The 112,500-nt window shown below is 39.6% G+C and overlaps 7 protein-coding genes, 2 long non-coding RNA genes and 1 pseudogene across 12 annotated transcripts in view; 4 read left to right on the forward strand and 6 right to left on the reverse strand.

Annotated features, from left to right (window-relative positions):
- Positions 1-807: 807 nt before the first annotated feature.
- Positions 808-2,093, reverse strand: LOC149116800 (uncharacterized; annotated as a pseudogene). Its single transcript, XR_016204331.1, has 2 exons — positions 2,065-2,093; positions 808-1,496 (listed from the first exon to the last, which is right to left on the reverse strand). The product of XR_016204331.1 is annotated as an uncharacterized LOC149116800 (transcript).
- A 5,780-nt stretch (positions 2,094-7,873) lies between these two features.
- LOC149116801 (uncharacterized) lies at positions 7,874-16,444 on the reverse strand. The gene is made up of 7 exons (XM_089282502.1): positions 16,384-16,444; positions 16,005-16,161; positions 13,969-14,085; positions 12,978-13,084; positions 10,457-10,515; positions 10,154-10,290; positions 7,874-8,358 (listed from the first exon to the last, which is right to left on the reverse strand). Exons 1-7 carry the CDS (start codon positions 16,405-16,407, stop codon positions 8,084-8,086), a joined length of 876 nt encoding a protein of 291 aa, XP_089138628.1. The 5' UTR covers positions 16,408-16,444; the 3' UTR covers positions 7,874-8,083.
- Positions 16,445-16,856: 412 nt separating this feature from the next.
- LOC110040462 (endothelin-converting enzyme homolog) lies at positions 16,857-82,964 on the reverse strand. The gene is made up of 20 exons (XM_020745697.2): positions 82,689-82,964; positions 77,911-78,184; positions 70,623-70,819; positions 67,188-67,445; positions 61,727-61,795; positions 52,270-52,383; positions 52,072-52,164; positions 49,190-49,326; positions 46,578-46,803; positions 46,092-46,190; positions 42,288-42,365; positions 41,608-41,711; positions 26,904-26,962; positions 26,453-26,504; positions 26,263-26,330; positions 25,935-26,059; positions 25,791-25,856; positions 19,572-19,667; positions 17,682-17,755; positions 16,857-17,273 (listed from the first exon to the last, which is right to left on the reverse strand). The coding sequence occupies exons 1-20, from the start codon at positions 82,734-82,736 to the stop codon at positions 17,174-17,176; spliced, it is 2,337 nt and encodes a 778-aa protein (XP_020601356.1). The 5' UTR covers positions 82,737-82,964; the 3' UTR covers positions 16,857-17,173.
- Positions 31,759-33,856, forward strand: LOC149116802 (uncharacterized). The gene is made up of 3 exons (XM_089282501.1): positions 31,759-31,879; positions 31,999-32,797; positions 32,897-33,856. The coding sequence occupies exons 2-3, from the start codon at positions 32,005-32,007 to the stop codon at positions 33,163-33,165; spliced, it is 1,062 nt and encodes a 353-aa protein (XP_089138627.1). The 5' UTR covers positions 31,759-31,879; positions 31,999-32,004; the 3' UTR covers positions 33,166-33,856.
- LOC149116803 (uncharacterized) lies at positions 33,842-37,807 on the reverse strand. The gene has a single exon (XM_089282505.1). It carries the CDS (start codon positions 37,550-37,552, stop codon positions 36,737-36,739), a length of 816 nt encoding a protein of 271 aa, XP_089138631.1. The 5' UTR covers positions 37,553-37,807; the 3' UTR covers positions 33,842-36,736.
- On the reverse strand, positions 43,385-46,051 carry LOC149116804 (uncharacterized). The gene is made up of 2 exons (XR_016205473.1): positions 45,543-46,051; positions 43,385-45,119 (listed from the first exon to the last, which is right to left on the reverse strand). It is a non-coding gene; the product is annotated as an uncharacterized LOC149116804 (long non-coding RNA).
- LOC149116805 (uncharacterized) lies at positions 53,483-54,486 on the reverse strand. The gene is made up of 2 exons (XR_016204029.1): positions 53,934-54,486; positions 53,483-53,857 (listed from the first exon to the last, which is right to left on the reverse strand). It is a non-coding gene; the product is annotated as an uncharacterized LOC149116805 (long non-coding RNA).
- LOC149116806 (uncharacterized) lies at positions 74,748-76,095 on the forward strand. The gene has a single exon (XM_089282500.1). It carries the CDS (start codon positions 74,845-74,847, stop codon positions 75,907-75,909), a length of 1,065 nt encoding a protein of 354 aa, XP_089138626.1. The 5' UTR covers positions 74,748-74,844; the 3' UTR covers positions 75,910-76,095.
- A 4,212-nt stretch (positions 82,965-87,176) lies between the features above and the next one.
- The window catches only part of LOC110040455 (polyamine-transporting ATPase 13A3-like), a 188,958-nt gene continuing 163,634 nt past the window's right edge, over positions 87,177-112,500 (forward strand). The window contains exons 1-7 of one of the 3 annotated variants that reach the window (XM_020745692.2): positions 87,433-87,499; positions 91,061-91,227; positions 93,408-93,440; positions 98,558-98,692; positions 99,627-99,679; positions 106,647-106,713; positions 109,754-109,780. In XM_020745692.2, coding sequence (XP_020601351.2) covers positions 91,204-91,227; positions 93,408-93,440; positions 98,558-98,692; positions 99,627-99,679; positions 106,647-106,713; positions 109,754-109,780 — 339 coding nt within the window. In that variant the 5' untranslated portion in view covers positions 87,433-87,499; positions 91,061-91,203. The other 2 variants (XM_020745691.2, XM_089282495.1) reach the window with 2 other exon arrangements.
- The window catches only part of LOC149116807 (52 kDa repressor of the inhibitor of the protein kinase-like), a 2,180-nt gene continuing 1,435 nt past the window's right edge, over positions 111,756-112,500 (forward strand). The window contains exon 1 of the mRNA XM_089282506.1: positions 111,756-112,500. This exon is cut by the window's right edge and continues 139 nt beyond it. Within this exon, the coding sequence (XP_089138632.1) occupies positions 112,164-112,500 (337 nt within the window). The 5' untranslated portion in view covers positions 111,756-112,163.

A 112,500-nucleotide genomic window follows, 5' to 3' on the forward strand; every position in this document is an offset into this window, starting at 1 on the left:
AGCCACACATTGGGAGCGAGGTCAATTAATTGAGTTCATATCTTCCCGTGAGTGAAATGATGTGAAGTATATATGAAATAATTCATATTTGAACTGCGGTAGTAGATGAAAGTGAAGTATGATCATCGCAGTAAATTTTCCAATTTAAGCAACTGGAAAGAAGAAGCCTGAAAAAATTGGAAAATTTACTGCGATGATCATACTTCACTTTCATCTACTACCGCAGTTCAAATATGAATTATTTCATATATACTTCACATCATTTCACTCACGGGAAGATCTGAACTCAATTAATTGACCTCGCTCCCAATGTGTGGCTTCATAGCTCAGTTGGTGGAGCATCGCACCGGTATCGCGGAGGTCACGGGTTTGAATCCCGTTGAAGCCCTGATTTTTTTCAGGCTTCTTTCCAGTTGCTTAAATTGGAAAATTTACTGCGATGATCATACTTCACTTTCATCTACTACCGCAGTTCAAATATGAATTATTTCATATATACTTCACAACAGCATGGACATAAGGCAAAAAACCGATCTTCTCTTCAAGTCATTATCTCACTAAGCAAGTGAAGTATGATTTTTGTATTGAAATAAAGAAACAAGTTTCCTGCATCACAAAATCATGTTGAAAAACAGCGGAAAATATTTGTTAACTAAAATTTCAACATAGTTCAACAAAGTTTAAGTAAATTAATGCTCAACATAGTTTAGGTTTCCAAAAGAAGAGGTGCTAAGATTAATACTCCCCTTTTAAAAATGTAACATGTTTTAGAATAAATTTCCAAAATCTTGAGGAGATTTGTGATAGTCACTTTGTGAATGTAGCTTTTTCCAATAAAGCCATTGATGACTGATTCTGTTGTTGTACCATCTTCATCATTTCTAATTGCTGCTTGTGCATTTGACTCTGCTGATCCATCAACATCTGCTGTTCATTTTTTTTAAAACTCCATTTCATCCTTCCTCAGTTTACTTTCTAACTCAAACTTCTCCTTGAGGTATTCAACAGCATCCGAACTTCTTCTCTTCCCTCTTTTACTGGGTTTTCCTTCTTCTGAATCTGCATTTCTTTTTTGGGTATTGCCTAGACGTTCCATAGCTTGGCGCCTAACCTCTTCGGCACTTGCCTTCTCACTCTGGTGTTTTTCGGTGAGAGTGCCAGCTTGCTCATTCCTTTCCATATCAGCTGCCTTTTCTTTGTCAAGAATCTCTTCAAGTGCTGCATCTAGCTGGGTCTCCTCACAGTCTATGCCTGATGCTCTTTCTTCTTCTCTTATTTTCTCCTTGTACTTCGTCTGCAAAAGGGTTAGTCGGTCTCTCACTGATCTCTTAGACACTTTGAATATGGGACTTGCAAGACTGTTAAGATTAAGGGCAATCTGCCCCCATACTTCACCCCTTTCTTTGCTGTTATTGGGATGCTTGAAAGGCTCCTGGAGAAGAACTTCCCCACAGAGGGTTAAGTCATGGTCTTTTGTCCATTTCATAGAGTTGTTTCTGGAGAAGGAAAATGTGAATGTCTTAAAATTCCTTTTACACTTCTGAGCAGGGATTAAGACTAATCCTGCTTTAATTGCATATCATATGTTAATTGCATACACCATGACAGTTAAATCTAAATTAGTGCTAATCAGGCTTACTCTGCCCTGCAATGCATGCAGTTTAGCTTATATTCGTTGATACAAGCAATCCCCAAATTTAAAATTAGGAACGTTTCAAGTCTGCGATCTACAGGACTGTCATTTCAATCTCTTGGAATTCGAGCTTGCTATAACGACGTGGCTTTTTGTTTCTGGGATTTATCCCTATATATTAGAAACAACTTTATCTGTATCATTACTAGACAAAGCTTATATATTCAGACAGATCGAGCAATGAATAAAGTTAAACTTGATAACTCAGTCAATATTTATAAAGCTGCAAATGCTCTGCTTTTATTCTCGAGGAACGCTGCAGAAAGGATAGACTGAACCACAAACTTAACCGTCCCTAAGCGACTGTTATTTTTCACAAGGAAATTAAGCCCATCATGAACGATCCAATTTACTAAGACTTTAGATCTTACCCTGACGCGGGAGTTTGACACGCCATGTGCAGTTCCTGCAAAAGAAGTTTACAGAGGCTAATTACTTGAAGTTTGAGCTAAAAAACAAAAGAAACTTTCGCATACTAAATTCAAACCCTTGATTGCTAAGCTTTTGCTCAATTAAACCTCTAAAAGGCTAAGAAATAGACTGACAAATACTTACGTACAGCAGAGGACGGCAACACAGCTTTTCTCACGTTCTCGACGTTCGGTGGACGACGAATGACGTCAGCGAAGACAAGACATGACATGCGCAGTATCATCTTATGGTTCAAAGTTACTTCCGGTTCGTACTCGTCCGCCGTTCTCGTCGTCTATGCTTAAGGTCTCTAATTATTGAAGATACCGACCGTCGAATGTGTCAAGGGAATCCCGTCTACCCTGCAAAATTATTTCTGTTTGGATATCAACTTCCACAACTTGATTATCATTGACGATGAAATGATTGAAGCCGAAAGTAACAATCAGATCGAGAACCTATTTACTAGAGGATCCCTAAACGTCATTTACACTGTGCAAAATTTATCCCATTAGGCAAAGGCAGCCGAGACATCAGCTTAAACAGTCACTACTTGGTCCTTTTCAAGAATCGTCGTGACAAACTGCAGATTTCGACGCTCGCCAAACAAATTAAATGTACCCAAGAGAAACTGCTTCGTTTTTAAAGGAGCACAACGAGGCGGTGCAAAAGCCGTTTAGTTATCTCTTTGTTGACCTAAAGTTAACTACTTAAGACAATTCAGTGTAGATTGAGCACAAATCAAGAGAATATCAAGGTAACTTACCTTCATGTTCTCTTGGCACAAATATATCGCCTGGTGAAGATTGATCCAACAAAGGCAACGAGTGGACCAATCCTAGCATAGTTTTCTTTTCCTGATGCAAAAATGCTAACTCAACCCCTAACCTGCAGTCATATCCTTTCTCCCTACACCACATCCCGGAAGAAAAAAAACGCGTGATACCAGGTTACCCAACCCCAAGAGCAGAAACAGATTTCTAGCAACACACTTGCATGAAAAATTTACCAACAGTACCAGTCCCCGTTCAAGAGCCACTGGTAATACTCAATTTCAAGCGCCAATTGTTCAACCAACCGCCAAGCCTTATCTGCCATGGCAACTTCCACTCCCTCACCTCTCTTCCTGCCTTCATCGACCATGACACCCTATGCCACAGTGGAGCCCCTTTCGCCAGTTAAAAAGCGTAAACGCCCACAACTAAATTGGAAAAATTATCCGAAGCCGAAGGCTGAGGCTGATAACCCCTACCTCGACCTTGATTATTCTGGATATCACAAAAACGAATCTAATAATTGTTTTATTATACATTGAACGAAAAAAAAAAAATGGAAGTCATGTTTTTGCTTCTTCACTAACGGCAAGCAACACAAAGCGCGCGAACTTGACATTACCGTTAGAAATCATGCACCGCGGTCATACATGACATGATTACCCATGACCTTGAGTGTCCTTGACATGATTATTGTATAATCTGCAGCTAGATGACGTCACGGGCGCTGATTTCGAAAATTCACTGTACGTTTTCGGCCAATCAGAAAAGAGATAGTGAGTGTAGTGTTTGTAAGGTACACTTCGGTGTATCATACATAATATATTTAAGCGCGCAATGTAAGTTGGGAAGTCGATTATAAAAGCAGCATCGCGGACTTCTAGATTTGATTCGGTGTTGTGTCCGTTTATTGCAATAATCCAGTTCCGTCGGTTGTGGAACGTGACAGTGAGTTCAATGTATAATGATTGATGTAATCTGTCAAGTGGACCGATCAACAGGCATACTTATCAGAGTAAATGGTTTGAACCCAGGAGTATCAGTAGTTCGTGTAGTTCGTAAAGAGCACGATAAAGCGTGATAAGTATGCCTAGTTCGTAAAGTGTGATCGTCCGGGTGAGGGTAGTTCTGAAAAGAACTTTTGTTGGTGACTGACGTTTCGACAACCTGAGCGGAAGTCATATTCACAGTCAAGTGAATAATGTTTGTCAGTCGAAGTTGTTGTAAGTCTGGTCCGTTGAACGTGATTGGTCAGTTTAGCCATGATGGTATTGGCTGAAACACTCATGTTAAGTTTGTCATCAGTCATTGGTCGGTTTCGATCCGTCTATTGTTAGTCAAATTGGTCGGTTTGTGGTCGGTCTATTGTTGGTCAAGTTAAGTCGGTCTGTTAGAAGTCCGTTTGTCGGTTTCGTTTCCGTCATGGATAAGTCGTTTGTAAGGCGCTGGTAGTTGTTGACATCTGTTAAGAGGCGTTTGTTCTAGGTTAGTGTACCAGCTTTCCAGAGTCAGTCGCTTAAATAGTTTGTACCGTAGGTTAAGCACTGAGCAGAGTCCCAGTCAATGTTGTGGTTTGTCAGTTGATGATGTACAGCAATGTAATTGTTGGCATCACCATTTCTCGTGGCTCGTTTGTGTTGAGTCAGTCTCGTGTTAAGGTTTCTGCCAGTCTCACCAATGTAGGAAGCCTAGCAGTCGGAGCATTTGATCTTGTAAACTGCTCCCTGTCTGTTGTTAGGTTCGTCCCTGTCTTTAACGTTGGTCAGTAAGTGTCGTAACGTAGTTGTAGATTTGTGGGCTACACGGATGTAGTAGGGCTGTAGGATCTGTGAGATGGTCTCAGAGGTGCTCTTAATGTAAGGTATAGTCACTTTAGTAACGGGTGTTGGGTTCCTGTTCGTTGCGTCAGCTTCAGGTAGGTCAGTAAATGCTTCGTCTAATAAAGTCAGCGTTGTAGTCGTGTTTGTGAAAAACACGTTTAAGGTATCTGTTTTCGTCACGTAAGCTGTGCGGTGAGTCACAAACTAGTTGCGCTCGTCTAGTCATAGTCTTTATAGTCGTGGCTTTGTGTGACGTCGGGTTACAGGATGATTCGTCAAGTAATCTGTCGGTATGCGTCGGTTTTCTGTACACTGTCGTTCGCAGTTCGTTGATGTCGTGGCTTACCAAATACTCTAGAAAAGGAAGTTTTCCATTTTCTTCGATCTCTTTAGTAAACTGGATGTCGGCGTTCTGTTCGTTTAGGTGGTCGTGAAATCGTCAATTTCGTCTTTGTGAACGGCGGTAAAGGTGTCGTCAACGTAGCGTAACCAAAGCAGTATCGTTTGTCGGCAAGTTGCAAGGACGCGTTCCTCCACGTGTTGCATCACAATTTCTGCGACAACAACAGAAACACGCGACCCCATGGCTGTTCCATGCAACTGTTTGTAGTGTTTACCGTTGTACTGAAAGTACGTCGATGTAAGGCAAAGGTTCAGTAAGTCCATGATGTCTTCTGTCGGTAACGGTAGTTTAACAGTAGATTGTTGTATAGCGGTCTCGGTACGCTGTAATACCAGTTGAGGTGGAATACTGGTGAACAGTGATTTCACATCAAAAGACACAAGTTTGTAGTCGTCAGGTATCTGTACTGTCTCAATAGCGTCAATAAATTTCTCCGTAGATTGTGGTTTGCGTCTTGATTTGTCAGTAAGGGGTTACAGTATGGTCGTCAAGTACTTAGACAGTTGATACGTAGGGGACCCACAGAATGACACTATAGGTCGCATCGGTATACCAGGTTTGTGCAGGTTCGGTAGTCCGTAAAGTTTCGGTGGTTGTGTAACTGAGCACCTCAGTCGATAGTAGCGTTGAGTGTCAATAGCGTCAGTCTTTTTAAGCGTAAGTATTTTGCTGTTAAGTTTACATTGAAGTGCTGGGGTCGGGTCGCGTTTAAGTTCTTTGTAAGTTTGTTTGTCGTTAACAAGTGCGTCAATTTTGTCAAAGTAGTCAGTCTTGTCCACGACAACGGTGACACGTCCTTTGTCGGCTGGTAGTATAACAATGTTGTTGACGTTTTTCAGTCGTTTCAGTGCTTGCTGTTCGTCTTTTGTCAAATTATTGTCAGGTATAGAGGCTGATTGTACCGTGGAAGCAATTCTGCTTCTGATGTTATCCTTGGCAGATTCTGATAGGTCTCGCTGACGAGACAGAACCGCCTCAACACTAGATACAAGAGACTCGGTCGGTATCCGTTTAGACGTCACTGAGTGTTTTAGTCCGTGGGACAGTACGTGAGTCTCGGTTTCGTCTAAGGGACGGGAAGAAATATTCCTAACCCAGTTATCGTCAGTTTTCGGTCGTTTTGTGTCTTTATTGCGTTGAGGTCTAGTCATTTTTCGTTTTTGTTTAGTACGAACGCGGTCTGTGGTTTTGTCGGCTCGCCTGTCGGCGATTGTCGTAACAGTGTCACTAACTTACTTGAAGTAAGTTAGTCGCTAACAGTTGTTTACGTTTGTCAAGTTGTTGTTGTAGTTTATTGTTGCAGTAGTTGAGTCTTTTGTGGCAGTCGTTTGTCCACGCTTTGACCAGACGTCTGCAGGTGGATTTGACGATCTGGATGGCCTCTTGTGTGTTCAACGGAGACTTAAGTTTAAGTCCGGCCGGAACGCCGTGGTCTTTGCTGCGGTGGTTGAACCAAAGTTGTTGGCGTATTCGTCTGACAGTACTTACCGAACTGAGACAGGGACGAACCTAACAACAGACAGGGAGCAGTTTACGAGATCAAATGCTCCGACTGCCAGGCTTCCTACATTGGTGAGACTGGCAGAAACCTTAACACGAGACTGACTCAACACAAACGAGCCACGAGAAATGGTGATGCCAACAATAACATTTCTGTACATCATCAACCTGCAAACCAACGCCTTACAAACGACTTATCCATGACGGAAACGAAACCGACAAACGGACTTCTAACAGACCGACTTAATTTGACCAACAATAGACCGACCACAAACCGACCAATTTGACTAACAATAGACGGATCGAAACCGACCAATGACTGATGACAAACTTAACATGAGTGTTTCAGCCAATACCATCATGGCTAAACTGACCAATCACGTTCAACGGACCAGACTTACAACAACTTCGACTGACAAACATTATTCACTTGACTGTGAATATGACTTCCGCTCAGGTTGTCGAAACGTCAGTCACCAACAAAAGTTCTTTTCAGAACTACCCTCACCCGGACGATCACACTTTACGAACTAGGCATACTTATCACGCTTTATCGTGCTCTTTTGTGACGTCATGATTATTGCCTGCTCAGACATGCCAGACATGTTTCGCATAAATTAAGAAGTTTCACTAGTCGTATTAGACGTATTACCGGTAATGATAAACTTATGTAACGCGCCTTCAATCATATTTGAGTGAAACGAAATTCATCAGCCACTTCTTTCTCAGCCATCTATTTGATTTGCTCACTCCCAAAAAAAAACCCGTCTCTTCGGGAATGTGCGAATCGAATAAACGACTGAAATTCAGACTGCTACGTTTTAGCAAGCTGTCGATAATTAGTCGACCGTTTTCTCCCTGTTTGTGAAAACAGCTACTTGTAACGAAAACGGAAACTTCATAAACTAAAGCAGGAGAGCGTCAAGAAAGCGTTACATGTACAGAGCTGACAAGAGGAAGGAAACATGTTGACGTAAAGCTCGAGCAATCAATCAGACAAAAATGGGAGGTATAAAAGCCAAGAAATGTGGAACTGCTATTCAGTGGAATAGATGCCGGTGTCATTTAGGTGAGAATTTTAATAGCTTTACGCAAGAGAAGATCAAGGTACTGTTATAACCTGATCTTCTCTCGCTTGACGCCAGTTTTGAGTTTGAAGGTGAGGGGGTGGCTGTCAATTGTTTGCCTTGTTCTTACTCTCACCGTCGATCATGCTCGTCATTTTGCAGAAAATGACACCTTACACAGCTCGAGAAAACTGACGCTTTACACATACCGTATACGCTATCAGTTTTATCTTTATTATCAGAACATTCAGATTTTATTAAAAACCCTACGTTGAAACAGGGCACGGTCAAGGTCTGTTGATTTGTAGATACTGAGTGACAAATTTGACTTAGTGTCGTGTGCTCAACTTGTGAAATTCTGATTTCATCTATGCTCCTTACACTAAACAGGCAACGGTAAAATGAAATATTTTAAATCATGGATCCCTTGAGCAGATATACGTGAAAGCAGTTGTAAACATTAACGAGAACACGATGTTAAATGGCTTCCATCTACTTGCCGCACACTTAAACGTATCTAAATCGTCCCAAGAGCAAGACTTGGAGCCAGTGATTAGTTGACCAGTGTAACACTGTTTAGGGCAGTCTTCGCCACCATGAATCTCTGGTTGACGACATGTTATTTGACGTCTGTAACTCATGGAGATGCAGTCACATAGTGTGGTGTCAATATAAGCTATAATACAATCAGCTGTTGATAGAAAAAAGCAATTATGATCAGAAAATAGTAAGAGAGACAATGTACGAGTTTGTAAAGCGGTTTTGTCACGGCTGAAATTCATAATTTTCTTTATGGTGGTCTTCGATCCACCTCTTCACCATTTCCCCCCCTCCTCTCCGCCAAAAAAAAAGGGGGGGGGCAATTTTGGTACCATGTTAAAGGACTTCACTGTCTGAAGCCAAAACTGAGCTTTTGAGGGACATCCCATAATAATTCAGTACTACTCTCTTAGTTTAATCAAAGGGCTCTTAGAGCCAGCTCATTCATGCAATGACTAATTTGCATTACTCTCATTGGTTATGAAATATTGGTATAGTTGAACCCAGTGAATTGGAACCCTCAAGGGAAAAACAGTTTGAAATAGCAGGGATTAAGTTGGAAAATATATCATTATTCTTGAGAAAATATCCATATTCCTTATGGGGATTGGAAATCAGACAGTTCGCTGTGAGGGGGTAATAGACATTTTCTTGGATCACACATTGTTGGTTCATTCCCATGAACACCAAAATCTCACAAATAATTTTGAACTAATTGGTGTTGACAGAAACTTTGGGTAGATTTAAGGGCAGCTTTTGGTACTAGGAGCTCTGGGATGGATTGGGTAAACAATGTGAGCTATGATTGGTCGATGATTGCCTTTGGAAACCATTGTTCAATCATAGCTCACATTTTGTATCTGAAACATCCCAGTAATGGTAATGGCAAAGATTGTTCTAACGGCGGGGCTATAATACAGGTTACAGGTCACAGGTCACGGGTCTCAGAAAAAGCAATATTAGTGAATTTGCGGTGAGTTCCGAGAATATTACTCGCGCGATGGGTGGACAGCCCAAGCGACTTTCCCTCAATTACCTTAGACGAAATGGCGGGAAATGTGGTGAAAAGTCATTTTATATGTTTTGGTTTTCAAAAAACGTTTCATAGCACAGATGTTTTCTGCACTCACAGCCGTCTTTCTGTTCGGCTGGGTTTTCGTTTGCTTGGTGCTAATTTGATTGTTCGTTACTTTATCGTTCATTTGGTTTTACGGAGTTTAAAATTAGGCGGCTTAAGAAAACCACGACGGCGAAGGCAACGGCAACGGCAACGGCAACGGGAACGTCACTGAACAAAAGATTTAATGAGCAGAACAATGGTTGTGTACGTGCGTTATAATTCTTTGTGCATTTATTGTCGTCCTATGCAAAACAGCAACGTGAAATGACCAAATTCTGCGTTGTCTGGAGAACGTGAACCACTAAGGCTAATTTTTCAAATTTTTATTTCAAATATATCGCTGTGTTCTGGATTTAGTTGTGCGATGGTTTTGACAGTGATTAACAAAGTAAAACATCATGGAATGACCACATTCTGCGTATTCTAGAGATTCGTATGTTCAATATAACGTCGTTTTTTTAATTGACGATGTTCTTGGCGTTGTCGTCGTCGTTGCTTAAACTCCCTTCTTCTTTAAACTCATCTGTGTACTACTTATGTTTCGGAGATGTTTAGGGGCTTTTTCAAAGCGATTTCAGCGAGTTTTAGTTTCACTGTTTTCCTGTCTATATATCATGATTTCGAATTGTTATAAACGATCGTTACATTCCCATACAAACTCTTATCTCTTCGCTGTGTTACGCAACTGAGTGTAATATATGAAAATGTTCACAGCTTTCGAGGAGCTTGGGAGGCCTGTGCTTTCTAGTAGGTCTTCGTTCAAAGCCATTGTGTTGTTTTTTGATGAGACTGGGGAAAGTCAACAACAGAAGTTTAAACTGCTCACCTATTTTCCCGACCTTTATATAAACTTTGTCCGTTAACAGTTCCCCTCCTCCATCTCGTAAATAATGGATTAGGATGTCCAGATTATTGATGTCACCTCCATTGAACTGAAGCTTTACAGAAACGTAACCTTCCTCCCTGTATTTAAACGACAGAAATTGATATTAATTAAGTAAATCGCACCTTGTGAACAGTACACCAGGCCAATGAAATAAACATCAATAGAAATATACAAGACTACTCATCTAAACCTGATAAAGCTTAACAGGAATTACCTGATTTAAACAAATAACGAATGACATACCTAAAGCCAATAACGAAGCTGCCTTTGAAAAATGACATGTTTGTATAAAGATTATCAATCTGGACAAGAGAAAATTATCAGTTTGTTATTATGTTTTCATAACAAACGTCTGTTAGCGACAACATAGTATGCACCTAATTGAAGAAACGGTGTCATGAAAAAGGTATAAACCATAAACGATGCAAAAGAAACAAGATACTCCTGAATTCATATCCAAATTTCCTATCCAGCTTGAAATAGAGAAATGACTTGACTTGACTCTGTTGCCCTTCCCCCCAGCTATATACACTTGTACAAAGCTAGAGAGACATATTGTTTGTAATATTTATCATCGTAAACATTATCTATTATCAATCATTAAGAATATTATCAGTTGCAACCCCTCTCTTTTTTTTTGCACTACTTTTGAAATTTGTTACAATATTGTATTATATTTGTATCAATAAATAAATGATATGACACAGTGTTTTTCTGGGAAACTTGCGGACTAATATCAATTCGCATTCTTACGGACTGTGTACATGTGTTAAAACGAAAAGATCGTCTCTTGATTAAAACTGATCTCGCTAACAGTACTGTTGCAAATTTTGGGCATATCTCGAAGTTCTTAGCGTTTAAATTTTCTTTTGTTTTCTAGCTGCCGTTAGGTAGGCAGGGATAGTTTCTATGTTTTCCTCAATCATCACTTAAGGCAACTGATCATTAAATGCCACGAAGAAGCAATCTTGATTATTCATGATCGTGCGCATGCTATTTCATTGTTCTCATAATTCTATGAAGTCGCATCTTTTATGGTTTATACTTTTGCACGGACAACACTTTTTCAATCAGGTGTATAGTAGTACACCGTCGTACATAATGTCCCATTTGCAAATTACAACGCTTTTCAGAAAATTTTGTCAGTGAATTACTTGTAAGTGTCAGTGCGCCCACGATGTTTAATTCCCGATGATTTGTACCCTTGTTCAAACTTAATGAATAAACTGACACTTCTTGTAGTAAGGCTAGAATCTTCAGGGTTTTAATATTCATCGAAAATACTGGTTAATAAGTAACATATTAATAAAAAGAACAGAAAAGAGAGTCAATAAAATTTGCTTGGAGACATAAATGATGTAAGGTTAACCAGTCCAGAGCATGGTAGTCTTTCCCCCTCTCTTACGCCCGCCACACAGGTTACGGCCTGGAAATGTTTATCTATTTTTATTATGTTTGGATTGTCTAATATAAATATAGCTGTGGCCCGCCTAGATTAGCCCAGGCTACCTGCGGGTTCGCTCTATTGCTAATGTCAAGCTTTTTTAACTTAATGTGTATATATTTCTGTAAAATTGTAAATATGCGAGTCATAATAAAAAGTTGTTGTTGTTGTTGTTGTTGTTTTGATCTGTAGTGCAGAACAAAACAGTCAATTATCCAATCAGCGTGCAAATTTCCAGAATTTGGAGTAACATTATACGGTGTTCTACTTTTGTCGATCAAAATCACAATCAGTGGTGCTGTGATACAGCAGGCGACCTCTCGAGCAGCTTGTTTTGCAAAGGTGCAACATTTTTGCGGCACGAGTCAGTTGCGAGTAAAGCCAGCCCCTGCCTCCTCGGTTATTTGAAAGTTTTCCCGCCCTGGGGTAAGGTATTTTCACTAACAAGTCAGTCCGGGGAAGGGGCATTGTCAAAGGAAGTTTTATCTTTCAGTTTTTCTAATTCTGTACACATTTTGATAAATATTAAGGCGGCATCTTTTCTTGTTTGTATATTTAAATTTTTATAGCTCAAAATGGACATCGTTCACTGAATATTTTAGGCCCTCTACCTCCAGAGAGAACATTTAGAGAGCTGTAGATATATCTGGCGAGAAAAATGACATGTTTTTGTCATGGGAGTATCAGCCACTTCGGGAAAGCCGGATAAGAGATAGAAAAAGCCATGACCTCTATCCTAGGACCTGTAATTAAAAGACTTTCTTCAATTGAAAGTGTTCTCATTCCTTCCACGTTCTTTTCCTAAGTCAATCCGTGAAATTGAAAAAGCGTTGTTTTACACTTATGGTAGATCTGGAGTGAGTAGATTTCGGCTGACACACTCTGTAGTATACCATGGGCAATTTTATCGCTTATTTAAAGAAATCTTTTAAATAAATGACATCAACAAGATTCTACATGTGAGGTTTGTTTGTATAATTTCGCCAGTGGAGTAAAATTTTGCGGAACTAGATTTATTTTTGCTGATCGAGGATAAAACCGCAAATATCGCAAAATTAGAACCTGAAAAAATTTCGTGCCACACGGTAGGTAAGGCTAAAAGTCGAGGAAGAGCGCAACTCGTTGTCTTCATTCAAAACAATTGTCAACGAGTTTCCTGGGCTTAACGTTCAGGTTCTGTCTGGGCTCATTTGACCTGCCATACCATAAAAACTTATCCATAAGGATCACTTAGCTGAAGAAGTTAAAATGACCATTATGCAAATTTGACAGCAGCGCATGATCAAACTGCAACTTTGTTATTCTAGAAAAATGACTTACGATTTCAACGATTTTATTAGCAGTGTTGATGAAGGTGTTATGATATTCCTTAGTTAAATCAGGGCTCCACGTTAACGCTTCCGCTTTGAACTCCACAAAGAATGTATCTGTAGATAGAGAAAACGAGCAGTGCTGTTCATTCGGGGAAAAAAATGTTAGCATCACAGATGGCGCATTCCCTCATTCTTAGGCCGTCATGTAATATATCAAACACGAAAGGTCATGTTTAACCACATTTCCAAACACCAAAACGAGGGTTGAAATTACGTGCATTTTTGACAAACTTCGAGGTGTTGGAAAATGTGGTCAAAGACTGTTTTGAGTATTTGATATATCCTCTCAATCAAATCTAAAACTAAAAAGAAAACGGAGATATAAAATCGTAGAAATCTATGCTAATTAAGATCAGATATCCAAACACCATCAAGGTCATGTTTTTCTTCGTTTAAACTTGAGTTTGAAAACGAAAATCTTAATAAGACCGAAAGAAAGTGCTAAAAAGGCATGGATGGGGTAAATTGGATATTAACACGGATTGCATTTGGGTAAACCTGAAAAAAGTCGGCTCTATTTTTTCAAATTCTCGATATCTGTGAAAGGGACACTCGCAGTCTTTGGGAATCATCTCTGTTTGCTATATGGCTGTGATTCCCCTGCTAACTTGAGAACATTTTTACGAACAAGGTGTCAAAGGTAGGGGTGATGGTGTTTGAATGAGTGAATGAGTAATCGTATGAAAGCTGCAATAAAGGATTTACACTACCCGTGATATTTGAAAAATATCACATGTAAATAATAATTCTTTCAAATTGCACTCGCCAAAGGCTTGTGCAATTTTGGGAGATACTTCAAATATCACTCGCAGAGTGAATCCTTAATTTCATTCTCATTCATACAATTACCTATACAAATTCACTCCTTCATTTTGCCGCGTAAGTTTAATTTAACTACCAAAAGCTCGGAGAGAGTTATTGTCGCTATTGGTACTTACTGTTTTCTGTCCTTGTGCTTCCCGATATCTGGCTAATGATGGAGGCGCTCATATTCATTATTGCTGAGCTGGATCGATTTGGGTTCAGAACAGAGCTCATGTTCACAGTGAAATTAACTGCAGGAAAAATGAAGACTTGGAAGAATGTTAAAATCTAATAAGTTCCTGAATGGTACATGAGTTGAATGTTCAGTACCAGTACCATACCGCCAAAGGATTATCATCGAGGAGAAGGCTCCGATGGCATTTAAGCACTGAAGAGATGATGATAAGTGCTAAGACTTGTGACCTATAATCTAACTAAGCTTTTTCTCGCATGGGAGGAAGAGAGACCCTGGGAACAAAGTTGTGTTATCATTCTCTCACGTGGTCGCACGAAACAAAAAGAGGTCCTAACACAATTCTTCAACAAATCCCTACAGGTACCAGTTTTGGCAGACCTAGAATGCATTTCATCGGATGACTAAAAAGTACCCCCTTTCCCTTTTGCCGGTATAGGGGAATCCTTGTTTACAATATTTGCCTCATTAACATAAGCAATTCAGTTTCTGATGGAGCTACAAATAAATCAGTTCTGAATATAGGAAGGTCACAGTACGATTAACTCCGCCAATGAATATGAGCCCGATGTATGAGCTAATTAGCGCTTTTGCCAACCAGAAATTTTGCAGTTTTTGAAAGACAATATCTCCTTGAATATTCACCCAAAGAGCTAAAAATTTCACCACGTATTAAGTTTTACCAGCTCTTTAGCTGCTTGGAGTCAATTCATATCTAGCATGTTTCCTTCTGTAGGCAAAGCCGTATGCAAATGAGCAAAAACGTGAACAATGACGTCAGCATGAATCCCCCTATTAAAAGCATATTTATGTCTCGTGGAGAGTCCTAACCCAGTCCCTCATTTCTTCCTTCCCTTCGCTATGTTGTGATTGAACCCGCGCACGGGAAAGGAAGTCCAGGATAACTTGCATGTGAATGCCCAGAACAACGCATTTTTTCCAATCAAAAAAAAAAAAAAAAACGAAAAACGTATATTGCAAAAACTTTTGGAAGCGCGCACCTACTGGCCATCCCTAATTACAAGCAGCAACAACAGTGCAACCTTCAGAAAGCTAAAGCTAGCCTTGGTCTGCTAAACGTTAACAAGAAAAACATTAATTGCTGCTATCTACAGATCTCGTAGTTCATGATGAAAAACTTGTTAGTTGTACTTGGCTACTTACTCGCTAAAGATAAAATCACTCGCTCAAATGACGAATATTTCACCAGCAAACTACTCCATCTATAGTGAGCAACTGTAAAGGTAAAGTCTGCATACGAGCCAAGTGGCCAATCAGGCCGGAGCTTATCCCAGTTTCTGTAGCATGAAGCGACTAGAAGTATTTCTACTCACCCCCTCGTTTTGGCGTGTGTTTGGAAACCGTCATTTTGGAATGTTGTAGTTTCATGAAATTGATGATATGCTACATAGTAGTTTTATTAAATTGAAGAAATACTTTCCATTCCCTTGATTCCTCTTTCTAATGAAAACAACGTAGTCGGGAAACTTAGCTGCAAGGAGCTGTATCAATCTTGGCACCGCTAACATATATTCTACATCTGTTCAGTACACCTATCGGTCTAAAAACCTCAACAAGCGGTGTTGAGACACTCCCCTGTAAAATCTACTTTCGCAGGTCTTGAAAAAATCCCTCCCAAACAATGTTTTAAGACTGTGCAGACCACAGAATGGAGCATGGAATCACAACACTTATACTTTTATACAGAGGTACAGGAATTCGTTCAAGATAAAGATAAAAAGATAAGAACTTTATTAATGTGTCGAGGTCGCTAGCATACAATGTACACTAATTGGGACACCTAAGTACAATTAGGCAACACTCCTATGGATATATCTGGAGAAATGCCACAGTCTCTTTAAAACTGTCTCAACGATCTCAATAAGTGCACTTTTTAAGGGTGCTTACTGACCTTTCTTGTATTTGGAGGTTCTAATAACACGCGATATTACTACCGCCGTCGAGTTAGCCACATACCTGTTTGAATTGTCGCGTTTACAAGGAGGACCGATACATTGTGTGAGGAAAGGTCGAGCGGGTAAAGTGAAGGAGATGGAGATAACAAAGTATTACTTTGCTGCCCCTCCGACTGACAAGGAAGGTAAAGAACAGCGAGCAGAACAAACAGAACTGTCTGGAATAAAATGTGTAGCGAAATGCCGGTAAGAGGTGACTAAATAAATCATTCTAGATACTTTAAATAAAACTAAATCCACATCCAAATTTGGACAACAGATTATTTCACATATTTTTTAAGCTTATGTTTTAAAGCAATATTCCCATTTCCATTAGACCATCGGCTGCAACTTAACGACGTTGAAAAACGATCATTAAGAAACATAACGTATGTTCTTACCTGACAAGATACTCGAGTTCTCATATTTACTTTAGTTCGGCCGCGTATGAAATTTACTATGTTAGAGGTCTTCGATGGAAGAATTAATCTTTAATTAAGAAAAACGAGGAATCCGGTAAACACTGTTTCCGTGTTGCTAGGTAAAATAAGTGAGAGGTTTAAATAATTTACTAACTTGTTCAAAGTACAAGTTGCAATTATGTTTTTTAAAGTGTTCTAAACGCAGCCTTTATCATTGCCGGGAAAACACGGCATAATTATCGAACACGATTAATAATTGGATCTTACAAAGAAGGGCACGGTCAGTGAATTTATTATTGTCAAAAACATCATAACAGTTTAGCCACTGTTGTGACGCACATCGCCAATAGAATCGGCCTCATTATTCCGGCTGACTTGATCAATTAATAAATTTATGATGGTAATTAAATAGAAAAAAAAGGATGCGATGACAGAAGATTAGAGACATGAACTATACAATAAACTGACTTTATTAATATTCACTTCAAAAATACTTTGTTGTGACAGTTGTTACATTAAAATAATAACCTCACGTTTTTCCAGTGGCGTTTTTTACGTTTTGTAGCTTGTGTGGTAAATCAAATAAACTACGATACGCTGTTGTTGTATTGAGGATTCACCCTTCTCCGATTTTCATTGTACTAGGTGGTGTTTATCGCAGCGAGTTACATCGAATTTAGGTGGCTAAAAGTAGGTCAGAAAACTCGCAACGTGACAACAAACACAAAACAGTAGCTACATAGCGATGTTGGACTAGACCAGCAGCTCGTTACCAGACGGCGCATTTGTTGATTGGGTTCATTGGACTTCCATTGCCACAGTTAAATGCTTTGGCAAACTCGGGAAAGTTCATCACGGATGCTTTAGCTCTAACAAAAGAAAGAAGAAAGTTTTGGGTAGTCAGTACATTGGGAATGGCCCTTAAATGAGAGAAAAGAAGAATTAGTAAACAAACAGAGTGTTCTTAATTCCCATTTATGAAAGACAAGTGTCATAATATAAAATAAGTCCTTAAAATTGAGGGTCTGAAGTGAGTTGCTGACCCATATTGCCAGGAAAATACTATGAACGTATACCATTTTCCTATCCACGCAAAACGGTTTTATTTTCCAAGGAGACCCTAGAGACGATGTTAAAATGCAACGTCACTGCCGCCACGATAAAAACTGCCACTGATAAAACATTTAGTGTCACAGCTGAAAGGTGGTCTTTTAAGATCCCACTTAAAATGTTGAGAATTTAACACCGACGCTGCCTTATAATGGTAAGAATATTACCTCCATGGCGCTGGACTGTGTTCACTCATTAGTGCGAATTCCTCTCCTTGACTTGAAAATACGGAACACCAACTCTAGAAAACAATCTTACAGCATCAGTAATAAGTTTATTAGTTTGAGCTAACTGTACTTATTATTGCTTATTTTCGCGAGACTTAATTTTCGCGATTTTCAGAAAATCGCGAAATAAAGACCCCCGAAAAAAGGCTTTCGCGAAAATAAACTACGCGAAATTTAATACTCTGCTATATATGATTTTTTAATCAACGCGCTACGCTGCCAAGAGGGGAGAGCGCAAGAGGAGTTTCTGGGGTAGATATGGGTGAGTCAAGTCTTCCTCCCGAGGATCCATTTGAAGAAATTGACAATGTCCTTTAGCTGTAAGCGCAAAGAGACGGTACCATGTACTCTGTATGGCTCTGCTTTGTTGCAGTGTCATTGGAAACTATTGCTTTGGAAGATAAAAATCAGTTGCCCCAATTATGCGAGAAACTGTTTGTTAATGAAGAGCAGTATTTTGACAATTTACTGTTTTTAACAGTTCCTGTTTGGCAACTCGCGAAATTTAAAATATGCCCGTTCCATTTTCGCGAAATTCAGTTCCCGCGAAAATAAGTGGTAAGGTAGTAGAGTATTAGGGTTCATTACCACCAAATTAAGTTTGGGATTTAGTTATGCTGTTTGCCAATGCGGTTTGTAATGTTTTCACTGGTGTTTTTGATGTTACGAATTGTGTTTAACGTGTTCTTAATTATGTTCCCCAAAACCATATGCCAAAACGTCGCTGTTGTTTTTGTTGCCCCTGTATTCGATTATTCGTTGCGAATTATGTTTTCTGCGTTCACAATTCTCTTCTGTATTTACACATTGAGTTGTTCCATATGGTGTTATGCAAACCGCTTCGAATTATATTCTTCTAGATCCGGGTCTTCAGAGAGCTCGACTGCTATTGTCTGGCGCAAGTGATAAATTATGCATATTTTTGCCGCGGAAAGAAAATTAATGCTAGTCTCGCAAAGCTGCAAGATGGCGGAAGTTGTGAGGATTCGTCTTCGAGCATGGATAAATGAGATTTCACAACAACTTGCCTCACCAAACATGAATTCTGATAGCCAGGAATCAGTTTTTTTTTATCGCATTGAAACTCTACATAACACAGTTGTGAGGTTTGATGTAGTTCATGGAATTGACGGCAATATTACTAACCATCTGAGTGAAATATGCATAATTTATCACTCGCGCCAGACCATAGCGGTCGAGCTCTCTGAAGACCCGGATTTTATCATCAAGTCTTTACGCGCCAGTAGGCGCGTAAGGCCGAGAAGACCAGGATTTAGAAGAACACAATTCGAATTTTGAGTTATATTCTGACTTACAAAATTGAAAATTGTTCTCCGATGCATTTCCAAGTCGTGTTCTTCTTCCCAAGTAAACCAATAAACAATTTATACGTTGAGGTCTGAGTGTTGGGTTCTCTTGTTGTAAGGGTGTTTTTTTTACAATAGACCCCCTCTTAAGTCGCCACTACCAGTTTTCCCAAAACTTAGATATTAGAGAGCAGAGGATACCGTTGTGAATAGGATACAGTTAGGAGTTCTGGAGGTCGTGAAATTTGATGTGTGCCACTGATTTAAGCAGCGGATTTAATAGCTTTTTCCTATCTGGCTACATAATTACTCTGATAATCAGTGATTAGGAAGAAGGCAGACAAACAGGCAAAAATAGCACAACTAACTAGTACTACTAGTCTAATAACTACACTTACTCTCTTTATCTATTACTGGGTCGCAGTTTGCCGGCTGTCTGAAAACAGGACAGCTGTATCATTACATGAACCGCTGTGTCAATTAATAGTGCAAATACCAAAGAAATTATGCGTAGATTACTTACTCTTGCAAAGCTTATGAAGAATATCTGTTCATTAGTAAGATTCATTCCAGGCAGTCGAGGTTCCTCACCATGCCTTGCGATCCAATTCTGATAAGCCTTAAATGATTGAGAGTACAAAAAAGCATCTATAATAAATCGAACGACGGTTCGAAGACTCATGCCATTTCTATCACGTTTAAAGTACCTGTAGATTATTGATTATAGATATATATACACTGTAGGTATTTTGAAAATATGCACACACAAAAAGAACCCCTTCATCCAGTACATGTAACCTGGTGGCAGCAGCTTGTAAAGTTTACCTAGCATGAGTTTTTTTCCATTTGTCGCTACCTCCCTTTTCAATTGGTGCTAAGTTTCGCCCAGTCTACAGTACTATTTCAAAAACGAGTGCGAGGGTTTTATCAGGTTTCCAAACGCGAGAAACATTTGAAACCACGAGGCCGCATAAGTTTTCTCAATTCAAATATTATATTTGAGACGTGAAAATGTGATTCTATCACCTAATTGCTGCTCTGTGACAATTTTTGAATATTCATCAATGTCACGTTGTTACCTAGCTGTTTGTCCGTTCTGAGCGACTTCGCAAGGCCCACTGGTTAAGTGACTCCTTTAAGATGGCTGTGTTTGCTATTCCTGGAACTGTGTCGACGTTGGAAAGTGGTTCGTAAAGTTTGAGCCCACGAATGGCTTGCCGAACGTTTCTGGACTGGAGTCGTTCATTGTTGTGAGAAAAAGCCTTCGTGCCATTGCCAGGTAAGCACTTACAGTTTGTAGCTTAAACAATAAAAGGTTTTTTATGGTTATCCTCAGTCATGGTTCATTTTTTTTTTTTTCAAAGAAAATGGAATTGATAGATCGACCGTACTTCGGCTGTCCCCGGGAAGTGCTCGTAAAGTCAAGTGCTTTACTGCAGAGCCTTGAACAGTTCATAGAGAGTAACACTGATCATTCTTGGCAAGACTATTTGAACAATATGCCATGTCAGGGAACAAGGGCTGATGCAATTATAATTCAAGCACTGGCCAATTGCCTAAATCTGTCAATTCATATCGCTGAATCATTTCAAACGTTTGCTCCTGTTACTGTTTTTCAAGCAATGAATGTCACAGGAGAATACACAAACATTTACATTGGACACATAAGTAAAACTCATTATGTTTCTACGGTAGAAACGAGGAATTGTCAGGTACCAAACAACAAAACATGTGATCAAACTGTAGTTCAAAGAAAAAAAAAAAGATAAACAGGAAAAATACAGAGCTGATCAAGGTTGCATGAAAGAATACATGAAAAAAAGAAGAGCTAGTGCAGATTTTAGAAAAAGAGAGAGTCAAAATTTCATGCAAAGGTACGAAATATTGAAACAATTAGGGAGAAAAAGAAGCAAACTGATACAAGAAGGAAAATGACCAACCCAGAACACGAAAGAGAAATTGACAAAAAGTCTAAAAGGAAATGGAAAGCAGAGAACCTAAATCACATACAGGAAATTGCAAAAAAGTCATCTAGAAGACAAAAAGTGAAGAATCCAGAACAGGTGTGGTGTCAGGGTGGACCAACAGCTTTACTAAAACAATTGTTGCTAACACTTGTTATATCCTGTTATAAAATAGCAGATCATTCAGAGCTTATATCACATACATAGGCAACTAGACTATGGAGACTACTAAAATACACTATAAGAACTGGAATGATATACAGTCATGTAGTTACTTGCACATGGTAATTGACAGAGACATACAGCACTGCAGCCGACTATATTCATTCTGGATTTAGTACCAGTTACAGTATCTGAAGCTACAAAAAAAATGAACAGCGTGAAAAATGCAGGGACAGCATCACTGGAGTTCATGCAGTTAATAACACAAATTACAAAGAAAGAAGTACATGTATTATATTTGTTGGAACTATTGCTGTCAACTTTACTGAAAACAACAATGTGGTCTTGAGAACGTAACATCAAATAATGAATTCAGCACCTTCCATCTATTCTTTTGTTATATTCATATAAGCACCATGAACTTCTATCATGACTATTTCAACTAGTAACAACAGCATTTTGTACAATAGCTGAATTGTAAACTGCTCGCTTTCAACTATTTAGACTCTGTGATTGCCTTCCTCAGAATCATTTATTAAATGAACTGGCCCTTTAAGGCTTTGTATAAAGCACATAGACTGGTAAGTGCCAGTTTGATTTTACCATAGTCATAATTACCAAAACAAACCAGTTGATGTTAAACCACCATAAATGCAATCAATTCACTGCAAAACTGCTAGATAATCAAAGATTAGAGGGGAACATTTGATACCTTCAGTTAGCTTGAGTTTGGCTGATTTCATAGTTTGACAGTCCTTCATAGTAAGTCTACTAGTTATTCCTTGCGAACTAATGTAATAAATAATGTCTTGCGTTTCCATTTGTGAAGAACCAGTTTTACTGGCAGACATATTTTCATAGAACCAAGTAAAAATATACATCTCATATTTTTCTGTGCAATTTCCTTAATTACACTCAAATCTGGGTGAGTCACTTGCAGCTGATTATAATCTATACTGTGTAATTTTACAATGGCTTTTACAGTGTCTTACACCAACTCCCACTCAGCCCATATTTTCTGTCTTTGAGGCCTAATTGAATTTCATATCATATTCCTCAAAATGTCCATTTACCAGTCCAACACTTCTTAGAACGGTTCTTACCCTAGTATGGAAATCAAACATCATTTTCTATTGACGATATTTAAATTTCATTGGCTTATCAAATTCACGAGTTGGCTCACGGAGCCTTTGATTGTAATATAGCACAACAGTCGATGCCATCTATTATCGCCATTACCATTACCGCTCTTTATTATATGGCTAGCTCCGTGAGCGGGCAAGATGAATCAAATCCTGCGCTGTGATTGGCTACCCGAGCGGGCAAGATGGAGCTATCTTGCCCGTTCGGGACTACCCGCCGTATCCCGCAAGAAAAACTTCCCAGACAGCCATATGATAAATCCTTTACTGACCAAGCTTGTTCGGTCAAGATGGCTGGATATTGGCCTAGTTCTTTTTTTGCGAGTTTATGGAACTCGACTCCGTCTCGGTCCATAAACATGCAAAAAAAAAGAACTTGGCCAATATCCAGCCATCTTGACCTCACACTTGGTCAATAACCCATACATACGAATGGTGGAAATCGCGTGATTTTCTGTTTAATCAGTTCTTCAATTTTTCTGTAGTGCCATATGGCATCGACTGTTATAAATAGCATTGACTGTTATGCTATATGGCATCGACCGTTATAAAAGGCATCGATCGTTTGATAAAGAGTGCTTGACGTCAAATTAAGAGGAGGAGCTGACGTGGTCAGTGATCACCACCTTGTGGCCGCACGCATGCGACTGAAACTCAGGAGAGTAGGGTCCAAGAAGCACAACAACCCCGATACAACATTAGTAGACTGCAAGATACCAGGACCAACAGGGGCTTTGTACAGTGAAGGATTAGGTTCCAAGGTTGGAGCACATGAATTAGCCAGATGATGAGATTGTGAAAACTGTTAAACGACTTTGGAAGCAAGTGAAAGCATCGTCGAATAAACAAGCAATAGCAGCCCGGGGATGCAGCAGACGAGGAAGAGGAAACAGAGGATAACGTATCGCCAGACAGGTAGCAAGACATCCAGGAGTAGCGCCGGCTAAAGAAAAAGATAAATGACAGCAGATCAGCCAGACTACAAAAGAAATACAAAGTGGGGTATTCCAGAGTCAACTGGCGAGTCAAAAGAAAGATCCGAACCGACACAAAAGCTTATGTTGAAGAGCTGACAAAGCTAGCTAGGAAGCAGCGCGGAACGGAGAGCACAAGAACGTCTAAAAAGTCATTCGACTGGTCTGTGTGAAACATAGTGGAAGCAGGAATAACTCCTTACTAGATAAGCAGGAGAAACTCATCAGGACCTAACAATTGAAACCGGACCACCGAAGCAAGAAGAGATCATCACTGCCATCATTTCCCTGAAGAATCATAAGGCTCCCGGCAAAGCCTCAATGCCAGGCTGTTCAAGGAACCACCCTAAGCATCTTGCAGCTACTTGTCGACAAAACGGAACAAAACGAAAATCCCTAATAACTGGAATCAAGGCATTATCACCAGGATACGGAAGGAAGGAGCTCTGTCAGAATGTAGCAACTAGCACAACACTGCACTATCATCCATTCCTAGCAAGATCCTAGCAAATGTCATCATGAGGGGCCTATCATTTGCTGCGAACCTTACGTTTCGAGGGGAACAGGCAGAATTTACAAAAAGAAACAGGCTGTATCGATTACATTTTCACGCTGAGAAATATTACCAATATACCAGATGGCAGCGATCTTTCTGAGTGATTTTGCCGAGGCCTTCGACACCGTGCATCGGTACGGTCTCTAACGAATACTGCGAGGATATGGAATCCCCGCTCGCAACTTTGTTCCGTTGGGGATAGTACCAGGTAGGGGTGTATTATGTCCACATTACTTTTCAATCTTGTGGTGGACTGAATTATACGGCTCACCACGGATCATGGGCATCCCATGGACCCGTTCTCTTACCTATGAGACCTGGATTATGCTGACAATTTAAAGCTATTATCGCACACACCCGAGAGAAGACCCGGCCACTCAACATCTTTACAAACAAGTCGGCCTTAACATCAACAGTAAAAGGGCTGAACTTATGGCACTGAAAACCACCAACAGAAACCTAGTCCAGGATGAGAATGAAGACCTTCCGTAACCAGACAAATTTACCTATCTTGGCGGCATTGTCAGCAGTGATGGTGAATGGGGGATGAGGAACAGATCTGGTCATCCAGAGCCGTCTCCGCAAGGACAGAAACTGCCTCAACATGATGAAAATGGCGTGGCGCTTCTCCATATTTAGCACTCGCACAAAGCTGAAACCTCAGCGGTGTCCTCGCAACTCTCCTGCACGGTTCGAAATGCTGGCGATTGACCGCGATGGATTTAACGAACCAATCCATATTACACCCTAAGAACCTCCGCCGGATTCTGTACATCTTTTGGCCCAAATCATCTAAACAGAGACGTGCTCGAACGGTGTAGAAGCGAATCAATGGCTCTCATGCTAAAGAGGAGGTGTTGGAGGTGAAGTGGCTACGTCACTCGTTAAGTTCCCTATACATCAATATACACGTTAAGAACTGAGAGAAAATTACTTATCATACCACATTCTTCAAACAAATCAGAGGTTGTATGAGGTGGAAAGCGCAATTGTAAAGAATACTTTACAGTAAGGATAATCGAACCATGAACACCTGACATTTTTTGTACATTTTTGATGACTATAGAGTGACGGCTCTTCATATAATATAAGAAGACTAGCATTTTTACGTTGTAAAAACACTAAATACTTTTGTTTATATGAAGATCCTTCATTCACTAGTCACAAAAAATGTAACATAAATATCAAGTGCTCTCACTGTAATCAACTCTTACGCTTCTTTCGTGCTCTCCAAACTTCCCGCGTGCGTCCATAACTCGATATACGTACGCTAAGCATGAACCAATTCTTTAATTTGTGATGAGCCGTTTCCACGATTTGGCTTCGGATTAAGTTGCGCTTGAACTCATTTATCGTCAACTGCGAATCATGTAATAAGGAAAAGTAACATTGTTCCGTTGGTTGATATGACGATGCTGTTGGAAAAGCATAAGGGTAACAGAACGCCACACAAAAGCAGACAAAGTTTCCTTTCACCTGAGTACTGTATTTATCAACCTGAAGTTGACCTCCTGGCCTAATGAATTTGTTACGCTAACGTTTTGAGCGTTAGCACTTTGCTCTTTCGCGAGGCTGAGACTTTACAAATATGCTACGGCGTTTACTTTATCTTTGTGAGCTTCAAGTTGACTGCAATGTGCTTCACTTTCTCGCCAAGGCAACACACCAGTTCCTCTCAAAACTGATAACCTTTTACATAAAATTCCTTTCATTACGAAAAACATTACAGAATCAACACTAGTTAATACAGTGTTAATACTAGCCAAAGGTTTTAAAATTTGATGGATTGCTCTGGCGTTCTTTACCGTTTATGCTGCTGCCATTTTAAGAAGCATACCGTTTGTATTGCTATCTTAAGTGAATATCAACAACATTTTTTTAAAGCAAATTCACGTCATTTAGTTTAATCATGTTTATTGTTCACAGAAAAAAAAGAAAGCTTACTCTGAAAGCTTGTTTGATTCCTCCGTTATCTGCTATGTTTTCTGATAAGGTTTGCTCGCCGTCAACCTAGAGTGTAAAATCATCAGTGATTATTCACCTTCAAAAATAAGGTGGAAAAGAAGAAAGAAAAATATGTTGCCATACCGTGCCCCCATCAAACGTAAAATTGGAGTATTGTTTTTTCAAACATTTGGTTTTCCTTTCAAAAGCTTCAAGAGTTTCCTCGCTCCACCAGTTTCGTTCATCTCCTTTCATGTCAAATCGCCTCCCTGCGTAGAATAGAAAGCACAACTGTTCCCACATAAGCTTGTCGGCTTTGAAAGACAAATTGCTCTTGGATGTCATTACAAAAATTTCACAAAACAACGATTAAACACAGCTGTGACCGTTTTCTGTGGGATGGGAAACTTGTTTAAGTTCAGTTGCTGGATCGGTAGTACAGCGATCCACTTACATGATCAGGTCAACTTACCATCCACATCAAATCCATGAGTTAGCTCGTGTCCCATAATAGCGCCAACTCCTCCGTACAACATGGCCCTGCAAGGAAATCAATGTAAAAATCGTGCTCGTGACAAACACTACAGTATTCATTATATTACGTATCCACATGCATTCACATTTTTTCATCACAGGCACTTTCCAACACACTGAATTCTTACCTTGGGTAACGTTTGTTGTAAAATGGCGATTGGAGAATAGCCGCTGGGAAAACTGAAAGCAAACAAAAATAATCAAACAGAACAGATAGAAGCCCTGTAGCAGGAATCTGAAAGCGCACTGAGGAAGATGAGAGTTGACTTGTACTGTACACTTGCGTTAATGAGCACCTTACGACGAAAACGACTTTTATCCGAAAAACTGTAGCAAGAGCTCGGAGAGCAGAAATTGTGTTTTGATCAAGTAACGAACGAGATTCAAAGTTACTCTTCCAAAGTAATTAACAGCAAAATGTATGAAACAGAATCCAGAATGACGAACTTTCGTTATAATGAACATATTTTACCAATCCCTTGACACCTCGTTTTTTCGGGGTTTCACTGTAGCACAGATGCTTGTTGAAAAAGTTTTATTTATCGGACAGACAATCAGATTAAACCTTTATACACTTACCCATTTTGTTGGCCAACATATCGTAATAAGCATTAACAGAAATAGGTGATAGTGCCCACCTAGAAAAGAATTAACACCAAAAGGGTTTCAGGATCATTACGTATAATAAACGACTATCTGGGCGAATATTTCTGGGCTAGACAAAACTCACTGGCGACCGAGATACAAGCTTAAGATAAAATTCCTTGAATTTATTATAGAAGCCTTTATATTTAACTTGCTAACGTTTCACAGGCAGGTTATATTACAACAAACGTAAGGTGTTTTAGTAAAATGGTAAAAAGGCAAGTCGTCATTAGCCTAGTGGCCACAAGTGCAGGCGCGTAACTCCGGTTTCCGTGAGCACGAGGCCTCTGGGTATATTGCGATTCCCCCTTGATGGAATGCTGTAATGTTCGTATTATGTATCGGATGTAAAGAGTATGTGTCGATCGCTAGGACTGTGGGAATCCTTGGTTTATCTTATGTGTCTGACATGTTTGTTAGGAGCGGACATGTTTGTTCTGGATCTCAAGGAAACATTACAAATGTCGACGAGGATGAAATGACTGTATAGTCAGGGAGCATATGTCTTAAAATAAATTTCCGTGGGATTTTTATGGTGAAAGCAAACCACCTACCTAAATGTGTTAAGGGAAACCTGAGGAACACAAAAAATGTTGTCGGCAATTTTGTAACCTGCACCGGCGGCTGCTATGGGGGGTCCATTTTTAGACCTATATGGCTCAACATGGAATCGAGGCTCGAATATAAAATGGCGTGGAAATACAATTAACTACAATAAATTTCCACAAAATTACCAGAAATATTTAATTTAGTTTATCTAATACATATCCATAGACTTAAGTAGTAAATACTGATCACATGATCAACACTGCACGAAAGCGAGGCTGGTCGTTTGTTGTTTTCAAATAAGCATCAAAGGCATGAAGGCATATATTTTGCTACTGAAAATTGATCAGAGAGTTAAATTTATTAAAGGGATTGTATTCAAATCAATAGCTCACTGAAATCAGGAAAAAACAATGATTTTGGTCAGCGGTCATTTTCATCATTTTAGAGGTCCGCCATGTTGGATTTACAGTCCATCTAGAGCGGCATGTTTTTTTGGTGTTTAATAAGATATGGAAACGGATTCTGGTTCAAAAACAAACGAAACTGAGGCCAAAGGGTTGGATTTACACTTATGTATAATTTGTCAAAGAAAAAAAAACGAAAATCTAGTTGAAAAGCCCGAAACTCACGAAAAAGTTCTGGTATCGATCGAGGAATGGAGTAAGTACGGTAATCTTGAGTACACAGAAGCGTGGAGTAAGTTGAGGTTTGCTTCTGTCCAAGAGCTCGAGGATGGGCGGGCATCATGGCATAGATCATGTTATAAAGATGCAGTACATGCTGGGATGCTTAGACGAGCAAGAGAAAGGTATGAGAGGCAGCTCGAAGGCCCCAATGAGTCCAGGCGAAAATCACGACCAGATTCATCAGTAGAAATTCCTCAACTAACCCGTTCGAAAACGTCTCCCTACAATAAGAATGTCTGTTTTTTCTGCGATGGCCCACCCGGTTACCGTAAGAGCCTGCATAATATCAGTACCTTTTCTGCTGGTGAGTCCCTTCGCACTGCCATTGGGATGTCGGGTAATGATAAGCTCTCGGTTAAACTCAACACATCCATTGCTCCAGATGATGCTCATTCCATAGATATAAAGTACCACAAAAACTGCTGGGCAAACCATGTATCGCATGTTTTACGAAGAGAAACATCCGAATCATCATCTGAGAAGTTGGCTGGTGAGATTGCAGCACAAATAGAATTCCTGACAATGACGGAGATGACTTTGAGTAGCGGAAAAGTGGCGACTATGTCTGAATTACAAGATGCGTTTGAAAGCATACTAGACTCTAACAATGTGGAAAATTCGAGGGGCGGACGAAAGGCCTTGAAGCAGTTACTACTCCGAGAGATACCAGAGATAGAGTTTCATGCACCTAAACGTGTCAATGAGTCCGAGCGAGTCAGTATCAAGAAGACAAGAGATCAAGCAATTCAGATGGCTGAGGATCAGACCGCAGACATAGACTCCGATATGAAAACTCTGTTTGATGCTGCTGCAATAATTAGGAAATCTATCACCAAATGTAGGAAGTGGAAGTTTACAGGTTCACTGAAAAACCTGCCTGACGAGAACGTACCAGCAGAGCTTTTTAGTTTTTATAGATGGATTATACAAGGCCCAAAACATGAGCTTTCTGCTGGAAAGAAATGTGACGAAGTGTACAATCGTGCAATGGCTCTATCCCAGACCACTGTATCAATGTGTTTGACTGAGAGGCAGGTCAAAAACAAGAAGTCCGATGTTGTAAGATCCTCGTCGGAGATGCCGCTGCAGTTAGCCGTTGGGATAGCTGTACACCTGGCCGTGAGAAGCAAGCAGCTCATAACCATGCTTCATGGATTCGGAATGTCAGTGGACTACAACAGGATCCTGAGAGTAGAGGCCCAAATCGAAGCTAGCGTTCTAAAGCGCATGGAGCTGAATGATGGTCTATATATACCCCCTAATGTAGTTTTGGGTAGGCACGTCTTTTTTGCAGTCGATAATGTGGATTTCGCTGAGGACACTCCTGATGGCAAGAATACCTTCCACGGCACAGCGATGGCAATCTACCAAAGGCAGGAAGCAGGCGATGTAGCACCAGAGCTGACCGTGGACCCCGGAGATCAGTATCGTCGCTCAATCAGAGAGCTTCCTGAATCTGTGACAACCTTGCTAGAATGCCCTGCACCACCCGGAAGGCCTGTTGGTCCCACCTTCCCCCAGTTTGGATTGTGTACCGAAGACCAACTTCCATTGTACATCAAAAAGCAAGATTTCACATGGCTTCTCGGACGTAGTATGACCAGAACAATCACCAATGGAGAAGTTGAGGACAATCAGCCCCCTAGTACCAACATCCCAGTATGGTCTGGCTATAACTCCACTATGAGTAGTTCCATGCCGTTGACGCGAGTTGGCACCCCTCCCCTGATCGCTGCACCAGCACACGAGTGGCAGACTCTGCTTACCATTCTGATGCAAGCACAGAATATTAACACGGCGGTTGTAGGGCAGAACAGGAGGACTGTGATATCGCTTGATATGGGACTGTATCAACCGGCAAAGAAGTTACAGATGACCCGTCAAGATCTTGGGCATATAATACTTCGTCCTGGTGAGCTACACATCGTGATGGCCCAACTTCGCACAATCGGTGCATTCATCGAGAACAGCGGGCTGGACATGTGCTGGGTAGAGTCGGATCTCTATGGGCCTTCCACTGTGAAGCAGATTCTCGGTGGGAACCACGTAAAGAGAGGAGAGGCAGCGCACATGGTTACATTACAAGCTCTATTCAGCCTCTACCAGGAAGCCTTCTTCGTGAGACACCCAGCTGTACGCACGATTGTGGGGAAGTCGGCTAACCAGTTAAGCGATGCGTGCAAAAAAGGCGAAAACCAAGATATTACAGCAAAGCACGAAGAACTGGCACAGACCATCAATTCAACAGAGCTTGCTGCAAAGATGGAGCAGTTTGATGCAGACCATGAGGATAGTCCACTGTTCAAGTTCACCCGAGGGTACATGGCAATGGTTTTGGAGATGATGACGTTCATCAGAGCCGTGCGGACTGGAGACTGGGATCTTCATCTACAAGCCCTAAAGTTGTTTGTGAAGTACTTCTTTGCGCATGACATGTTAAACTACGCTCGTATGATTCCTGTTTACTTGGCAGAGATGGAGATAATAAAGGAGGCCGATCCTGAAATCTACCATGAGTTCCAGAATGGCAACTGGGTGGTGAACAAGAACGCGAACGTAGCATTCTGTGCCGTTGGCGCTGACAACGCGCTTGAACACGTCAACAGATCAATGAAAGTCTCAGGTGGATTGATTGGCATCACGCTGAATCCTACTGCACGCACAAAGTATTTTTTGATTGCACCTGAGTTAGCAAGACTGGCAGAACAAGCCAAGCTGATGGCAGGTACTTCTTCTAAGACACAGACTAGCCATCACAACCTCACCACTGCTGTCAGGTTACGTGAAGAAAGGAACGTCCAGCAGCTGACCACTAGTATTCGACGGTTCACCAACCCCTTCACAGTAGAAGGCCCTGATCTGTTCAACCTAGTGACGAAAGTGCGCATGCCCGAGAAAGTGAAGAAAGATCTCTGCGATCAAAGCGTCATTGGTAACAAGCTGTTCGGAACATTCGTTAAGGAACGGATACAGACAGCCGAGAAGAGCATCTGGGACGTGATGAAGAAGCGCAAGCTCCTAACGTGGAAGACTACTGGGAAAACAGTTAGGGTGGCTACAAAGGATAAGATCATCGAGCTAAAGGAAGATCGATGTCTCTTCGCGCGGATGATGGTAATCTGCAAGTCCCGTCCAGAGATAGACATCAAAGAGGCAGTGGGAGCGTACGAGTTCTCGGTAGTTCCACGATCAATGTTTGCCGCCGATGGCAATATGCTGCACTGTTCCGCAAAGAGCGCCTTGATGAGTATTCTAGAGAAGCTGCCAAGTGACAGATCAGTTGCGCAGGCTGAACCCACTGACCAGTTCGCTAATGCAGATGTGCAGATCAAGGTTTCCATTGTAGATGGTATGGCCGAAGTACAAGCACTGGAAAAACCGGATTGGATCAAGACCTGCTCGGATCTGGCCAATCATTTCACTGTGACGATCTTCGACAAGTACAAGGAGGCAGATGAAATTCGTCTTATTTTCGACAGGTTTGTCACTCGCGCTGATATTTACCTTGTAACCTTTGTGTTTATATTAGATATAATTACTTACATTAGTGGGCACGTTATTCTGCTTTTAGGTGTGATGTACCATTGTCTTTAAAGACCGCAACTCGCGAAATTTCGTCAGGGATGCTTGGAACCTATCAGCTACAAGATTACTGACACCACTCAGATTTCCAAGGTATACTATTAACGGTTTTTCATACAAAAGCAATGATCCTATATATAATGTACTACAAGAAGAATAGGGCCAGATATAGAGGTAAAGACACTAAAACTAGTACACCCTTTCTTATGCAGGTACCGATGAAGAGACTTTTGGCACATGTCAGCACCAAGGATGAACTGACGCAATATCTTGCCAGCAAGACTCTAGAGAAGGGGCGTCAGAATGGTTTGCACGTGGTGGTTGCATGGAGCAGTAAGTGTAGGGCAACACACAAGGATATGGCGTACCTCGATAGCGACCAAGAGGAGGCAGATACCAAAATACTGCTACATGCAGTAGATGCCACCACATCAGGAGCTACGAGTATCAAGATCTTTTCACCGGACACTGACGTGTTTGTACTGGCCCTTAGACGTTACCCGGAGCTATGTGCGGACACTTCATTCGTCACTGGAAGAGGACAGCGCCACCGAACTATCCAGCTTTGTCCAATTGTCCGCGCTTTAGGAGCAGCTAGAACGGCAGCACTACCTGGCTTTCATGCCTGGAGCGGAGCTGATGTCACTGGAAACTTTGCATTTAAAGGAAAGCTGGAATGCTGGAAAGCGTTTCTTGAAGCTGATGAAGAATGTGTCACTGCACTTGCAGATCTCGGCTCTACCGTCGTTCCCACAGTGGGCATGTTCTATGCAATAGAGAAGCTAGTGTGCCAACTTTACCTGCCCAAGACTAAGATATCCAGCCTGAAAGATCTAAGGTGGCTCCTCTTTCGAAGAAAACAGGCCGAGTCAGAACGACTACCGCCTACACAAGCTGCTCTCCGAGAGGCCATTAAGCGAGCGCATTACCAAGCCATGATCTGGGCCAATGACAAAGTCCCTAATCCAGACCTTCCATCACCAGAGAACTATGGATGGAAAAAGGACAAAGGTTATTATAAATTAACAGTTGATATAGTAATAGACTCTCAAGTTCGACACTGCAGATCGAGATGAATTTAATGCATTGCCTTATTCTTTTATATTTCAGACAAATGGATGCCGGTGATGACGAAACTGCAGCCGGCACCCGACGCTGTTCTTTATCTTGTCAAGTGTGGCTGTGGGAAGGACAAATGCAGAAACAACAGGTGCAGCTGTCGAAGGGCGGGTCTCACTTGCACAGATCTATGCAGCTGCAGCAATGACGAGACAGGGGAAGCGTGTGACAATGTCGATATGATTGAGAATGATAGCTGTGATGATGAAACATCGGATGAGCAGGACGATGACAACAAGGAAGACGAGGATGATGAATGATTCTTACCTGACATCTATGTTCTGTAGACTGCAATGCATTATGGGCTCAGTTGTGTTATTTTTAAAGCAGTTATTATCGCCAAAAGCCTGACTAGGTTCTGGGTAGTAATAATTATATATACCTGTAAACCTGTTATGGTTAACATTACGCCCTCGGAGGAACCTTAATTATCGCTAACATATCGAATAGCTGATATAAGGCCTGGTCTAAACGTCGAGCCAACGTCGTGCCGAACCTAATTCCATTTGGTTTTATGATAGCGCGACGCTAGCACGGCAGTGGTTCTAAACGCCAATTTGGTTAGTTCTGTTTTCATCTAGTTGTATTTCTTCTTCGCACCGAAAGCCCTAATTTTCGGAAAGGAATTTGGTTCAGCACGACGTTGGCTCGACGCTTAGAACAGGCCTAACAAGTGCCGAGGAGCTCAGCCTCACTTTCATGTCGTCTTACGTGAACAAAACCTATTCAAATGTAGTTTAATTCACGTGAACAAAAAATATCATGTAGTTCACTTGTTGTAGTCATTTTTCTCAACAACTCGAGAAAAAGAAATATGCTTTTAATGCTTATTTGAAGACAACAAACGACCAGCCTCGCTTTCGTGCAGTGTTGATCACGTGATCAGTATTTACTACTTAAGTCTATGAATGTGTATTAGATAGACTATATTAAAGATTCCTGGTAATTTTGTGGAAATTTATTGTAGTTAATTGTATTTACACGCCATTTTATGTTCGAGCCTCGATTCCATGTTGAGCCATATGGGTCTAAAAATAGACCCCCCATAGCAGCCGCCGGTGCAGGTTACAAAATTGCCGACAACAGTTTTTGTGTTCCTTAGGGTCCCCTTAAAACATCTGGGTAGGTGGTTTGCTTTCACCATAAAAATCCCACGGGATTACATATGCTCCCTGACTAGTAGTCGGAGACGAAAATCTTCGAGTTTGAAAAGCTGAACCGACCAAAAAATCTACCAATCAATAGTATTTTCAATGCCTTCAGATTCTTCATTGACCTCAACACCTTCGTAGCTTTCAGCGAATTCTACCTACAACGCAAACTGATCTGCAAATAGATCGTGAAGCTTTGTCGATTTACTGGACAATCAAGCGCTTTCGCCTGTTTATATATGGCAAGGGGTTCAACGTCATCACCGAATACAAGCCCCTTGTGGCTATGTTCAACAACCCGTCTTCCGAACCGTCCGCCAGGATAGAACGCTGGCTCATGGAGCGACAGCAATATTGCAACAAGTTCTTCAAATCCAGTCGACTATGCTTCAAGACACCCAGCTGGAGAACCAGAATCCCACAAGTATGAAGTGGGGTCCGAGAAACACATTTCCTTTGTTGCAAGAAATGGTATACCAAAAGCAGTTACACTGTCTGAGATAGAGTCTGCTACCTCAAAGGATCCAACGCTTTAAGATGTTATGTCTGCGGTTAAATCTGGCTGCTGTCAGAAAGGTCTTCCTGAGTATTGCTATCTAAACTGTCACGTTTACCGTTATGAGCAAGTGAAAGAGCAGTCAACTTGCATCATCTTGTTGAAATCAGATCGCCTCCTCGTACTTGACATTGCCCATAAAGGCCATCTGGGTATAATAAAGATAAAAGCTCTCCTGCGAAAGAAGGTGTGGTTTCCATGCATGGACAAGATAGTGGAAACGAAGATAAAGGACTGCATGTTTACCGTATCAAGTTGTTACCCCAATGTACACCAGAGAACCACTTCAAATGGCTACCAACAACCCTTTCGATGAAGGGAGGTTGACTCTGCACACGTAGATGGTGAGACCTTGCTCCTAGTCATTGACGACTACTCATTATTCCCGTTTGTGGAACCAGTGTCATCTCCGTCGGCCAGAGCTGTCATACCAAAGGAAGATCAGCATTTGTTACGTTGGGAACTCCCATTTAGTAAAGTCAGATAACGGTCCACCATTCAACGGAGAAGAATTTACTAAGTTCGCTCGTGTGCTTGGGTTTTGACATTCCAAGGTTACTCCGCTTTGGCCGAAGTCCAGTGGAGAGGTAGAGAGATGTGTGAAAACGCTAAAGAAATGCATCAAGACAGCTTAAGCAGAAAGAAAAAATTGGAGAAAAGAGCTGCAAGGCATTTTCCATTATTAACGCACCACGCTCACGGAAGTACTGGTGTTGATCCAGCTGTGTTGTTGATAAAATGCCCGGTTTGCAGTAAGCTTACACAAGCTAGCCACAAAGACCCTGCGATCAAGATTGCCCACAAACGTGACTCCTCACAGAAACTCATGCTGACAGCAAGACCTATGTCACCTAAGATGAACCACGATGGTATAACAATCTGAACAAAAGCCTTTGTTTCCGTACTGTAAGTTTGTTTCCCTTTGACTTTGATTTGTGTCGAAAATTTAGGTCTGGTGGCCACTCCCGAATTCATTCTATTTATTCTATAGCTGTAACCGTTTTTCGTTGTTTTCTTCTATATTTAGGGAATTTTTCACTAGGAATGTAATGACGTAATGTGGGAAATCGTTCTTTTATCGTATGGAGCAGACATGTTCGTTAGGATCTGAAGGAAACCATACCAGAATGCAAGTTACCCACCAATACCAGTACCTAACTATTCGTCGAAAACTTATCGATGACCTTATCGTAATCCCTCATACGGGCGATATAGATATGTGCGGCCCAAAAGGGTACGGTTTTTCAGCCACTCTGGTCATAAATAGGGTATGGTTTTTGCACTCTAGTCTTGAATTGAATATGTTTTTGCGAAGACGCTACTTTTTCATTATTATCGATAAAACCGTCAACAAAAGCCCTTCACAATGCCTTTAACATCGGTCTGAACTAGGTAACTAATTATAAGGCAGGTCTGAAACAGGGTATTGATTAAAGGATCAGGTCATAACGAGGGCATTGAATTTCTGGTCAGGTCATTCATAGGGTAGGGAAAATTGCAGATTTTGGTCATAAATAGGGTAAGGGTTTTGAGAAGTGGGCCGCACATCCCCACCCAATTTTTCTGGGAGTACGCACCCCGGTTTGTACTCTTGGGTAGAGAGAGAAGTGATCATGCTGAGACAAAACGGTGTCTTCCCATGCCAAGAACCGAAAACAAAAACCTCAACCAGGCTCAACTCAAACTGGACTCCTGGAAAATTGCGCCCTCCATTAAGGCACCAACGTCTCCTAACAAAACTCAACTTCAGTAGATTTGGTAGGTTTTGCGCCGCGAAAATATCGGAGATAATATAATAGGCGATGCCATCCTGGCAACTTCAAAAAGCCATAAAAAGGGTGGCAATACTGTCCAACGAAAAACGTCACGGGAAGATCTAAGTAAAAAGCAACACTACAACCTTCAGATACTGCATGTTTGTGAAAGCGTTTTTTCTTCCTCCAGCAAAGTTTGTTATTCGAATGAGATTAAATTTCGATAAACATTTCAAAATAAAAATGAGCGATAGAAATTTTACACAACGTTTCGATGTCGTCATGGCATCATTATCAAGTGACAAGAAAATAACGGTTCAACAGTGTTATAGATGCGGTGAGAGGTGTGATTGTTCATTAACATATTTGTTTAAACAAATAGTTTCGCGCGGATGGAATCCGATTGCGTGTTCAGGCTAGGTTTCTTCTTTCTAATAAACAGCATTTCGTAAATCAAACAATCCAGTTTTCCGTTGCATTTCTTTAGGACGGAAAAATTATTGGCAAGGTCGTCGATGTTATAAAGGCCGTGATCGTTCTTTAAATGCTTTCCGATTGCGGAGAACCTGTGTTCATCGATACGTTGGTGCAAATGCCGGCTGGTATACCCGACATACTCTGCATCGCACAGATCACATTGGTAATTGTACACTACGCATTGTTGATTAATTAGAGGTGGTTTTGGTTCACGCATCTTGAGATCTTCACAGATTTTGCGACTCTTGAATACTGGTTGAAAAGTGTGATCGATTTTCTTGCTCAGGTCAGATAGTTGTTTTTTCACTGCATCGGCCGACGTTTGATCTTTAAATGGGAATACCACTCGGTGAACAGTATCTTCGTTGACGGGTAGTTGAGGTGGCACGAGAGGATCTTTGGTCATCATTGAGGTGACAAAGTGAGAAATGATGGAGTTAATTAGGCTTTCAGGGTACTTGAGGTTCGTAAACATCAGCTTCAGGCGATCACATTCAGTCACGAAAGACTCCCATGTGGATGACAGGCGAAAAGCACGGTTTAACATGGTTTTAATGAGCGATTTCTTGTACCTTTTGTCCCCATGGCTTTGGTGATGGAGTAGTAGGCCGGTGCGATGCATCTGTGCGATGCAGAGTATGTCGGGTATACCAGCCGGCATTTGCACCAACGTATTGATGAACACAGGTTCTTCGCAATCGGAAAGCATTTAAAGAACGATCACGGCCTTTATAACATCGACGACCTTGCCAATAATTTTTCCGTCCTAAAGAAATGCAACGGAAAACTGGATTGTTTGATTTACGAAATGCTGTTTATTAGAAAGAAGAAACCTAGCCTGAACACGCAATCGGATTCCATCCGCGCGAAACTATTTGTTTAAACAAATATGTTAATGAACAATCACACCTCTCACCGCATATATAACACTGTTGAACCGTTATTTTTTTGTCACTTGATAATGATGTCATGACGACATCGAAACGTTGTGTAAAATTTCTATCGCTCATTTTTATTTTCAAAGTTTGTTACCTTACATTTGGGTCTTGTTCAATTATACTTCAGTGACTCTATCGGTTCTTACAAACGTAGTTGCAGTCTTGATGATGATAGCCACGTAAACAAGTAAACTCCTGCTATATTTGAATTTCACAAGGCGTATAACTTTTATCAACGCCACTACTTCGAATACTTCGGATCTTCCAGTTAACTTTAATTTTGTCATTTGTCCCAATTTTTCAGAATGTTGGCAACTTCGGAGTTGATCACGCGAAGAACATTGTCTCGCACGCCTTCCCAACATTCTTCGTTTAACTAATAAAGAAAACAAAGCGCGTTTCACAGAACAGTTATTCCAATCGGCCCGGATACGAGATGACTGTAACAAACCTCGCGCTACGCGCCTCGTTTGTTATTGATCACCTCCTATCAAACGCGGGCTCATCGAAGTATTGGTAATTATTAACCGCGCGGCCATGGGCCGAGCGCGGTTCATGTTTTACCCGTGGTTTTTTTAACCGCGCGGCCATGGGCCGAGCGCGGTTCATGGTTTACCCGTGGTTTTTTTTTTTAACCGCGCGGCCATGGGCCGAGCGCGGTTCATGGTTTACCCGCGGTTTTTTTTTTAACCGCGCGGCCATGGGTCGAGCGCGGTTCATGGTTTACCCGTGGTTTTTTAACCGCGCGGCCATGGGCCGAGCGCGGTTCATGGTTTACCCGTGGTTTTTTTTTTCGCAGTTTTGTCTGCGACCAGACCCAAGCTTCCACTCGGCCAAATTTTGAGTCACGCAACCTGTGATGTTTACTCGCCAAAAGCTGTTGAAGCATTAATAAATCTCATCTCCGATACTGACTTTCGCGGGAAAAAATTAAAAACCCAGCGTTCGTCAAAAATTATATTTTTTCACCAGAAATTTAGCTCGGAACATATACATATTTATATTCCTTTGAATCGTCGATGAAATGACCTTTTCCGGATATTTTTTCCTTCGGGGTCAACAAAAACCTCCGATTACAAAATCACGCCGAACCCACACGTCGCAAAAAAATCTCTTCAAAACCCTGACTTCGAAGCGATATAACACTTCAGCGTTAATAGCTACCACACATCGGCAGGCGGTAAATCTATTCGTTAACAATCCAGCTTTATCGTGTTAAAGTTTCAGCGAAATCGAACAAAACCAGAATTAATTCGAATTTTTTTGTGACCTCACTCCCCAGACTTGACCTAACAAAGGAAGCAACGGTCGCCCATAGCAACCGAAAAACACGAACATAACAAAGCCGAACGTTTCGGCCAAAAATCTCCAGAATTATCGCCTGAGAGCTTAAACTTGAATGGGAACATCTTTTTCCAACTTTTTTCAACTGATTTAGACGAAAGACTGGCCTCGGCGGGCTACAAAAAAGACCAAGAGAAAAACAGAACAAGCCGATAATATTTCATCGCATGGCTTTCGGCACGAAAACGAAAATACAGCTTACTTCTGGATAAATTCAGCCTTAGAAGCCAGAAACCGGCCCCAAATTACTTTCTGTATCCTTACAAATGTCTTGATTTCCATCTCTGAAAGATTTTGCCCCAATTTTGAGCAAATAAACATTTCGTCGACGGTGACCGCCATTACGGTGGCTTGCATACTAAATTAGCTAACTTGACAAAATTCTCCCGTGGGGGGGATATGACGAAAAGAGCTGAAAGATGGCCTATAATTGGCTAATGATGAGATCATCCCACTGTCCAAATTTGGTGAGAATCGAAAGTAACGCCAATTTTCTGTCACGTTTTCAATCTGTGGTCACTGAAGTGACCAAAATCAATACATCGGTCGGGATAGAGTTTTATTATTAAATTATATGACTTGTGTGACTACTTTGCTAGCCCTTTACTCGTGGAAAACACCAATTAAATTTAATCATGACTTTTAAGAAAGAAAGCTGTTGTTAATAGTGTTATTATCGTGTCATTTATATCGTTCATGCTCATACATATCCCGAAGAAAGTTCTACAAAGATTAAGACCATTAGGTCATCGGAGATTTGTCGATGGCTACCACTGATGGTGCAATAATACAGTTTGTGTTGATCAAGTGATGTGATGTCTACAGTACGAAAAGAATCATCAATGACTACTTTGGAATGTGCACTCCGTTCCGACGGTAGTGCTAAGCAAACAGTTAAATTTTAAAAGCGCGGTTATAAGATCTAACAGATCTTCTTGTTTTCGATTTGTGTGCGAGCAGACCCAAGCTTCCACTCGGCCAAATTTTGAGTCACGCGACCTGTGATGTTTACTCGCCAAAAGCTGTTGAAACATTAATAAATCTCATCTTTCGCGGGAAAAAATTACAAACCCAGCGCTCGTCAAAAATCATATTTTTTCACCAGAAATTTAGCTCGGAACATATACATATTTATATTCCTTTGAATCGTCGATGAAATGACCTTTTCCGGATATTTTTCCTTCGGGGTCAACCGAAACCTCCGATTACAAAATCACGCCGAACCCACACGTTGCAAAAAAAAACTCTTCAAAACCCTGACTTCGAAGCGATATAACACTTCAGCGTTAATAGCTACCACACATCGGCAGACGGTAAATCTATTCCTTAACAATCCAGCCTTATCGTGTTAAAATTTCAGCGAAATCGAACAAAACCAGAATTAATTCGAATTTTTTTGTGACCTCACTCCCCAGACTTGACCTAACAAGGGAAGCCACGGTCGCCCATAGCAACCGAAAAACACCGACATAACAAAGCCGACGTTTCGGCCAAAAAACTCCAGAATTATCGCCTGAGAGCTTAAACTTGAATGGGAACATCTTTTTCGAACTTTTTTCAACTGATTTAGACGAAAGACTGGCCTCGGCGGGCTACAAAAAAGACCAAGAGAAAAACAGAACAAGACAGCAGAACAAGCCGATAATATTTCATCGCATGGCTTTCGGCACGAAAACGAAAATACAGCTTACTTCTGGATAAATTCAGCCTTAGAAGCCAGAAACCGGTCCCAAATTACATCCTGTATCCTTACAAATGTCCTGACTTCCATCTCCGAAAGATTTTGCCCCAATTTTGAGCAAATAAACATTTCGTCGACAGCGACCGCCATTACGGTGGCTTGCATACTAAATTAGCTAACTTGACAAAATTCTCCCGTGGGGGGGATATGACGAAAAGAGCTGAAAAATGGCCTGTAATTGGCTAATGATGAGATCATCCCACTGTCCAAATTTGGTGAGAATCGAAAGTAACGCCAATTTTCTGTCACGTTTTCAATCTGTGGTCACTGGAGTGACCAAAATCGATACATCGGTCGGGATAGAGTTTTATTATTAAATTATATGACTTGTGTGACTACTTTACTAGCCCTTTACTCGTGGAAAACACCAATTAAATTTAATCATGACTTTTAAGAAAGAAAGCTGTTGTTAATAGTGTTATTATCGTGTCATTTATATCGTTCATGCTCATACATATCCCGAAGAAAGTTCTACAAAGATTAAGACCATTAGGTCATCGGAGATTTGTCAATGGCTACCACTGATGGTGCAATAATACAGTTTGTGTTGATCAAGTGATGTGATGTCTACAGTAAGAAAAGAATCATCAATAACTGCTTTGGAATGTGCACTGCGTTCCGACGGTAGTGCTAAGCAAACAGTTAAATTTTAAAAGCGCGGTTATAAGATCTAACAGATCTTCTTGTCTTAATCTAAGCGCGGTGGCTACGAGCCATTTGAAAATAGGTCCTCATTCTTACTTTGTTTCATCGACGAGGTTGTTTAAGACTGCAAGCTCTCTTTCAGTTATGGCTTCATCCAATGACAACTCATTCTCAAAGTACGTTGATTGGTGGCAAACAACCTATGTAATGACATATGTACATGAAGAAAGCTTCTCAGAAGGCATAATTAGGTTACGTCTTATCGGTATCAGCCCCTCTAAATCACTTGCCTGTATTCTGATAAGTTCAAAGGTCTCCTCAGTTATCTTGGCCACATATATTCTTATGAGTCACAATTTCACACAATTTCTGAATTTTATATCAGAGAAACACTGTTAATTCGTCATGTTTACCTATCGAAAAAAAATACTCCACCCTGCATGAGCCCTTATAGAAACCGAAGGTCTTATTATAGAAATTTTACAAAAACGCAATTTCAAAGAAAGAATGCGACCTCCAAGCACGCAATTTTAAGAGCAGTGGCAAAGAAAGCCTACAAACAAACCTGATGTTTCAACAGGAGCCTAAATCATTACACATAACCATATCAATAAGTCAGTGTCAGACCACAGTCAATGGCGACTTCCATGTCCAGGTATCATGAAGCCTAAACTAAATCGACGAATAGACTGAACTGCCACTTACGGTTTAGGTGCTTTGGAGCACATTTTTGCACTTCTTTCTTGGGTTTGGGAAAACAGGGCATTTTAACTTACATTCTTGTATTCTTCGTCTATCAGTTTGTCATCTACAATGTAATTTGGGAAACCAATGTTCTCAACCATCAGTTCGACCTGCAAAATCACGGAAGACATAAGAAAAAACAAATCACTTGAGCTATTGAAACTAACTTTTTAATTTTTCTTTTCAACCCTTGCAACTATGAACTGCACACCGTGACGTGCGTTTTGGTCATGTATACTCACAACCAGGAGGGAGGGGGTGACTCTATTGTGTTTCGGTATTGATTCGTGACCGACTCATTGCTACCAGTGTGACGTCACATAGCAACGAGTGAGCGCTTCGAGTAGCTTGTTCAGATTACGCCATTGAAGAAAGACAACAGAGGTTAAGAAAGACCAAAAAACAGGCCTAATATCGCTTTTGTTCGCTAAGTATAGGTGTGTACAGTTTATTGTTGCTTTTTGTCTGTGTGCATTATTTGTTTTAGTTTTGTACGCGCGTTATCGTGTATCCTTGTTGAATTTTGTTACGGGTAAGTGGCGGGACCGCCGTCTTGAAAACGGGATGAGAGAGGTCAACGTAAAACGTTCGCGTTTTCTCTCTTAAATGTCTTACCAATAGTCTTGTTAATAGGAGCTTTTATGCGTTGATAGTATACGTTTAATCTGCGTATATCTCTGTGTCGATTGAATCAGCCGTTCCTCTCATCAATCCGTTTGAGTGTTGAGATGTTGTTTATTTCTTGATTTCCACCAAAATTTCCCTGCGATGTGATCGGTTTTTGCATGCTTTGAGAACTTTTGGTGGTAGTTATCAGGCCTTTGAATTCAATTCTTTGGGTTTTAACTCCGTTTGCCTTCTGTGTTTTAATTTTGTCCGCTGTTTGGTAATATTTGTTGGCTTTAATCGTACAGAAGCTTTATTTGTTGGCTTTTTTTTCCTGTCTCGTTGCAACTGTTGACTTATTGCTGTCCACTGCAGTTGTGGTGTTCAGTGTTTTTTCATACTTACAACAAAGTTCAAATTAGAGTTAGCCTGAGTAAGCTGTTTTTGGTTTTCTTCTTGCCACTTACAATTTTGGTGTAAAAATATATCGAATTTAAATATAATAATTACAGTTATGGTGAAATCAGTTTTGCTGTATGATTTATTTATCTTTTGTCATAACCTGATAACTTGGCTTATTCCTGAACAATGCCACATCTTGGATGATGCTGTAGCCTGTTCCAGGTTCTTGGTCAGTGGGCACAATCGAAAAAATTGGCCGAGCAACAAGCGGGTTTTTGTAGAGAAAGAGACTGAGAGCATGGAACAGGTTAATGATGCTGCAACTGTCTTGAATTGCCATGTTGTAATGGCTCCTATTTCTTAAGCCTCCAAGAATTTCAAGGCTGCATTGTAGTCTTTTCATCCCTATAAGTTCTCATTATATTCCAACTAAAAAAAACAACCTTCCACTAAATGTCACTAAATAGATATTGCAGCATAGCACTCAAAATAAATGACAGCAAATGCTAAGTGTTAGAGTGCAGAAATGCTGTAAAGACAATCAGACATCTATTCTTATTAATTTTTTATACTTAAAAAAGTTTTATGCCTATTAGCTTTTTTTATTTATTCTGCTCTTATAATCATCTCCTGCTCTTCACAGGTCCACACCAGCCTATAGTTTCAATTATGACTATATGTACCATTTAATCCATCAAATATTGTCGCTTGCATGTCTTTGTCTAACTGCATCACTAAATGCTCAAGCTACAACTGTAAAATATTCTCCAGTGGAGTGGTAGTCCCCTATTGTCAAATCTTCAAGCAGATTCTGCACATTGCCAAAAACATTTGAAGTATAATAAACACAATAGCTTCCATTTGACTTTAAAAATATGCTCGATATTTATCCTTGGACATTATCTGTTCCTATCTTCTTGGAATGGATAATATCCACAGAGCGGACACCGAATGAAGGCTACTTTTCATAAAACCTGCATTACCAAATAAAGGAATGAATGATTGACTGAATCAACATGTCTTCCTCAGACTCCGGAGGTCCATAAGCTTCATTCTCGTCCAGTGTGCTTAGTAGCTATGCTCTCATTCTGACCATATATGGCCATACATGCCCTGCCTGATCCATTGTTAGTGGTTTTATTTGTGGTTTGTGTGATAGCAGTCAGCTCTGAAAACCTTGATGTTAGCTCCAGAGAATTTTCCCTCTTTTGCACTGTTTTGTGTCTTCATAGCTAAATGTTTAGTTGTCCTTGTGTAAAAATGGTTGAATTTCACCACCCTAGCTTTTTCTTCAGTATGGTATTAAAGTCAATAAGGTTGGTGGCATCTATTTTAGTTGCTGATGTAACAGAAAAGTCACATTTTTTAACTTCACACCAATTTATTAAGTGAAACTATCGTAAATTTGGGATCTCAAATTAATTCCAAATTAAACTTGTCAATTGATTTATACTGGCAATCAAGCTATGGTAAGCCTTTGTATGACTCTGTTCCTTTAAAGGAAATGTCTTCGGCTGTCATAATCAATGGGAGTTTAATAACGAGGTGTGGAAAAGTGCTTAAGGGGGTGCAAAAATGAAGAAAGAGCTTGTAAATTTGACAGCATGATTGAACATGAAAAAAATATGTAGCTCTCATATGTATGTCTTGACAGGTGATAAAGAAATTTTAAAAAAATCTAAACTAAGCTGAGTTATAAACTCCATGCCAGTTGATCATCCAGGGGCAGGGGGGGGGGGGCGGTGGGGCATTAGCCATCAAGGGGAAAATGTTCATCAGAATCCCTAAGTGCTGCCCACTGTGGCATTCTGGAAGGGAATTTGTGCATGATGATATGTTCCTTCCAGTGACATTCGCTGCAAAAAAAAAACCGAAGTGTCTTTAATAACCTGTTTTCAGTGGGACACAATTTTTTAGATGAACAAAAGGGGACTATTGGCTGATCATGACCTTGCAAATCGATAGATTCTGATGGATCTATTGGATTAACAGCATTCACCAATTCTTCAAATATCTAATTCCAAACTAAAATCTGGGAAAAGCTAGTCACAATTAGGCCGCCGGCCAGGAACTAGGCTGAGTTTTTCATGTAACACAACTATGTATAATATTTGTGGCAGACCTAGCATAAAAGAAAATCAAAACTTCTCTTTTCTCAAATAAAACAAAATAAAATAGAACCGAATTACTAATCAAACCATAAATATTAACCAAATTACGGATATTGCCCTAAATGTAAACTGTAGTACGACAAAGGTGAAATAAGGCAGAAAACTTACCTAATCTGGCTAACTGAAACATGGCTGTTCTTCCCACACAGCCAGTCTTTGCACTTTGAAGGGATTGATGAGACGAACCACGAGCACTGAAGAACTGAAATTCCACATACAAGAAGCCAAGCATACCCTCTGTCGAACCTCCTATTCTTGTGTCAAAAGGGCTCTGCTTCGTTATGCAGTGGTCCTCGAAAGGTCAATCAGCTCACATTTTTGCTCGACAAATTGGCTTCAAAACAGAAAGTTCTCGATCAAATTATCTACCTGTTGAATATTTTAGCAAACGAAAAGTACCAAATAAAGATTCCGTAATGTCATATAAACCACATATTAACGAACCTAAGCAAATGGGGTAGAATATCGGAGCGAAATTCTGCATTTTTATCAACCTCTTGTACTTTACCCATTGGGCGCCATTTTGAATTTCATCCAAGCGAAACGTGACGTCACACTGGCAGTGATGACTCAACCAATGTTTTGCTTAGAGACGCCCCCTCCCTCCTGCTCACAACCGGAACTAATGGCAATCAGAGCGTTTTCATTTCCAATTACCTTCCGTATGGCGTGGGATTTGGTCTTGTCATCCATCCAGTCAAGTTCAAGTATGTTCTGTTGAAACGCCTCCCTGATATCATCTGTGAGTTCTTTTGCCTAGGATAGTTTCAGTTTGAGATAAAACAAATTTTCTTTCCTCAAGGCGAGTATGAAAATATGAAGCAAATGGACACAGAGAGAATATTTCTATAGCAAAGAAAACAGTATAAAGTTCAAAACAAATACTATTAAAACATCCTAAACAGGTTACTTCACGAGGTAGTGGATTACTGTTCTACTCGCAGGCAAGAGTTCATAATCTCCTTCACAGGCCTTTTTCTATTTTGCGCAGCGAGGTGAGTTTGCGTTTGAATACATCAACAATACTGCTTTGTCTTTCATTTGTTCCCCTTCCTCGCCAATCGACTTACGACTGCATATAAGGTAAGTCAGGGCTGCGGTGGATAGCATAGCAAACATCAATGAAACAAAAGCGCTTCGTACAATTTTCTTACTGTCTCCATTGAAAAGTTTATCCACATATATTCTGGAAAGCGGTGTGTCGAAGTATTTTTCTTTCATCAGCTGCAGACATAGCTCTTCTCGCGGGATTGATACCCAGTAGTCATCTAACTGGATGTAAAAGTTCTTAAAAATCTCCTCAAATTCTTTTCCCAGTCGTAGATATGTCGAGTGTACCAATCTCCACATTATGTAGTTGGCAATGGTTCTAAATAAAACGCAGTCCAAGCTTAAGCTCCTGGCTAAATTCCAGTTTAAATATTTATTTTTTGAATGAAATAATATATACAAAGATACAAACGAGATGAATGCAATTAGAAATGTATGGTTTGACTCAGGTATAACTTCATGCAGTCAAATCCCCCACTGGAAGTGGCCGCTTAATAGTGGTTAGTATGAGGCTTAAAAACGCCAATTTCATTCAATTACAAACATGCTAAGGCAGGTTTAAACATGAAATAGACACTTTTTTCAAACAAGCGTGACTTCATAGATATAGTTCAGAACCACATAAACCTATATATCAAGAAGAAAGCACCGGAATCGCAGATACTAAACTTAACATTTATTTTGCCCTAAAGTTATTTGGCATTTCACAATAGCAAAGAATATTTAACAATCGGTATTTAAATCTGGTGGCGGAAGAGGTACAATTAGGTCAATTATATTTCGTTTAACCGCTTTTTCGCACAAAAAGGTTGAATGATCTACAACGTGGTATATGCATTCAGGAATCTAAACAAACCAAAGATCGCAGTTAGTTACGTAACTTAGGCAGATAAAGCCGAGCAAAAATCAGTTCCAAACCATGACATCTGCTATACCGAGCAGTGCTCTACCAACTGAACTATGGAGCCAACTGGGAGCTCATGAGGTCGAGGTGTTTTAGACATTCTCACTAAAAATGCGGAGTCGGAATGTTTTTTCAAACGAATTCAATAACATACCTACATTTCATTTCAAGCTTCCTTACATTGGCAGTTTTTCCAGTGTCACGCAGAAACGCGTACGTGGTGGTATAATCAGGCGGTATTGTAAAAACATAGATTTCAAATTAGTCTTCTATTCATTCGAAACAGGCTCCTTGTTAAGTTTGAAAGATCCTATCCCAAGTGGGCTTCAGGCGTCATGAATAAATTTCTTGTGGAGACTGTTGTCCCTGCTATGTCCGGTAAAACTACTCATTAGCACGTACTAGTTATTCATGATAACTAACCGCTGCCCGGTTAGCTCAGTTGGTAGAGCGTCAGACTGCGATACGGGAGGTCGAGGATTCGACAGCCAGACCGGACCAACACTCAGGGTCTTAAATACCTGAGGAGAATGTGCTGCCTTTGTATAATTACATCTGCAAATGGTTAGACGTTCAAGTCTTCTCGGATGAGGACTATGAGACCGTAGACCCCGTCTCCTGCATCTTTAGGGTTACATGGTTAACAAGGGACGTTAAAGAACCCACGCACTTATCGCAAAAAGTTGGGCACGGACTTCCCGCAGCAGTATTTTGCAGAACGTCGAATGCCGAATGCATTCAGTGCATTCGACATTGCATTCGACATTCGGTATTCGGTGTTCTGCAATATACCCCTGCCCATTAATTAGGGTGTTGAGAAATTTGGAGAAACATGGGTTTTAAAAGATGCTGCACGAGAAGAGACGGGGCGATTATTCATTATCACATTAATACAGGCAAGTCCTTTTATATTTCAAGAGTTAAATCATGTTCTCGAACGAGACAACAGTTAAAGTGCCTATGAAGTAAAAAATAATTGCTGCTTATTTGAAAGATTTTTCAAAGTGAAGAAGAATGGCGTTTCCCTTTTTGGAATATCTTTTTTCATTCTAGAGATATTTCCGTTTTTGGATTATGCAAATGAGGAAAGTGATGACGTCATAAGTGGTTCCACTTGAACAGCAAAACACTGAATCAAGAATATCTCTAGAAATATTGGAGCAGTGTTCTTCAAACTTGGCACCACAAATGTGCATCACAAAAAAACAAACAGAATGACACCTTCTGTGTTGTTGCCATGGCAACACTTTTGGCTCCAGTCTCTTTCTGTGAAAAACCAAATATGCCAATTTGCAACCCTTCGAAAAGGGACAGAGGGTCTTGCTCGGAACACACATGATTCCCATATTGTCTAAACTCTCCCCATTAGATTGTTGGGAGTGGATGATCTTGTTTAAGATAAAATCTGGTAATGTTAGTTTTAATTAAAACAGGACCAGTGGCATAACTGTTGTCATGGCGACGGCGCAACGGGTGTCAATTTGTTTCTTTTGTGATGTACATTTCTGGTGCCAAGTTTAAAGAACACTGCTTTAATATTTCTAGAGATATTCTTGATTGAGTGTTGAACTGTTTTAGTGGAACTACCTATGACGTCATCACTTTAATACAAAAACGTAAATATCTCTAGAACGAAAAAAGATATTCCAAAAAGTAAAACGCCATTCTTCTTTACTTTGAAAAGTCTTTCAAATCAGCAGCAATTATTTTTTACTTCATAGGCACTTTAAATGATATCCGCGAATATTCACGTCCTGTAAGAGGTAATTCTTGAAAGAGGCGGGAAAAAATGATGGTTTACTTGTTTGGAGTTTTTTTGAGAAGTCTGGTGATGTTTTTCAGGTAATCCACTCCATAAACCACGACCTGTTCTTCATCTGCGACATGTACACCGGTCACAGGAAACAGCAACTGTTCTAGGAATTGCCTCCAGTTCATCTGTTTAAGGATTAAGTCAGTACAAAATCGAATCTAAGGCTTACTGGTTATTAGATAAGATAAGATCAGGAGCCATAATCGGGGACGGAGACCGTAAGTCTTGGGATTCGCGCGCACCTATGATATGGGACAATTTTTCTATTTTTAGAACAAATTGCGCCATCTTGACGTCATATATCCGCGCGGATCCACTCACATGTCGGGGGCTCTCGCGTGGATGTTGTCACGTTGCGTGATCAAATGGTGAGAGTTGAGAGACCTGGCGAGATTATCTGGCGTATTTTTCACAGCGATGGCAGAGAATAAGGCAGGAAATACGAACCAGGGCGCTTATATGTAGTTTTATGCTCTGAGCTAACGGAGAAGGTGGGTTTTTCAGGGTCGAAAACAAGACTTCAATCTCGCGCTGGGAATGAATAACAAGGTCTGCTCGCGCTGGTTGTAGGCTTACGCGTATGTTTTTGCATTTGTTCTGACTTAAGAATATAGCAAGAAAACTCTCTACTCTGGTATCGAGTTAATTTGTGAGTTTCTCAGACAATGGTTAATCATAACCGAAACCTGTTTTGATGGTTTCTTATTGTTTCTGCTTGTTTAGTTAGTTTGCAAAAGTTTTTGAAAGGAAAGTCTGACGCGTACAAGTGCAGCTGGTGCACTTTCAAGTCCGAGTCGGTGTTTTCAATTGTCAACAAATCTTGACAAAGATTTCTTTCGTTATCTTTTGTGCTGAGATGCTGCAACAAATTTCACGAACGCAAAAACGCTTACTAACATCATGTGTGTTTCTTTAACATAAGTATAGTGAGGTTTTACACTGAGAAACTGAAAATAGACAAGGAGTTTTGATAACTCGATCAACAAAATCGAAATCGTTATTCGAAGTTGATTAAAGAAAGCGTCATCGTAACTTTGCTGATTATTTCTGCTTTATTCACATATTTTCAGCTTAGCTTTTAATATGTTCTCAAACATTTATCAATCTTAAACATATTTAAAAATTATAGAGTTCTTGTTTGAGTTCGATGTACGCTTTCACATGGAAGTGCGGCGGAAGTACAATTTGTCATGTTTACTGAGTGTACAAGACACGCATCGACAACAGAGAATTTACTGGATTTTTATACGAATAAAACTGAGCAGTATCTACGAATGTAAAGTTATTGGGCCTTGATGAAACATCAAGCGTTGATTACAATTCAGGCGAAACTCAAACTAGCAATTATTTTGTTTTACTTTTCGGTCGCGATAGACTGGCAAATTCCTCCCAAGCGTGTGGCAAGAGGAGCTAGGAAACTATGAAGTCCTGAAGCTCTGCTCTATCCAAATATATCCAGCTAGCTTTTTGCTGTGTAATGGAAAAGCTGTTAATCTTCAACATATGTGAAATTTAAGGTGGAGTAATGTACAGCTCATGTAAAAGAAGCATCCGTCGGAACACAACTTGGTCAGCGATATGTATAAGTTTAAAGCGGAACATACCTAAATTCGACACTGTCTTACTTCACTCAAACTGGAGCAGCTTACGACGAAAATACTTAAGCAAAATTCCAACAGACGTAAACGCATTGAGTTGTGGGCCAAAAACATGAAAAATTTCGGGAATTTCGGACGCCATTTCCCCCGCGCGACATCCGCAAAAATCCTGGCAGCATGTACGCGCGTGTGCCGCACGGGATGGCGCAATTTGTTCTAAAAATAGAATTATTGTCCCATATCATGGGGACAACCCCAATACTAGAAATGGCGCACGCTTACGGTCTCCGTCCCCGATTATGGCTCCTGATAAGATAACATAAGATAAGAGCCTTTATTTAAATATCAAATGTATTTAGCCCTAACGGACTAATTGCGGACACTAAACAAGAGCCTTAAGGTGATTCCTGAGAATTGCATTGCACATCCCTACTGCGCACGATTTTCGCGTCATTAGCGCGCGCTCGCGAGTGCGTGCATATACACGACATATACAAAATGGTGGCTTTTGCTAAACGGCCTGGCTTGCGAGAGACAAATCATCGTTTTTTCTCGGAAACGAGTACCGGGACCCAACGATTTTTTTATTTCGAATGCAGCGATCAACTTCATCACTGAAAATGAGAGCATACCTAGTGTTCGGAAAAGATTATATGTGCCCCCAAGAACGCTGCATGCCTGGAACATAAGGAATTCCTGTAGGCTAAATATGAGCGTAAAGTGAATAGTTCAAATATAAACGACTCTGAAAGCGGATAATTTAAGGAATTATGGGGTTTATTGAAGGTCCTCCTGCTCCTAAACGAATACCGGGACCCCCATTTTTTATTCAAAATTTAAGGTCTCTTTAAATAAGCAGCCAACAGGTAAAGTTTGAAAGAAAATCTATTGTCAGTTCTATTTCGATGGAATTACCTTAAGTACTAAAAAGTAAATGCTAAACTAATGAAAAATTATTAAAATTATTTACACAAGGGCCTTAAGTACTAATAATGCTAAAATGATAAAAAAGTGTTTAAATTATTTACAATGTTATCTATTCACTGGAAAGTTTACAGCAATTACTGTTATTAGTAACAAAGTCTGATGAGTTAAATTTTCTGATTCTGTTTCGGAAAGTAGTGCTACAACAAATACCTTGAAACGGATTTCGAGACTTTGTAAGAAAAGCACGGGTTTGCATGGTGTACGTGTACTGGTGCTGATGGGCTAAAATGTAACAAGACGTTAATTTTATGGTGCAATTACAGTATTTAAGGTGATGGAGCATACCTGATCACTTCCTGCATATTCGTTTAGTTCTTTAACTGTCAACTTCCTGTACAAATTTTTGTCATCATAGGCTTTTCTACCACTTGGCATGGCCTGAACATAGTGAAAAATATGGCCGAAATACATTACTGGAGATTCTCTGTGTCAAGACAACGGAACCAATGGAAAAACAACATGATACATACAAACGGAACAAACCTGAGCGAGTTTGATCTCAAAGTCGATGATATTCATGATTTCACTGTGTGAATCGTTTTTTGCTCCTAATGCTCTTGTCAGATTAAAAAGAAAGTCTTTATAGACTTCTCGTCCCTAGGAAAGAAAACAGAAACCAGCTAACAGCATGTTACACTGTTCTCAAAATGAGAAAGATATCTTATCTTTAAAAACCTCGATGTTAGGCCTGGTTCACACTAGCGACATAACGACATAATGACATATAATGTAAACATCCACTTAAAGACATAAGGAAAAGATCAGTTTTTTTTCCTTATGTTATTGTTCATGCTGTTATGTTGCTATTATGCCATTATGTCAGGATGATCACATTGCAGACATAATGACATAACGTCCTTCTTAAGTCGTTAGGTTTATAAACCTATGTCGTTATGTCACCAGTGTGAACATTTCTCTAATTCTGATAATAAATAGATTTAGCCGAGCGTAAAAGCGGAGCCCTGGGCCAGGTTGTTCAAAGCCCGATTAAGGTGGCTCCCTATGGTTTTGAGGTCGCACGCGCGCTGAGGACGAAAGGTTAAGTAATCTGCGCGCGCGCGAAGGAAAGCGCCGGTGTTTTTCGATATTTTATGACGTCAACATGAGCACACAAAGTAAAACTGACAGTGAATTTTTTCGTGTTTCCTTCGGTGAAATTCCATAAAATTTGGCAGACTGGTAGTAAATATTTTACCTTAGTCGGAGCTCGTTTTTCTGGGAATTCTATAAGACCAGTTTTTTCGCAGCGGTAAAAGACATAAATTTGCAAAAATCGAAAAAACTGCCTCTATAAACCATGCTTTTTTCATGTTTAAAATTCGTACCCCGCAGGATGCGACGTGCTGTGAAAATTTTGGAAGATTTCACCGAAGGAATTTCAAGAAAATCATAAGCAAAGCCAAAAAAAGTAAAAAAACACGTCGGTTTCGGCATTTAAGAGGCCCTGCGCCTAAGAAACGACCGATGATTTCCGGCTAAAAAATAAAATCGGCCGATTTTTATCTCCCAGGTAGAGGTTACCGAATGCTATTTAAAAATGAATTTCTTTTGTTTCAGTTTCGCTTTAAACCAAAAATATCGAGCTGCAAACTTTTTCCGTCTGAATATCAGCAAAATCAGGCCGAAAATAAGGCCCCGCTAAAAACTGTTCAGAAATTACTATTGCAACGCAAAATAATGAGGAAACTACACAGTGTTGAAGAAAAAGGCCTTTTAATGCAATATCATTCGATAAACATCAAAAAACTGCCGAAGCGATTAAAAAATAAAGTTTCAAATATTGCATACTAAATTAGATGGAACGTTGGAGCTGGTTTTAAAATAATTATTTCTCAAAAGTTCAACGCTTTTGAAAGTAGTCACAGTGATGAATCAGACATTGGAGGGATATACATCACGTTTCTGAAAAAACATTTTTCGGCCAAAGTATATTGACCTTGTACAAAGCGTTCAAAGTTACCGCGTTTACCGTTATCCTGCTACTTCGGCGAAACACTTCTCTTTTGCCAATACGGCCGTGAATGGCGTGTTAAACGCCACTTTAAACCTTGCTAGGCATTCCAAGACCATCCTAAGTAGAAGGACTTAGAATTAAAAGCGAAAGGAAGATGAAAAATACGCAGAAAAAGAAAATAACTCGAAATTACCATCTGCTAACGAAAGTTGAATCTGGAAAATGTCGTCGCGTGACATCGGCCATTGACGTCATTTGTCTACACAGCGGCGGAATCCAAACGAATGCACAAAGAGGAAAACAATTTTTCCCGGCCAGAAAACGTTTAGTGGAGCAATGTTATGTTATTTTTCACAAATGATGGTCACTCGAAAAGAAAAACTTCCCCAAACGCCACACCGTTTTGGCCGCAGCGTGATCTGAGTTATGGGGTCACGACTAGATCCCTAGCCGCTGACCGCCCGAAGGACATTGCAGACTCGTTTTCCCACGCTCTTACGACTTGACGTGACAAATGACGTCAATGGCCGCTGTCAGGCGACAACATTTTTCCATCCAATTTAGTATGCAATATTTGAAACTTTGTTTTTTAATCGCTTCGGCAGTTTTTTGATGTTTATCAAATGATATTGCATTAAAAGGCCTTTTTCTTCAACACTGTGTAGTTTTCTCATTATTTTGCGTTGCGATAGTAATTTCCGAACAGTTTTTAGCGGGGCCTTATTTTCGGCCTGATTTTGCTGCTATCAGACGGAAAAAGTTTGCGGCTCGATATATTTGGTTTAAAACGAAATTGAAACAAAAGAAATTCATTGTTAAATAGTATTCGGTAACCTCTACTTAGGAGATAAAAATCGGCCGATTTTATTTTTTAGCCGGAAATCATCGGTCGTTTCTTAGGCGCAGGGCCTCTTAAATTCGAGACTAAAACTCAAAATTTTAAGAGAGATGATAGTAAAACACTATTTAATCATTGCTTATTACATGTAATAAGTTTGAGAGGACTGGGTTGTAAAAACGAATGCAAAAACAGCATTCAAAACATAACGCCATAAATGATTTCCCTATGGAGCCACTTAAGATAACCTAAGTTAAGCGAGAACTTTGATTTTGAATTTTGTAACTTAGCAGTGAGGCTTACTGTATATTGTTTGGCCTTCTGTTTTGAGTTTGAATAATCTCAAAATATACAAAACAAAAGCAGTGAAAAACTTTTGTATACAAGAACTATTTATACTTCTGTCTAACTTTAATCCTGGGTTAGCGTTAACCGGCTTCCGAACAACCCGGCCCCCTTTACAACAACAATCATGGACAAAAGTCTTGGGACAAATTTTCACTTTCGGCGCTTTTTTGGGCACGCCAGACGCAAATACAACTTCACCTGCCTAACCTCGCCCCCACCCCCCATACAATGTTGAAAACTACTACCTGCAATTTCTTCTGGTTTTCAACATTGTATTTGGTGGGGACGGGGAATAGTAATGCGTTTTTAAAAGGAAAGCAGCGCTTTTTTACAAACTTCAGTAGCAAAACACAGACAATTCGTTAAATTACATAAGTGTCCCAAGGACTTTTGTCCACGATTGTTTTGGGACAAATTTTCGCTTTTGGCGCTTTTAAGCATACGCCAGACGCAAATACAGTACCGTGCTTGCATCTCGTAGACGAGAATTAAACAACCAGTGTGAAGAACCAGGATGTCCAGATTTTCAAGGTACAACTATCAATTAAAATAAACCAATAAAAGCGTTACATCCACGCTATAAATACAATTTTGGACCTATCTGACTATTTTAGAAGGGAGTATTTACTCGCGTAAATACTCCCTTCTAAATAGTCCGATAGGTCCCAAATTGTATTTATAGCGTGGATGTAACGCTTTTATTGGTTTATTTTGACTGATAGTTGCACCTTGAAAATCTGGAAATCTTGGTTCTTCACACTGGTTGTTTGATTCTGGTCTACAAGAAGATGATCGTCACGTTGACCTTATCTATTCTAGCTACAAAATTTCGATAAAAGAATTTGAAGACATCGAAGATTATCATCTCCTCTGGGATCGATAAAATACAGAATAAGATAGATACAGGACAGATAAATACACTTTCCAACACTGAAAACAAGCTAAAGTAAAAGGCAGTCTATGACTGCAAGTGGCTACTGCTTTATTTTTGTAGATATAATGTTGCAGTAAAAAGTAATGTTGAATGAAATCAGAAGGTGACATGCTTCTTATGAAATGCAGAGGAGTAAATGAACAGCTCTAGTTGACACCAAAATTGTAACAAAGAGAAGGACTTAGTTAGAACTGAGTTTGTTGGTTAATATAAATTGCGACTTAAGTGTGATCGATTAGAAGTTGTACACTGGTAAATTGACAGGACGAGGTACAGATAGGGCAGAGAATTTAAAATACAAAAGAATGGGTATTTTATGCCCATTGAATGTATGGGGATACAATAGTTTAACATGTAGTTGAACAAACTCAACCATTTGTGACCTCTCACGCGAAAACGTGCACTAACGGGTATCCGTTCGAACGGGCAAAAACCGTTCACTTGTCGTTTGTTATCCGTACAAGATCGATAGGATGTCGTTCGAACGGCTGGGGTTATCCGTTCAGAAAAACGTTCAGCCGTTCGAACGGTTTCTCCTATCCGTTTTCAAACAATATTCATCCGTTCGAACGGCAGAGGTTATCCGTTGATAAAAAAAATACAGTGAAACCCGTATTAAGCGGGTAAACTCGGGACCCTCACTAGTGTCCCCTTAATACAGGGTGTCCGCTCTAAGCAGGTTCTAATATATTGTGCAATAATAGTTAATTATTAACCCTTTTGTAACTCAGCGTAACACAGTGTAAATCACAGTGTAACACAATAGGCCCATGGTATTTCATAAGGCATTATACGATGAGTCAAATTATTCTCGCATTTTCATTGGTTCTCACCTATGATCTATTACAGGACAGACGCATAGATGACGTCATTGTGACAAACATGTTTCTTCTGTTTTCTAAAATGGCAGAAAATTTTCAGAATTTTCGATATTTTACGTGACTGGGTGAAAGATAAGGTACAAAAAAAGTCTGGTCGAGGCTGTGAACAAATACGAGAAGCTAACAGAGGAAAGAAAAAGCCGTTTCTTTTTTAGAAAATGCCGAACCGAGCATTAATGGGGTGAACAAGTCGTCTCGGTGTTTATTCCAGAGCTATTACGTAACTAGTGAGAAGAATGTCCACCTAGTCGACAAAACTGCATTGTTGATACGTATTTCAACTTTGCATATCATTATGAGTGTTGTGAATAGCCAAAATATTAACCATTAGCCGTAAAAGCCACCACTCCACGAGCTAGACTTAAATCCTAAAGATGCGCAGTCATAGTGGCTTTCTTTGCACTAAAAAAGTAAGAAATAACGCTATCCGAAATATAACTGCTATCCCGGCCAAAACGAGAGGGTAGTTTATCACACGACATATACAAACCGCATGGCTCTGGGGACGGTAACGGAGTGTTTCTCGGTAACACTGCTACATCGCAGTTGAAATGTACCCTTAGCCTGTATCCTTGGTTGAAAGAAATTGTTTTTGTTCCAAAACAATAGCACCACAAGGAGCACAAGGGGTTTTGGGTAACAGAAGTGTAGCTCTGAGATGTCAATAAAGAATTAACAAAGGCACAACGCGTTTATCTTAGCACACATAGTTTCCTACCCGACCCCACCCCTTCCTCACCAAAAGACTGATTGAGTCATAAGCCGTTAAGCGGACGACAGCCCCCAAAATCATCCCAGTAGTGCATTCCGCACTAACCATCGAATGGATTAAGTAGGTAAAATAGAAATTAAACTGCGCGTTTTTGTAGATCTTCCGACTTTTGTCAAATACACAATCATATATCTAACCGATTTTCCAAAAACATGCCCGCTATTTTGGTGCAAAGTCTTTAACACGGTTTTCATAAATTCAGACATATATTGGCACAGAATGTCCTAAACTGCTCAGGAAATTCCCTGGTTTGACTCTAAATGCTTTAGAAAGATCGACAGAAATTAGACACGCTCGTTTTTCGACCTTTCTGGGTCATGCAGGCTTATATGTCTGGATTTATGAAAACGGTGTTAAAGACTGAATCAAGTGTGTTTTGATTTATTCGTTTTTTTCATTTTTTTTCTGCTTTCGCTATGACAGCAGCTCGTATATCTTACCTAGCATGAAATGTAGAAACTCCTTGCCGCATGTTTCATTGATTTAGGTATTTTTTTCATTATTTATCGACCACCCCCCCCTCCCCAATCCCCTTTTAAATTTGTGTTAAGTTTAGCCCAGGCTACACTCGTCTGAATTCAGTTCGCGCGGTGACCCTGACAAGGAGCGATCGATTAGCGTTCTGTATTTGCTGTCTAAAGCAAGTCTGTCCGAGGACATCATTAAGTCCAATGAAGGCCCAAGTCTGACGATTTGCTAGTAAGCGTCGTCCATTATCGTACGTGAGGCTGGCCTGAGGAGGTGTGTAAACTGTACGGGTCACATTTAGTCCCGCAACAGTAGGCCGTTTGACCTGTAACGATAATGTTGTTCTTGCTTTAGACAGCAAAAATCTTTAGCCACATCAATTTAGGGCTTCGACGTGCAATGGACTAGACATTTTTAGCTGCTGTTGGCGTCATTTGCTCTGAACTTTGATGTAGCTAAAGACTCAGAAAAAAATCTGTTGAAATCTGGATGTGCCATTTCGCGCTCGACAAAATTGAAGTACATCCGGGACATTGCTATTTGCGAGCAAAACATGGCCACGAGCAGAGAGAAGAACATGAATTCAAGCGCTAATCGTGAGTAGAATTTCCTTGTTTTATCAATTTTAGGCGTTCTCGGCTTAGCTAACTATCAGAACTGTCTGTGATTCGCTAGCGCGGAAGAAATTTATTTGCGTGGCTTCCGGGCGATAATTGACGCAACGACAACATGTTGAGTGTTCGCTTACTGCTAACTATGGCCTAGTTTGTTTGAGGTTTAATCGATTCTCGATATGGGAAGCACTTGTTCAGTCCATTTAGGACGATGCAGGCCTTTAGAAAGCGATAGATTAGCTCTCCGCCGCGGTTTTGATATCTGTACGTTCATATTGATTTAGACTCCAATTTCATGTTGAAAGCACCCTTAATTAAATAATGAAAGATGCGAATGCAGCCATAACACTACTGGAAAGATGACCTGAAAAAATTTCAGGCTCTGAACGGGATTCGAACCCACGACCTTTGCGTTACCGGTGCAATGCTCTACCAACTGAGCTATCGAAGCCACATGAGAGCGGTCGTGTGTGAGTTCGGCCCTATATGTTCAGTGGACGTACTACGTAATACTCGGCTCAAGCATATGAATTCCATGGTAATAGATGTCCAACTAAATAAATTGTACAATTCATGATTCAACAAAAAGACGGTGAATTCAGTCTTCCTGGCCTCAAAAGGCATACAGGAGAGTTATTTGCTGTTATTTGAGCTACGATAAGCCTCGTGGAAAGCTAGCTCTAGGACAGAATTGTATCAAGGTTATCAGTGACAAGTAAAATTCTATGGCTATGTTTTTGCGAATCCGGCCATATATGTGTTTCGCTGAAGCTCTTTCCTAACAGTTTTGGCGTTATCTCGGGTTTGAAAGTAAACGAAATAAAAACAGAGGTATATTGGCTTGTGGCGTTTACACTTCCGCGAAGACCTTCGTATGGAACAGGTCAATAAACCCATGAAAATATTGAGAAAAACTAGCAAAAATGTTAAGAATTAACCTTTAAAAACATAACTTTGCCAACCATCTCGTACATACGCTGTCACCTACGAGCTTTTCACAGCATTCTGCTCTTTATCTTCGCTCTCACATACTAGTAATGCTATACGTAATCAACCTAACAATACACTTGAAACACTTGTTTCGTTTTCTTCCCTTTTGTACCATCTTCATTGTTTTTTTTTTCTTTTTATTGTAATGTGTTAGATTTATTTTTGTGGATTAAAAGGTGCTGTAAACACTATTAGTGTGAACATTGTAAGTATAGTATTGTAAGAATAATAAGTTTCGTCTAGTACAATAGTTAATGTCAGCTCTGTAAGTAGTTATTCCCAAGTAGTATCTAGTACTGTAATCATTTATTCTGTGTTCTGTAAGGCAATAACATTAAAAAAAAAAAAAAAAAAACATAATTTAGATCATTAAAAAATCTTTCAACACATGGCGATGGAGAAACTTAACCCTTTTGGGTAGAACTAAAAAAAAAATGATAATAATAAGTTATGTTTTGAGCATCGCAAATCTGCTTAACCAAAGATTTGTTTTTGGTTTTATGGCACTCATTTGATAATATTTTAGAAACGGATACGAATAGTATATTACCCTATTACCCTGAAGGTAATAAGGTAATATACTTCGAACTTGTTAAAGAGATTGAAATTATCCCAACTTCTATGACTAAATATGACAAAATGTCCCCAACAACCGATTTAACGGGTGAAAGCTCGAGCAATTAAGATTTTCACTACTCGTGACACTCGATAACGTTTTCAAATTGCACTCGCCTAAAGGCTCGTGCAATTTTGACAGAATTTTCAAATATCACTCGTAGTGTAAATCCTTAATTGCACTCTCATTCATACTAATAAAAAAAACATATCAGCTCACACAAGACAATCTTTCGGTACAACATGTCCACGCTACGTGACCCATCGATTGAACAGCAAATGATTTTGACGCTGCTACATCAGTGCCCATGATACGTGTCCCTTCGTACAAACAGTACTTGATTCTGTTTCTCCTCCCTTCGAGTGATTCGTAATTTAAAGGAGAAAGTCACGGATTAAACGTCATAGCTTTTCAAACTACGATACTCCAAATGTTAAATCAAAGAGTTCTTAGAGCCTACTTCTGAATGCAAAAGCCCTTGCCGGAATTAGTTCTTACCGATGTAAGTCATTTGAAATTCAAGAACTGAAACGAAATGTATTCCTTGCCTTGTTTCTATGCGCTGTTGACAGGCGCCGTTGCGCTTGGTCGGCGAAGAGCTTGAAACAAGCTGCCTCTTTTAGTACATTTTTATCTCCAAGCGTACTTGCTTCGAGAAACGGGAACAGCAATACATACATTACTGTCGGCTTCAATCCGACAGCTTCACACAGTTCTAAACAAAGCTGTCACAAAGACTAATGCGTAGAACTTTTCGCTATTTCGAACATAGATCTATTCTCGTTCAAGAATACCGAAAAGGAACAGAATTACTAATACATACATTATTGTCAGCTTCAATCTAACACCTCAATATCCTGTATTCGCAAAACAGTTACTTGTAACAAACAAAGTTCAGTTGAAAACCTTAACAATCTGTTATCAAGACCTTGTTCACTTGCTTAAAGAGTAAATACATTATCAGCATTTCGTTTCAGATCAAAGCCAGAAGGTGGCGAAGGTTATACGCTTATACAAGGCTACTAAACACTACGCACAAAATACTTCTAAAGGTTATTTAGTTCAGTAAATAAATTATTGGCGCCTTCATTTCGTTTCAGATCACCAGAAGGTGGCGAAGGTTTAAAGAGATTTACGCGTATACATGTTAAGGGTAGCAGTGGTAGCACATTTGAAAAACAGCGTCCATTATTTCATTATTCGCATCAAAGATCCGACGGCAAATCTGCAAATTTTCAAATGATAAAGCGACGTACACCGTCAGCAGATTTGCTGTAAAGTTAACAGGAAGTGATCGAGTGACAAAGTCAAACTCGCACCCATAACAATACTTCTGAATGCCAATAAATTTGGCATTCAGAATCAAAAAATGGAAGTAAATTTTTATATTAAAAAACTGATCTAAAGAATAGTGATGTGCAGAGGTAACTTGGGTTGTCTGGAGACCTGCCAGATTATGTCAGCACGCCTTCTGTCCCAATTTTTGTTTTCATCCAATGGTAATAAACTACGACAAAAAACACACCTTTCTTCCATCAGTGGTATTAGAAGTCAAACGATCTCTTGAAAGTCCCAGAAGGGCTATCGGTCTAATCTGAAATCAGTCAGAGGAACAAGATTAAATTAACAATTTTCCGAGCCTGTGATTTGTAAAATTATATTTCTCAGGAAAAATACCTGGAATATATATGAATCATTGAAGAAATGTATATAACACTGAGTTGCTCAAAGTCTGTAGTCCGGCGGCATAGCTTTTGAATTGTGTGATTTTTGATACAAGCACCAAACATTGTAGGATTATGGGCAAACTAACTCTGATTAATTCCTGATATAGTGCCAAGCTCAATTTTACAATTCCAGCTAGTTAGCGATAATTAGATTTTTCACTCATCAGACCCCTCGCGAAGGTCTTGTTCTTTTCGAAAATTAATCCACGTTTTTACTTTATGGTTTTACGTTATTATGCACGTGGTACTAGAATTGTCATTTTTCGCCATTTTTTATGCAAAAGCAGCTAATTTTCCCGTAAGAAATATTAAATGAATAGAGGCCTTAATTTGCATAAATCTGGACTTGCTCTTGTTACCCTCACATTTCTGTAACACATTCTCTTGGTTTGAAGGTGGGAGTGGCATCTCATTCTAAATTTTTTAAATGCAATTCGATGCAACTACGTACAGTACAAACCGTTGTTAGAAAAAGAAAATGGTTAGCTTGAACATATAGGGGATGAAATGGGTTGATTTGGTAAAACTTAGACGAGAGAATGGCATTGCTCGGTCATTTGAAAGTCAATGTGACACTTAGTATAAATCTTGACGAATTCCACGGAACGAAACTGGACCACATATTAAAATGGAAACTATCTCGGCCGAAGAAGCACCAAACAAACACAAAGTATTTTCCAAAAGCAAAAATGTTCCAGTATGTTCCTTTTGGAAGCAACCGGCTACGGAGGTTAACAGTGATTTAAGAGAGGCGAGTACAAGTCCTCGACTGCGATCCTGCGTCCGATCTGTTGCTCACGAGTTATGCCATTTGAATCTAGTATCTAAGCTAAATATCCAATGATTGCCCTTGGAGCCAAATATCACGTGAGTTATCTATAGCAGCGCTGATCAACCACGCGCGAAAACTTAACAATATAATGGAGAAGTCGTCAAGAAAAGGGAAAATGTAACAGCCAATCTATTATTATAGCTGAGTTGATTTCCCACATACAAAATTCTAGAACGCGACAGCCGCGCACTACCGTTTCCAAGCTCTCGGACTGAGAAAGGGGCTGTTCAGCAAAAAGCGTGGCAGCAGGGAACCAAGAAATACACGTGTTATTAATTGCTCACACCCAAGTTAGAGAGGTGTTGCTAATGTTTGACGAAAGCATAGGATGACTAATGTTTTTACGCTTCTTTTGAGGAAAACGATGGCTATGTGATGTGTTTTGGACGCACGGCTAACACAGTACGTAAAGAAATGTACAATAGATGATCCACAGCCATCGGACCTTTTTCTCAGAACTGCCGAAAGAAACCATTACCCCAGACTTTGCTGGCATCGGTAACCATGATTCTTGCGGGACAAACGCTAAATACCAGTCATGAAGCGCGCCCGTAAATTCAAAGAATGTACTCGGCATGTCAAATGTCAACAGATCCCTGTGTTAGTATGCATAGGCGTGATGCTGCATGCATATATACCTGAGCGAGAAAGAAACTGTTGAAAGATTGCATGCTATTGGCATGTAGATAGCCAAGAGCAACAGTGCTATGCTTGTCCTATATCAGATCTGGCAAATGCAGTTGTGAATACCTAAAAGAAATGGGCACAGTATGCCCTCCTAAGCTGAAAATGGGCATTTTTACTGCAGAAGCAGTAGATCAAATCGATAACGCGTCATCGACAACCGCTATAAGCCAACTGTAAAGATTGTTGCAAAAAGAGCTGCGGCAAAAGATGTCAAAGCGCTACTACCCTGCTTTATGTGTGTGATGACCAATTCATTCGCGACTAAGTTTATTGCGATTCGCAAATTTAAAAACACCTAAAAAATCTATAGGTTTTATTGCAGATAATAGTCAAACCAACCGGAGGCCCATCGACAAGATGCAGAGCTTTCTTTGATTTTCAGCAAACGTGGTAATTTTTTTGTTTCCATGGCAACGCGTAGTTAACGGCGACTTGACATATGCTAAAACATAACGAACTTGTAAAAAAGTTGGAACCACTGAAATGAAAGTATTTTGCTGATAAACTAGGGTAAACAGAGTAAGTTCATGATTCTTCATAAATTTTTGTTTCAATGGAAACCAGTGGACGCCGAACTTGGCACTATACCTGAAAATGTATTGGTGACTACTATTAGTGTGCCAAACTTGATGCTTGTATAGGAAAGTGAACAATTTGCCTGAAATTTCGAGTTATGCCACTGGACTACTAGTCAAATCAACAACCTTCAGTTTTCATTTTAAAGTGCTCAGTACTATGACGAAATTAGCATCTTCCCTATCTAAGCCATTTTAAAGCATAAACAAGTAGTTTATACGAGAAGAAAAATGCTGTTTAATATTTTGAAATATCTCTTTTCATTCCAGAGATATTCGGGCTTTTAAATATGCAAATTGGCCAAGTGATGACATCATAACCTCGACCGAACTTTGATCAAATATGATGAAAAAAGATATCTCAGCCAATTTGTATCAGAAATGAGAATCAAACATAATAGCCTTTTAAAGCGAAAAGTGAAGGTTGTTTTCTGGCCACCTTTGGCGTTTCATTTTGATATTTGCCAACGATGCTCCATCTGCATGATCCAGTAAGCACATAAATATCTTATAGGTTGATATTATAACACATTATCAAAAAAGTGTCATAAAAGTTGGGTGTATAACCCTTCTTCAGTGTTCAGAAAACCGTTATACTACTACAGTAGTATAACGGTTTTCAGTCTGCAGGAGTATAACGGTTTTCTGAACACTGAAGAAGGATTATACACCCGAAACGTCTGTTTCTTCAAAGACTTTTATGACACTTTTTAATAATTTGTTACAATATCAGCCTATAAACTATTTAACTGCAAGTGTCACGCATCTTTAACGGTGTTTCCGTTCACCACTCATTTAAAGCATATAAATATGTTAGGTCGAACTAAAAATGTTAAAATCGCAGTCAGGGATGGACATCAGTAGTATACATTCGAAGTTCAGTTTGACGCTGACTCTACTAAAACGTACAAAACAATAATTATAGCTACTTATTCAAAGACGTCTCGACCGAACAACTTCGGTCTTCGTCGGTTTAAAAAGCCAACGGAAATTACTGGCTACCTAACGGTTCAAGTCAAGTCAAGTCATCTTTATTTAAGCAGGGTAGCCCCATCAGCCATAGGCTGGTATCAAAAGGCGCCTGCGTAAAATTAAGACTAAAGGATAAAATTCCCTCAAAGTTATGTACAAGGATTTTAAAAATTGAATAAAAAGGAAATTACATATCTATGAAGTACAATTTTTCTAGATCAATACAATTAAAGGTTCACAGTTCTGCGCGTGCTACGTCAGCGAAATGTAACGAGCCACTGCTGAGCGACATAACAAATCACGTGAGTGACTTGCAAATATTCGGAATGTCGATATGTAAATGTTCGTTGCCCGCATTTCGGTTTCTACGAGAATACCAGGCCTCGAGAAAAAGTCTCTTATGGCAATCACGAGCCTTGTCCACAACAGTGGTGTGATTAAATTCTATGTCATGGCCAAACTGATTGGCGTGTTGTGCTACCTTCGAGTTACTGTCTCCAACTCGAACCGCCCTCTTGTGATCTTTTAATCGAGTTGTCAAAACTCTATCTGTCTGTCCATAATAGACGAAGTCACAGCCAAGGCAATCGATTTTGTAAACCACACTTCTTGACTGAAAAGTAGGGGGTTTGTCCTTGGGCCGTGGGAAGCGAGCGCGTAAAACATTAAGAGGTTTGAAACCTATTTTAACATTGTTATCGCGTAACACCCGTGAGACTTCCTCAGAGACGCCTCTGACATAGGGAATGACCACTGAATTGCTCGAGGTGAAAGATCTCTAGCGTCGGAGCTGTCGCAGTTCAGTGGTAGAAACGTCGCGAGAGGGGTCGCGGTAAGATTTGTGATTTTTGATGAACCGCAAAGGGTAGCCTGTTGTTAACCCGCAAGACTTTGAGAACATGTTTCCTCCCTCTGGATCGTTCTGGTTGTGTCGATGGTACAACTGATTGCAGTGTATTAGGACCCACATCCCCTCATTCAGGGCGAGTAATGCCTGACCGTTGTAGTCGTAATTCACGAATTATGACGGCGGAACAAAAGTCAATCGTTTGGTTTAATCCGGTTCGGTCCTTCTTCATTACCGACTGCTCCGGCACACAACACTGATCGTTTGTGTTGGACTGGGTTATGGGAGTTGTAGTCGAGGCATCTGTCTGTATGTGTTGGTTTTCTGTATACAATTACTCGTATCTCTCCATGCACCCTGGTGGTTGTAGTGTCCAGAAAAGAAAGCCTCTTGTCTTCTACTAAGCAGTATGTTTAGGTTTACAGAGTTCAGATGGTTATGGATCTCTTCCACCGACTCTTTCTTTAAGCAAGTATGGCAGGTAGGTCGAGTTCGTGGCCTTGCTACATATTAAAATCAGGTTGGAGGGGACTGGAAAAGAGCGAGTTGCCATGGGAACATAATTTTTTATCATGGTAGGTGTGTTGCCGTAGAACTATTAGCCTACTACGTTTCAATGTTCTCTACTGCAAATTGACCGAGTTATCTCTTGCTATATAGTCATCAGTCCCCTAATCTGCATATTATATACATTTTTTAAACATAAATATCTCCGGAACCAACGCAGATATTTCCAAACACTAAACGGCCTTTTAAATCTTTCGTGTAATTCTATGTGTTTAAAAACGTAAAAGTTCAAGGGGTAAAAATTTAATCATAGTAGCACTTCAATGAAATTCGCTGCATCCAGCTTCCGTTCTGACTCGCGCACAAACATCAACGACACATTTGGAAAACAGGATAGAAAGACAGGACGGAAAGACTGTACACTCCTTAGCAAACTGACCAACATAACAACTAGTGCCGGCCTATGATATGTATTTTCAAAACCCGCTATTAGAAAAATGTAAAAAAAGTGTCATCTAGTGGACAAAAGTACAACCGTTTAAGACATAGCCCTTATGGGTTTTCTAAATTTTATTTTCTTTTGAATTTAATAGGGCAAATGTTGCATTGAAGTAAAGAGAATAACTGGAGGGATTCTCCATGGTTTTCCTTATCTTGCACAATCCACCTGGAAGCGATAAGTCGATCGGTCGGTCGGTCAGACAGTCTGTCTGTTCCTTCCCTTGGTGCGTCAGTCGGCGAGGTACATTTGCATTTGCAGGATAGTATTAGCGAAAAAACAAAAGCCTAGTTGAAGTTACTTCGTAATTATGCGAGAATATATTTTGAGAGTGACTTACTTGTACGACGTTGATGCTGCTGTTTCGTTGATCAGCGCCTACAAACACAGTAAACAGCGGTCCTACAGCCAGTTTTCTCCTCATTAAAGAAATATATTTTAACATGTCCCAGGACTCCTCATTCCAATCGTCTGAGGTTACAGTCCAAGATCCGTATTCCTTTATCAGATCGTGTAAAGGCTTGGAACCCCTTCTGTTAATTTCTTCTGTATTTATACATGACTTGTAATAAGCTATCCCTTTCTGAAAGGATGCAAGCTGTAACAGATACACAAATGTGTTTAATGGACATCTTATTTCGATCTGTTTGCATTTTTTTATACCAACTTAGATGTTTTTTCGGCCGGAAATTAGAATATGTCATAACCACCCACCCTCCAGAGGCCGATCCCTCCCCCGGACCCATAAAGCAACTTAAACGTTTTGCTCTTCTCCCCCTGGATGGATGTAAGTCGCCAGCGTTTGGTCAAGTCACCCATCTACAATGCATTTTCGAGAGGCAATTTTAGATTAATGTGTCTTACCCAGAAATGAAACACAAAGACCATGGGCGACCACGTTTAGACTAACCCAAACTAATTCAGGATAAGCAATAATTTTGATTTGCTTTTTTTTTAACTTTGCGGTAAGGTTTTCTGTTTACATTGTTTGGCCTTCAGAGTTCGAATAATCTCAAACTACAGAAGCATTTTTATACAAGAACAAATTTATACCCGCAATATGGTCACGTGATACTGGTTTGCGGATACCTTGTCTTGACAGGTGTCAATTGACCATAACATGGTTGTCCAGTGTCAAAGATGTACGCTGTAAACCAAGGCTGCATGTCTCGGTCAAATTAGTAACTGGAGTATGGCCGCCATGTTGCACGAGAAAAGCAAGTCACGGGTTTCTATGATAATGGGGCTCCGCTTGGCGACCCTTTGGGCCGCCGGAGCTCAGCTATAAAAATAATGCTTCAAGTGCCTTATTTCATTGAGTCAAACTAGCAAGGAGTCAATGATCAAAACATGCCTCTTTGGTGCCGTTATTGTGCAGACAGTGGAATTCGTCACAACAAACATGTTGTCAAAGCAGGGGATGCGAAAAAACACTAGGGGATGCCCCAAAGATCATATTTGCTACTGAAAAGCAGAATGGGATCCGAAATGGAATAGAACTGAGGGAAGCGTTTCGGTTCATCACACCTTCCACCTTCGAGTCATTACTCTTGGATCACTTGGAAGAATTGTCCATAAACCCTCTCTCCACGATTCGTTATTGCTACGGCGCGTAGCAAGATGGACTCCGAGACATGAAAGACGCTGGTGTACAATTTCGCGCAGGGATTCCTCACACAGACCATCTCAAGTCGTGGTTTCCGAACTGTGGATTACTCGTGTTAGACGATCTGATTGGTTCACTCAGCCAATGAACGTACCTTACTACTGACCTACTGTTTGAACCCAAGTCCTTTCCCCTCTTTGAAGCCCGTAAAACTCTCTAGCGAAATAGATCCTTTGTTTCCAGTCACGTGTTTAGAGTGTCCCCCACTCAGTGCATATCAGGAATAGTATTTTCTCGAATTTCCTGAGGCAAGGACAGCCTCGCAAAGAAATACCTAAGTTTTCAAACATTTCTTACCAGGAATTTCCGTTCCATTTGATTTTCGGTTGAATGGTTTTACATTTCAGAAATTTATCCATTATCGTAGTTCCGGCAGAAACTTTTCCACGAAATTTCCGCATTATTTAAGCCTGTTTCGAAAGTTTCGGAACTTTTGGTTGAATGGAAGTACAACAATTCTCAGCGGAAAAACCTATTGTTTATTGTCACAAAACATCATACAGACAGACACCGATAGACACAGTGTCCGGTTTGATAAACTGGAGTTGATGGATGTTTTATCACGATAACGATTCTGAGCATAATTAACCTGTATTTACAACCGGGAAAGTAAGCAAAATACGGTGAACATCGATCGATAGATGAATGGAGACTGGGTTTCTGCGGAACCAGTTACTCTGTCCGAAGTGAAACTCCAAAGTATTATCAAAGGTGCGTCAATTAATTTAATGTCAATAGATGCCATGTTACCGTGTGTGCCATGTTCAGTAATTGATCACATACGACGTCAAAATGTAATAAGAACAGAAAAATGGCACACGAAACCACACGAGGCGATAGTCGAGTGTGGCGTTGATGTTCTTACCAGTTCTACATTTTCACTCCTTTTGTGATCAATTACTGAACAGACGCAAGACAGCATGGAATGTATTTGTTCTATACAACTAATGCACTTTGCATATTTGGACACAGGGAGCAGAGGAGTCATATTTGACCGTATTTCCAGTTACATTCATCGTACAATTGTAGCGCGAATTGATCTGTTGTTGATTCAAATCACTATACGTATAGGTTTCAACAGACGCATGACACGATGCATCTACATAGTTGAAACACGTTTAGTGATTTGAATCAACAACAGATTGATTCGCGCTACAGTTGTACGGAGCATGTAACTGGAAATACGGTCAAATAGGACTCCTCTGCTCTCTGTGATTTGATCATCAAAGTTTGATCGAATGACAGATAACGATTTGCACGTGAAGTTGAACTAGCGATGTATAAATTATATCCCGCATCAGCGACTCGTAAAAATGTCTTTAATAAAGTTTTAACTTGTACTGGGAAAAATATTTTCCAAAAAGACCTTTTATTTAACTATTTGCGAAACTCAAACTTCAGTTTCAGATCGCCAACACTTGTGATAAATATTTCTCGAGAAAATAAATTTCTGACCAGCCGACCCTGACAGACAGCGCGTCACCAATACTTATCTTGTCAACTTACCCTTGTGTTTGTATTATTTCATTTGCTCGAATTTACATCTTGTTTACAGAAATGAAAAAGGTTAACTTAGTTCTAAACACAAATCACGGCCTTCCAGCGAGCTACACGACAAGGAAAGTTTGTTTTCTGACAACAAATCATGGTCACTTGCCGGGCTAGTCCGAGCTACTCCGAGCTACAACTCGGAAATTTTTATTTTCTAACCACATATCCTGGCCATTTGCCAAGCTACACAACCTGAAAAATCTGTTTTCTGACCACAATTCGTGGAGCTCCAAATGCTCACTCTTGATGACGAGGGTTAACTTACTTATTGCCGAGAATCACAGCACCAAAGATTGAACACTTGCCTCGAATCTGTACTCGTGACTGTGCACGTGCACGCATGACGTAATCTGGCCCGGCTGCGGGGAGGCCAAAACGGTTAACTCGGTCGTCCCAAAAAATCTCGATACAGACTGGATTAGGATTGCGTTACACTTCGTGAACGCGATAAAGAAACCAAAACATGTTAATGACGTCTGTCCTTCAATTGATCGTAGGTCAGAACCAATGAAAGTGCGAAAACAATTCGGCACATTATATACTAGCTGTTGAACTCACTTTTGAATACTCAGCTTGCGTTTCTTTTGATTTCAGAATCTTGCGTATAAATTGATTACTTTCTTCTTCCATTTTGGTAAACTGATTCCACTCCTTCTTCTGATTGGGTAACGGGTTTTTCTTTTTCCATCCCCCACAGGCGTACTCATAAAAGTTTTCACAGGGATCAATGCTTGGATCTAAAACGTTGAGCAATTCTGCAAAATGAAAACAAAAAAAAACAAAAAAAACGATAAACACGAGGAACGATTGTGAACGTTTGCCTGTTGACACGGAAAGTACACTTATCAAGAAGAATGTTTATACAGGCGGATATGTAATGGATGGTTACTTGAACCAAGTAATAGTAATTGGACCGAGTGGAGTACAATTCACGGAGTAATCGCGCGAGTAATTTCAAAATCGGTCGAGCGCAAAGCGCGAGGCCGATTTGAAACTACGAGTACGATTACTCCCTAAATTGTACGACATGAGGTCCAATTACTAATAATCATATCTATAACAAATTTCGGAATTAAAAATGTCTTATGAGAACTTCTTTTGAGCGAAAACATCTGTAGCACTTTTCCTAAGTTTTGAAAACTGAACAAAACATTGCGAAGGAAGCCATAAAAGCGCGCGTAATTGACGTGCGAATCACGTGGGTATCCAATTACAGGTATCCAATTACAAAAAGTTCAAATTGGACGGCTGTAATTGGACACCCACGTGATCGCGCGACGATTGCGTGACAAATGGGCGCGCGAGGAGCCAATCACGATCGAGATTTTGTTATAGATACCATTATGACTGGCAATCGACTTGGATTCGCTGTTTGATCCGCTGCCATCACAAGCAGAATCAAGTACTGATAGTCCTACAAGACAGGAGGATTGGTAAGTTTTTACTTCTCGCATCTTTGCCGTGACCCTCCTAGGGACGTTATGCTGGTCTTCTGACCTAACCTAGGGTAAGCGGCGTCTTTGCTTCTTTCCTCCGTTTTTTCTTCTTTGCTCAACTCCGTTTTCGGCCGAGAGCTTTTTCTTTTACACTCAATTGTGCCAGTTTTCTGGCCGTTGCGTGTTTTTTCCTTTTGTTAAGCTCGGTCTCCCATCCGGGAGATCAAAATTCTCCAAGTGCTCCTGCTAATGGTGAGGGCCCTTCAGCTGCCCAATTTTCTTCTGGTGCTCCCGCCAGCAGTGGGGCCCAATCGGATTCTCACGAAGTTGCTGGCTCTTCCAGTCGTTTAGCTTCTCCTCGGGTCGCCCCTTCCGAGGGGTCTATTGACTCTTTGGTTGGTTCTCATCAGCCGGCCCCTGTTACTCAGCCTTGCTCTAGCCACTCGCTGGCTCCTCAGGAAGAGGCTGTTCCTCCCTCTCAACAAGCTGATCCGGACGAAGTTTTTTTGCATGCGTCAGACGGCTCTGACATTGAAGAATTTACTGAGGATGTGCCCTCCCTCTCCTCCTCTCAAGCTATCTCTGAGTTCTCTCAGAGCCAAAGTATTCTTAGCAGTGTCCAAAATGTTAAACAAAATGGTAGTGTTATTGGCGACGTCGTAGTCTCCGATGTCGTTGAAGTCCTAGAATCTTCGGATCTGCGTTCTAAGGCTGATGTCGACTCAATGGATCCATCTTTGGCATCGCTTAAACGCAGCAGGTCCAGAGAGCCCTCGTCCAAAAAGAAGTACAGGACTGTCTCTGCCTCCCCCCATGGTGGTGGGCGGCACCGTGGTCTGCCGATGGTTTTGCGAGATCGTCCCACTTAGGGCTGATCTCCCTTCTTGAGACTCTGTTTATTGTTCGTAGTTGATGTTTTTCTTCATTTACCGACTTGTCATGGCGTCTTTTTTAACTCTTAATACCAATGGGTTGCGGGACGCGAATAAGAAGATGGCTCTGCTTCATTGGCTTAGCCATTTGTCTTTGGACCTCGCTTACCTGCAGGAAACCCATGTCACTTCAATTGCTGAGAGCAATTCCTGGTTTTCTTCTTACGGTTTCTTGTCTGTTGTTTCCCCCGGCTCCTCGCACTCCTGTGGTTCTGTTATTCTCTTCCGGCCTAGATATTCGTTGCTTAATTCTTGCACTGACTCGGATGGTCGTTTTGTTTTGGCTGAATTTCAAGATCGTGATGTGATTTTTCGTGTAGGTCTGTGTTTATGCCCCTAACCGGAATCCGGATAGGGACACCTTTTTCAGTTTTGTCTCCCCCAAAATTGATCCGTCGGTTGCCACCCTTGTTTGCGGGGATTTCAATGCCGTTTTTGACCGGTCCATGGATAGGAGGGGTTCCAACGCTTTGGATTATTCCAGGGAAAGCAGTGCTTCCCTTCTTTCCCTCTTTCGTGATTGTGGTGTGGTTGACATTTGGAGATCTCTTCATCCTGCTACCTTTGCTTTCTCTTGGCTTAGGCCAGATGGCACACTGTCATCCAGGTTTGACCTTGTCTGTTGTCCCTATTCATGGATACATCTCGTGCGGTCTTGTGACATGTTGGCTTGCCCTTATTCCGACCATTGTGCTGTTCTTCTCTCTGTTCCTATTCCGGAACCGACTCCTCGCGGCCCTGGCCGCTGGAAGCTCAACACCTCAATCCTTAAGGATGTTGGTTTCAGATCTTCAGTCTCGGATTTCTGGGCTGGGTAGAAAAATATGAAACACTCCTTTGATTCTCTACAATCTTGGTGGGATACGGGTAAAAATCATCTCAACTTGTATTTTATTGCAATCTCTGGCTCAACATTTAAAAGCTCAAATTGACAATGGACGTGTGTCCCTTCTTAATGTTTATGAGTCCACGCTGTCAACAATCGCGTCTCTTGACCATGCAGCGGCTGAGGGTGCCCGCATCAGATCTCGCACCCGTTGGGCCGAGGAGGGCGAAGCCTCCACCAGCTACTTTTTTCGGTTAGAGAAGAGAAATGGCGTTGAGGAATGATTTTCTGCCATGCAGAATCCTGACGGTTCTATCGTGGCTGATGTTCCTGGCATCTGCGATTCATGGATCTCTTTTTATTCTGATTTATTTTGTGCCTGCCCTACCAACACCGATGTCCAGAATCAGCTCCTAGATAATCTGTCTTCTTTCGTCCCTCCTTCGCAGGTCCCCCTTTGTGAGGGCCATCTTACTGTGGAGGAGACGCATAAGGCACTCTTAGGTATGGCTAGAGGAAAATCTCCAGGCTCGGATGATCTCCCGGCCGAATTTTACCTGGCTTTCTGGGATATTTTGGGTCCTGACCTTGTCGAGGTTCTAAATGCCTCCTTTGACTCTGGTCTTCTTCCCTTTTCTCAACGGGGCGCGCTTATCTCCCTCATTTTCAAGAAGGGTGATCGACTATTGCATAAGAATTGGCGCCCTATTAGTCTCTTAAATGTGGACTATAAAATCTGTGCCAGAGCTCTCGCTGGAAGACTTCTAAGAGTTATTCATCATGTCGTGACCCGTGATCAAACCTGCGGAGTCCCCCATCGCTTCATTGGTGAGAACGTGGCCCTCCTCCGGGATATGGTTCACTATGCCAACGATGCGGATCTCCCGCTTGCTATCTTGTCTTTGGACCAAGAGAAGGCTTTCGACCGCGTCGATTGGCCCTTCCTCCAGTCTACCTTCTCTCGAATGGGTTTTGGCCCATCTTTCATCAAGTGGGTGGTTTTGCTTTACTCTGACATTCGGAGCTCCATCCTCATCAACGGTTACACCTCTCGTTACTTTAAACCTTCTCGGGGAGTTAGACAGGGTTGCCCCCTGTCTCCTCTCCTCTATGTTCTGACTATGGAAGTCCTGGCGGTTAATATCCGGGCCCACCCGGCCATCGAGGGCCTTGTGTTGCCTCGTGCTTCTGTGTCTTTGCCGGTTTTATCTTTATATGCCAATGACACATCTGTCATTTCATCATCAGATGCTGCTACGGTGGCTGTATTTGACACGTATGCCCTCTTTGAGGCCGGCATCGGAGCCAAATTAAATATGGAGAAGTGCAAAGGCCTTTGGCTTGGCGCTTGGCGTGATCGTGTGGATGCACCGGTGCCAATCGAATGGTCGTCCTCCAAGCTAATAGTCCTGGGTGTTTTCATTGGGAATGGTAACGTTGACACTGCTAACTGGCGCCCTAGAATTGAGGCCGTTGAGAACTGCCTTTCTTCATGGCGTTCACGGTCCCTCTCATATAGCGGCAAAGCCCTTGTTATTAATGCTCTCGCTCTGTCAAGGATCTGGTATGTCGCCTCATTGGTGCATATGCCGCCCTGGGTCCTTGCTGAGCTCAACTCTATTATCTTCAAATTTTTCTGGAGTGGGAAGCGTGACCTTGTGGCTCGCAATGTAGTAATCCATGACCGCTCCAAGGGTGGCTTTAACGTGGTCTCTATTGCTCTTAAAGTTAATGCTCTCTTGGTGCAATGGATCCGCCGTTATCTGTGCTCCCCGAACAGCTGGGTCTCTCTAATGACCTTCTGGTTCTTTGACCGTTTTGGTATAGACCCCATGAGTGTCTTCTCGGCGCCTTCGGCTTTCTCTCCTGCCGGGCTTCCTCCCTTTTATGCTGCCATGCTGAATGCGTGGAAAACTCTGAATGGCTCAGCCTCTCCAAATGGCTTGGTTGTACGCTCTTTGGTCGAAAATGTAGACCTCCCGGCATCCTCCTTTTCTTGCAAATCGTGCTACCAGTTGTGTCTCCTTAATCACCCTTGTCGGCCTCATTGTGTTACCAAATTCAGACCTTCCTTTGTTGACCTCGACTGGCCTTCAACCTGGAAATCTCTGTTTTTCTTGCCCTTGGACAGGCAAGTCATTGATCTGAATTGGAAAGTAGCTCATGGGGTCTTGTACACCGCTGAACGGCTATCCTCCTTTGGTTATAACCTGCCCACCAATTTTTTTTGCGGTTATCACATGGAGTCCTCTGAACATCTCTTCTTTTCGTGTCCCCTCATCCAGAGTGGCATTGGCTTTGCTCAATCTCTGCTCTTTCGGGCCTCCCCCTTGGCTCCCTCCATAACTGTGCGACACATGCTCTTTGGTTTTAGCAGCGACGAGCTTCTTTGTGTTCCTCGGGTCTTCTCCTACTTACTGAATCTTTGTAAGTTTTTAGTCTGGTGCCAGCGCAACGACTATCGCTTCCGCTCAGTACCACCCAGTGCTCTCAGGCTCCTGGCCTGTCTCAAGTCAAGGGCAAATTTCTATTTGCCTCTGTACTTCAAGCGTTTCCTCTCTCAGCGGCGTCGTCGCCTCTTCCATCGTCAATGGGGTGCTAATGGCGTCGTTGGCCGTGTCTCTGACGGTTCCTTTAAACTGAGTTTTTGAGCGCCTGGTTTTATCTAGAACTTTTTGGTTTCTTCGTTTTTATTACACGTATTGAAGTCTTTGGTCTCTTTCCCTAGTCCTGGTCGCCTTTGTTGGATGTACTGAGCTAGTTTTTTTTTTTTTTTTTTTTTAAATCAGTCTTTCTTTTCTCGCTTTTACTGCATGTGCTAATGTTTTTAAACTGTGTCTATTGTCTTTTGCCTTTTATGGTGGGGCGGGGGTTCGACTCCCCGGCGAAGTTGGCGAGCCGGCCTCGTATGAGGGTGCTCCCCCTCTTTGGCGGTACTTTTTCATCTACGCCTCTATGGTCGGTGGACATTGCACTGCGTCCATCGTACCGCCTTAAATACAAAAAAACTTTAAAAACCCAGAAAACATGCCTCTCATTTGCGCATAGCAGGTACTAGAGAGACAAGACAAATGACGTAAAACTTTAACTGAACCTGTTACCATTGTTAGCGAGTGGAATTTTCTTGGGCGAGCTCGGAAAGTCGTGGTTATGAGAGGGAGCTTCCTATGGAGTATACGAGTGAAGCTGAGTGACGAGTGACCGGCAAGGAGTACACAAGGGAAAATAAAGGACAATTTTTGGTTGGTTGATCATTTATACTTCTCGCAAATCGGAGCTGAGTGAAAAGGCCTTAATCGTATTACCGGCTGTGACTACGAGCAGTTTCTCTCTTTTGCCCTAAGATGACTGAGATCCGCGAGGGGAAAGCGCAAACGAACAAGCAGAGTCCAGCGACGAAACCGCGAGCTGCGAGAATCGCTAGGGTCGGAAGAAGAAACAGGTGGTAGATGGTTTTTACTGATTTTAAGCTTCACTGCTTTGTCTAGGACATAGCAGTGAAGCTAAAAACCACCTAAATTGCCTTAAATCGATCTAGAAACCTCTAAAGAACAAAGGAAACATACACCTGAAGCAAGGTAGGCTTATCTTTTTTCATACTCTTTCATGTTTTTTAGGGTTAAGAATATAACGGTTTTTCCCTTATAAATCGTCATATTTGACTGGTGTGTCTGTATGTACATGGATGTTTAAGTTACTTGCGAACTCGCCTCCTGGTTTGCGTTCTTCCCTCGCGGATCTTAGTGCAAAAAAGGAGACTGTCTGCAGTATATAATGCACTCAAAGCTTTTAAAAGGAGATGAAAGCAAAGTTTGTAAACTCCATGGACTCCCATGTAAAAAAGACGGGAGTACTCGACGGAAAGTTTGAAAAAACCCTAAGAAGTATTAGGATCTTGTTTTGTGGGCGTGGATTGAATTTTTTTTCTCCCCTAAAAGGTACCAATCTTACGCAACAAATTATCTCCTGTCATATTTTTTCGGCTCAATACCCTAAAAGGCACCGCAAAAGCTCCCGCTGTGGACCTTTTGAGGCTGAACACCCTAACAGGTACCAAACCGCGTTTTCAAGCCCTGAAAGGTACGACGAGCACTCCCGTCATTTTTATATGGGAGTCTCCCCAGGCTCCTTATCCTATTCGTGGCAAGAGAGGTTTACTTGATCGCAAAACCTCTGTTGAAATGAAGTTCATTCCTTCAAAATGTGCTTAAGGTTTTTACCTTTTTAAAAATATATAAAAACGACGTCAAGTCGGTCTCCTAGCGTTCTCCTAGCAACGGCAAGTTACAGCTTCATGGGGATGCGTACCTACGCAAGAAAGGAAATTGACGTTTCTGGGTGCCATCGCGACGTCTACCGTGAAATGAGCAGCAGGGGAGAGCCCCGTTCATAATTCGCTCTATGCTCGATATGTTTTCCCCTTTAAATTATGTAAATCCATTATATATGTTTCTTTTAAAGATGGATAAATAAAGCTGACTGCGAGCTAACCTCCAAAGTAGACACTCTTTGGGTTCGTCACGCAATCTTCGTGGCAGAAAGATTGCGTGACGAGCCCAAAGAGCGTCTGCGAAGGAGGCTAATTGCGAGCAGTCTCTCTTTTGCTCGCAGTCTATGTCAGACTTAAAAGAGTTATGTTCTGACAGCGTTACCTGTGGATGTGATAACACAATCCTTCGTCACGCATGGGTATACGCCTTGATGTAACCCCTCTGTTGACTCCTCTTTTATTGGTGAGTTTGAATGGACTTGTACATAAAGAAAGCCGAAGACAACTGCCAAGAGAATGAACATGGAAAGCAGGAATGCTATAAAACCAACTAAAAGCTTTTCTCGTTTCGTGAGCTGTTTTTTGGAGTTCTCGTCCTCTTTTGGCTGTCTCGCTATCAGCAATTTTTCCGACACGGGCGATAGTTGCACATCACGCTGTGAAAAAAAAGAGAAAAAACTGAATAAATAAATAAATAAATGAATAAATAAAATAGAGTGTAATAAAATTTAAATTTCCAAAAATTGAGCACTTTTTAGCCAACTACTGTCAAAACATATCAGAACTAAAAACATGGACAGTTTCGCCTAGAAGATCGTGAAGACTTGCGTTACTTTTATGGGGCCACCTATGGGTTACGAGATTTAAATCTGTTTCCCGTATGAAAAATGTATACGAGAATTTTGTAAAAACGATGTAAAATAATGGACGAAAAACTGATTGCTAAAATGATGATAACACAAGCAGCCTTATTCTGTGACGTATAAATACCTCTATGTCATTTTAAACGTTCCTCATCACAGCTTGTCGATAAATAATGTTTTCTGTTTCTACTCCCTATCTACTGTTTTTCAACAGGGCGGTTTTCCCCATTCCTGGATAGGTGGTACATTATAATCAACAATTGCTCTGTTGGTCAGTTTCATTTCACGACTTAGGTGTTAAAACTGTAGATGACTAAAAGGTTTGTGCCTCAATAATGACGCAAGGATTTACATGCTGTAGTCTCTTGGTTTCTTTGAACGACGTAATCAAAACAGGAATCGGAGCCTGCAAAGCATAATGGTCTGTTAGTTCAATCGAAAGAAAAGGCACAGAATGTGTACATGTGCCTACACGTGGAACCGTTTTATGCTACGTGCACCGAGCAATCTATTTGTCACCCATTTGTTTGATCCAGAGCTTTCCGTCCAACTAAACAGAGTAACGCAGTAGCAAGTAACGAGTAACGGAGCAACGAGGAAACAAGAAACGGCTAAAGAATTCAAAGGGTTAGAATTAAAATCTTTAAAAGATGCCCCGAATCGGTTATAATCCATTTTCATTATTAACATGTAATAGTCAGTTCTACAAGGCCAATTCACAAAGCAAGCCTGTCGATTCGTGCTCTTAACGGCCCATAAGCTACAAAGTGAGTGTAAAATAAAATTGTTGTGGCTAAATGACCAGCAACCGATCCAGGTCGTCAAAACACTAACTCACCTGCAGTCCGAATTTTTTTGTTTTAAATTCTAGTAATATAAAAATCAAAAGATTTTAGCCAATCCAAAGTATGATATGTCGACTAAGAAGTGCTAACGGCGATTCAGAAGAGCATTTTACCGTATTTCATCACTGAAGTTAGTTGGGCAAAGAATCTAAGACATGACTGGCAGTTGTGACACTTGTGTTCTGAATCTTGGCACACTGGTCAAGGTTTTTAAAACACTTCTTTTACTTCCGGTAAATCGTAGTTTGGATTGGCTAAGTTCTTTTGACACAATGTCCATTAAAATAATGGCTTAATAGGCACCGCTTCACATTCGTTCAGCTGGCGCATACTCTACAAGGCGTAATCTTTTCACAAGCAAAGAATTCTAGAGGGCCAAATGATCCAACAATGACAACCCAGCTCAAACTGTTCCCATCAGGAATTACTTAACGAGTATAAAATTATGCTGGTGGCGTACGACCTTTCTACCCTCATGTCGAAAACGTTTCGTTTTCTACTTTTTTAGATGCTTTTAAAACATTCTTGACCTTGTTAAATATTTTGTCGTGTCTGGTTATGATTTCCTCTCCCTTTACAATACTGCTGTGTAATGTAGAACAACTTTCGCTGCTACACTTTGTAGCTCTTGCAGTCGAAATACTTCTTGCCCCTACGCCTTCTTCTGACGTTTCTTAAAATATTGAGGTTGTACGGAGATAAATTAAACTATGTCAGTACGTCGATTACTCGACCATCTATTGCAGAGAAAAACTCGCTTCGATAGTTACTACAGCTTTCGACTTCACTCCAAGAGTACAGGGGTTTTTAACCTCATAAAATCTGAAGCCTTGTGGCTGCCAACCAAAGTAAAAACCAATGCCATACAAAATTGCCCCAAGAACCAATGTCAGCTCTCCGAGAGAATTTACTGTTTCACCTTTGATCAAAAACAGTATACTATAAAACATTGAAGAATACAAAAGCAAAAACCGACACAACGTAGTGTGATTTTTTGAAGGTGTACTATATTTCGGCTGGCCAAACCAGCCTTCTTCAGGTACAATGGAAGATTTTACATTGGTGCGTGTTTTTATGTAGCCGATATTTACGTAATACCGGAAATACGCAAAAGTAATTGATAGTGTAAATTGAAGATAAGCATACGGTAAAATAAAATAACATGATAAAAGAACATAATAAAAGAAAACAAATGGAAACAGTTAATATGTTTCTTCAGATGAAAGTGGCCTTTATGGACTGGGGAGTGGCGGCCGTTATGGGGAGGGGTGTAATGTGCCACTTTTTTTAGGAGGTTGCAGCATTTGTATATTTAAAAAATACTTCCAGTAGCATAGAAATATCGAACACAATCAAAATATATCAATAAAGCAGAAAGAGAGGCAAACGCTGCGTAGTGCGGATCACGTTTCGTGACCTTTTACAATATAAAATGGGGTTTTGTATACATGTATACCATTCGTCAGTCCTTGATTTACTTGCCGTTGTGGAGAGGTTATTTTGGTAGTTTGGGACGAACTTTAGTGGCCGTTGTCGTTGTGAAGAGGTGGGCGTTGTAGAGAGGTTAAAATAAAAGTGAATGTATGGACTGTCCGCCGGGACGAAAAAAAAGTGGCCGTTGTAGGGAGGTGGCTGTTAGTGGAGGTTCGACAGTATATTATGGAACTAGCGTGAGGTCCGTATTGGAGAAATATTGCTCAATTTTTTTTTTCGCAGATTCATGGACCGAACCGCACTTGCAAAGGAAAAAAAGAACGAGACCAATATTCTCCAATACGGACCAAAACAAGCTAGTTCAATAACACAATGGCCCTTTTTAACATGTTAAATTGATTTGCCTCCACGATGTATATTCTCGATAAACGCGCGCGCGAAAGGTAAGCATTTATTTAGAATCTCACATCGCTTTTGTGAACATTTAACTGAAATTGTCCTCCAAACACGAAGATAAAAAGATTTAAACACGGCAAAAAACGGTTGTTTTGTGCAATTAATTTATTGATTCATGAGCAGTCCATCTTAACGAGCCGTATTGTTAAATTCGAACCACTAGGGTAGCCTGCGTAGGAGTCTTTTCCGTTTCCTTTCAGGCAAGCGGGAGTCGCGCGAGGGCACGGGGACAGAGGTAAAAAAAAAATTCGTGGCACGGGGAGGGACAGGGAAGGAAAGCCTGCCCCTCCCCCCAGCCACTAATTTTTTTTTGTTACCTCTGTCCCCGTGCCTTCGCGCGACTCCCGCTTGCCTGAAAGGAAACGGAAAAGACTGCTACGCAGGCTACCACTAGGGGAATCAGCCAGAATTCTCTTCTTTATCGCCAATTAGTTTGGATCTAAAATTAACAGAGCAACCTGAACACTGCTGATTAGCACTGAGTATGGTATTATCGATGAGGTGGTCCAATTCTGTACCAATGCTGTTCACACCAAATGCCATTTAGCACATCGAGTGAAACCTGGCAATGTTTACTTCCTGGACAGTAGAAATATTAAAAAATGTTACAAGACAGCCGACCAGTCAGATTGATTGAGGCTTCGGGCAGTTTTCTATAACTTGTCTTCAAAAACGTTTCAATTATGAACGGAAAAATTAAAGGAAGGTGTCTCGACTGTGATCATAGTACGACAAATAATTTAGTCAATTGAAATTTATTATGTTTCCATTACAAGACGTTGAATGGGCTGATATGCAGACTATTGTGTTAATTTCTGTAATATTGAAAGCCTAAATTTATTATTGTCCGGCCTGAGGCCCATCGATAAATTATGTGTTAAAACTGTTTGCACCCAAGCTGAGAAAATTTGACACTAACTCCCAGAAATTAATTTGCATACGGTAATATAATTTACCGGCTTTTACTAATTCTTAACCGAAAGCTAAAGCTTTTTTAATCCAAGTGCAGTAGCATGGACAACTTCTTTGGAATAAAGTCAGTGGAGGTCCAAGCAGTTATTCGCAAATCTAAATTAATGTCGAGATCTTGAATAACCAATTTAATCCGTACTGGGAAGAAAACGACAGCGACTAGAGTGCACTAGTTTACTAACAGGCGACCATACACCTAAGTTCTTTGAGAATTATTGAGATGCAAATCATTCCCAGCATATGACGTTTTATATCAAGTTTCGCTTGCCAACCGTTTTCAAAAGTCTGAAGAACGTCAATTTAAATGGAATAATGCAAGTTCACGTTCAAGCTCAAGGTTCTTAATTGAACAGTGTTTTCGGTACGCAGAGCGCAGAGCTAATTTAATTTAACTATAACTTTAGGACGAGCATTATAACTATAACGAAAGGTTTCACTGACCCGACGGAGCACTTTAACAAATGACAGTGCACTGATTGTGTTATCTATCATGTATTATTCTTACGTCCGCTCACTTGGCCACGTCAACAGACGATAGATATGAAGTACGTGAGCAAAACCGTGCAGATTTAAGTGGACTGTGTACTTACAAAACTTGTTCTTCTTTCCGACACCGAGGAATTTTTATCCAGTTCCATCGCCAGCGGGATGTTCAGTGTTCTTTCTCAGCTTTCTCGTCATGCAATAGAACCGCTATACATGCCTCAATTAACGCAATTAATGCAATTGAACAATCACAGTTTACTATTGTTTTAAAATGCTAATTTTGCATCTGCCTGCCAACTGACGTTTTTAATGCATCAGTGCTTTAGTAGGCTCAGCTCAATTTTAGGCCCTCCGTCATCCTTCGGCGGGGAGCATGGGCTCCTGTTTCGAACAGCGACTGATTAACCTATTGTTGCAAGCTGAGGGTTAGTCTGCCTGGTGGGAAAGTTCATGCAAGTCGAATTTGCTTTTTTTTTTTAAATGATGGTTTATGTAGTACACGAGCTGAGTTTAAATTCAACGTCAGATGACCGGTTGTTTATCGTCCATAATCATGGCACATGAACGTTTGTCCTCCTGTGACGGTTCTGTCCGACTTGAAACTGTGTAACTGATGATCTGTGTCTCTAGGAACGGATTTTGTCGCTCTGGACGACCTGACTGACGTCACTTGTAGGTAACCGAAGGCTGGGGACTTTTATGGTTTGGAGGGATACCTCCCTTCAATCACAGCTCTTCAAAATTGTTTTACATCTTCGTGTTTTAAACAAAAACACTGACGTTTAGTAAACTTACTAACTTTTAATTGCTCTTAAGGTACCATGCAGGCTCAGTTTTTCAAATAAATCCATTTTAAATATTCGTACCTAATGCCATGCTCGTTTAGAACATGGCTAATTGGAGGAGAGACACAAAGATGACATTATCGACATTTTTTGTCACCTTATTATATGAAACAAATAGATTCCCTATTGCTGTGCTTCTGTTCAGTAATTGATCACAGATGATCGACGTCAAGACGTGATAAGAACAAAAAAGTGGCATACGAGCCTTTAGGTGAGTGTGTCACCATGATAGCGACACATGCAGGCATCTTCAGTCTTGTTAGCTCTTTTCTCTCTCTTCTCTCTTCTCTTAAGGGTGCCTTTCTTTAAGAAAGTCCAAGATTGGATTCTTAAATCCGAAAGAATCCGAAAACGGATTTTGCGTTTATTTACTAAACAGATCAATCCAAGATCTCTCGGATCATGGTGCGTCAAAGGAACCGAAAAATCCAATCGATTCTTCGGTTCCTTTGACTTACCATGATCCGAGAGATCTTGGATTGATCTGTTTTGTAAAGAAATACAACATCCGTTTTCGGATTCTTTCGGATTTAAGAATCCAATCTTGGATTTTAACGCACACTACCCATATTGCGATGAAACTAACGAAAACGAAATACAATATAATTATTTTGTCCACAAAAAATAGAATATACGTTAATTCTCATTAAAGACTAATATAGAACAGGCTAACTCATTGGTACTCACCAAGCCATATACCCCGCACGCTATTCTTGTGAAGAATGAAATCGATCTCGCGGCAATTATATACAGCGTTTTTCATTGTCACGCAATAAAAAATAAAATAAAAAACCATTTAGTGAACAAAGTCAAGAAATTGTGATATTGTAGAAGATGAATAAAGAGGACAGTACTCCAAGTTTAAGGTGTGTGCGTTGTCCCAAAGTTGAGAGATTCGTCGAAATGTTCCGAGCAAATTTACAGAGCCTAGTATGGAGCCGCCATTGGTGTTCCTCTGAATGTACAACAATATGGCGGCCGGAAAATAGAGTTAACATCAGGAACTTACGGCTTTATGGCTTTCAAGAGACCTCACAATATATGGCAAGTCTTTACTGGTGAAAGCTTTAGGTATATCACAGTTAGTATATGCAGCATCTATGCTGACCGTTCCAGAATCGGTTATTAAGACAGTTCAAGAGAATCTGTTCGCCTTTCTATGGAAAAACAGGAAAGACAAAATAAAAAGAATGGTTATTTATCAACCAGTAGCAGAAGGAGGAATTAATTTTGTTAATTTTTACATGGTCGTTAAATCATTACGCTTGGCTTGGATTGGTAGATTACTAGGCGAGTCTGACGATAAATGGAAGGTAATCCCTAATTACTGTTTTCGAAATTATGGTGGTTTATTATTTCTCCTTAAGTGTAATTATAATGTAAAACTTTTGAAAACAGATCTGCCACTCTTTTATCGAGAACTTCTTCAATATTTTCAAGATCTCAAAAACACAGCCAACATCTTTCCAAATGGCGAACTCATTCTTTGGAATAACAATTCAATAATTATAGATAATGCAACTCTATTTTGGAAATCGTGGTTTGAACGCGGAATTGTGACGATAAAGGATGTGCTAAATTCTAAGGGAAAGTTTCTATCATATGAAGAGTTCAGCAACAAGTTTAACATCACCACAAATTATATGCATTACTTTCAGCTAATTTCAGCCATTCCATCTGAGTTGAAAAGCAGAGCAACTCAAACTTTTATACCTGCAGCTGATCTTTCTTCGACCTCCCCATCCATTCTTTCAAATCAAACTCTAATTAATCTGGCTGAAGCACGCTGCAAAAATTATTACCAATTGTTTAATAATCATACCCCTATTGGCCTTCAGTGGTGTAAAAAAGTGGCAGAGTAAATTTCCTGAGAAACTTGGTGACTGGATTGGATGCTTTCAAGATATATATCGCCTCACTAAGGACAATAAACTTCGTCAATTTTGTTTTCGTTTCTTACATAGAACAATTGTAACGAAGAAAGAACTTAAACTATATCATTTAGCCGAGGACAATAAATGTATATATTGCTTTAACGCGGATTCAATAGAACATACGTTTATTGATTGCAAGGAGTCTGTAGAACTTTATTTACAAATTATATCATGGTTCAATCATTCTCAAAGTACTGAGATAATACTTTCAAAAGAACAAATTGCTTTTCATGACACATGTCACGTGACTGATGTGCTGTCAGACCCTTTAAAACGCAAGCTAGATTTGCTCATCATCCTGGTCAAACAATATATCTATGCTTCTAAATATCTTCAGAAAGAATTGTCTCTAGATGAACTTGTAAATAAACTGATTGTTCAATGGAAACTAGAAAAATGTGCTTAAACGTAAAATCGCTTATCTAAAAAACACCACTTATGGGGTATTAAGTTGATTAATTAACAGAGTTATTACAATACAAGGTTAACGTAGTAAATCCAAAAATGCTCTCAATTCATATCAATAATGTAGTGTTAAAAAATTGTAATACTTAAAGATAATGCATAGACCCCCCTTTTTTTTTTGTATTTGTATATTTTTTTCTTGTTCTGTGTAGTTACTTAGCTGTCACGTTTTCTTTTTCTTTCATGTATGAGAAAAGTTATTGAACATTGTAAAACTTCAACAGTGCATGTAAGTGTAATGTACGTGTGTTTTAGGTGTATTAATAAAGTGCTTTATTTAAAAAAATAAAAAATAAATAAAAAATAAAAAATAAAAAAATCAGGAACTTACTTTGGTTATCTAGGACACTGATTATCTCCACTGAACTAAAAAAAACCATTTAAATTATCACTTTTCCAAATACTATAACGTCTTAAATGGCTAAAAATCAAGAGATAAATACATAGTTTTCGACAGACGCAGTCGTAGCTTTATGTCACGCACCGCTATAACTCTGAAATTCAAAATGCGCTGGTTTCCAAACGAAGGACGCTAAGCTATTGAGCTGGAAAGTTGTAAACAAATATAAATAAAGTACCTCTTATGCCTGATGAAGATGAAAACTTTGGTGGTTCTTTAGTTTTGGATTTAAGAATTTGATGACGTCAGGTGAAAACGCTCTTTAGCTTGACAAGCACACAGTGTTAAAGGTGGAAAATGTTCTTTCGTTCCTAGAGTATGCTGCCTTGTCGGGGACACCCCTAGGCCCTGAGGAATAAAGGATGACAGTATTTATATTGCCGTTTCTTGGTTCAGGCTCACTCTTATGGATCTGGCCTTCGGAGTATCTACAATATTCTAAACAATATTCGACCAGATAAAGACTGAGCTATCTGTCGCGACTTGAACTAATCAACAATGCAATCAAGCCCATTAATGGGCTCCTGACTACAGCTAATGAAATATAGCTGTTCCCATCGTCAACATCCCAAAGCCAAGGGATTCAAGGCCGTGTTCGTGAACATATAATATAAACTAGAAACCACGAGATAGTTTTAAGATATCCACTTTACGATGTTCAGAAACCACGAGTCCGCAGTCCGCAGTCCCCAGTCCATGCTTTATACCAACCTCGACGATTTTCAAAAGTGCAGAAGGCCCTGGGGACGCGGTTGCGGTAGCCGCGTACTCGATTCGCGTACTGTGTATGTCACAAAAATAGATACAGTCGAACCTCTTTAATACGCGGACAAAGGAGCAGATCTAACAGTGTCCTTGTTATGGGCGGGAGATGGCCGTATTATAAAGGAAGAGTACCGTCAGGGCAACGAAACGCCGTAATGTGAGACACTGGTGATGAGCGAAGGTGGTCGCTGGGACATTTGATTCTCGCTTACATGGCATGTTGAACGGACCAACTGCACTGAAGTGGGAAATACACAGTGTAAGAGTGTGAAATTAACTAAAAAATTATTTTACCTAAAGTGCTTTGCAGATTTTGTTGATAACATTGTTACCAGGGCGAAAGAGCAGGTTTATTGCCGATCATGCCCAGTGGCTTGCCCAGTGTCCTTCCGGACTAATCGGCAAATAAGCATACATGCCGGTAAATAAGCCATGTGCAAAACGTCAAAATGGAAAATAATGGTTTGAAATATTGCCACATCGAGGATGAGGATGGGGAAAAACTGGTGAGTTTATATGTGCATTAGACTCTAAACTGCAGTAGTATACAGTCATACTCTTCTTCAATGACTTCAACGCAATACAAATGGTTTTCTTTTATAGCTCAGTGGCTGCAGTTCCGGTATGAGAATAGGTCATTCAGGGTCATTTTGCATACAAGTTTAACATATTTCTTCACCAAACTTGTCATATGTACTTGTGTTGTTGTCCCAATTGTTTTGACATCAAGCTTGTATGATGACATCACAAAATAATGATGACATCAAAAATATCCTTGATATATGGTTTGTTAATTCAAGCAAAATAATATGCTGTTTGAAAGACCTTAACAAGAGGAACTCAATGCCAGAAACCATTCTTCGCCATATCAAACGTTTTGTTAGTTATGACAGGTTGAAATAAAAATTGCTACCCCCAGGGAATGTACCCAACCATACTTTTCCTCAGAAATAAAAAACTCTTGCCAAATTTTTTCAAGCACAGTTTCTAGGAAAGCCAACATTTTGCTGAACTATAAATGCTTAGTGTTTCTAAAACAATACAAAATGACAATTATTTATACAAAATTAAAGAATTGATTACGTCACATTATTATGACATTACAAACCCAGTTTTGTGGCAGCATCAGTGACGAGAGTATTTCATCCCGAGTTTTGCAATATATTTATTCTTGTCATCTGTAAAACCCCATCTGGAACATAACTGGAAGTGGTACCAAAAGATAACTCCGACTTGGAAATATTTCACAAGGGGAGGGGAACTTCTTTCCTTGGCAAACTCATTTCAGACTTATTAAAATAATGATATCTCAGCTAATTTTTGTGATATGGAGAAAAGGTTTGCAGCACTCAGCTTGTCTAGATACTGATTACCTTTGCATACAGGCTAAAAAGTTTGGAGATTAGTAAACTGAAATCATGAGTTTTATACATCATCTATAGAAGGGGTGCACAGAATAAGGCCCTGACTGACTGTTGATATAACATCAAACTGTCTTCTTGTTTCACAAGGGAATACAAGGTAATCTGAAAGGGGAATTTAGCAATTTATTTGAAGTCGCTTTTTTTCAGGCACCCCTTCAATTGTGACATCATTCTCTGTAATTTTCTGTCACCTTTAATGTCAAAATGGTTGGATCAATATCCAATACCTCACTCTCGACTCAACTCTAATTCAACTACTTTATTGCAGACTATTTACAGTGTTTGCATTAGTTAGTATTGTAGCATGTGTAAAATAAAGAGAAACATTTGTAATATATGGTTAGGGAAAAGACTAAAGAAATATGTGTGTGGTTACCAGAGTAGCCATTGGCTTTTGTGCTGGTTACCACAATTTAAGCTAAATGTGGTAGTATGAAAAGATTATTTTAGAGAATAATACATGTATTCAAAAAAGTACATATGACTAGATTTATGAAAACTGGGTCAAATACTTTGAACCAAATCACCCATATGCAGTTTGATTTCAGGACTCCCAAAAGCCTTAAAATCACTCCAACTGAGGGAAAAAAAAAAAAAAAATAGAGAGAGAGGAGCAAGAAAAGGAAGACAAGAGAGTGGAGGAAAATAAAGACTGACATTCCTTTTAATATTTATATTATCTACGAGCAGGATGTGATTTCATTAACACTGTTTTCATAAATCCAGACATATTTATGTTGTAGGGCAAAATGAAATTCAGATTAAAATGATTCTAACTTTGAGTTTGATTCTCAATTTTCTTTGTCTTCGTACCCTAATTATTCATGATCCATGAATAATTAGAGTTAAGAGACAAAAGAATTTCATTTTAAAGGCCCATTAACCGATTTATGCACGGGCTCGTGCGTGTTGCTAAGGAGGTGAAATTCCACTTCCAGTTACTTAGGTCAGCCTGAGCGCAGAAAATAAAAACAACTCAATAACTTGCAAATTCGCTTACATTTTAGATTTTTTTGTTTGTTTTTCACAAAATGCAAAGTAAAAAAAGTACAAGCAAAGACAAAATAAGAGAAAGACAGAAAAACAAGAGCAATAGAACGAGAAAAACTAACTCCATGCAGCTTTGTTTGATCATACCAAAGTGGGCTGGTAGTGTAAATTGCGTACACGCTGATAGGGTAACTTGCAATATATATAGGGCGCACTTCCGGTTTCTTTAAATGCTAAAGGAAACGTGGTTTTTCATGCAATCCAGCCTTTTTCGACGAATTTCGAGTAAAGCAAATGTTGGAAACATAGCTATGCATTCCTTTTTCGAAATCATGCTTTTCTCAGAAAATGACGAACTTTTCAATATTTTGAAATGCTCTCAAAATGTGACCTTTTAGAAATGAAGCAAAATCTATGCATAGCGTAGTGAGGATTTAAATTAAAATATTAAGTCAATGAAAAAAATCCCGATACAGTAATTTGCCTGGGAGCCTTTGCATGTTTTCAGTATTAGTCACATGACCATGGGCGTGGCCTGATGACGTCATCACCAGTGTCACTGATTATGAAAAAGTTAAAACACATTAAATAACTCTGAACTAAGTAAAAATGACAAGATTATGAGAGAATAAATTTTCCTAAGCAATGGCTTAAAAAGATCCGTTAATGGGCCCTTAACCTGAATTTCATTTTGACCTACATGTACAACGTATACATTTCATATTGTACAAAGCTGCAAGTGACTATTATCACCTATTTTTTAAGTATTTAAGAGGTGCTGCTTATACTGCTTCATTAAAGGAATTTTATCAAAAGTTTTTTAGGCTAAGGGGGACTAATTCCCAAATTTTTGATGCAGAAAATGTCAATTGTCCATATGTAGCTGATGTTTTTGGCCTATAAAAGTTTTACGTTGATATATACCTGGTGTTGTGGTGATGGATTTCTGACACTGGTTTAAGAGCAATAGAGAAAAACAGCTTGAATACTTTTTTTTATCATTTTGAATTTTATGAACAAAGAGTGCAATCTTTATCTTGTAGTTATTACATTGTATTATTATATGGTTAGCTCCGCGAGCGGGCAAGATGAAACAAATCCTGCGCCGTGATTGGCTACCCGAGTGGGCAAGATGGAGCTATCTTGCCCGCTCGGGACTACCTGCCGTGTCCTGCAAGAAAAATTTCCCCGAAATCCATATAATAAATCCTTTATTGACCAAGCTTGTTCGGTCAAGATGGCTGGATATTAGCCTCATTCTTTTTTTGCGAGTTTATGGACCTCGACTCCGTCTCGGTCCATAAACTCGCAAGAAAAAAACTTGGCCAATATCCAGCCATCTTGACCTCACACTTGGTCAATAACCCATACTTATTTATGTCAAGAACCTATTTACCGAAAGACAGCATTTCCTTTTCAGTTTCTTGTGCTTAAAAATCATCTGGAGAACTTTTTTAATTGTTCAATAAGTCAACTTTTTTATTGCTTTTGAAATCGAAATATGCTAGCCTTTGTCGGGTCCTAAGTTACCTTTATTACCACGTAGGTTCTTAAAAATCCAATTGTGATGGAAGAACCCTGAAGTCTTTCCCTTACAATTGAAAAAATAGTTGTTTCACCTGAAACTCTCAAATAACTTGACATGATTTTCAGTGTGCAAGTGATTGTGAAAGCCCTGTACTCTGGTCAGCAGATGTTTGAAAATGTCTAACAGAAAGCGAAGGAGTGATGGAGAGACTGTCCCAACCATACCTATTTATATGACTTGGAAAATATAACTTTGCAGGTTAAGAGGGATGACCATAATTTGTTTACTACCGGTAATGATTAAGCATTTGTGTGATACCTTTATTGTAGGATCATGTGACAAAGATTGGTAGTATTGATCCATCAAAGTACAAGTGATGGAAAGAGCTGAAAACTATCATCAGCCACCTTAAGGGCCCATTAACCGATTCATGCGTGTTCCTAAGGAGGTGAAATTTCATTTCCGGTCACTTGCGTCAGCCTGAGCACGGAAAATAAAAACAACTCAAAAACTTGCAAATTCACATACATTTTAGATGTTTTTCTTTGTGTTTCGCAAAATGCAGAGTAAAAAAAGTACAAGCAAAGACAAAATAAGAGAAAGACAGAAAAACATGAGCAATAGAAAGAGAAAAACTAACTCTGTGTGGCTTTGTTTGATCTTACCGAAGTGTGCTGGTAGTGTAAATTGCGCACGCGCTGATAGGGTAACTTCCAGTAGATATCGGGCGCACTTCTGGTTTCTTTAAATGCTAAAGGAAACGTGGTTTTTCATTAAATCCAGCCTTTTTCGATGAATTTCGATTAAAGCCAAGGTTGGAAACATAGCTATGCATTCCTTTTTTCGAAATCATGCTTTTCTCAGAAAATTACGAATTTTTCAATATTTTGAAATGCTCTCAAAATCTGACCTTTTAGAAATGAAACAAAATCGATGCATAGCGTAATGAGGATTTAAATTAAAATATTAAATCAATGAAAAAATCACGAGAAAGTAATTTGCCTGGGAGCCTCTGCATTTTTTCTGTATTAGTCACATGACCATGAGCGTGGCCTGATGACGTCATCACTAGTGTTACTGGTCATGAAAAAGTTGAAACACATGAAATAACTCTGAACTAACTAAAAATGAGGAGGTTAGATGAGACTAAATTTTCCTTCGCAATGGCTCGAAAAGATCGGTTAATGGGCCCTTAAAGGGTGAATACTCCAACCAGGCCACTTGGAAAAGAGTTGACCAATCAGAACGTTACTTGGGAACAAAGGACAGTGATCTTTTTCTCAAGTAAACTAATAACGTGGAAGAATTCGCATAATAGATTTCAACAAAATTGAAAACCCAACAAAGTGCGAGTTGTTGCGAACCTCTCGGGAAACTTTGCTGTTTGCTGATTGGTTAGTTTTGATCCTAAATTTTGTACGCTTTTTAACAGTTTTGATTTGATTTATAATTACAGTAATTTGCTGTCAAGAACTACATCTCTAAGAGTATATTAAACATAGAGGAGTCGATATTTATGGCAAACACATTTATGCTTTTATATCAAACAGACCATTACTTTCCGTCACTAGAAGCTCCCAGTCCATTGTTTCCAGTTTACATTTTGATTGGTTAGTTTTCTTCTAAGTGGCCTGGCTCGAGTAATCACACTGTAAAAGCAATTGCTCATATAGTCCCATTTCTTGATAACCATAGGGCTAAAAGGTGAGCTCCGATACATAAAATTTTATAGAATGTTTTCGCTGAAATTATATTTCAAATCTGTGATAATCTTCACACACGACTGGTCACACCACTGTATTTTGGGCCAATCATGAGTGTAAAGAAATTATTTACAGTAATTTATGTCCCTCCAGTGTTTGATATGAAGCCTGCCAAACTTAGATTTTGTACTGTTACCGGTATTTGCCATACTTAATTATTTTTAAGTGCCGAGCCAAACTGATTCAAATGCTGCATGTAGGTTTGGCGTGTACATGGGGCAGCATTTGGAATGGGCCTAACAAACTGTATGCTATCATTAATTGTGAGCAAAACTAACTTTGATTCGCTATGTCCACTGGTAATGTTCTAAAGCAATATTATTCATAATCTTAGCTGCACAACATTGAGTTAAAATGCTCTGGGAGGTTTGGAGAGCACTTAAAGCTAGTCAGTTGCTCTTGACTATGGCTCAAGCGACTCTTATGCTTTTTTGTGCTCTCCAAACTTTCTGTTTGCATCATGACCCTGTGCTGCATGCTAAAGTAATATCCAGTCCTCTGGCTGTGCCTAACTTCTACAGATTATGAGTTCATCAAATAAGGCTGGTTTTCACTAGCACATAGTAATTACTGCATCTCATATGTTGCTTATGCTTGTGCTTGAACAATGGTCAACATCATTTTTTAATTATAATTCATTATAGCTCTTCAATGTTTAATTAATAAAGGTTCTTTCTTTAATTTTTGTTTCTTTATATTCTACTTTTAGGTTTGTTTTGGATATTGTTGCAACCCTTGCAAGGTAGGATAAGTTTTTTTATTGTGTTTTTGTCAACTGTCATAATTATTCAGTTCAATTTTTGAGCTACAGTCAAACCTGTATTAAGCGGACCCCATGTTAAGCAGACAGCAGTGCAAGTCCCATTTTTATTTTCCCACATTTACTGTAAAAAATACCTGTATTCAACAGACACCTCTATTAAGCGGATGCAGACACCTTAAACTTGACTTTTATGGTCATTTCTATTGTCAGAAACCTGTATCAAACGGACACTGCAAAAAGAATGCATGATTTTTTTTGTCCACGTTGTCATAAATTGTGTATTTCCAGAAAATATACATACCTCCCCCACAGAAGGGATTTTTTCTAAGACCCCCCACCCCTCTGAAAATTCCAATAAAGCTTCACAGATTTCTTTTAATTTTTTGGTCTTACAGAACCCCCCACCCCCCAGGAAATTCCAATCCCTTCTGTGGGGGGAGTATGGATATTTTCTGGACCTGCACATTGGTCATTTAAGTTTGCCAACAAACTCAGCTGTCACAGAAATGCAATATTTTGTTATTCGGTTTTGTTTTTACAGAACTTTTGTGTTTTTTTTTTGATTTTGTAAACCTTCACATGATTTGATCAATATAGATACTGTTAGATACAGATACAGATACTGTTATAGATATACGATATATACGATATAGATACTGTTAAATTGCTTATCCTCATATACTTGTTGAGAATTGTTTATGGAAATACGGTATTTCAGAGTTCTTGACCGTTCACGAGAATGCTATTTGACCCTTTCAAGGTCTTTTAATACTGACGAATATTAATATGACCCTTTTAAGATGAATTCTGAGGGAACCTGTTTTCAGTGGACACCCTGTATTAAGCAGACACTAGCACGGGTCCCGAGGGTGTCTGCCTAATACAGGTTTGACTGTACAGTGTACTGGTTGTGTAGTGTATGTTGTAAGTATAAATGGTCATTGTACATGTATTGCCAGGGCAATACATGTGACACAGATTGGAGAAGACAAAGGTGCCAAAAATCTTAACTTTTCATAACTTACTGTGATATACATACTCCAGATGTGTTGTCAATGTCTTTCATATAGTCTGGTGGTGTATGAATTGTTTCAGTTTTCTTTGTTGTGATCCAATTCAACAAAAGGACTCCTCTTACACTTTACATGCATTAGTGACAAGAGATTTATATTTATATTTCAAGTGTAAAGTCTGCTGGATTTTGTATAGGCTTAATACATGAGGTCATTGTTGATTATGCTGTTACCAGTCCCTGCTCTTTCTCTTGATGTTGAACAGAATGTGTAAATCCAGCAGTGGCTGACAATGAGGCATTGTTCAAATGTTGATAAGTGCAGCCAACTGTCTAGACTGAGGGGTGGTCCGCTTCATTTAGATGAGTAACAGAAGTGCTTTCCAGTTGCTCAGTGTCTGTCCTCACACTGAGATAAAATGCCCTTTTAGACATGATCATGTGACTGACGACTTCATCACACCAAGTTTGTGGAAAAAAGATATTTCATGGCACGAGTTATTTCATGTTATGTGGTACCCTCCCAGACTTCAAACTGACAAAATTATTTGACATGCATTTTTTGAGGTGCAAAAGGATGCTGGGAAGGTTCCTATTATAAATTTAATTATTAATTACAGTACAGTAATCATGCCTTTAATCATGTGCATCATTTCATCGGCTTATGTTACATTTTGTGGTAGCTTATGGAAGCAAATTTTTTAAAGAAATAGTCATGATACATAGAAATAGATAGAAAGAGTCCCACATATGGAACAATGTCATTACATAACTTATGGAAAAATTACACAATTTTAAATGACATGGACTCCACTTTTGTAGGTCATTGTTTTCAAAGTCACAATTTGCATTCTCAAGTAAGAATGTGGTGTACCCTCAGCTATATCATTTTTTAATGAGTGATAATGTAGCTAGAATGAGTTGTAGCGGTTAGTCGAGGAAGAAATAATTCACTCGCTCAATCAGTCAATCATTTGATGGGTGGTAACCTATTTTTTGGTGGTAATTCCACTTACCAGCCAGAGGGTATTTGCCTGACAATTATAAAAAAATGGCTGCCAAAGCGATAAACTTATCTTTCATGTTTGGAGTCGAACAAGTGCCCCCAAATTAAAGACTATTTGGTGTTCAACAAAGGTGGGTGTATAATTCAATCCATTGACCGCTTTGACAGTGGCTTTCATCGGAAACTCTTATGCTCAAGAGGTGTTTTTCTTCCACAAATTATTTCAAATTTCCACACCATCTAATTTTCTTTTATAATCACATTACTTTATGGCTTGAACATTTTATTAATATCTTGTTTATAAATGCAAACCATCCGTTTGCAGCTTGCAGGAAAACAAAGTCCTGCACCAGGATTCAAACTACCAACCTCAGCCCACCAACTTCATATCACCTGGCAGGATCCTTACTGCTTTGCCGATATGCAATTTATGAATCAGTTAATATGGACAAAAACACCTATAAATTTATCAAAGTTAGGTATAAACTGCTTATTGATTGATGACCTCCATGTGCTTCAATAATTTGCACAGCAAACAAAGCAAAAAACTATGGTTTCAAATAGCAGTTGTTTTCAGCTGGAAATCACTCAATATTCTTTCCAAAGACTTGTTTTACTGGCCATGTTTTGTGTTCATGGATATTTTTAGATGCTGGACAGGTTTATCTAGACTGCCTTGTGTCCTTTGGTCAGCCCCTTCTTCTCTTACCAGCTGGAGTCCATCGCATGGCTACTCATGAAATTTCCAATAATGGCATTCTGTAGATTTGGTCAATCTATTTCCACCTGCATATTTTCACTACATAAGGACAGGCATAACAAAATAATGCCCTTCTCTGGATTTCAGCATTAATGATTGTATTTTGCTAGAAGTTTCTTTGGCAGGTTTCTTTCACAGGTCACAGGTCACAGGTCAACAAAAAATATGCCAAGACGTTATAAAACAGATACATACAAGTGCGTCCCAAGTGTAACTATAACGGCTCCTTTCCGGAAAAAAAAAAAAAAAAAACGCATAGGGAAAATTAGCTGTAGCACTGAAATAAAAAAAAATTGATCCAAAGAAAGCCAAGTTATTTCTGTTGAAAACATAAATACCTGTGACCTGTGACCTGTGACCTGTGAAAGAAACCTGCCGTCCAATATTCATCTATGCAAGAGTTTGGTTAGAGGACATTGCACTTGTATAAATGGATCTTCATTCTCCAAATGATCTTGCCTGGCTTTCCAGATACTTTTCAATGCTGCAAAGGGGCCTCTTGCCTTGCTTGTTCTGGCATTGTCCTCTGTTTCAGAGTTTCCACCTGTTGCCACTTAAGTGCCAAGATAAGTAAACTCTTTAACCTCCTCCATGCCCCTGCCGTTAATGTAACTGCACTTGCTGCCTGACTGCGTGGAGTTTGGTCTTGGTGTATTCACTTTAAGCCCATCTTCTCTGCATTCTGAGCAAGATCTTTGTTTTGCTCTGAATGTCCCTGCATTGGAAGGTAAGACCCTCATAATCAAGAAGTTTTGAGGTCTTAGTGAATGTCCACTAAATGCCTCTTTTACCTTTTTGCAGTGTTTCTTTCACAAGCCAGTCAATCCCGAGAGAGAATAAAAATGCAGAGAACACACATCCTTGCTAAGGCCAGATTTAATGTCAGTTGAAAATCCTTTGAAAGGTAGTTCCTGCAGATGATGCTGGATTAGACATCGCACTATATAGCAGTTTAATGCTACTCATAATCTTAACTGGAATACCATTACGCCTTAGTATGTAGTTGGTGTCATGGTGTATACTATCAAAGGCCTTTTCAAAGTCTATGAAATTGACACTGACATGCACAATCCATTCTTGACACTGTTCTAGAATCTAACATAAGGTGAAATTGTGACTGGAGCAAGAACTTCCTTTCCTAAACCCTGCCTTTTTCCCTATGAAGCAGTAGATCTACTGCTACAGAGTCTGATGAAGATCACTTTGCTGAAGACCTTACTTGTAACAGATAATAGGCTGATCCCCTTCAAGTTGTTACAGTTGTGAAGATTACCCTGCTTGGGTAGTTTTACAGCAATCCAGTCATCCAGTCTTTTGACAATTCTTCCTTTTCCCATATATCCTTGAAGTTTCTAGTAAGTGCTTCTACAATGGTCTTTCTTACTCTTTGTAGCATTTTGGCACTTCTACCATCTGTACCTGAGTTTTTTGTGCTTTAACACTCTTGATGGCACACACTCTTTATGTTGCCTGAGGATAGTGAGTCCATGCTGATCTAATAAGTTTCATCTTTACTGACAGGTAACAGTTTTCAACTCACACTGTTGAGGTTCTATACTCAAGGTCAAGAAGTAGCCTTGCTTACAAAATTGTCTACACCTGCATGGTTCACCTGGTGAAGGGTTAATTAGCCAATCACTCATTGCATGTGCACAGTCCGAAGACTTGATTTCTCATTGATTTAGAAATTCTTTCCCCAGGGAAACCTTGTTTTTTCCAAGTTAAAATGGCTTCACCTAACTGTGGCTAATTTGAACTTCAGTGACCTCAGATAACCCAGCAATGAGGAAGTAGAGTTTTGGACTGTGCACATGCAGAGTATGATCACTTAATTAACCTTTTGTCAGATAAAGTGCAGATGTAGAATATAATGATGTTTTCTTATGGTCTTATTTGGTTGATAAAGAAAACATTACATATCTGAAACCAAATTGCTGTTAGTAGTACATACATGTAACAGCATATGTACTCACAAAACCAGGAAGTTTAGCATTAACACCTGTTGACTGAAACTGCCAGAAATTTTTTGCTCTTCAAACTCATTGATCTGGAAAATGTACCACCTTGATTTTCGTGGGTGTGTGTCTCGCTAAAGTTATGAAGGGAAATTTCACATTTAGTTGGGGTGCTGTAGGAAAACAGATGGCAACTGGTACATTTAACATAATTCGTAGTGGACAAAAACTTTAACAACTCTCCTGAAAATGTGCACAAAAAAGTGTGTACATACCTGTAGCTTGTGGATAACAGCATTATAAAGGTTTAAATTCAGCAATAGCATGTCGTAAGGTTTATTGTATTTTTTCCCTGTCTTCCAGACCATCTTTTATTACCTACTGGCCTGCTGCACTGGAGGAATTGTTTTCCTAGTCTCCTATTGGCGTCCAGACTGGGCACTCAAGATCAAGTGTTCTCCTTGCTCTTTGAATAAGGCTACACATATGCTCTTGAAGGCTAGTAACAAAAAAACCTAATGTGATCTGATTTGGGAATAAAATTCATCAACAGATATCCCTAAAACAGCTTCAAAAGAATGGAAATTGAACAAATGTTCATCATTGAACAGTTTCTCACACTGTTTAGATATTTTATTGAAGTACATGTTCAGTTGTAGATGTATTCATGATAAGAAATGTAAAGGTTCAAATGGTACATGGATCAGAAAATTCTGATAGATTCTTTATGAGACATACTACATGTAGCTAATTTCAGAGCTTTACATGTTATGGTAGTATTTGATTAACTGCTGTTCAGAGTTTCCATTTTTAAACAATTATTGTTAATAAGCATTTGATTACAAAATGAAAACCAGCAGATTAAAATTAAATGGTTGTAGTCCATCAGATTCAGGTACCCTGCACCTATGAGGTCTTCTTGGTAGGAGAGTTTTTCATGTCCTTTCTCTGAATTTCAAGCCTTTTCGTGTAATAATCTTGGAAGTGCGCACATTGCTGTTCAAATTTCAACACAAGTCATAACCTATCAATTATATTGTAACATTCTTTTGCCTTTGTGTCTCCATTTCAAAACCATGTTACCTGTCAGAATTTCACCAAAACAGGCAGGTCAATCATAACAGGAGGTTCTTGAATCCTTAAAACCGATAGACTGTTGGCATGGGAGCAGTTTTTCACATACATCTTCTAAAATGAAAATAGGGTCTGAGGGAATAGTTATTAATGGTCATTTTTGGCAAGACATCCCAAATTTTTGTTAAAGCTTGAACAATTTGTCAATTGGATACGTATTTACAGTAATTGCATGTATAACAATTACAGAGTTCTGTTGCGATTAAGTTCTTGAGTAAGAGCATGTTCAGTTAAACATTGTGTTTCTAAATAAAATAATTATGGACCTATATAAGTCTGCTATTTTATTTTTTTGCAGACTTGTTATGGAGATTGGTTTGTGGAAGAAGTCATCAATTTGGACAGAGTAAGGTAATTAAAGTACCCAATCCATTCAAACCTTGATCAAAATAATTAAAGCCGTTTAAAAGAGTGTGTTTCTGTCAAAGGCCTGTGGGTTTATAGTTGCCCCTGAGAATTTTATATTAATAATAACAATAACAACAACAACAACAACAACAACAACAACACCAGCACCAGCACCAGCACCAGCACCAGCACCAGCACCAGCACCAGCACCAGCACCAGCACCAATGCTAATGCTAATACTAATAACAATATTCTTAAAACCAAATCTATTACCTAGCCTGGGCTCAATGGCTAATTTAAATGCTACTTTTTTAGAACATAAAATTTCAGAGGGAAACTATCAGTCAACAGGCCCAAGACATAAACACTCTATTGTTTTTATTATTCACCACTAAAATGTTTCTGCTGTGGCAGGCGTAAAAACTGATAACAGCATGGATTACTTTTTCTTTTTCTTCCTCGTTCTTTCTTTGTCAATTAAAATAATGTATTATGTAAGACCAAAGAATACTTTGGAAGTGTTTTGTAAATGTATGTTTGTCCAGTTAGATTAATCGGTAGCCTTGATAACCAAATTAAGTACCAGATGTTACACTATTTTCTGGCTGCCATATATATTGGTGGACCATGGAGGTACCATATTATGGTGGCTCCTTACTGGGCTCTGTAAATTTATACAAAGCATTTTGACAAATGTCTAAAATCTGGAATAGCACACAGATTTAAAACTTGGAGAAGTGTCCTCTTTTTCTCCTTTAATATTGGATTTTCTTGATTTTATCTACTGGATGGTTTTTGTTTTAATTTTTTTATTGCATGATAGTGATAAATATCCTTCCCTTTTGTTGACAAAAATTAATGGGCTGTCAATACGTACATTCTTTATTGTTGCCTCCCCAATGGGGCTTTTCAGGAACAGTGACTTACACTAATTACAATAACATTAAAAGATACAATGAAATGAATAGAAGTATTCAGACAGTTATAAATATATTAAATGTAGATTGATATTTGGAGTCAGACTAATTCAAACACACTTATTTGCTACTCCGAGTTTCATGCTACATGTACTTGTGAAGCAGTCATTAGGCAACTGCCAAAAAACCTGGTTACATTCTAAAATATACATATTTCATAATACAGTGAAACCTGTATTAAGTGGACACCCTTGGGACCCTCATTAGTGTCCGCTTAATACAGGGTGTCCGCTCTAAGCCGGTTCTAACATATTGTGCAGTAGTAGTTAATTATTACCCCTTTTGTAACGCAGTGTAACACAGTATACGATCAAAAACTGCTCATAACACAATGTTCAGTCAGTCAATGAATCAGTCTGGAATAATCTACATAGTATAGTTAATCATATGGTTTCAAGTTCAATTTGGAATTAACTTGCAGGAGTGAGTGTTTTAAAAAGCTGAAATTGTATGAGCTGCTTCAGCAAGTGCAATTTCAGCTTTTTAAAAAACTCACAAGTGGAAATTTCTTCCAAATTGAGCGAGTAAAAACTGTATGATTACTTTTTAATAAATATAAACATGAAAAAATTCACATGGAGGAAGTGCCAGAAGATCTTTTCTTGGAGCCACTTTCCCTCATTCGAGAAAACTTTTTCCAAAGTTTCCACACAAAATCTTTGTTACCATTTTACGCGATATCATAGGCTTAGAAAATTTCTTATTTTTTATCAGCCAATCATAATCCAGAATTACAATGTGTAATTTGCACTAGTGTTACATTTTTTGCACTGGTGTTACAATTGAATGGCACTGCTCTCAGCCAATCAGAATCGAATAATTTTTTGAAGTATATTATTAGCTTTGAAAGGATATTGCTAAACAGTGTTAAGGAGTCTGAGCTGAGCTTTTAGAAGCAGGAAGCCCTTGAAGTGTCCACTTAGTGCAGGTTTTGTGCAGCAAAATGGCTTAATATTGGTGTCCGTGTCTGCTTAAGGTGGCTCAAAACAGTTTCCAGCAGTTAGATTTTGATGGGTCGTTATAACCACTCTTTATCAGTTGATGCTATAATCATGGTGTCAAAAAACTGCCCAATCATTGGTGAACACGTTGTTATCATTTTCGTGGCACAATGGGTTGCGTCTTACCATGCTTATGAAAATTTGATAATATAAAAAATTTCCCTGTGCTGTTTTTGAATTATAAACCCCTAAAGCTTTAATTAAGGGTGTTTTTAGCATGTCATACCATTGCTATGGTAACCTATTGCATCACAAAAATGATAATATTGTGTTCACCAATGATTGGGAAGTTTTTTGATACCATGATTGTAGCCTCAAGTGATAAAGAGTGGTTATAACAACCCATCAAAATCTAAGTGTTGGAATCTGTTTTGAGCCACCTTAACAGAGGTGTCCGCTGAATGCAGATTTATTTTACCGTAAATGTAGGACGAAAATTTTGGGACTCAAGCTGATGTCCACTTAATAGAGAGTGTCCGCTTAATATGGGGTCTGCTTAATACAGGTTTCACTGTAGGGAACAATGCCTTCTGTTGAGATGTGATTAGATGATGGAAGTGCTAAATGGTTTTGTAAATAAATTAAAATTAAGCAGTCATGATATTTAACAGATATTTCTTAGAGTGTGTACAGACTTTTCTATGATTAAGTGTTGCCATTTCTGGTTTACGATGTACATGTATGCATTTTTCCCATAAACACAGATTACATTTTTTTGTTGATATTTGATTATTTTGATTGTTTCGCAGATTTTGGTATTTTTGTCTTATTTTATTTGGTTTTCACCATAATTTACAATGCCATATTGGTCAGTATCGTTTCCATTTAAAGCTGAGATTCAATGGTAAAACTATTGACAGATAAGTTCTTAAATATATCTTTGTACAGAGCCATCATGTTTGGTGATCTCCCATTTTGTTTTGAGTATTAAAACAACTGAAGAAGCATTGCCTTCTGCTCTTGATGTAATAGCTCATCATGGCTATTTCCTGGCATCAGAAGTAAACTAAAAACTTGGAAACGTGGTGTTAAGTGGCATCTAATGACAGGTTATGCTGTGGAAAGGCGACAACCCAAAAGAAATCTGCGCTGATCCAAGCAACACATTGAGCGGATGTTTACAGGGCCACTCAAATCAAACGCAGAAGTGGAGAAGTGCAGCTATTTGATCATCTGTGTTGAAGGAAGGGATATCGTCAACATGACTTTTGTGATCTGACCTCTCTGACTTTGACCAAAAGAAAAAAGAAAAGTACTTTGAATGTTTGAGAGTCACGGAAGCCCTAAAGCAAATTCCACAGTCAACTTCAAGACTCGTCAAAAACACCATAGGGAAATTCATCATAGCATTATGAATTCTAGCCCTAGACTGCAATTTGAAAGACCCAGACTAAATGATAAGAGACTGAATAGTCTTTTAGATCTACATCCTAAGACATCATACCAGCTAAATCACTAAAAGTCAGTTATGAGATAAAAGTTAATCTCAATCATCCTGGGTAAGGCTCTACAGACAGGGCCATACACACTGAACAGAGAAAGATGGGCAGATGATACCCAACACCAAAACCACCTGTGGTCATTTAAGTATGCTATACAGACACAACACCCCCACACCAGCAGTGATGCACGCATAAAGGACAAGACTCCAAAGCAAGCAAAGGATGCCATCCCGATAAGAGACCAGCAAGATCTGATGATGCTATACCCTGAGTATTTTAATGGCTCCAGGAAGTTTCAAGGAGGTTGTCATAATTATTACAATAATTATTGACCTCAAAATTCTGCCAGTAATTCATCCAGCACAAGGCATGCCAATCTACCACAAGGAGGACATCAAGAACAAATTAGATGATAAATTATGGTCAAGAGTGGCATCATCACAACAAATTGAGAAAGATAACCTGCACCATGGGTTAACAGTCTAGTCTTCTGACAGAGACAAAATGGGTGGTCGAGACTCTGCCCACATGTAGATCCCAAAGATGTCAAGGTAGGCATTTGAAGAGAACGCCGTGTTACCCCCAAGTAAAGAGGCCATGTCATGTTCCATGTCCACTCTGGAAGAGATCCTACCCAAGTTGACTGGAGCTACAGTCTCCTCCAGTGTTGATGCAAAGTGGACTACAGTAAACTTCTGAAAGTGATGACCCTCATTACCTTTGGAATTAGCAGCCTTTGGGGCTCGTTACTTTCGGGGGGGGGGGGTCAATTTGGGGAACAAAAAATGGTATATAAAGTTGGTACAAATGAGCTCTTTTTATGAAATAGAAAACCGAAAATTTGTAAAAACAGTACTTAAAAACAAAACAATTCTTCGTTCCAGTCTAAATCTGTGATTGCCACTTAAACGCTAGCCAAACGTGAGTGAATAATGGCGTGAACTTGTGAATTAGTGTTTTAGGCTTTTTTAAATATTTTTATTTTCATCAAAACTTAAGTATATGAATAGTGTTTTTTTAAAAATATTCTCAAACTCATGAATAAATCATCAATGCTTACAGAGTGTCATTGTGTAGGTAGGCTATTGCAATTTTTACAGAAGTTATTTTGGGCTAAAAACTTAAGGAACAACAGAATTTCTGAATTTTTTTACCATATACATGTAAGATTCAAGTTTTATTTCATAATAATCATTATTCTTATGACAATGCGTTGTTTATGAATACAAATGTGATCTGTGCAACGTAGATTATGTGGGCTATACATGCCGACACCTATTTCAATGCATTAATGAGCCTAAGCATTTTGTCATTGGTAAACACCTGCAGGACATACACAATCTGAGGAACAAAGATCTCTGTGTCCAATTTACAATCCTCAAGAAATGCCGTCGGAAACTGGATTGTTTAAGTTATGAAATGCTCTTCATCAAAAATAAAAAAACCAACACTAAACACTCAGTCTGACTCCATTAAAGAAAAACTTTTTATTTGACAGTTCAAGTGCACCACGCTTGGAATTTTTATTTTTATTCATCGATTATTTTTATCTCTTAATCATATGCACTGAGACCTTCACAGGTACATTCATTATATAATGAATTCATGTAATTTATTTTATTTGAATTTGAGAATGATGGCATGGAGCCATTGAAATGTCATTCTTCAATATCGCTGCTTTTTATTCTCAATAATAATTATTATTATTATGATTTACCTTTACATGTGTACATAGCCACTTAACGCTTGTAAATGCTTACAGTATATAATATAATTATGTAAGAAAGCTATTGAAATTGTTTTACAGAAATTATTTTAGGGAAAAAACTTAAGGAACAAAAGAATTTCTGAATTTTTTACCAGCTACATGTAAGATTCAAGTTTGTATGAAAAAGTACTCAATTAAGTTTGTTATTATTATCATTATTATTATTATTATTATTATTATTATTAAAAATCAAATGTTGTTTGAGTTGAAATTTCACAAGACATCTTTCAGACCAAAATTGACCAAACATTTGAAAGGTGCAAAAGCATGACAGGAATTGTAGATGAGCCCAACTGCAACAATCATGGTGTTCTCAAATGATGACAAGATCCAGGCCTGATACTAAATTCTTTCTGAAGCAGGAGATTTTATAGCTTGCAAGCAGGCTCACCTTTGGGTCACGCGTGCGAGTGGCAAAAAGCAAAGTGATCTGGTGGTAAAGAGTCTGGTGAAGAGGCACCAAGAAAGTGAGCCTGCCTTGATCTCTGTAATTTTTTCATTCCTGCTTTGCCTGAGTGAAGTGAAATACCATCGGTCAAAAAGCAAGAAAGGCGAGAAAACTGTCAATCTATTATGTTTGACGAGGAGCGATTAGATCCCCATGGAGTCGGTTATTAATCGCACGTTCTCACAATAAAAAATAAGTCGTCCACATTTGGAGTCAGAGGAAGAGTTGAGTGCACATATTACTGATGTTTTAACAAAGTTCCAGTCTATTTCTGGTTAAATTTCAAACTAAAGAGGCAGCAGGAAATAGCAGTTGAAAATATGTTAATGAATCAAGACTTGCTTGTTGTGTTGCTGACTGCATATAGGAAGAGTTAAATTTTACAAACGTATGTGATTGCAAGCACCTAACAAAACAACACAAAGGTGTTTGTCCATTTACCAGCATCATCAAAGCCCAGAATTTCAAAGCAAGATCACTTGGAATCAAGTGTGTGTCCTTGCTAGACATAAACTTTGACGGTTTTTCTTTGGCAGAACTTTATCAACAATGGATGTCATGCCCGCATGTTGTCATGAAAAAGATTTACAATTTTCCCGTGAAATCTGAGCTGCCAAAGTTTTTACTTCTGGTGGAAATTAGCGGGCTTATTTTTTCTGTATTTTCTGGGGTGGAAATGAAAAATTTGCAGAGATTAGAGCAGGCTCACTTTCATGTCTTGCAGCGTTACCGTTTGATTTTGCGCTAGCGGCTGCACAACGCGCGCTTGTGCTCTGGTCTGGTTGGATCTGGCAAACTACATGTGTCCATTCATCCCAAATCTAAGCGCACTTACAGCCCCACTGAAAGTTGCCAAATTGACTGGAGCCCAGCTAACCCCTCTTCTGAACTGGCTTTCCAGTGTCCAAGACCCTCCTTCTGCCTGGATTTCCAGTAATTTTCTAGATGTAAATTTCTTGAACCTTCACACATGCTTACAAGCAAAAAACGTTCTTCCAAGCTGAAAACAAATTGAGGCCCTCAACCCTCACCCCCACCTGCCTGGATTTTCATGGTAGCATACCATCCATCAGGGGTGTGTGGACGTTTTCTGTAATAACCCAATAATTGATTTTGCAGTTATATATATACTGTCTGTGAGGACAATTTTAACCATGCATTCAAGAAAGAAAATTAATAGGGCATCAAACGGGTGTGCCCAGACTTCATGAAAATGGCACTGTTAAAGGTATTTATCTCTCTCCCAGGAAGAGAGAGAAGAGGGAAGAGATGTTGATTAAAAAAATTTGTCTGTTTTTTATAACACTCTCCTTTTTTTACTGTTCAACCTATAGATCACCTTCCAATCCAAGACTGTCACTCTCATTTGATGAAAGTGGTAATTGCTGTGATGAAGCTGAGGTTAGTACATTTACGTAATTATGTAAAGTAATGTTATGCAGATGGCCATGTACATGTAGGTTAACCGAGTTACATGTATAAAGTAAATGGAAAAACTATGTGACTGTTGTGCATGTGGGTGCTTGTTTCTGTTTCTCTTTTCTTTTATTTTTTTGGGTGTGTATTTTCCTTTTTTTCCCTTGTTTTAATGAAAAGGTTGCAAATTGTGCTTGGGTCTGTTTCTGTGCTAGCTGCGCTTCTCTGCTCTATTGATTAGGGTGCAGATAATCATGAATGGGCAGGAGTGCTCTGTACTTGTGCTTTGTCAGCAATTCTGCTGGACTTAGTTGACCCGGTCTGATTAAGTGTGGATCAGTAGATTAGTATTAAAGGATCAGAACCTGACTCTTTTGCCTTTTCCATGATGTTCTTTGCCATTTTGACCATGGCTTTGATGAAACCATTCGTTTGAAGGTACCTTGGGCTTGAGTGTTACACCTGGAGCCTCAAATGCTCCGAACTCTCCAGCTACAAATTGAGCTCCTTTGTCTGTGTGCACTACTGCTGGAATCCCATATTCTGCAAAGTTTGTCTTGAGGAGACCAATCACGTGACCTGTGGCTGTAAGAAATTTACTGATATAACTAGATAGTGGTAAGAAGGATTAGGCTAAGAAGGATATTCAATTATATTGAATCTGAGCTTGACCCATGGCATGCAAGGTGCAGCATGCGACACAAGGGGTTCCTTCTGTTGAGCTGGCTTGTGTTTCTCACAAATGTCATATGCTTTTACTGCATTTTTGATGTCATCCGAGATTCCTGGCCAAAACACTGTTCTGTGTGCGCTTAGTAGGCTGAGTTTTCTTTTCTCCCGAGTGCCCTGCATGAAAATCTCTCTGATATTGTGCTGGGACGTGGGAATCACTAAACGATGAGCTTTGAATATCAGTACACCTTTGATTGCTTGGTGATAGAAGCGCAGAAGGCACAATTCAGCAGACATGGCATACCCGAAGTGATCTGAGGTGACGGGGGTCGGCAGTTTGGTTCTAAGGACTTTATAAGATTCTGCAAAGAATATGGTAGTACCCACCTCAGTGCCAATGGTGAGGTCAAAAGAGCAGTACAGACAGTAAAGTGGGGCTTGACTTTCAGGAAAAGACCTTGTGGCCAGTTGGCCCCTAAGTTTTCAGATTTAGTCGCCAGCACAAGTAGTTCAGTGAAAAGCGTGAAAAGTTAGTCGCTAGTGAAAAAAATCCAGTTTCATTGGTGAACCCAGTGGTTGCAACATCCAGCTTGAATAAGTGCCCTCCCTTGAGCTACCAAAAGTAAATTAGCGCCCGGGATGCTAAATTGAATTATTATGGTATGAACAAATTTGCGTACAGTGCTTTGCAGTTTCAAAAAACACTGTCCTCTCTGCTGCTAGGTTGAATCTCTTATTACCATTTTCAACTCGTTATTGATTCTAGGACATTATTTATGACTCTAGAACATTTAGAATTTGCCTCAGTCAGGTTTTGTTTTGTTTGTTTTATATGAGAAGAGAGATAAGGTGTTTTTGACCGATACAGGCCAGTGATATGTGCTTGTATTGCATGTCTACAAGGTTGCAGTAATAGAAAACATGGCTCCTGTATGTTACACCGTCTGTGTGTCCTACAACTGGTGCGATAATGCGCAAGCTGCATAATCTTTCTATGTCATCTCTATAGGCCTCTTTCTTCTTTTCCAGTGCTGCCCTGGGTGGGGGGTGTTGTAAGGGTTGAGCATAAAGTTTGAGTTCAATGTGGGGCAGTTACTGACAGTGTTTCGACCAGAGCGCGCCATTGCGGGAATCCCGTGTTGCAATCAGAGATGGCCCCCAGAAAAACGAAAAAAGGGCCAATTTGGCCCCTTCCTTTTACAAGACTGCGGGCTTAACACAGGCATAATATTTTAAAAGCCATCCCAGGACTCGCAGTTGTGATTGATACGGTCGCCAATGCAACTAACATTTCATCCTTGCCGACCAAAAATTCTGGTTTAGTCGCCATAATACGGGATAATGGCGACTACATTTCTCTGTGTTGACGATCAATAACGGTTATTTGTCACACATTATGTCCTTCTAGAAAATCATATTGAAAGATCTTTGCTTTTAAAACATTCAACATAAGAAAAGAAGTCAACCCGTCCTGTTGCTTTGGTGTGCTGATTCTCTCACATCGGAAAACTTCCAAATGGCTGATCATGTTCAAAATCGCCCTATAATGCATTGCAAACCCTTGATCATTGACTACGTCATGTATGCCTAAGGATTGTTCTCTTGTAATGCACGGATCGTTCAGACTAGCAACTTTATTGTGTAGAAACACTTCAAAAAGCACTTACTATTAAATTTTATCATAGATCCTAATAAACTGCTTTATTTTCCTTGGTACCCTAATGCATTTTCTCTTTCTGTAGCTTTTAATTTATTGGCCCCTTTCCTAAAAAAATAGGCCCCTAAAAAAGATCTTCAGCAGCCACTTTGGCCCTCAAGTAAAATTTTCTGGCTGAAACACTGAAGTTACTAATGCCTTCAAACACATCTTTAAATTCTGATAAGACATACTCCTTTGTAGCAGACAAACAGTGTCTTTTTCCATTCACAATAACTACATCATTCATAACTAAATCTAAGTTTGGATGTAGAGCATTCACACTTATATGGAAATTTGTGAAACATTTGGTAAGGTGGCTTGTATACCACTGGTAAGTCGATGAAACCAGCTCGTTGCACCGTTTTTCTACCTGGGATTAGATATCTCTGATTGTCTGTTACCTGACAGGTTGCCATCTGTAGCTGCATACTGCTGATGTGAATGTTAACTGCACAGGCCCCCAGATTTGTTTAACTACATGTATTCATGTTCACTCTCTTTTTTTTTTCTGCTAAGTTCATTGCTATGTCTTTTTATGGGCCCCTACCAAATTTTCACAATTCAGATTTTTTTACATTTCAGGTTTATTGGTGTGTATGTAAACACCATGAATGTTTTTTTTTTTGTATGACAGAATGATTTTTTCATTTTCAGAGGCTGCTCTCCAATTCACAATGTTGGGTGAGTGATAAGAATTCTCAAGTGCGTACAAAACCATAAATTATTTAATTATTTGTTGAAAATTCCCCAAGAATTTGTAGAGATTCACTGAGCCTGATTTAAATGACATTGGTGTTACTGTAGTTTCCAGAGATGAATATTGTGAACTCTAAATAGATGAACTAAAACATGGCAAAATTTAGAAAGCAACAGGCAAGTGCTTACTTGCAAACATGTAAGCACATACAGTGCTGTACTTGCAAATAAATTTATAAACCAATTTAAGGCTGGAAATGCATAAACACTGACTTTAAACAACATAATCACTAGGTACCTCTGGCTCTTCTATGGCTTCACGAGCAATTGTACATGTAGCAAGTGTCTACATGTATACACGTAATGTGTAGCTCCAGTCTGAGGAAAGTAACAACTAGATCTGACATAGTTCAGTGACTGTTGATTTACACGAAACCATTTTCTCGTGTTTCAGTTACCTTGAAAGCCATTTCTTGAAAACACTTTGGTCCAAGGTTGTTGCAACATGCTTCCATAAATAATGTTCCAAAATGTTTCAAATGTGCCATGCCTTAAAGTTCTATAACTGCCTCTTGCAAGAATCATAGTGGTGATAATCTGAGTTTCTCAGCTATATCATATTCTTAAAAAATATTATATTAGATATTAATATTATATTATATTAGTGGTTATTTTATGATTTTTCTAAATGGCATTCTTGTTTTCATTTGGTTACTCTTTGATTTGATGGTCAACTCGTTCCCAAAGGAATTGGTAACTGATTAGAAGTTGGTTGGGAAATATAAATCTAAGTCATGTATTTCAACTACATGTACATGTATCATTATGTCAACTGTATGAGATAAGTAGTTAAGGGGGTGCTTATAAGCTCAAAATTACCATTTTTCATTTGATGAGGGGTTTGTATGAGTAAAAAGTAGGACAAAAGTGGATGGGTTAATAAATTCAAGGTGGTGGCAGCAGATGGCTGGAATATGGAAGAGAATGGGTGGAGAAATGGGACAACAAAAGCTGTGCATGTACAGTGAATTGACTTTTCACATGGGGTGTTGTAAAAACAAAATAAAAGTAAATTTTGGCATTGTGATTGAGGTGTAAAGAGATCAATGGTGAAACTGGTGAACATGTATTGAACATTATGAAAGTTTGGGGACTAAAAAAGATTGTCAACCATGACGTCATGGTAGACATGGTTCTGTCCAAAGAAGATATGCGACAAATGATCTCTTGGGCAAGAAAGTAGAAGCTGGGCCAATTTTTTTTACATTGCACGAGACAATGGTTTCAATCTACATTCTTACATTGTAAATAAGTACTCCTAGCAAAATAGGTCTGTAATGCGTACATGTGGGCTTATGCTTAGTTTTATTCCATTTGGCTGGGGTTTGTTTTTAAATGTAAGTATCTGGGAGTTGAATTGCTACAAGTGAGGAGGCAATCACTGGAAAGATAAAGATGTCTACAGATTTTTTTGGATTTCTGGTATCAACATAGACAAGTTGTAGCAATTTTTAAGTGGGAAACTCATAGGCAGATTCAGCAGAGGGGCCGAGGGGAGGAGCTGAGGAGGCCACAGCCCCCCTTTTTTCTTGTATTTTCAAAATGTTTTTGTATGACCCCAACCCTTCTAACCGTCCTTTGAGTGTTGTTATAATTATACAATCAGGTTTCAATTTTATTCAATTTTGCAGCTTTCTTTATTTAAAATATATTTTGTGTTAACAATTATAATATATTATCAAATATTCAAACAAACATAACCCAAAAATTAAAATTCGCGCTAATTGTTAACGCCAAATGTAACATACGTTTCTTTCGGTTTGAAATGATGAGGATCACTGGACACGAATATTGTCACGCTGTGTTCCTTGCTACACTGCTGAAGAGTGAAATATTTTTCTGAAGTTTTCGAGGAAAGCAGAGAAGACACTGTTTACATTTCATCGTGAACCAGGTGAGTATGTTACTTATTTGACCTAGTTAAACGTAATGGGTTTTTTTTTTAGATCTGTATCTGTCTGTTAGCAGGCAATGTTTGAGCTCTGCCTTGGAGACTTTGTTTGGTGATCATCTGCCCCAGCAAAAAGGCAAATGAAGTAAAAAATATTAAACTTTAGCTTATATTAAAGCACTCAATGTAATGATTTGTCGCAAAAGGTTTTGCATAAAATGATTTATAATCCTGAGTTAATTTCTCGATAGAAAATTCTTACAGAAATGATTAGAATCATTACAGCAATAACAGTTTGCTGATGATGTTTCAAAAATGGATCAGTTGTTTCTACTTGTGCCAGGTGAAAGTGAGTTTTAAAGAGCAAGCTTGATTATCATTCGGTGTTTTTATGATAAGTAACGTTTCCCTCCTAGAATGTTTCACTGTAGGACTCAGCCGTTTGTTACAGGGTTCCACACTAGATGTTATTTAGGCAACAAGCATGTTGACGTTGTGAAGGAACAGCTGAAAGGTATGTGCAAGAATGCTAAAACAGTATTTGCAAGTTCTGTGTATGAAAAGATCAAGAAGATGGCTAAGAAGGCAAACATCAAGGTAAGCATCCATCGAACTTCTGGTAGGCAGACATTAAGAAACAACATCAATGCCAGGACACCAGTCGCCTACTTTCGATTGGCAATAGTTCTTCCCTTCCTTGACAACTTGTTGGAGCAAATAAATACCCGCTTTAATGGACTATCAGAAGTGGCAT

The sequence above is a fragment of the Orbicella faveolata genome, unplaced genomic scaffold, assembly GCF_042242905.1.
Source record: "Orbicella faveolata isolate gen_17 unplaced genomic scaffold, um_ofav_v1 contig_12, whole genome shotgun sequence".
In the NCBI taxonomy this organism is placed as follows: Eukaryota; Metazoa; Cnidaria; class Anthozoa; order Scleractinia; family Merulinidae; genus Orbicella; species Orbicella faveolata.

What these genes read in the sequence shown, in the direction of transcription:
- LOC149116802 (XM_089282501.1), top strand. Translation starts at nt 32,005, where the DNA reads ATGAAGAGACTTTTGGCACATGTCAGCACCAAGGATGAACTGACGCAA. An exon ending in TGGATGGAAAAAGGACAAAG is followed by an intron (nt 32,798 to 32,896) that starts GTTATTATAAAT and finishes TTTATATTTCAG; the next exon opens with ACAAATGGATGCCGGTGATG.
- LOC149116803 (XM_089282505.1), bottom strand. Translation starts at nt 37,552, where the DNA reads ATGCTTTCCGATTGCGAAGAACCTGTGTTCATCAATACGTTGGTGCAA.
- LOC149116801 (XM_089282502.1), bottom strand. Translation starts at nt 16,407, where the DNA reads ATGAGAACTCGAGTATCTTGTCAG. An exon ending in CTAATAAAATCGTTGAAATC is followed by an intron (nt 10,516 to 12,977) that starts GTAAGTCATTTT and finishes TCTCTTGTCCAG; the next exon opens with ATTGATAATCTTTATACAAA. An exon ending in AGCTTCGTTATTGGCTTTAG is followed by an intron (nt 10,291 to 10,456) that starts GTATGTCATTCG and finishes GTTTAAATACAG; the next exon opens with GGAGGAAGGTTACGTTTCTG.
- LOC110040462 (XM_020745697.2), bottom strand. Translation starts at nt 82,736, where the DNA reads ATGGAACTGGATAAAAATTCCTCGGTGTCGGAAAGAAGAACAAGTTTT. An exon ending in AACCTCGTCGATGAAACAAA is followed by an intron (nt 26,963 to 41,607) that starts GTAAGAATGAGG and finishes ATTCTTTTCTAG; the next exon opens with GTGGGCACTATCACCTATTT. An exon ending in GAATCAAACAAGCTTTCAGA is followed by an intron (nt 19,668 to 25,790) that starts GTAAGCTTTCTT and finishes CAATCATTTAAG; the next exon opens with GCTTATCAGAATTGGATCGC.
- LOC149116806 (XM_089282500.1), top strand. Translation starts at nt 74,845, where the DNA reads ATGCCGCCCTGGGTCCTTGCTGAGCTCAACTCTATTATCTTCAAATTT.